Source organism: Paroedura picta, chromosome 8 (genome assembly GCF_049243985.1).
Source record: "Paroedura picta isolate Pp20150507F chromosome 8, Ppicta_v3.0, whole genome shotgun sequence".
Classification (NCBI taxonomy): Eukaryota; Metazoa; Chordata; class Lepidosauria; order Squamata; family Gekkonidae; genus Paroedura; species Paroedura picta.
In genome coordinates, this window is record NC_135376.1 from 29,855,440 (window position 1) to 29,999,618 (window position 144,179).

Genomic DNA, 144,179 nt, shown 5'->3' on the forward strand with positions numbered 1-144,179 from the left:
AATTAGCACACAAGTGCTATGACTAAGGAAGCCAGCAGGTCACCAGCCTGTTCCACAAGCAACAGGTAAAGAGATCCTGCAGGTCACACAGGTGTGTCTCTAACCATCCATGGAGTCTGCGGTGTGGCACCTGTCTTATACACATCCCCTTTCTGCCTCCACCCACTGAATCCCTCCCCTGATTTTTGGTCTTGGGGTTAGAGGACCCTCCGAAACAGCACAAGGGCAAAGTAGAAAGAAACAAATCACTGAAAATCACCATCCCTTCTTCATCAATTAGAAATGTCATTCCACCACAGGAAATGCATGGTTGGAAACATTTTCTCCCTCATCCAGCTGAGGGACTGGGGTTGCTTTGGTCACACTACCTCAGTTAGGCCAATTCTGTCTTCAGCCCCCCCCCCCCTTTCTGGAATTACAAGTAGAGGATATATGTCAGATCTAAACATTTAGACAGAATTGAAATGGGTTATTAGATTCTCACACACACCCCCTCCCCGGGACTTTTTAATGCCTGTGCCTGAATTTTTTAATGCCTGTGACGATTTTAATTTGTGTGGAAAGCTGTGAATATGAAAGCAACGGTAATTTCTCTACAGTATTAAAACTGTTAAAAAGGAATTGATGGACCTCTTCAGGGTGGCATCCAGACATTTCAAATTCACATTCTTCTGTGGGGCTGTATTTATGGTTTCCTAATTCAGAATTTGCTGGTTCTGGATGCAGTTAATTTATCAATTGACAAAGTTCAGTATTGCGGATTTTTGAACATGCAAATTTTGTTCACCAAATGTGTCATTGCAAAAGGAACTTAAGATTCATCGTAGCATTTACACTATGTCTTTTAGCTTGACCTCAAACGTTCTTGTATAAAGTAACTCACAGTGTGTACATCTTGTGCATTCATGCCTGTTTGTATGTCTGTTTATAACAAAGAGCCAGTGAGCATTCACTTTGCAGATGAAATCAGGGACAGGAACCTCGATAAAAGTGGGGATGATATCACACATTCAGCTATACAGGCATTGAATTTTACAGGAGAATTAACCAATATACATATATATTTTTAAAATCAAGCTTATACTATAAAGAGAGTATGCATGCATTCACTGTAACTTGTGAACAGGGCTTCTATTGTGTTTGCTTAGTGCAGGGGAAATATATACCTCCAACTTCAAACTGCAGGAAATGTAGAAAGTGCAATGGAGTCCAGCTGCAATCTACCAGGCATGGCAAAGCATGCCAGTGAGAGCTTCATGTGGAACGAGCCAACCGGAACACACCATCCTGATGTCAGATAGCTGCCACTCACACCCACACCATGGGGAGGGAACAACAACTTCTATGTAAGCCCATTGACACGTGCCTTTTTTGCCCTGTGTCTGGTGCTGTTGGAGAGCAGTTATTTTCCACACAGAATTGTTGATGCATTCATGGACTTCCTAGCATCTCGCAGCAAAGGTATGGGAAGAATCACAGTAAACTTGAATGGCAGTCATTTTCTTGTCTCTACAATAGCCACCCCCCCCACACACACACACCTCCCCCAGATGGCTTAAAAAAATTGACTATTATTATATCTATATGATGTTACAATGATCAATGTACCAGCATCTTTGGATTCCTTGGGTTTTTTTTAAGTCTGTAGCCTCCTATTGTTGTACAGCAATAAAGGGAAAGTCACATCTCTATTACAAAAGGAGCTAGATACTCAGTTGTTGTTTTAATGAAGCTGGTGATTCAGAGTACTTGATACAATGGTCCATATGGCAATTGCTAGGCAACCACAACAGACTTTCCAGACTTTAAGCCTTGGTTTCTATTAGTAAAATACAGTGGGGGAAGGAACTGCTCCTGTTCAACAGCAGCAATTTCCTGATAAGCAATAAAATATAGCAGTGGGTCAGCCTAGGACCCGGGATATCCGTGTTTACTTCATTACTCTGCCCTAGAAAATCACAGTGACTCTCAACCTAACTTACTGCACAATGTTGTTGTGAAGATAAAATGGAGGACAGGAGAAAGATGTAAGTTTCTATGGGTCCCCATTGGGAAAAAGGTGAGGATGCCATGGGGAGAAAGGGTAGGAAAACTGAAGACAGGGGGACAGAAAAAGGTAAGCTAATTGGTAGATGGGCAAGGACTGAAGGAAAAGGGGAAAGGCTAGGCACTTTGGTGGATGAAAGGAGGAAATATTGGGAGAGGTGAATGTGGTGCCCTCCACAAGTCATTGTGGGTCCCCTGAAAAAGCACCTCAGTAGTCTAGGTTAGGGGGAATAGCCATTGTCAGAGGACTGGAACAAGGAAACTGCAGGGGAACCTGTGTGGAAGCCCTGTTATTGTTGCACTGTATCAGCAGCCATAGAAACAGCAAGGGCAGCCACACACTTATCCCAACATAGACTGCGACCACTGGAAGTCTGGGCTAAAAAGCAACCCCCTGTTACATCCATGCTCCCTTTTGCCAAGGGGGCATGAAGAAGGAACCATGGTGATTCTGACCCACATCACTCAGATTTCTCTACAGTTGGCTTGACAGAGGCAGTCCTGATGAAATGACAGAGTTTTCTACACATAAGAACACACATGATTATACTGAATAAGACCCTTGGTCCATAAATGTCAGCATTATCTACTCAGACAGCAGAAGCTCTCCAGGGTCTCAGGCAGAGGTTGTTCACATTGCCTACTGCCTGGTCCTTTTTTAAAAAACTGTAGATGTTGAAAATTGAACCTAGAATCTTCTGCATGCCAAAGTTCAATCCCCAGCAACAGCCCTTCAGGTCTTGCAATTAGGGAGCGACTATGGAACACCAGCTTTTTGCAAGGGAAGAGATGCAGATACTAGGTCAAGAACAAGCCAATCCACAATTGTATGTTTACAGAAAGTATTTATCTTGGGTCCCCAAAATATCACTATCACTATAAACATTATAAAGGTGAAGTTGCATGCAAACAACTCACTCCCTACCTGATTGGCCCTCCCTGGGAGTGTGTTGCCAATAGAGAGAGCACTCTGCCAATGAGGACCAATCAGTTCAAATTGCACTCTGTTAATGAGGGCCAAACAGTTAAAATAGTAATCTGCTAATGAGGGCCAATCAGTTCAAATTGCAATCAGCCAACAAGGGCCAATCAGTTCAAATGGCATGCAGAAAACTCACTCCCTACCTGATTGGACCTCCCTGGGATGTGCCACCAATAGGGAGAGAGCACTGCCAATGAGGGCCAATCAGTTCAATTGCTCTGCCAAGGAAGATGAATTGGTTCTAATTGCATTAATTCAGCTCACTCCCTATCTGATTTAACCTCCCTGGGGGTGTTGCCAATAGAGAGAGTGAGGGCCAATCATGAGTCTTATCTGTCCTCTTTCTCCTCCTTGCCAGCAAGGCTTTTCCTCCAAGGAGTCCTCCCTAACAGGAGCTGGGCGCCCAACACCTCCCCATGGCCCTGAGGCTGGCCATCAGAGAGCTCTTTGCTCTCCCACATCCTCCCTCTCCTCAGAGGGACTGGGGGAATCCGGAAGCCTTCCCTATCCAGCCTGGCCCTTGGGAGATATGGGGGTGGGAAGGAGACAAGCCCCCCCCCCACAACCTTCCCTGCCTGGCCTTCAGTAGATATAGGGAGCAGGAAGGAGGTAGTGCACTCCACACAGCCTTCCCCAAGCAGCCTGGCCTTTGCAAGATATGGAGGTGAGTGGGAAAAAGGCAGCCCATACCCCATGGCCTTCCCCGCCCAGCTTGATATGTGGGAGAGGGGGTGGGAAGGAGGCAGCCCCCCTTGTAGACTTTCCTGCTTGGCCCAGCCTTTGGGAGATGTGTGGTAAATATGAAAGAGGCAGCCCCTCCCCAGCCTTCCCTGCCTGGCCTGCCCTTTGCTAACTAGGGGTGGGTGAGAAGGAGACAGGTTTCCAGGCCCCCACCTGGAAGTTGGCAGCCCAGCTGGCTGCATATGAAGGAGGAATCAGGAATCAAACCCAGCTCTTGAGATTAGAGTCTGCTTACTCTTTAACCACTTCACCACACTGGATCTCAAGCTTGAGTGGGGAGCAGGGGTGGGGGGCAGAACTCAGGAAGGTTACAGTGCAGGCGTATGTGCTAGTGCCCCTTGTATTCCTGGGTGTGATGGGCATTGTCTCTAGTCGTTTGGGAAGGGAGAATTTTTGGCATTATACCGTAATAAGTCCTTCCTCTCCCCAAACTGCACCCTTCTGAGGCTCCACCTCAAAACCTCCAGGAATTTCCCAACCTGGAGTTCAGTCCTAGTGCTGGCACGTTTTGAGTTATCCTGGCATATCTAGGCATTAATGTGGCTTAGAGTTTAGCCTCAAAGACAAGGTTTAGGATTGCTCTATGGGTTATTTAAAATGATTTGCACTTTATGTAGCTCCATGACATGGTATTTCTTGCAAGCAGCCTTCCTGTCCACTCAGGCGTCTAATTCACCATCTGTTCTGGATAGTCCAATACCTGATTAGCCTGTCACTTTGATACATTTTCACAGATGGTTGCATCCCATAAAAACATCCTTTAACCCAAGTACTGTGGTGGGAATCAAGTGACAAATGAGTCCTTCAATGGAGCATTATTTGGTGACACCTTAGGGCAGTCTACTCGTTTCTATGGAACCACCTGTCTCTTATGCATGCATTCTGAGCAAAGAGTACATGGGGCCGTAGCCAAACCTGACATTAGGAACTTTGCAATGTGCCATCAAATGCCATAGTGAGAACTAACTGAATAGTCTGGACCTCATTAACCTGTTCTAGGTTAGATATGCAGACTGTTAGATACTTGGTCACTGTTTTTACATTTATACAGTATTTACACTTAGGAATTAAGTCCTTGCCTGCTCCTTTCTGCTTGAAGCCAGAATGAACCTTTTCTGCCCTGACTATGCTACTTTCTTCATCTTGGCTCTGCTAATCTTTGGAATTTTGCCACACCATATGCCCAGTATGAGAGTTTGTGTTCCTCAGTTCCAAAAGTACACTTCCCCAGGAACATGGCACTTTGAGACAGAACAAACTGCTAATTATATTCTAACTTGGCCCAGGAATGCATACAAGGCTGCTGCAACTGAGGTGAGTGCTTGTGCAGTGAGAGTGCTGTATGGAAACAGAAATATCTACCATAGGTAATCATGGAGGTTAGCATGCTAACACCCAACTCCACCCATGTGTTTCAGTGTTACATAGCTTCTCTGGCTAGACTTGTTTCAAAAATGTGTCACGGGATAATGCAATAATTATAGCAAGCTAACTTGTGATCACAAGTGCTTCCTTTCAAGGCATATCACATGGCAGCAGGCCACCAGGAATTCTTCACAGTATGTTGGACACCTGGAAGAACAAGATCTAGTAGAACAAGATGGAAGTTGTTTTTCTCCAACCTGGCTTGGTTCACCCTGACAGGGTGAGTCAATGAAACCAGGACAAGATGTACCAATAAAAATGATGGGTACAGTCCAGCACATAAGTAGGAAGCTTGCACCATCCTTATATACCTGTGGATTCAGAACTAAGCCTCAGTGAAATCCAAGCACCCATCGCTTTCAGTGTTCTGAATTTTAGCAGATGGGATTGTAACTTTATCCACTCACAATAACACCACATTTTCAGCATTTTTACCACTAGCATTTATCAGGACAATAATAAAGAAAGATTTGTTATGTGGTTTCTTTTCTAGGGAACACTAAAATTCTGAATACTTGTAAATTACAAGATTAATATATTTAGTATATTTTAACCTGACTCTCTGCAGTAATGCATGCAAGGCAATTAATGTAATATGTTTTAATGTTTTAATTGCATCAAAATAAAACCATAAAAGCACAAGGTAAATTTCTTAGGGAAGAAAGTTCCATGGGTAAAGACCTTGTCTTATGTGGCTACTTGGTTTGCTTCTTTCAGCAAAGGCACGCAGAGCAGGATTCCAAGTGAACATCTAAAAATCACAGGTTTTGCATAGGTGGAGGAAGCTTTTCAGATATTATGGCCAACTATTTAGGGATTTTTTCAATTAGCACTTTGCATTGTGAATACAGACCAGTTGGAATGCACTGGAGATGGAACAACACTGGAGTTTTAAGTTCATAGTGATCGTTCCCTCAGGATTTTCATCAGTGTATTCTGTACCAATTGTAGTTTTGGGGATGCTTTTCAGAGGCCAGTCCAGGTACAGCGTATGAACAATGCCACCTTAAGAACACTTTGCTGAATCAAATGGAATAGACCCCAGGGTAATCCTGCTTAGGATGGCTCTCTAAGCTTCCTTTCCTTGATATCACTCTAGCTACAATAAACAATTTTCTGAGAGTAAGCCAGATCCCAAATATACCTGTTAAGCATTGCCCCCTAGGACATGTTTAATTGTGGCCATGTGCACCTCCCATAGGTAAGCTCAGCTTTCCTAGTAACAGAAACTCCTATGCTTTGGCCAACCTGAGCAACCCTAGGGTCAAGACCATCCTAACCTGCAAATCTGATTCCTTACAGGAAAAGTATTCTAATGCAAAATATGGTGTATACCTAAATCAGTATTATCTCTGGCCAACGGTGTTTCTGTCAAGACTGGATTAAGTTTCAACTAAATCCGACCCTTCACTGATTCCAGACGAGTCCATGGTTTGCACTCCTTCTTTGAAATCTGATGGTGAGGGGCTGGGGGGAATGACAGATACAGCTAAATATCATCAACTTAAGGATGAGAGCTTGTCTCAAAACTCTGAAATACTTTCCTTACTGGTTTGATGCAAATGTTAAATAGCATGGGGAAGAAAAGAGCCTTGTGGAACCACCATCACTGAGTAGCAGTTCCTCCACACCATCTTTTCATTCTTCGGAATGATCCCGGAATGGTCACAGCTATTGCAAAACAGTCTGCCCCAGTGGTCAAGGAATTCATTCCCCCCCCCGGCCCTTTACAACACACTTCGGGTGTCATTGTCTCCCATCACTCCCAGATGGGACTATCTCGTGGCAGAGAAACAAGCTCAGGGTTCCCATTGATTTGTCATTGTCATGAGTTAAAATTTCCATGAAAATAAAATGTTCCTTATGTTCATTGTTGTGGTGTGTCTGTATCTTATTTTGAAGGGATGTTTAAACATTACCATAGCGATCAGAGAGAGTTAGGGCAGTGGTTGAGAGTAGAGGAGTAAACTATCCCCCCCCCCCGGGCCTCAGTAAAAGGCGTTGAGTGGTCCCCGGTGATTAAAAGGTTGGGGATCACTGCCATAGACCATCTACTTTAAGGCAATCTATGCAATTTTTTTCAGCTTTTGGCTTTAAGCCTCTTGATGCGGGTGAAGGAGGAGAGTGCAAAAGTTGGCTTGAAACTCAACATCAAGAAAACGAAGGTCATGGCATCCGGCCCTCTCAATTCCTGACAAATAGATGGGGAAGAAATGGAGGTAGTGACAGATTTTATTTTCCTGGGCTCCAAGATCACTGCAGATGGGAACTACAGCAAAGAAATTAAAAGACGCTTGCTCCTGGGGAGGAAAGCTGTGGCAAATCTAGACAGCATCTTAAAAAGAAGAGACATCACCCTGCCAATGAAAGTGCGTCTAGTCAAGGCTATGGTCTTCCCAGTTGCAATGTATGGCTACGAAAGTTGGACCATAAGGAAGGCCAAGCGTCAAATAATTGAGGCTTTTGAACTCTGGTGCTGGAGAAGACTCTTGCGAGTCCCTTGGACTGCAAGGTGAACAAACCGGTCAGTCCTAGAGGAGGTCAGGCCTGACTGCTCCTTAGAAGGCCAGATCCTGAAGATGAAACTCAAATACTTCGGCCACCTCATGAGAAGGAAGGACGCCCTGGAGAAGAGCCTAATGCTGGGAGCGATTGAGGGCAAAAGAAGAAGGGGACGACAGAGAATGAGGTGGCTGGATGGAGTCACTGAAGCAGTCAGTGCAAACTTAAATGGACTTTGAAGAATGGTAGAGGAGCATTCTATAGGTGTTATAACTCAGGAAAGATGCAGGAAATAGAACTTTTTAAAAATAGAGGATGTTTATTATTTCTTTTTCTTTATTTCTTATTTTTTCTTCCCTCACTCTTGAACCACTAATTTCAAGAAAGCAGAGGGTTCCCTTCTATTCCCATTTTATCTTCATGAGTATGGCTGCCAAGAAGCTGCAGTGAAAATGTTCTGTTCTTTTAATGTGTAGAAAAGGGTAATTGAAGCTTTTCAGGGGATGGAAGTAAATAATGACAATTGACAAATAACATCCTATTAAGATTCCTTTAAGGCTGTTTGCCACCCCACCTGTGAGGCAGAATAAGCTGAAGAAAGGGACTGGCCCACGGTCTCTCTCAGGTGCCTTGGAATTTGTAGCTGCATCTATCCTATAACTAGCTTTGAATCACAGAATAAAAAGATCACAATAGGGCCAAACTACAGTCTGTTATCCATTCTCCCAATGCACAAAGTTGCTGTGGTGGGACCTCAGACATGGAACATGTGTTGGATAATAAAGGGGTTAATTGTTCCCCCTTTGCCAGTGTGAGTGCCAGCATGGTGTAGCGGTTAAGAATGGTGGCTTCTAATCCGGGAGCTGGGTTTGATTCCCCACTTCTTCACATGCAGCCAGCTAGTAAAATTCAGGACCCACAAGAGGCATCTCATTTTCCCTTCCCCCATGACTTCTATTTCCCTTTTCCCAGCAGCCTCACAGTCTCTTCCCTTGTCCTGCTTCCTTCTTTCCTTTCTACTCACAAGCCAATCTACCTTTACCTGCATCCCTTGTCTCCCTCTGGCAGCCTCTCCCCAGGAGAAGTATGACAGAGTTGCAAAAGTTGTACTATGGATGTCAAGTCTGGTAAGCCCACCTGCATCAAGGGACATAACAGGGGAGAAGGACAGGACTTTATCCAGGATAGTTTTGGCTACCCCTGTTGCCCCTCATAGCTTTGCTTTACAAAAACCAAGGCTTGGAAGGCTCTGTGATATTGATGAGTTGCCTAGCAACCCTCCACTGCGTGCTCAGTGTGCATTGCTTTCTTAAAGCTATAAATTCTATTTTTATTATTTTAGAGGGTTTTTTTAAGATTTCAAATTTTTCAGCAAACCTAAGATTTCGCTCAAGTGTGTATGCATGCAGAGAAATCCCATGGCTGTTCTTAGCTCCATTATTATTATTTAGTGATCATACAATCCATGGCCTACTAGAACTAGATATTGATCCTCGTGAGGACGCAAGGTGTTTTGAACTAAAGTGAATTTATATTGATCAGTATTGAAGGTCTCATCTATAATTGTGTAGAATATTTACAAGCCTGAATAATTTCTTATACAAATACATTACAAGCAGCAATATTTTTATGGTGGCAAACACGCTTAGTCCTCCAGCCCATCTACATGAATAAGCTCCAAATGCTGTGAATTGAGAGTGTACATGATAGATTCACCTCTTTTAGTCTCTGTATATATCAAATACCTCCATAACATCACTGAATAGGAAGTCAGAAGTAGGAAACTTGAAAACAAAACGTGTGGGGGAATTTTTGAACAGTTATTGAGCCATCAAAGAGTACCATCCTGAGGAGTTACACCCTTCTGAATTCACTGGAGTCAATGAGCTAAAGGGTGTAACTCTGCTTAGAATTGCAGCATTACACATTCAAAACTGTGTTTGTAGATGCAAGGGATGGAAACTTCTAAAAAAAATGTTGTTTTTTTTATTGGGAAAGTCTCTTTCCATCCCTTGGCTGTCTTTCCCATTGTCAAAATCAATACGGTAAACTGATGCAGGTTTTTCGTTTGATTTGCTTACAGATTTATTTATTTAGAAAATTTCTATGCCACCTCTCCAGATAATCTGTTTAGGATGGCTTACAATAACATAGAATGAAAGCATAAATCATCATAAATCATAAAAAATAAGTAACAGTTAAAAACGCAGTATTAGAAATCCAGCAGAACGTACAAAGTCTCATAAAACAGTGCTCAGGTTTCAAGCAGTCTGCAAAAACAATTTTAAAAGATCATCCCTTCATTAAATCCTGGATAAATAGAAGTGTTTTGGCTTGGACCTAAAAAAAGTGTAACATATGTGCCAGACAAGCCTCGAGGGCGAAAGAATTCCACAGATGAGGTCCCACCACTGAAAAAGCCCTGTCTCTGGGTGCCACCTCCTTCATCTCTCAAGGCAGGAGTTCTGAGAACAGAGCTTTCAAGGAAGATATTAGCTGGTACTCTAGACTAGGTGGTACTCTTTCAAGGGTCCCAGTCCCATTTAGGTTCATTGAATCATAGAATCATAGAGCTGGAAGGGACCTCATGGGTCATCTAGTCCAAAACCCTGCACTATGCAGGACACTCACATCCCTATCGCTCATCTACTGTAACCTGCCACCCCTTTCCCTTCACAGAATCAGCCTCTCTGTCAGATGGCTATCTAGCCTCTGTTTAAAAATATCCAAAGATGGGAGAACCCACCAAGTCCCGAGGAAGCCTGTTCCACCGAGTAACTGATCCAACTGTCAGGAACTTCTTCTGGATGTTTAGATGGAATTTCTGTTGAATTAATCTGTCCCTCTGGGGCAAGAGAAAACAAATCTGCTCCATCCTCCATATGACACCTTTTTAAATACTTGAAGATTGTTATCAGATCCCCTCTCAGTCGTCTCATCTCTAGGCTAAACAGACCAAGCTCCCCCAATCTTTCTTCATATGTCTTGGTCTCCAAACCCCTCACCATATTAGTTGCCCTCCTCTGGACACGTTCCAGTTTGTCAACATCCATCTTCAATAAGGGTGCCCAAACTGAACACAGTTCTCCAAGTGAGGCCGAACCAGAGCAGAGCAAAGCGGTACCATCACCTCCCGTCATCTGGACACGATACACCGTTTGATACCGCCCAAAATCCCATTTGCCTTTTTAGCCACTGAGTCACACTGCTGACTCATGTTCAATGTATGGTCTACTAAGACTCCTAGATCCTTTTTGCACATGCTGCTGCCAAGACAAGACCCCCCCCCCATCTTATATTGGTGTATTTGTTTTGTTCCTACCTAAATGCAGAACTTTACATTTGTCCCTATTGAACTTCATTTTATTCAGTTTAGCCCACTTCTCGAGCCTATCAAGATCATCCTGTATTTTGTTGCTGTCTTCAGTTGTGTTTGCAAGTTTAATAAGTATCCCCTCTAATCCCTCATCCAAATCATTTATAAATATGTTGAACAACACAGGCCCCAGGACAGATCTTTGGGGTACTCCGCTTGTCACTCTTTTCCAAGAAGATGCTGAACCATTAACAAGTACCCTCTGGGTTCTTCGATTCTGGCCCAAACCTGGTGAAATGAGCTCCCAGAAGAGCTGAGGGCCCTGATGAAGCTGTCTAAGTTCCATAAGGCCTGTAAGATGGAGCTCTTTGGTTGAGGCTGGGGTCTGGATAAACTTGGGCCCTACTCCACCTGCTGTTGTACCATCAGAAGAACTCCCACCTAGCCGTTATTGGTTGAAGATTGGGGAGGATTGGAGACTGCCGCTGTCTTGTTTAAGCTTTTAAGGTGTTGGTTAGTTTTATTGGGGGGTTTACTGCTTTATATGTAAACTGCCATGAGTCCCCAGAAAATGGCGGGATATAAATCCAATGAATGAATGAATGAATGAATGAATGAATGAATGAATGAATGAATGAATGAAATGGGTTGCACAAAAACACCAATCTTGTAAATCAGATCACAGTTACAAATTCTAAAGCATTTCTTCTAGAATAGCAATCCACATTTCCTCTTCTGAATATCCTAATACCCATTTGGGGTGCCCACTTTCAATTACAGAAACTGAGAAATTATAGCTCTGACCTGAACTGGAGCTGTTTGTGTGTAATTTTTATTTTCCAGATGACCAAAGATCTGTGATTTTTACTGTATCTGTTTTGACCTACAAAATCTCTACTCGGGACTGGATATTGTGGCTCTACACATTTACATTTTCAAAGAGCTGGATCTAGAGGGAATGGCTCTTTAAAACTGAAGAACCCAAATGGGTTCCAAATACCCCCATAGGTGGAGGAAGAGCTCCCCCCTCCTCCATTTCCTGTGTAGAAATGGCACAGGGGAGAATTATTTCCCTATTTTTCTTGTGCTCACATGCACAGAATACTGTATGTGGTGCAGCAAGGAGGTGACAATAACCCTCCACATCATTAAAGTGTGGGGAAATGTCTGGAGTGTGTGGCAGGAGCCCTTCCTCTACCTCTGATGGTGTCTTAACACCATTTGGGCTATCTGTAATTTTTAAAATTTATTCCCTGCATCTGCTGCATGGCTAAAAAACCTCTGCTCAGCTCTTTAAAAACCTAAACCATATTCTTGACGGAAATCCAGAACTTTTGGAAAACCAGGCTCTCCATCAGTTTCCAAATTCTATTTTTTACAAAGGGTTGTTCCTTATTAGTTTCACTCTCATTTGTGAGACTTGTATGTAGCCTCTTACAGCGAAGGGATTGCCTCAAACGCTGTCCTCATTTCTTAAGCATGCTTCAAGAGTAGCAGTTTGAAACAAGCTGAGAAATCTATCAATCCTTGCAATCTGATAATTTCAAAATGCACACCTTAAATTAGTACATGATTTATGGCGAAATCTTGAGGCTAGAGCAAGATGGATAGAAATCACAGAACCATAGAATAATAGAGTTGGAAGGGACCTCATGGGTCATCTAGTTCAACCCCCTGCACTATGTAGGACACTCACATCCCTATTGCTCATGTACTGTAACCTGCCACCGCTTTGCCTTCACAGAATCAGCCTCTCCGACAAATGGATATCCAGCCTCTGCTTAAAAATTTCCAAAGATGGAGAACTCACCACCTCCCGAGGAAGCCTGTTCTAACTGTCAGGAACTTCTTCCAGATATTTAGATGGAATTTCTTTTGAATTAATTTCATCCCATTGGTTCTGGTCCGTGCTTCTGAGGCAAGAGAAAACAACTCTGCTCCATCCTCTATGTGCCAGCCTTTTAAATATTTGAAGATGTCTATCAAATCCCCTCTCAGTCATCGCCTCTCCAAGCTAAACAAACCAAGTTCCCCCAACACTTGTCCCTATTGAACTTCATTTTATTCAGTTTAGCCCACTTCTCAAGCCTATCAAGACCATCCTATATTCTGATTCTGTCTTCAGTTGTGTTTGCTACCCTTCCCAGTTTAGTATTGTCTGCAAATGTAATAAGTATCCCCTCTAAACCCTCATCTAAATCATTTATAAATATGTTGAACATCACAAGCCCCAGGACAGATCCCTGGGGAACTCCACTTGTCACTCTTCTCCAAGAGGATGCTGAACCATTAAAAAGTACCCGTTGGGTACGATCTGTCAACCAGTTATCAATCCACCTGACAGAATTAGGATCCATACCGCATTTTACCAACTTGTCAACAAGAATATCATGTGGAACCTTATCAAAATCTTTACTGAAATCCAGATAAGCAATGTCCACAGCATTCCCCTGATCCAGCAAGTTAGTCACTTTCTCGAACAAAGAGATAAGGTTGGTCTGACATGATTTGTTCTTGCGAAACACATGCTGAATCTTAGAAATCACAGCTTTCAGTTCCAGCTGCTCAAGGACTGACTGTTGATTTGTTCTAAAATTTTGCCAGCTACAGATGTCAAGCTGACAGGTCGATAGTTACCTGGATCCTCTTTTCCCCTTCCTGAAGATGGGGACAACATTTGCCTACCTCCAATCATCTGGCACCTCACCTGTTCTCCAAGTGTCAAAAAGAATGAACAGAGGTGGATGCAATTCATCTGGCCCAGAAGATTTTGTTTCATTTAAAGAAACTAGGTGTTTGTAGACTGCCCCAACAGTGATCCTAGGCCACCATTCCCATCTCCCCTGTTGTGTTATGTTTTTTCCACATTGAGCACTATTTCCCTCACAAGAGAAGACTGAGGAGAAATAGGAGTTAAGCAGTTCAGCTCTCTCTTCATCATTTGTTATAACTTTCTTGTCCTCGCAGTGGTCCTACCATGTCCCTACTCTGTTTCTTACTTGAAATTTAACTAAAGAAGCCTTTTTTGCTATGTTTAGCACTTCTTGCTAGCCTCTCATAGACCGTTTATGCACTGGAGGTTTCATGCCAGGCTGCAGGCTGGAGTTTTAGTCCTGGCAGGTTGCTCCACTTCCTCCTGCACCCATATTGGGGGAGCATTTGGCCTGGTGTACCTCATCCACCCCTGATTTGTGCTCCTGCACGGGAGCTGGGGCAGAGAAGTTCCCAGTGCATAAACGGTCATATTGAGCTTTAGCTTTCCTAACGCTATCCCTACAATTATTGGTTATTTGTTTATACTCATCCTTGGTAATTAGGCTTTCCTTCTATCTCTTAAATGCCTCTTTTTTTATTCCTCAAATCATTTGACAGCTCTTTATGGAGCCACCTTGGCTTTCTTAGGCTCCTTCCATCTTCAGGGAATGGTTTGTGATTGAGCCTTCAGTATTTCATTTTTAAGAAGTTCCCAGCCCTCTTGGACTCCCATCTATCTTTCTGACCACGGGACTCTACCCAACATACCTTTAAGCCTATTAAAATTGGCTTTCCTGAAGTCCAGTCTATACGTATGTCTAGGTAAAGGTTTTCTCTTTCCCACAATTGAAAATTCCAAAAGCACATGGTCACTACTACCAAGTGTGCCCACTACTTCCACCTCATATACTAGTTCTTCCCTGTTGACGAGAATCAAGTCTAAAATAGCAGAGCCCCTGGTTCCCCTCTCTACTTTCTGGGAAATGAAGCTGTCGGAGTTTGTATTTTTAGTAGAGTTGGTCTTCCAACAGATATCTGGGTAATTGAAGTCACCCATGACCACTGTTTCCTCCTTTTTTGAAAATTGTGTAATTCGATCTAGTAGTATCTCATTCAAGTCCTCTGACTGGCTTGGTGATCTATAGCAGACCTCCACAATAATACCACTCTCGTTTCCTACTCCTTTTATATTTACCCAAATACACTCATCTGAACTTTCATGCTCATGTATCAGTATTTTTGTCTGTAGCAGTAGAAAATACTTAAAAGCTAAACAAATTTATGTCAGGACAGGAGCTTTCATGAGTCACTAGTTACTTCTTCAGATACAACTAGAATGGCCTTTCTCAACCTTTTTATTGTTGAGGCTTCAAGGCTTTATACCATTCAAGTAAAACATACCTTCCTGCTGGGCCCCCAGAAGTGCCATCACCCAAAGTACAGGAAGTAACAGCACAGCACAGAAATATTTTCAGATGAAATGTGATCTGATCCATAACTGCATTCTGGGCTGGTTACCAGTTTGCTCTACACCAAAGGAAGCCTGTAGAAACAGGGCAGGTCTATGCCATCTTGTCACCCCCATCCCATATGCCAGAAACCTAGCCAGAGAAGGCCTATGCTGCTCTGCCCCCCCCCAAGTTTAAACTAGAGCCTCGGCCCCCCCAAGGATTTGTATGGCTTCCCACTCCCTCCAGGCCCATCGTTGGTTATTCTGGGTTGTTGTGAAACTAGAATATGAATCCATCTGTCCTAACTATTGGAGAGGAGTGATTTCAGATAATAAGTGTCATTAGTGGGCAAATAACAATAGCAGGTGTGACTGGATTAGTTGTGATATGCACAGTAGTGGTGATGGAAAAATCTGCATTGGTAATGAGACAAGAAACCTAGGTCTTGATTATGTCCACGTGGATGCATCCTCTTGAGCTTCATTGGCACCTTTCAAAGATAACCTCAGATTGGAGGCAGATGTCAAGGTTGCCAGTTCCAGGTTGGGAACCTCTTGGAGATCTGGGAGTGGAGTCTGAGGGTGGCAGGGACCCCAGTGGGGTACAGTGCCACAGAACCCATCCTCCAAAGCATACTTTCCCTCCCCGCCAGGGGTGATAGTTTGGAGTCTGAAGATCAGCAGTAATGCCAGGGAATGCCAAGATCCCACCTGGAGATCTCCAACTCCAGATGTTAAATGTTCTCAGCTTCTATTTACAGCCAAAACACATTTTCAGTTCGGACAAAGTTTACCACGAGCAGAGAGGTACACATTATGTATTCCAAGTGCACACAACCAATGGGGACTCAAAGTACTTTCTTCCATGTGACCCTTAAGACCCTGTGACATAGGTGTGGCCGAGGGTCTCCAAATGGCTCACGGTCCCCATCCATCCGAGCCCCACACTGCCAAATCAACTCTTCTATGGGCTGATTCTCACAGGACGGGACACCGCGACTCTAAAAGCCGCCGCTTCACTAGCGCCTCTTCGGACGTCTAATGACCACCCTTGCCCTTTTCTAAACGTGTGTACATGCGAAAACGTGTTAGCCCAACGCGAGTTCAGTTTTTAAAAAGAACGACACGCGAAGAGAGCGCGAGGCCCCTCCTCCCGCGCGCACTCCTGTCACGTGCCCACGGAGCTCCCTCGCCGCCGCCCCTTTCCCCTTCGACGCCAACCTCCCCCAGGAGACGCAGCCGCAGAAGAGAAGAGAGAAGGAAAACAGCCCTTCCCCTCCTAGTCTCGCCGAAAGGCCACTGAGCTCTCGCGAGAACTCCCGAGGCGCCCCCGCCCGCGCTCCCCCCCCTCCCTGCCGGCCGCGCTCCTCCCTTTCCTCTTCCCTCCCCCTCTCTCCTCTCCTCTCGCCGCCGCCCCCGCCGGATCCGTCTGTGCCTCTGCGTGAGGGGAGGGGAGGGGGCCCTGCTCGGCCCTGCGCACTGAGCGATGTTTGGCCGCCATCGCGGCGGCGGCGGAGGAGGAGGAGGCGAAGGAGGCTGAGGGAGACGCCGCCGCCACTGCCGCCACTGCGAAGCGGGACTGCCGCCTCCTGACCTGGGCCCGCCTCGCCTGGCCTCTGCGCTCGCCGCCCGGAGGGAAGGTCGCCGCCGCCGCCACCGCCGCCGCCAAGAGGGGGCTTCTCCTCCCCCCTTCCCTCCCTCCCTCCTCCCGACCCCTTTCCCTCCCCCTCCCCGCCCCTCAGGAAGGGGGCGCCGCTCCCGCCGGGCCCGAAGATGTCGAACCTGAGCAAGGGGACGGGCAGCCGGAAGGACACCAAGATGCGGATCCGAGCCTTCCCGGTGAGTGAGGGAGGCAGACAGGGAGGAGAGGCGACGTCGCGGGGCCTGCCCGGCCCGGCCTAGACGACGAGGAGGAGGCGGCGGCGGCGGCAAGGGGAGCCGCCGGCCTCGGCCTGGCCGGGCAAACTGCTGCTCTCTCTCCCCCCACCTCCCCCCGCCTGTCAGTGGCTTCCTCGCACACCGACGTTTGGCCGCCATCGAGGGCGGGGAGCCGCTCGCCGCTGGCGAAGGGGGGGGGGGCTCAGGGGAGAGGGAGGAAGGAGGGCCCGCCAACCCCCTCCGCCCCCCCCGCCGCCAGTGGGGATCTGGGGAGAGCCAGGCTTCTCCCAGGCCCTTGACAATGGCCTGCCTGCTGCTGTTGCTGCTGCTGCTTCGGTGTTTGTTTTGCTGGTGCAAGGACTTCAGCCGCGTTTGAAAACCCTTTAAAATCAGGAAAGAGGGGGGGGGGGGGCGTCGGTGTTTCCAGGGCCGTGTTATATGTATGCTGTCTTTCGGCTAGCCGACTGAACAAGCTGGTTCACTTTTTCCAACTTGGTTTTGTTTTGGCTTCCCCAGTGTTAAAAAAAATAATGTGAATGTTGAACCCCTTGTAGCCACAGCCAATACTTCTCTTTTTTCTACTGTCAGCCCTTGGGTTTAATATTCACTCTGGGGTTAGTTGTCATTTGGGAGGAAGTTTTCTGATTGTTTTCAAAATTGTCTTGTATCTCTCCAGACTCTTGACAGTTGATTCAGATGGAGCAAATGAACATAAAGACAGCCCTCAGCTCTGTGACTTGTAATATGTAAAGTTTTTTTTTCCCCTAGGTATTTGAATCTGCCACTGATACCCAAAATACTGATTTAAATACATGTCTAAAAGGAGATGCTTAGTTGCGCTGTTAGGTTTTAGGCTTCAGCAGAAATGTTTTGTTATGTTTTGATTGAAAGAAACTAGTGGCAAGTAATTATTGCCTTCACAAAGAAACTCGCTGTACCTGTTTACATGAATGAACTATCACTGTCAGCATTTGATCAACCTACAGTTCCATCTTTAAAGGTTTTTTTTAAATTTTGAACTTGGATGATTCTTTTCACTCAGTCTTGTTTAACTAGAATCACCCCCATTAAAAGGTGTAATATTTATTTCTAAGTAAACATTGTTGAGATTCAGCAGATCAGCTGGAGGTTTTCCATAATGTCAATTCACAAAATTCAGATTCAAAAACAGTTGCACAGTAGCAGTTGTTTATAAACAAATGTTAGGAGTCATTGTAGATACTTATTATTTAAATATGCCAGTTTGGTTCATTTTGAAATGGCTAAAAGCAGCATTAGCTCCCTAAATAAAAACAAGAAACAGTGACAAAATTGCTTAACGCAGGGATAGTCAACCTGTGGTCCTCCAGATGTCCATGGACTACAATTCCCATGAGCCCCTGCCAGCAAACGCAAGTTGACTATCCCTGGCTTAACGTATCTAAATGATTTCACTGCAAGCAACAACTATCCTTAACGTTTTTAAAATTTTGGTTTAATAATTTCATTGCAAACAAAACTTCTGAAAGCTTATTTAATTAGATGCATACATCAGATTTCTTAGCGTACATGAGAATTACACTGTATGAGATAAATAAACTTGGTACTTGGGATAAACATTTTTCATTCTGCAGTTTTTCTTGCACTTGGGCATGTAAAATGTTAGTGGGTGAAGAATGTTCATGCAGCCTTCACAGAACAGAGCGTTATTGTTTTTCCCCTGTGAGATTGGTTCTTGTTAGCAGTTGTCATATATTGTTTAAGAAAATAGTTGATAGAATTTTTCAGATATACTTCCGTAGAGGTGGAATTTATATAGAGTTCAAGATGAGGTTCACCAAAATAGCCTTTGTAAGCTGTGGATTGACTTCTGTGTAAAATTGTCACTCCCTACCCTGCTGATGAATTGAGGCTACAGTTTTACACATAGTTATACATGTTACTGCCAATGATTTCACCATCTATCAAGGTTGGTTACTGCCAGGCCGTATCTGATCATAGTACAATTCACTCCACCAGTTCCAAAGAAGCAGTATTTGGAAACAAGACTTCCCAGGCCAAAAGCTGTACGTAGATATGACCTGGCAAGGGACATTCTTCAGAAAGACCTTTTTTGTCCTGTTTGAAGTGCCTGACATACCTTCATCTTGGGGTTTGACCCAGCTTCTGAGAGAATATCAGGGTAGTGCACATTAGCTCCCAAACAGTTTAGTTGCAGAAGGTCCATACCTTGGGTTCCATATTAAATTAGTGTTCAGTATACATGTGTTCGTTTGATTTGTAAAAATGTTTAGTTCAAATGTTGTAGTGACATACCGATGCAGTACATACTCACAGTTCAGAGGTGATCCACAGGTATAATTTAGTGATTTACACGTGCTGCACTACTAAGTTATATATGCTGTGTAGTGGACTATAAACTGGTTGATGCTGAAGTTTGGCTTTTTAAAACTTACTGACTTCTCAAGTACTTTCTTACTGGCTTCATCATCACTGGTTGGAACTTCATTTTTTTATATGAGGCCCCTAGATTAATCCTCTGCATCCTCAACTAGTTTAATAGGATGATACTGGGTAGAGAAAATTTGAAAACAGTTTTTCACATTAAACAAGGTGGCTGTCCTTGTAGAACTTTAAAAATTTTAAATTGCATAATTTGAGTACACAGTTAGTACACTAAATGTAAATATCTGGAAAACAAATAGCCAAAAACTTTGCTGAGTTACGTGAGCATAATTCTGAATAGGGTTAATCTATAAGACATTGTATTGAGAGAGATGTTTAGATAGAAATAAACTAAAATCTGCTTATAAATAAGATCTTAATCTCTGTCATAGGAAGAAATCATTGACATGATTTGCATACTGTGGTATTCTGTAATTTTGACAAGAGTTAGGCAGCAACCATCGCTTTTGCCTGCTTCCAGTCTATTAAATTACAGTTGTACTTTCTCTTATGACTAATGTTTTACAGTTTCAGAAATGTTAACAATAATTAGGAAGGTCTTCAAAAATATAGTTTTGCTTCTGTGAAGATGAATGTTGTACCTCCATAACGGCTTCCACCAGCAATGATTTCTAGCTATGCTGGGATAGGGAAGGCCCTATTTTGTGGTAGTTCTGGTCCTACTGGGAAGGTAGGTTTCAGGTGGTGGTGCTGGGGACAGTGTGGCTTTTCAAGCTTTTGGCCTGTGGGGTCCTGCAAGATTCTATTGTTTTCCCTGTGCTCATTAACATCAGCATGAAGCTGCTGGGTGAGGTCATCAAGAGATTTAGGCTAGGTTTTTGCTAATACACAGGTAACTCTCAGCTATATCTCACACTTCCAGCTGATTCCAGAGAGGCCATAGAAACCTTGAACCATTGTTTTGAGGCAATTCTGGAGTGGATGCAGGTTTACAAACTGAAACGTAATCCCGGCAAGATGGAGGTACTACTGGTGGGCAGAAGGGTAATCCTGTATTTAAAGTGTTACCCCTTCTGGATGTTGTTGCACTCCTCTTGAAGAAGCAGGTCTTGGACCCAGGCCTAATGATGGATAACCAGGTAGACATACTGGAGCATATCCAGAGGAGGGCAACAAAAATCGTGAGCGAGGGGTTTGAAGACCAAGATTTATGAAGAAAGGTAGAGGGAGCCATCTTCAAGTACATGAAGGGCTGTCACAGAGAGGATGGAGCAGAGTTGTTTTCTGTTGCCCCAGAGGGTTGGACCAGAGCCAATGGGATGAAATTAATTCAAAAGAATTTTTGGCTAAACATCGGTTCCTGGAACAGTTTTCCTCGGGAGATGGTAAGTTCTTCTTTGGAAGTTTAAAGTAGAGGCTAGGTAGTTATCTGACAGAAATGCTATTTCTGTGAATTTAGGCTGATTATAAGTGGGTAGACAGAAGGGATTGTGTAGGTACTTGGTGTTTGTGGCCATTTCCTGCATTCTGCAGGGGGTCGATGACCCTGGAGATATCTTCCGACTATAATTCTATGGTACCTGTAGCTATTGGTGTCTTTTAGCAGCTTACTGAGCAAAAAAGGGCTGGTCACTATGATGCATTACATCTAGATTAGTTGATTGTAGTGCAGTCTACATGGGGCTGTTCTTGAGAGGTTTTCAGAAACTTCTTGTTACAGAATGCTGCAGCCAGTATACTGACTAAAGTGGGTCTTAAGGGCCCATATCATTCCAATCTTGACCTATCTACACTGGCTTCCAGTTTGTTTCTGGGCACAATTCAAGGTACTGGTGCTGACCCCAAAACCATAAATGGCTTGGGACCAGCATGCCTGCTACTCTGTTATGTATCCACCTGACTACTATGGTCATCTTTGAAAACCCAGTTTTGGGCATCCCCACTTTCTGAATTAGGCACCAAAACCTTGAAGTTTACTCCCCTGGGAGGTTGATCTGTCCCCTTTTGTTGCTATTTTCTACCAATAGGTAAAGCACTTTTTTTGTTGTTCCTTCAGTGATCCCTCCTTCCCAATTAATGTTTTAAGTGTTGGGAAGGGGGGTTGGTTTGGGGGTTTTTTTGTATTTGTTTTAACACTGAGAGGTGGGATATAAGTCATGTAAATATATATACAATGTCCGTGTCCATCCCTTAGAACTGTAGTCAGATTTTATATGTTGGAGTTTGGAATCTAATTAAAGATTTTTGTGGAGCCCCTGTAAGTCAAAAGGTGAAATATTTAGGATGACATACATTTGAATAGGGTTTTTTCCCTAAAATACTTGGAAACCTCACCAAGTATGGGGGGGGGGTGTAGGTAGAAAATCCCTTTTCTAATTATTATACAAGAAGACAAGATGTTCCCAGTGGTCTGCAGGCTAAATGATAACTGCATAACACAAAATATTAGACTGTATTAAAGCATCTGGTTTCACCAGCTAGGTTTTCCTTTGTACCTGGACATAGATATTTTAAAACATACTTTAAATGATATTTGTAAATAAGTATGCTGCATGTTATATTTGTGACCACAGATCAACCAGTAAAGCATTACATCACTTTTTGAGATGGATATTTGTCTTAAGGAACTTAAAGGGAGACTTCAGAAGTAAAATATGATTGGCTTTATAATAGTCTGGAAATATTTTATGCAAGAGGCCTACTCAGGTGACATTTCTTATCTTTGTGAACATCCATGTAGTACCACATTCGGAATACCCTCTAGCTTCTTATTTTGATTGGTTGTCAATTTCCCACTACAAAAGTTCTGAGGTATGTTTAACAGTTTGTTTTTAGCATTTTCAGTTTCAATAATTCTATACTTCCTCATTTGAAGGGTGCAGAAGTGCTTCATCTGGCTAATACTTGAATAAAATTCCATTGCATGCTTGTAGAAGTTCAGAATGGGCCCATCTGATAAATCGTGCAGAGAAAGCCTGTGTGTTTTTACTTAGAAAATGCCCAGCAAAGTATAGTTTGCACAGGACTGCACTCAAACAAATCCAAAGATATATTTGTCAGTTTTCTGTAGTGAGTAAAGCAGAATCTCAGTGTGTAGGAAAGGGTAACATGTATTCTGGAGTATTTTGTGGCTATAGTGCACAAGCAGCAAGTAAGTTTTTTTGGGAGCATGACCTACCTAATCCTCTTACTAAAACATAATAGTTTTGGGGTAAGTTAGCATCTTAATTTTTAACAGCCTGATAATTTGTCTTCAAGTCTGTACTTGTCTCAGTTGATCATCTGGATATTTCTGGAGTAAAACAGCCTTGTTTTACCAAGATTCAACTTGATGTAGTAGTTAATAGCAGCAGCTTCTGATCTGGAGAGCTGGGTTTGATTGTCCACTTCTCCACATGCAGCTAGCTGGGTGACCTGGGACTAGTCGCAGTCCTAGAGCTGTTCTTATGGAGTAATTTCTTTCAGTGCTCTCTCAACCTCACCTCACAGGATGTCTGTTGTGGGGAGAGGGTAAGTGATTGTAAGCTGCTTTGAGACTCTTTCGGGTAGAGAAAAACGGCATATAAGAACCAACTCTTACCATGTCAAAATATAGTTTCTAAGGACCAAACTGCATATTAAATTTTAACAGATGATTGTCATGGACACTTGTGTAGTAATAAAACAGCTGCAAGTTCCCTGTGGAAATGCATTTCTAAAGTTTACAAGGTTCTAATTCAGATTAGGGTCACAATTTGGAGGGTGGGGGTAATTCAGCCTCCCCTCTACAGTGTTTTCCTGACCCAAAACAGCCCAATTGTGTACTGAACATTTGCATTCAAACATTCACCAAGGGGAAAATAATACTATCAGGACCATTTTGGGTTCAAGAAGATGATACAAGGCTAAAGGCTGGAGCCTGTTCTCCTCCGCCCCAAATCAAATGAGGGCCATATGATGCTATAGAATTGAGTTCTCAGAGGGAACTTGCAGTTTGCACCATGCTGCCAGCTCCTCTGATGGGATCATGTATTAGATACAAAGTGTAATTACAGCAGCCTTTTTCAACCTTCTGACCGTTTAGTAACCCCTGTAAAATTCTTCAGGCATTGAGTAGCCCTGGAAGTAATGCCAGCTGACCACAGCTCTGTGCCCCACCTTTGGAAGTCACATGTTTACAGTCTGCATGGCATCACTCATAAAATGCTTGTTAAATAAGAAAGTTTCATTTTTGTGTATAGCAAACCTTGCCTCAACAGGACAAAGAAGCGTTCATCTCAGCTATTATAAAGCCCCCCCCCCCCCCCGTGCAAAGCTGAGGAGAATTGATCTGTGTGATTTGGAGATCACCTGTAACTTTGGGAGATCTCGGGACCACATGGAGGTTGGCAATCTTAGCAAGACCAGAGAATATATTTTCCTTGGGTTGGAAATGCCTGCCAGGGTAAGGGGAAACCTGGGAAGAAAGGAATCCTTGTGCAGGCTGTGCTTCTCACTTTGGGAAGGGGAGATCTGCCCAAATAAGGAGAAAAACGCCCTGCTAAATTTTTTATAAAATTAAAAATATATTTTAAAACAATTAAATCTTTGGGAGTAATCCTGTCGCTACTAGTAACCCTAGTTGGGAATGGTTGAATTAGGGCCTGAGAAACTATATAGTTTGTGTGTGTTCTTAGATGTATAAATTATGATTTAGCCCTTGCTGAAGTGAAGTCTCTATATCTGCATTGTTTGCATTCATCCTTCGTTTGTTCTTTTGTCTTTCCTTCTGTTCACTTCCCCCCTTCATCTAATTTCATATTATGAGCTGTTGGAACATGGGCCTATCTTTTGTGTATGATCTTCACAAAAATGCCAGGTTTATTTATTTGCTTCATTTATACCCTGCCCTTTTGGAATATGATTAGACAGGGCTTGCTGGATCCTGTTTTTATACCACAGGGAATGAGGACAGTATTTGCTTAACTCAAATCAGCCCCAGTTGCTAGACCACTAACAAGGTTCCTCTTCCTCCACTGGAATATGTTCATTGATGACACGAATTATAATAATACATCCTTAACAAGGTTCGATAAGCAACTTTACAAAACAAAAACTGAAAAAAGCACAGGCAAGATTCCTCCCTTATTATGTTGGTCAGATGTAAGAAACCGTCAGTTTAAAAAAATTCACTGAATTGTTTAACTTGTGTTTCTTACCATCTTCACTGCCTTCTATTTGTTAACATTATGTGTACAATAAAATTGTTCAAGAGATCAAGATGCTTTGATATGGGACCAAACTAGATATGATGAGAGCAGCCTGTTTGTGGTGTATGAATAATTCACATGTGAAATAGAGCAGGGGTAGTCAATCTGTGGTCCTCCAGATGTTCATGGACTACAATTCCCATGAGTTCCTGCCAACAAACGCTGGCAGGGGCTCATGGGAATTGTAGTCCATGAACATCTGGAGGACCACAGGTTGACTACCCCAGGAGTAGAAAATAAGTGTAGTACTTTTTGAGCCAAAGGGAACAAATAGGTGAAAGCAGCTAGACCCATCCTGTGCATTACTTCTTTTATGCTCTCTGGGCTCCAGCAGCCCAGCTCATTTCTGGTGATATAGTCAGGTTTGGAGGGAAAATCCTGCAAGGTGAGGCGCAAGTCTTTCTGTCACCTATATGCAGCTCTTAGTGTAAAAAGTATTATTACTGGTTACATGGGGGGAAGGGTACATTTTAGCTGGGGATAGTAAAAGAGCTTGCTTTTAGTGTTGCTTCTCTTTATTTTTCCCCATTATCAGGATTATAGAAAAGGCCTGAATAACTTCTCAACATTGTTATAAAATCTTTTGTGTGCATGTACGCTTCTTCAGCTATCTGAAGAAATGTGCACATGAAAGTTTAGGATAACTTTGTTGGTGAAGGGAAAAGCTGATCAAAGATGACTGATAAAATGTATTTTCCATCAGTTTGTAAGAGTTGGAAAGATACCGTGTCCATGTCATGTTTAATTTTTTAAAATCAATTCTGACTTGGAAGGCAAGCGTATATCTTAAAATATTGTAGAAGTGGATTAAATACGCATTTTCTTTCCAGAAAACAACTATGTTTTGACTGTAGTGAAAATGTTCTCAGATAATTCCAGTCATGCTTATGAAGCAATCATATGCAGTTATGCTAAACCCATTGGAACTGCAACATTAACATGTTATGCTGATTAGCATCCCGAAATTCTTTTTATAAAATATATATTCAGGGTCTTTTTAAGCACGGGAATACAGTGGGTTGAATTTAAAGCCAGCCTTGCACAAGTGGGAGGCACTTTCATTCATAAAAGTAGAAAGGTCTGATTTCCAGGGTTTTTCACTTTAGCTGTTACTCTCTTCAGCTGCACCTCGTGCTATTTGCAAAAATTCTTTAACCTTCAGAGACAGCTTTTGGATTGTGAAGAAGAGTGCAGAAAACAGGCATGAAACATCAGTTCCTTGAAAATATTAGTATTTCTTCTTCCAGATAGAAAGCCCTCATGGTTTTTTAAACAAGCTGGCAACTAAAAGTAATAATTGTATAGTAGGGGGTCCAATAACTAAATGAGCAACAATTGGAAAGAAAAATCAGCACAATAACAGCAACTGGATAAAAAAAAAGCATCAGGCATCTTTAAAAGAGTCCAGCTGTTCCTTTGGAGGACTGTTTTGGCCTAATACCAGCATATCATCTGGGAAAGCAAAATATGAGTTCCACTGTGGACGGAGTTCTACACATGTTCAAAAAGTCCCTATCTGGCCACCCAACAGACTTCCACTGGGCGTGATAGAAAACCCTTCTCCATTACAAACTGCATCCATGTAAGAAGGATGGTAAATGACACAGAGAAGCAAAGTAGCTCTTTCATTTTGTTTTTCTCATTTATTATTGTAAAAAAAATTTCAAGCAGGACTCTAAAGAGGCAGCATAGAAATCTCTTAAATATAAATACTTAATAAAATAAAATGGCTGAAAAAGAAGTGAAAGGTTGATTGATAGGTTTGAGTTTTGATTTAGCATATGTTGAGATATAAACAGAAAAACAAATGTACAAGACTACAATATATATATTACATGGTTTATTTCCTCCCTCCCCCAGTATTTAGTAGTGGGTCTCATACAATTCTTTCACATTTGATGAAGAATTGTCATGCTGGCTCCTGTTTTTCCTTATTATGGTAACTGCTACTTTTGTGTAGCCACTTTTTACCGGGTGGAAAAGCTGTTTGTAAATCATACTGCATGTTGCAGTAGTAGCATAGGAAAGCTGTCATATAAAGGCTATTTCCAATTTCCTTTTTGTAAAAGAGATAAAGCCTAGACCACCTCCAGGAAGTTACTTATGAGTAATAAGCTTGAATTAGATTTTAAACTTAAGTTAAAAGTGTTGGCAGAGTTTAAATATACAAAGGAGCAGAGCACTGACTGCTTAAAGAATAGTTTTATTGAGAATTTGTAAAGAGGAAGGAAAGATATACCTAATAGTCTGACTGTGTTCTTCATCTGAAGGCAAAAGTAGAGGAAGTGTGTTCAAAGGAACAGTAAGTCTCCCGTCGAGCCAATGACTTGACTGGAGCTTCTTCTTGAAGTCTAAAGTATGCAGTTTCTGTCAACTTGCCAAGTCTGTTTCTAGTAATTGCCAGTTGTATTATGACCCCACCTGACTCTCTTGTCACAGCTCATACATCTTACATTCTTCTGATAGGACTGTGCTACATCGGGAAACTTTCCTACCTGTTTTGCTGAAAGTTCACATAACTGGGTAGGTTATTTAATTTTTAAAATGGGATGCATAGAACTTTCATGAGTTTAAAATCCAGTTAATAATGGTTCTGAACAGATTAATGTAGGACAGGAGAAGCTCATGAGAGCCAATGTGGTGTGATAATTAAGACTACAGGAACTGTGTAGTTGGGCAGCTTGGGCATTCCCTAGCTCCTTGGAGTAAGGTAGGATAAAGCCTTCCAAGCTCCCTCTTGTAAGGCAGGGTAAAAATGGGATGCCAAATAACTAAATATTCCATAAATTATTAAAAATCCATAAATTTTGAAAGTTGTAATAACAAAGATGGTAAGTTTGTGCACATAATTATCTTCCAGAGTATATGTGTGGATTATTAAATGGATCCTGGAGGTCTGCGCCTGGATCTTCGCGGTAGTGTACACTACAGAAATAGCGCTTGCTACGTGTGTATGTATTTTTGATAAAGAGAGAGGCTGACTGATTGGCTGCAGTTTTGTGGTTTTAATCTAACAAGAGCAAGTTCTGTGTTAGATACCCAGTAGATTTTGGACAGGGTGGTGGGAATGCTCGGAAAATTCCTTCTCTTGTTCCATTGTTAGATTCACTGTTTCTTATAGTATCAGGTTATTTAAGTACAGCTGCTTTAGTCTTTTGGAAATATACCCTTAAAAATTTCACTCATTCCAAATGAATAAAAACCGTAAAGTTTTTTTCAGTGCTTCTCAAGCATTCTAATTTTTCGAGTGCCACATGTTGCCCAACAATCTCTCAGATCTCAGTAGTGCTTTTTCAGGGTGTATAGGAAATGATAATATAGGGAAGACCTTTTCATAGAACTTCTTATGTTTATGTAACTTAAGAGCCAACCCAAATTCTGTAAGATATGTAAAGATAATAATAATTTTATTCTTATAATCTACTCTTCCCTGGACGGTTCAGGTGGATAACAACAGACTTTAAAAACAATCAGTACAAATTTATATTAAAATAATTGTTGCTAATTGAATGCATAAACCACCCTCCTAGAACAGCTCAGGGCATTCATATACCACATCCACTGAATGTCACAGAAACTTAAGAAAAATATTTTTAAAGCAGCTTACCTTTCAGTTTAATCAGTGCCTTGAAAATACAAGAATGTCAAATGTTTTTTCTTTTGGGGGGTGGGTTTCAAGGTACAGTTTTCAGATAGGGAGGCCAACATCTATTTGATCTTATTTCCTGGCCTCAGCTATGTGCCTGGATGAACAGCTCTGTCTCATAGGCCCTCCAGAACTGTTTAAAGTCTTGGAGGGGGCCTGATCTCATCTGCTGGGGCCAGGGCCAAAAAAAAAAAAAACAGCCCCTAGTCAAGGCCAATTTTTCTTCTTTGGGGCTAGGGATCCTGAGTAGGTTTTGATAACTTAATCTTAAAGCTTTTTGTGGGATATATGGGAATAAAAGGTCATGTAGATATAAGGGTCCTAGACCATATAGAGCTTTGAAAGTAAGAATCAAACTCTTGAACCTGATTTGGACTCCAGTCTGGAGCCAGTGCACTTTTTAGGTAACTACTTTGACCCTCATATAGACAATTCCTTATAGAAGGTTTTCTGTATTAATTTTTGGTTATGCAGTATGTAAAAGTGGAAAAAGACACATCCTAGTCGCATGGCAGGTTACACTGCTTTGTTTTGTAATTTACCTTAAATGACTAAAGATGACATTAAGAACATCACTCAGATGTCACAGTGAAGGGCGGTATATAAATTGAATGAATAAAGAAAATAAATAAATAAAACTTTGAGTATGATCATTTTTGAGTATTTTAAGAGTTTTTTATAAAGTCTTAATTCACTAAAGTTTTTAGCCAGTCTAAATTTAAATCATTTTTATTTACCCGAAGAAGTCATGGCTTACAATTTTTATTTACCTTGTCATGGGCTTTTTAACCTTAGTTGCTGCTCTTAACATAAATGTGATGTCTATAATCTTAAATATGCATAATTAGAAATCTCAAGTTCTGATTGTAGCATCCAGACATAAGAGATTGCAATGTCTGTCTAAGGAGTGATTATGTACTTGTATCATTTTTCATTTCAAAATTTGGTGGTACAGTTTATAATGGGAAATAAACTACTTGGCGATGGATATATCTTTTGAAATTTAAGGGACAGCCTTTGACATAACAGCTTGCAGTAATTTGAATGAAAATAAATCCAGTTCATATTCATGGAAGCAGATTTTGAAATAGGCAGTTGATTGGAATCAAACTAAATTGGCTGTTTCCACCAATTCCCCCTTTCCCCTGAAGACCCATTTCGTGTGTCTCTTCTCCCAAGGAGCAGCATTTCATGCAGACCAGCAACTTGTGGGAGGGTTAGGAAGGAGAGTTCCATTCAGCCATTGGAAAATTTAGTTTAGATCTACATCATAGACTCCTTGAAAAATTAATTGCACATTCCATATTAACGTCCAAAACTATCATTGCTATCTTGGCCTGTTGCAAACAGTTGTACCTTGTGTTGATCAGTCTTTGGAGTCCTTAATAATTCTTGTTTCTGCTTTATGGGATTATGTGATGCATAATGACAGGAGTGGGGTAATGGGTTAGAAGGATAGGACACTGAACTGTCAGTAATAGGACTGCTGGTACGGTCTATACCAGGGGTAGTCAAACTGTGGCCCTCCAGATGTCCATGGATTACAATTCCCATGAGCTCATGGGAATTGTAGTCCATGGACATCTGGAGGGCCACAGTTTGACTACCCCTGGTCTATACATTGACAGCTGACAGCCTGATGGTGTGTCATTGTCATTAAGAAGGGGCAGTTTGAAAGGAGGAGTAGCTCTTTAAGTTGAAATAGACAAAATACTTCAGTTCTTTCACGGATGCACAAAGCAATTTACAAATTTTTAAGATTATCTTTTTTCTTTTTAATACAATCATGCTTGTTTCTCTGCCTGTTTTGTATTCATGTTGTAAAAATTATGTATGGATTTTGACTGATTTGTTAGCAAAGAATGCTAAAATAGAAGTAAATACAGATTTGCTAAGTAAAATGTCCAGTATCATAGTCAAACTGGGGGGGGGGGGGGGTGGAGTCTCAAAGATTATCAAATTAGTGCCTTAAGAAACAATATTATAAGAGAGAGTTAGTCTTTCTTAAACTGGAAATGTCAGGAATTGAACTAGAATTCTCTTATATGAAAAGTAAATATTCTACCAGTAAACTGTGGTACAACAGAGTGGTGGGAAATAGCAATATTTCGTTATTACATTTTTAATAATTTGCTTCCATTAACTTGATACTCCTCATTGAGTCAATAATTTTATTTATTTATTTGTGTATAACATATATATAGTCCTGTGAACTTGCTCAGGGGAGCTGACAAAACACCACATGCCATTACAGTAGGAAAACACATTAAAACCCATACAGAGCATAAACCTTTGAGCTGCTTATTATGAGTCTTACAACAATTGAGGCTAGAAGGAGAGTATAAAACTGTGGTAAAAGATCAATCCATTAATCAAAAGACTGGGTTCAAGGAAAACTTACACCAGAAGCATTTTGTTTTCTTCCAGTATTACATGCTAACTGATAACTTTCCCATGGGTATTAAAGATTAGGATTTTGTTAAGTCACAGGAGTCACATACAGGTTTTTGCAGGAAAGTTTTCCTTTCTTAGACTCCCCTACGGTCCTGTGACGTAGCCTGGACTAAGGTGCTGCAGCTTCTCCATGGGCCAGGCTGTTTGATGACCTTCATGGCTGCATAGTCACAGTAAGCTGGAACTTCTACATTCTAAAACCGAAAATGGTACCCACTGCAATACACTGAAACATTGGAAATTAGACAAAGCCTTGTGACGGAAGTTGGTTACACAGGCAGCCATATGTCAGCTTTGAGTGGGAGAGATGTGTCAACATTCTAATGACATCACAGACTATTATTGGAGCCCCTTGGTTACCATATTAGAACCTGGAGCTTGTAGATGAGTGGTGAATACATATTTAATGAAGCAGTTTTCGTAAAACGATCCAAAGTACTTGAAATAGTTCCTCTCAAAGAATTTAAAGAAAATCATTGTAAAGAAAACAATTAGAGGTAATAGTTTTTTGCACATCTTTGACTTTAAAGAATGTGTTGCCTACAAAGCTAAATAAACTTAACCCAAGTCACCAGTGAAATTAACTGGTATGATGCATTATATACAGCCTGAGCATTCTACTGCTCATAGCACTTACACTTGCTAAATTGTGCAGTGCCAACTTAATTTGAAGGCCCCTTCCTAAGCTTAATGGCTGTGGTGATATTTTTTTGCCAAATGTCTTGTATCTCTGTAAATGGCAGTGGTATTAGAATGCTCTTCTGTCGGAGGGCGGAGTCCCAGCTCATTGATGCAGCACATGCTTTGCATGCGATCCCTGGTGTGTCTAGCTAAAGGGACTTCAGAAGCAAGTAGTGGGAAAAACAGTTTTGCTGTCTGTGACACCGGTAAGTTCTTGCCAGTCAGAACAGACAGTACTGAACAAGGTGAACAAATAATCTTGATTTAAGACCACTTCATATGCTCTTTGTATAGTGTCAACTGGAGTATTTCATGCCAAACCAATTAACATTGCTTTGCAGTCCTGCTTTTTTGTTGAAGCTTTCCAGAGATGTTCTACATTGTATCACTGGGGGGCAAGGTCATATCCCTCTGAAAGCTTGTTTCAAGCTGCATATCCCATAAACATGTACTTATTTTTGTTGCTATGTAGTGTGGTTATCAGTTATTAAAATTTGTTTTGAAGCTCAAAATCTCTATCAGAAATGTGATATGGTGTTTCAGAATTTTCATATAATTGATGGTCAAAAAGTTATAGAAAGTTCCCCAGTTTCTAGGAAATGTCATTCCATTTATCACCTGTGTGAAAGTAGATCTGTCATGAGTTTTCTTGCTCATCCAAAATAATCTTGCTAGTTTCCAATTTTTCTTCTGTACTTTCCTTACATACTTCATCCTTATAAATTCCTTAGAACTTTTTGGTACATAGTTTCAGTTGCTAGCTAGCTGATCTAATGCAGCATAAATGGAGAACTTTTTTTCCTGAAACTTTTCATTATGTTCCTGGACTTGTAAAGATGTTTGAAAAGTTTTCTACATACTGAGGTAACTTTCCGTATTTTACATTTTTGCATTGTTACAATTACAAGATAGGCTGTGCATGACTCCCAGAATAGTGTGCAAACAACATTAAAACTTTCATATTGTCTCTGAATTCTGCTGGGATTGTAATAACATCCATACAAATTTTAAGCAATTTGCTCTTTACACTTCTTCTAGCTTTGAAGAATCTTGTCTAAGAATGACAGAAGTGAAACACTAGGCACCAAATTCAATCTATATTAATCCCAAATCCACTCTATTGTATGTGTTTGATAAGCTTTCCTGACCCATGGCGGGCAAGTACCATCATGTGTAAACCACTGTAATAATATGACACTTCAGAAAACAGTGCTTGAAATTTGATCCTTTCTTTGGTGTATGATTTCAGCATGTATGTATTTATAATTCATATAAATTCATGTATCTAATTGTGTTCAGTGCAACAAAACCAGGTGGATTCATGAAAAATTGTTTAGGGGAAAGATTTTGGAGAGGATCTTAATTTTTATCATGGCCATTCTTTCTAGCCCCAAGTTTTAATGTTTTCCAAAGTGTCAAAATTGTATTATTTATTTCCTTTATTGATGCTGGTACCATCACTCGTATGTCTAAAGTTTTGAAACACAACTCCCAAATAACTTGCTCACTTGGAACTTAGTCATGTTACTGATTAATAATTTTGGGTACACCACCAAACCAAATTGGACTGTGCAGATATTTACCTAACTTTATGAACTGATTTAGTGCTAACTGCCATAAATAGACTTATCATTGGCACGAATCAATGACATAAAGAAAATATTTGTTAATATTAAATAGCATTTTGCCTGTTGAGAAACTATATATTAAATTGATTAATGTTATCACAGAAACTAAATGGTTGCAATTTTTCTTTTAAAAATTCATTAAGTCCTGTCAAGACAGATTCAGCATAGAAGCTGCTAGAAGTTTGGGTTAATTAATCAAGTAATACATACTATTTTTCTGATGTTTCCTAAAAGCTACCTTACTCTACAAACTTCATCCTTCCAATATATACTTTCATCATTCTTCTGTCTCAAATCCTAAAAACAGTATTTAATAAAGGTATAGGTAATCTGATGCTGATTTTTCCATACTTCCTTAGAGATTAGTATGTCCAGTCACGATGCCAAAATCTTCTCTGATTATTATGTGTCCTCTTGCTAGCCAGCAGCCAGACCAGGGGTTTCAGAGGCTTTCCCCCCATATTCATGAAATAGGCTTTGTCTAGCATAAAGATCTAGTAACTGGTGCACACTTATTATCTAGTAACTGGTGCACACTTATTAACTATAAATGTTTCCTTTATATTGTTTCTTCTGTCTACTGAAGGCTTTCTCAATAGGGTTTTCATGAAACCCTGGGGTTTTGCGATGGCCCCAGAAGTGTTTTGCCAATTGGGGAGTTAATTTTGAAAGAAAATTTATTGAATGATATAACGATATATGGTTATGTTGACCCTCCCCCTCCCAATGGCTAGTGATGAGTCTGGAGGGAATAGAAAGGGGAAGGGCCCTCGTCATTAAAATCCTTGTTGGCCAAGGCTCATTGCATGTGGTAGCAACTGTAGGCCAAAGTGTATGGGAGTACTGTCATTTTAACTGAACTGCATTTGGGGGGTGGGAGTGGCAGGGGACAACACAGAAGTGGATGCCTGCCCCAGCCTTGTTCCCAACGCAGTGGAGTAGGCTGCTCGACTGTTTCTGGCATTGGGGGGGTGAAGGGTTATGGAGTGTGATGTCACATCCGATGGGAGTGTCTAGGTGGCTAACATCTTGCACATAGGCCATAGTTCTCCCATGTAAAGACTGGTGGTAGGAAGGAGGGAAGTGAAGCTGACAATGGGGGGAATAAGGCTAGTTTTACTCATGGGTAGGAAGGAGAGAAGGCATAGGGGCTTTCAAGGAAGGGAAAGAGGAAATAATGTGGGGAGGATGAGATGCCCTCACAAGTCCTTGCAAGTCCCCAATTTATTCCCATAAACACACCAATAAACTAAGAAAAGAAAAGAAAGAAAAATACAGCAATAATGTTAGGTAGAAACCCCCCCCCCCCCAAATAGATATGAGGTCTTGAGCCAGGAAACAGAGTATAATTAATTAGTAGAATCAGTGGTAAATATAAGCATCAACAGCAAGATAAAGCTAATAATACAGATTCAAACATCAAGAGAAGCAACAACAGCCTTCTAGAATAAATTCTTAATCCAGTGTTCAGAAAATCAGGATTGAAGAGGCCTTTCACGGCAGAAAATTCTGTAGTCTGAGGTCCACATCAGGGAATGTTGAATAATTATATACTTACATCAGAAGCCGATATAAAACATCAACAGGCTTATATGAGGAGAAGGGGCCCTTCAAGTATTCTGACCCTAAACTTTTCTGGTCTTTGAGACTCAGTACTAGATCTTTGAATTGAGCCGTGAATCTTATTTGCAAACAGTCATATTGTGACACATAACAAGAAACAGAAACTGAACTTTGAAACTTATGACTGGAACAAATATTACCGAAAGAGAATGATGGGCCTATTAACTGGCTAGTTGAAGATTGCCAGTATGGGACTCGACTTGAAAGTCGGGCATATGTGTATGAGGTAGCAAGATTAAAAAATCCTACTTTATTTTTTTCTCATCTCTTGCATCTGTATGTTAAGTATTAACTGACTTGTGTATAATAAACAAATACCTTTTTAAAAATATTTTTACTTTGCATATCTCAGATTTTTTTCCAGTATCCAAATGTGGTTGCATTTAAATATTTTTATTGATAGCAGTTAAATTTGTAAAACATTTTTCTAATGGAAGACTTGCTATTAATGCAAAATTCTTCTACTTAGTTGTATTCAACATTTTTTTAAATAGAGGCTTCCTCCTTTGGCAGTATCCTATATACTTGCATATAAGGCTAGTTTTTCAGCACCTTTTTTCACACTGAAAAAGCCCACCTCAGCTTATACACGGGTATATACGGTAATTGAAATAAAAGCCTGCTCCAGCCAGCCAATTGTTGCATTGCCTTTTGCAAATGCGTACTACAAGATGAGCTTGCTCTGGCAGCTTGTAGGACATCAACGATTTGATTGAGGGACTCTGATCTTTTTTCCCTTTTCCCTTTAGTTCTTCCTCTTCTTAATGACTTCTTCCGAACTATTCTTTTGGTTTCTGTGGGGTTGATTTTTACAGTTCTTTCAGTTCTTTTTTTACAGTTTTTTATTCAGTGTTTTGTTCTGGGGGGCACTGGAGTTGGAGTTGTCCATTCTCCCAGTTTGGTAGCTGTTGTCCTTGTTGTAATAGGTTGCCAACTTCAGATACTGTTGTTCTACTCCGGTTTGCTGGCCTGGGGGGGGGGGGCACTGTTTGGTTCTCCCGCCAGAGCTGTTCTCACAGAGCAGTTCTGTCAGAGCTCTCTCAGGGTGTCTGGCATCAAAAGAGGAAGGCAAGGCAATTATAAGCCACTTTGAGACTCCTTTGGTTAGTGAAAAGTGGGGTACAAAAATCAGCAGCCATTCATCCTCTTTTCTGTATTTATGGGGGGGGGGAGGCTGGATAAGAGAGCCTGTGATGATGGAGCATTTCCCACCCTTGGCTTATATGTGAGCAAATAAATTTGCCCAGATTTTGTGGTAAAATTAGGTGCCTCGGATTATATGTGGGTTGGCTTATATGCGAATATATATGGTATATGAAATTGCTAGTACTTTTATTCTTTTAAGTATATTTGAGGCATTACTGTGGTTATATGCATATTTCAGAAAGCTGAATACAAATTATTTACTCATGTTTCAGTTTCTTACCTTTTATTATCCAGTTATAATAATAATTAATATATGTCTGTATAGTGAACACCTATAGTGAGCTATATCATTGCTGCATGTAGTACATTGCTGTTGCTTATGTAGTAGTACATAACATTTCAGAGAATAGGTCAAGATCTAAATACTTTATCAAGTAAAACTGAGATGGTTTGTGCATATTTATTACTTGCTTTTTGTTTCACAGTTAGAACCAAATGAAACAAGTTGACAGGATGGCCATGATTGGATCCCCTGCTATCTCAGCTTATTTAGCCTTTCTTCAATGCTTGGTTATTTAGAGCTCAATATATGAAGTGACTTGGAAAGTGATGCTCTAGAACTAGCATAAAACTCTTACCAGTGACAGGCCTCAATCACATATGCAAGTTGCAATCACCACATGATCCACGTAGTGTTACATATCAATGTACCATTGTGCGGAAAATAGGGCCTAACATTTTCCAGCAGAGTGGTTTTTGTTTTTGCTTTGCAATATGAGGGCAATTTAGTGCATACTGCTTGAAAATTACAGTGCAATCCTCAAAGTACTTTCTTGGGAGTAGGACCATTTAATTAAATTGAGTTTACAGCTGAGAGAACCTGCTTAGGATTTGCTCCCTTAGTAACATATTAGGCCAATTTAACCTGTCAGGAACAACTGCTGATAATTTGGCAAATTGTAGATGTTGAAACAGAAGGATAGTAATTTAGAAAATTGCAATAACATCAATAATTCCTGAATTAGAGTTTTGTAATTTTTTATTTACCTAATTATTTATATATTTGCCTCTACAGATGACCATGGATGAAAAATATGTAAACAGCATTTGGGATCTCCTGAAAAATGCTATCCAAGAGATTCAGCGTAAGAACAACAGTGGTCTCAGTTTTGAGGAACTGTATAGGAATGCATATACCATGGTATTACACAAACATGGAGAGAAACTCTACACTGGACTTCGAGAAGTGGTTACTGAGCATCTCATAAACAAGGTATTTGAAGAAAAAGACATCACTCAGGCGTATAATTGTAGTCCATGGACATATGGAGAGCCACAGGTTGCTGAATATCTTCTCTCAGATGCTCATATTTTAAGACAGCCTTTTTTTTTTAACCATGGAGTAACCCCTGAAAAATTTTGCAGGCTTTGAGGTAGACCAGAAGTTAGTCAGCTGGCCATGCCTTCCAGCTACGCTCCCAGAGGTGACGTGTCACCAGAAGTAACATGTCACCAGAAGTAACATCACCCAGTCTTATTTATAGTGAAGAGCTAGCTTGGGGGACTGATATGTTAAGAATTGTGTTAAGAATTTAAAAAAAAACATCTATCTTTTTTATATACTTTGCTATACAATATCGAGTGCATACTGCTAAGCTGTTTGTGTTGTGTGAATTGTCCTTGTCATGGAAAGAGTAAGTGGAGTTGAGCCTTGTATAAAATGCCGTGTTGCAAACATTCTACCTATTCTTCCTTGCAAAGAACAAGTAACACCATCTATCTGTGGCAAGGGGCTGGCATGCAAGATCAAATTCATTCGGCAGTAGCTACATCAGTCGCTTTACAGAAGTGAATAGTCACTACGTATAGCAAAGTAAAGAAACAGATGCTTTACATTATGAATACTTGCCTGACTTCCTGGATTAACTTTTTGTAAAAGTGCTCTTGATATGAAGCTCTGTGCATCAGTAGCAAACAGCAAGCACCCTCTCGACTGACCTTTCTGAGCAGCTCATTCACTCAAGAGTTTAAATAGCTGTAATATCCTGAATTGTTGGTTCATGTGAGAATCGCTAGAGAGACTCCTGCTGTTCTCCTTCCCAAGGTCCCTGTGTTTACCGCAGTGGCTATGGCTACCTGCACTGTAGAAAATAGAAGTACTGTGGGATATCATCATTTGATGCTTACTGGAAATAGCACAGAAGTGTTCCATTTGAATAAGCACAAATTCAAAGCAGTGACACTTTTGGATTTTGATGTTGACAGTGCTCCTTTTAAAAAATGTTTATCTTCCCCCAAGCTTTGCTTTAAATATTGCATAAATGAGCCTGAAGCCTAGTTGGAGTGACTGTGACCATTTATGCACTGGAGGTTTCATGCCAGGCTGCAGGCTGGAGTTTTAGTCGTGCCAGGTTGCCCCACCTCTTCCTGCACCCATACGGGGGAGCATTTGGCCTGGTGCACCTCATCCGCCCCCCGATTTGTGCTTCTGCACGGTGAAGTTCCCAGTGCATAAATGGTCTGTGTGAGTAGTGGGTTGGCCCATGATCTTTGTATTTTGGTGATCTGGGTATAGAGATTAGACATGGGAGAGGGAATGAATGACACTTCCTGTCTGCAAAATCAAACAAAACAGCAGTCCATTTAAACAACAGTATTATTCTCTACTTTACAGTTCCATTTTGCAAATCTAATACATAGTTCCCAGTGGGCACAGTATGTTCCCAGTGCAAATGCAAACAAGTTCAGTTGAACACAGGAGAGAAGGCAATGTCCTGATTGGGAGCAGAAAATGATATCCAAAAAACGGGTTGTTTTTGTTTTTTAAGGACTAGATAGGCATAAAAATGAGGGAAAGGTAGATTTTCGAGAAACCATTTTACATATACACTGTTATTAGTCTACTTCTCTGCATGAAGGCAGTGCACATTACACTCAAACATTTTTGAGTTCTTTGAAATATAATGCACAAACATTGAGGGAGACCAATCCTTGGGATTTCTTGTTTCACCATTGGGAGCATATATGTACAAGACACCGCCTGGTAGAGTGTGGTGAGAGTGACATGTAAGAGAAGTACTTGCCCATTCTTTTGTTAAGCATCTCTATACTAGAGTTGATCCAAAACTAGATACTGCTAGTGAAAACTTCCCCATGCTCCAGAAATCACATCCATTGCCAATGCTGGCAATGCATTTATTTTATTTATATCTTTTATGTTCCACTTTTCTCCCCAGTGCGGACACCCCAAATGGCTTAGAACAGTGGTCCCCAACCTTTTTTAGGCTGTGGACTGGCAGGGCAACTGCCTGCGCATCGTGCATGCGCGGCCGAAATCGTGCATGCATGGCACTTTCGCGATTTCGGCTGTGCATGCGTGATGCGCGGGCGCGGCCCTGATTCCATCCCCCCCCCCCGCAGTAAGAAGCTTCCCGGGCTGCAAGCTTGCGGCCTGGGAAGTTTTTTACTGCGGGGGGGGGACGGGGAGAGGGAACCGCGGCCCGGCCTGCAGGTTAGGGACCACTGGCTTGGAACATTCTTGCCACCTCCATTTTATTCTCAGAACAACTCTGTTAGGTACATTAAGCTGAGTGTGCTTGACTGGCTCAAATTGATGTGGCAACTTGAGGGGGATTTAAACCTGAAGCTCCCATATCCTGGACGGACATTAACCGCTGCAACACTCTGGCAAGCACTTTGCTCCCCCCCCCCTTCCCAGAGCACTACTTCCTCAAGAAAAAAAATATTGAGAAAATCAGCATACCTCACATTTGCTGTAGGATATAAGATGCAGGGAATGCTTCCTGACACCTCATTTATGGAGCTTTGTTTGTGAAATTATCGAGAACTCTGCAAAACAGTCTCTTTAACTATATTTGAAACTATAGCAATATGCATGAAGTAGAAACTTTAAAGTACACTGACTTTTTAATAATCTGTATTGAGAAAGTTAACTTGAACCATTCCTGTTCTGTTGCAGGTGCGAGAAGATGTGTTAAACTCATTAAATAACAATTTCCTCCAAACATTAAACCAAGCATGGAATGATCATCAGACAGCTATGGTGATGATTAGAGACATTCTGATGTATATGGTAGGTAGAATCTGGTGTTGTAAATTATTCTAAAGATATAATTAGCCCATCTCAACAGAAAGCTTGGACTCCTTCATGTGGTTGGAATACTAAATGTTAGATGTTCACATTTTTGAAATGTATACATGTTGCTCCATATCTGTATCTCTGTCAGCATCTGCCTTTTCCCATTCCACTGGTACAGGTGAAAGAAGGGCCATTGGAAAGGAAAGGTGGGAGGGAAATGGAAATAGCTTCTTTCCTTCTTAGGAGTGGGAAACAAATGTACATATCAACCACTTTGTGGCACCCCTGCATAATCTATTCCTTTAGGCATGTACTGAAGGTCAGGGCTACCAAGGATTAATATACTGAAGAAGCTTCTTTTGATGCAGTGGTGGTAGGCAGTTTTTGGTTCTTTTCCTACTGTAATATGCTGTTTCATATTTCTTTTTGAGAGCTCCTGATGTTACCCTGACTTACTGGCGCCTTCTACTATTTTGCTTTTCCAGATCACTTCGTGGTCGATTAGCTTGTGGCCGATTAGCTTGTGGCCTGGCAAGTTTCTTTTTGTGGGGGGGGGGAGAGGGAAGCACCAGCGCAAATGCGCATGTGCTGCAGCCCCGCGCATGCGTGTTTGCGTCCGGGCATGTCGCAAACGTATATGCACGGACCTGCCGTGCATGTGTGAAATTGCCGTGCATGTGCGAAATTGCCGCGCATGTGCAACGGCTGGATTGCCCCCCCCCCCAAAAAAAAGCAAAGCAAAGTTCAAGCTGAGGGGAGGGATAAATTGGTCTGCCTCCCTCCAGTTGTTACATGAGTGTTGGAAACAGTGCACTAATTGAGGCATATATTTATTTATTTAATTATTTATTGGATTTATCCACCACCACTCCTGAAGCCAATCTAGCTCGTGGTGCTTTACAATAAAACAATAAAACCCCGTAAAACAGAAACAACAAAAGTACTTGATGGTGGGTAAAATAATCTGCAACTCTCCCCCTACCCCAACTGCAGTCTGTAACTACAGTGTTATTAGATCTGATGATGATCTCATTTAGTTTCTCATGGCTGATAGAGCTCCTGCATTTGATTGGTGGGGTCATCTGACCTCCCACTCAAAGTTCTTAGGGTTGTAATATTGCCTCCTGTTCCTTGTTATCCATTATATCTTTATCTCACCCTTCTGCCAAAGAGCCTCATGATTATCCTTTCTCTGTATAATCCTCACAACACCATTCTAGGTTGTGTGACTAGATCACAGTCACCCAGTAGCATTCATTGAAGAGTGGGGGGTATATCCACAGACTCTGCTATCCATAAATTTAAGCGGGTATGTGTGTGTAAGGAAGTAAGTTAAGGAACATTATAAATAAGATCCCAGCTGTGTTGCTGAATCATTCAGTTCTTAAGGGCACTCAGCACTGTGTTTCTGTTCTTCTGAATAAAGAGCACACATATTCCACCCAGATGAATTATTCAGTTCTTTTGAAGCTATACTAGGTAATGCAAAGTATTTTGATTCATCATCCAATAAAATGGATTATTAAAGATAGGAAAACAAATTTGACAGTCTAGCATTACTTTGTGAAGGTTTGTTTTGTTTTTTACGAAGTTCCTTTCTGCTCATTAGAGGTGGTATCTAATATTTATTTTGTATTTTTCCTTTTATTTCTTTCTACCAAAGAATCCAGGGCAGCATGATTCTTAATTTTTCCTTCACGGTAGCCCTGTGAGATTGAGAAAACTAAGAGATAACTGGATAAGATACTGGGAGCTCTAGGTCTGAGTTTCCAATTGTGTATTTTGCCTTCATAAATAATAGTGCTTGGAACTCCAGTTCAAACTGGGACTGTGAAAGGAAAGGGGTATTTAAGCCTTTACCTCACATGCCATTTTTCCAAGCTGAAATGGCCCTTTCGATCTGCCTGCTGTCAGATCATGTATGTTTACCTAATCTGAGCAATTGACAGTTCCACATGATCATTTCAGGTCAGGAAAGCAGCGTGGAGGGAAAGAAACCTCCTTCCTCTGTGTTACTATCCCAGTCCAGAGTCCTCAGTGTCTGCTTTTTAAAGGGAAAAATACTTGGGATGTCATCTGCTTTGGTGTTAAATCACATTGTCTAGGACTACCCTATGTGAGATAATTCATAAACCCAGCTCTGCCCAGTCAAAGTACATGACACTAGTTCATAATTTAGGGAACAGAATTACATGTTAAGAACATCCAAGTCCTGTTGCTTCACTATATGAATGCTGTGAACAGATGTGGTAGCAGACATGATTTTTTTCACCTAGGAAGTTTGGAATGTTTTTGACCAGTATTTCTGACTATCATATTCTGGTTCACATTGGCATTTCCTCTGCCATTGCCATCTGAATGTTACAGGACATGTCAAAAATGTTATGCACAAGTGTGGTGACCTGGTGGACTCCATGAGACCTTCCCTAGAAACAACTGGCCTATTTGCAGCATAGTAACACACTGAAAGTTTTGATTGAGGAATACATGTACAGTGTTGATCATATTTCTGTTGCCTGGCTCATTTAACTCAGAAGTATGCAGAATTACATTTAAGGTTATTGCATGAATCCCCCTCCCCCCTCCTATACTGTACAGATTGTTATAGGTAAGCAACAAAACTGAGAAGACAATTAGTTGCCTGTCCATGGCTGAGCCTTTCAGCTTTACTCTTAATTCCTCTCAGCATTCCATAATTAAGGATGTCTGTCTATCAGTCTCCAGGTTTTATATATTTATTTCTCTCCCTGAAATTAAACCCAAACAAATGGTTTCTGTGGCTGCCTGTAATTATTTGTGCATACTAGTTTACTGCACACCCTTGACCTACGGACTGGTCACTTCCATTTTGGTGATCTGAAGAAATGCCAACTTTGTCTTCTGGTTCAAATCAACATGGCTACCCACCTGAATGTGTTGTTCAAATTATATGGTTGTGGTTGTCTAGATTTCAAAGCTTGAGCATGTTTCTCTTACACGTAACAATCAAGGCAAAAAATCTGAAATTCAGAGTAATCTTCAGTAATCATAATGCATAAACACAAAATAATGATCATTAATACAATCATCAAGTTTCAGCTTTAGGAAAACTACACAAAATTAAATTTACCCCCCAAATCCTCCCTTCTATACTTGATGGATTACTGTGATTCCTGCTATGTTTTATTTATCTTAACCAAGTGTCTTAAATGTATAGCATAGTCCAGTTTTGTTGGGGAGGCGAATGAGGATGCCCCCCCCTGCAATATATCTGAAAACACCAAGTATGTTTAGGCAGTTTGAAGCATCAGTTCCCTTAGATCAGGGGTCCTCTCCCTGACTTGTGGAGAGCCAAATTTGCAACCACCATTATGAGCCATTCTCCCTTGCATTCTTTTTGTCCAATAGTACTCAAGAGACAGTGGAGTATTTGCATGTAAATGAGAGAGAGCTTGGATTTCGTCCTTGCCCTCCTTTCTGTTCTTATTCAGCCCTCAAACTCAACAACTCCACAACCTGAGATATAGATAGAGAGTGTATCTTTGTATGTGAGCTGTTACACACACTCTTTCCCTGCCAATTAATTAAACTTAACCAGTCAGGAGTTTGGGGACAAGGCTCCTGGGGGATGACAAGCTGACATGGATAAATGTGACTGGAATCATTGCCACTTTCCTGTAGGCAGCATGCTTTTATCCTAGGTGGCTGTCATTGGGTTATATGTTCAGAGTTTGCAGAGAAGAATGAGGGGACCCCTTTACATCCATCGTTATGTGTGGCATAGATCACCTCTCCTCAAATCATCATAGCAGCAGCTATTGGAAGGCAGGAAGTACCTTTCAAGCAGAAATCTAGGCCATAGGCTTGCTGATTGTCTGAGAACATAGAGTGTGCGCCACAATGGGAGACCAGTGCTCAGAGCAGACACAGATCGCATACCAAAGGGCCATGGTCTGAGCCACTATCACGGTTTCAGGGTATCCTTAAAACTTTGCAGTTGTGTGAAATATAAATTTGTTTATATTTTCTCTTTAATGTTAGGACCGTGTATATGTACAACAGAATAATGTGGAGAACGTCTACAATCTGGGCTTAATAATCTTTCGAGATCAAGTTGTACGTTATGGATGTATTAGAGATCATCTACGGCAGACATTACTGGATATGATTGCAAGGGAGCGGAAAGGAGAAGTTGTAGACAGGTAAGACGTTGCTATATAATTAATTTTAAAATGTACATTTTCTATGTCATAAATTAGCAAAACACAATACAACATAGTAATACATAATACAAACCAGTGGTAGGCTAGATATTTCAAGTCTATATGTGGATTGGGCTCTATATATCAGAGGGACCATTTATCTGAATGCCTGGCCTCGATCAGGGCCTTTTGGATCCTGGCCCCGACCTGGTGGAATGAGCTCCTGGGTGAGCTGCGGGCCCTATGGGAGCTTTCTGCATTCTGCAGGCCCTGCAAAACGGAGCTCTTCTGCCAGGTCTTTGGTTGAGGCCAGGGCAGTGAGGGCTGGTGTTAGCACCTGGGTTGTTGCCAGCTAGGTTCCTTCTTCCTCCCTGATAGTGGGTATATCAGTTTTTTGGGTGCGGGGATAGAGTTACTTATTGCCTTGTTTGCTGTTTTTCCTGTATTGTATTGGTATGTCCTTTTAATGGGGGTTTTAATGAGTTTTTTAATGATGACTTTGTGACCCACCACGAGCGATTGTATGGGAGTAGTGGGATATAAATAACAAATAAATAATCATAAGGGAGTGGTATAAAAACCCCAATATATATGTTTGTTTGCTTATTATATACCCTATATACCGCACCTCTCATTAGAACAGTCTTGGGGCAGTTTACACATATAAATTCAATAGACTAAACATAAATAGATTCAGTAGACTAAATAAATATATATAAATACATACATACATAAATCCTACAGTAACAATTACATAGGATGGTCTCATAGCTTGGGGGAAGGGGAAGGATTCCAAAAGTCATGGGGAGGCGTCACCATGGTATTCCTAATGGGGTTGGATTGGTCACTGCACAACAGGACAGAGCAATAAGCCTGTGTATCTAGCATATTGAAAGAACTAGCCACCCACATTTCCCATGAGTGCCAGGAGTTTTGTTGTATCTATTTGATATTGATTAAGCATTCTGGTTTATAACTAGACAGTTGTTGTATTTTTCATTGTCTGGTTAGATACAGAGGGAATAATTGTAGCAAATACTACATTTCTGTTTGTGTGTGCCTCTATATATCTGTACTGAGGACATTGATCAAAACCATTTATATGTGGATTAAATGCCCCCAAACTTTCCAGAAGTGTAGTCTAGTTGTCGTTGGGCAAATTGTTGCTTTCCATGTATTAGACAGTAAATGTGCATGTTGCCTACTTGGTATCTTATCACATGTTATCCTGTTCTTCCTCCCATGTTCTCAGTGGTGTATATGGTTCTCTCTCCTTATTAATGATTACTAATTTATTTGATTCTCTAAACCAGTGGTCCCCAACCTTTTTACCACCAGGGACCGGTTAATGCTTGACAATTTTACTGAGGCCCGGGCGGGGGGTGGTGGTATTCTTTTGCCAAGGGACATCGTCGCTGCCTGAGCCCCTGTTCCACTTGCTTTCCCGCGCCCCTGACTTTCCACTGCCCACTGAGGGGGGCGCTGCCAGCAGCAGCTGCGCAGTGCCATGCCAAGGGGGAGCCCCAACCATGCTGGCAGAGTAGCAGGGCAGCCTCCGAGGCAACAGCTGGGGAGGATGAGCTGCGGCCCAGTACCGAATGATCCACGGACCGGGACTGGTTCCCGGACCGGGGGTTGGGGACCACTGCTCTGAACAACTCTGTGATGCTGGGTGATAAATATATGTATAATGAAATCGACTATTGCAAAGCTTAAATTGGTGAAGAATGTACAGTATCACTCAGACAGGATAAGTCTTGTAGCTAGAACAGGATCCCAGACAGATTATTCTCTGTGCCAGGATCCCTGGGTTTTTTTTTTCCACCCATCAATACTTTTCCTTTATATGGTAAAGCAGTCTTCAGCTTATTGAGCATAACCCATCAGTACATGCAAATGCTAGCAGTCCTGAATAGAGATGTACCATTCTGTCTACCCTAAGACATCCTCTTCAACTTATTTGTTGGGGCCCAGGGGGACACTGTAATGTGGCTGTATGGATACATCTAGCTGCAGATTTGAATCCCTATTGTTTGCATGCATATAAAGCTGCTGTTGCACCTCAGCCATCATATCAGCGCTTTCTAGGTGTTCCAGGTGTCATAAGGTCTCTCAGTGATTGATCTAAACTTTGTAAAGTCAGTCATGTTGGAGAGTGAAACTCTCATTCAGTGAAACTGAATGAGAATAGCTTGCCAATAACTATCTAGAGCGATCATTGTAGATGAGAGACTTGAACCAGGCTAATGGCTCCCATAGCTCCTGTATTACATTGGCTCTTTTAATTGCCACAGTTGAAGATCACAACAGTTGTCAAATTCAGATTGGCAGACAGCATTCTGTCAGTATACAGGGACTACTCTACAAGTGCCCTGCTAAAAGCCTGCCTCTTGAAAACTAGTGGTGCAAGCTACCAAACTTAAATCTAATCAAAGCTCTATGTACCTTTCCAAAAGGCTATGTAGAAAAAAATCTTCTCAGTGGATCTAGACCTAAGAAGTTGGTATGGCGCATAGTTCTGGAAGCTTGTGTGTGAAAAAAAAGTTTCTGATTGCTTATTTCATGTTCTTCAGAGCATATATGCTATCTTTTTGCAAACTGAAGATTTAGTACTGATTGCTCATCTCAGCATTAGTGTTCTGCTTCTTAGGATTCTTAAGAAATTGCTTTCCTTTTATCAGAACTGGTTGGTGCTTGCTGAATAAACTTCTCAAGGATGCTAACCATGCATTAGAACAACAGAAATTAAAAATCCTTCCTTGATGTTCTTGTTGCAAAAAGTCATAAGCAAATTTAGTGAGCTGTTACTGCTTCAGGTGAACATGCTAACTAATGAATCAACGCCTATAAAAATACAAACATTTTACATCCCATGCATGATTTACATTGAATTCAATGACAGAAGTATGTTCTTCAGTCCTCGGAAAATGGTAGAGCATGTTGCGTTCTCAGTCTTAATTCTACTCTTTTTTTATGCTTGTCATTAATGAGGGCCACTCTTATTTTCATCTAGATTTAAGAAAAATTGGGAGAAACTTGTCAAAGCACTTGACAATTCTAGCTAACCAGTAGTTGTCCAAAACCCCTCCAACAACCCTTTGAAGTAGGTCTTAGATATCAGCGTGTTCATTAAGAGCAACAGTGGAAAACTCTTTTTGGTCCAAGTGAGCCCATGTACAAAAGAGTATCATAGAATTGTAGAGTTGGAAGGGATCTCCAGAGTCATCCAGTCCAGCCCACTGCAAAATGCAGAAAATTATTCTGAAGAATCTAAATTATATTTTGGAAACTCTTTCTGCTAAGAGAACTTTAATCTTTAAATTTGTTTTAATATTTTGACAGAGGAGCAATAAGAAATGCTTGCCAGATGTTAATGATTTTAGGTCTTGAAGGAAGATCAGTCTATGAAGAAGATTTTGAAGCTCCTTTCTTAGAGATGTCAGCAGAATTTTTTCAGGTACATTATAGCTTGCAAATATAACTATATGTTTCAAACATCTTTGCATCTGTTAATTGTTTTGCCAGGATAATTTACTTAAATTTATTTATTGTAAATAATGACTTCCTACCCCAGTAAGGACTAAACAAAATTGTACTGGTGCATCCAGAGATTGAATATTTTGTTAAGTTTCACAATCATCAGTCCAGGATTTGTAAAAGGAGCTATATCATCTAAAATATAACTACATGAATCCTACGAACAGGTATATACGTATAAAATATATGTGTATATATTTTATTACAGATGGAAAGCCAGAAATTTTTAGCTGAAAATAGTGCTTCAGTTTATATAAAGAAAGTAGAAGCTAGAATTAATGAAGAAATAGAACGTGTGATGCACTGCCTTGATAAATCCACTGAAGAGCCAATTGTAAAAGTTGTTGAGAGGGAGCTTATTTCCAAGCACATGAAAACAATAGTGGAAATGGAGAACTCTGGGTTGGTCCATATGCTGAAAAACGGGAAAACTGAAGGTAAGTTTGGATGATGCCTCTGTAACGTCAGTAATGCATCACTGAGCAGCTTGGTTCTGAAGGATGGGCAGAGGTAGAAAGCATATGGCACTTGGCATTTCCTCTCCCCTCAGCATCTACGTACTGTCCAAAGCTGTCAGGAGAATCTAATTCCTGGTGACTCATTGGGCTTCACATATCCCTTGCCAGTTCATTGCATAGCAAGAAGTGCCAGTTGGCTTAACAAAAATATGCATTTTTGTAGAGTTTTTCATCAATTCGTATAGATTAGCAAAAGTTCAGTATTATGAGGCGTCATGCTGTATGTTTCTTGCATATTTCATACAAGGCATGTTCTTCAGAACAATTTTGTGAGTAATTTGGCTTTGTGGAATCTGACTTGATTCATATATCCTGTAAATGCTGTACTGCACAAGAAAACTGCATCCCAACTTTAAGGCTGTTAGAAAAATTCTTAAAACGGTGTGTGTCTTTGAGCATTGAAATACTAGTTGGTAGTGGTTTTAAAGAGTTAATCTGCCTTATAGTTCAGTTGAATGAAAAGCTCAGTTTCATCTTGTTCCATCTATTTCATTCAAAAAAAGTTGTGCATCTTCCAAACCTATACAATAAAATGTTTGCTTGAACTCAAGCTAACAATTTCCATTGATGGAAGGGCTTTTTATGAATAGCATGAATAGAGGTGTGTTTAAAAAAAATATGGGTATATTGAACCCCCAAATATCAGTATCTTCCAATATTCCTGAATCTCAATGCTGGTATGGCATTTTGGTCCCCCAAAGTATATGGCCCCATCCTCCATTGTTTCCAGTGGTGGGAGGAGGCATTTAAACTTTAAAGGGAATGCAATCCCTTTGAAATGTAAATACCATTGCAAGCTGTGGTGCAAGTGAACTCCAAAAGCATTTAAGGGACTGAGAACACTTCAAATGTAGTTTACATGCAGGTATTCTGAGGTCCTGAAAAATCCTGATTTTTTATTTTACTTTTTTTTTTAGGATTTTTGTCTTCATGAATTTCAGATTGCCAAAATTCAGCCCAATCTATATCTGGATGAAATAATACATTTTCCTGCTCCAATTAGCGTGAAATACTTGTTTCTGTCCTCCTGTTGCAGCCCCCACCAATGCCCCCTGGAATGTTGCTTCTGGGAAACAGTGGGCCTCCAGGAAAAGCTAGGGGAATGGTCAGAGGTCTGCTGGGAGGGATAGAATGGACAAAAATTGCCTCACCTTCATTTTGTGGAAATTTTAGCCAGGGGCCAGTTTACTCACAGCCAGATTTTAGCTGAAGATTCAAACTGTACCAATCTTGATTTTTAAGGCACTTAGACACTTGAGACAGGGCGGGATAGAAATTTAATTAATAAATCAGTCACCTAGCATTAGGTGATCTTGGAGTTATACTCCATTTAGCTCTTATCATGAATTTATGGTATTTGATCTACACTGAAACAATTTAACATATACTCTAGTCTTTTCTCAATATAAGCCACAGAGTTGTATATATTGAGAGAACTCTATTATATATATGCATAATATAAATTTGTTTTAAAAAGTCAAGGAAAATGTATAGAACTGTATGTTCAAAAGTTGAAGGATGTAGATTCTCATGCTGTGCTTCACATTGTGGTGGGAATAAGGAGTTTGACAAATCTGGTATTCTGTTCATATGCAAAGCATTATACTAGCACATGTTAGTAGAAGATTTCTTTCTCTGTTACAGATCTTGCTTGTATGTACAAGTTGTTCAGCCGAGTGCCGAACGGTTTAAAAACGATGTGCGAGTGTATGAGCTCCTACCTTAGGGAACAAGGTAAAGCGCTTGTATCTGAAGAGGGTGAAGGAAAGAACCCAGTTGACTATATTCAGGTAAGTAAATGTTTCTTATGTTTCCCCCTCCCCCCCCAAAAAAAAGTATTCAGAAAACAATTAAGACAACTTTCAGTGCTGTTCTGATAGCTTTTCACATCAGAGACGAACAAGGAGAATATTTTGGGTAACATGTTCCTGCAGTGTTTAAAAATGATCAAGTTTTCAGACAGTTTAATCACTCATTTACCAGTGTGGCATTTTACTGGATATAGTTAAAACAAACTTGAATTTTCTGTACAATATTTATTCATTCCATGTTATTAGTAGAAGCTGACTAGTTCCAAGATTGTAACCCAACAGTTTTTTGATTCTGCATCACATAGCAAAAATCAGTTGCTGTTATAAACTTTAAAAAAATGTTTGTTTGTTTTGCTCAAGGGTTTACTGGATTTAAAGAGTCGATTTGACCGTTTCCTCCAAGAATCTTTCAACAATGATAGGCTTTTCAAACAAACTATCGCAGGAGACTTTGAGTACTTCCTCAACCTTAACTCTAGATCTCCAGAATATCTCTCATTATTTATAGATGACAAGTTAAAAAAAGGTGTCAAGGGCGTAAGTATAATTTCAATTTAAACTATATTAATCTTTGGGGGGTGTACAAAATTGCAGGATTTTTTTGATTTGAATATATTGTACCCCAAAATATTTGTGATTCTCCCAAAACCACAAATTCCAATACTGGTTTGTTATTAATAGTCTGGATGTTTTTTGAGAAAGAAATACCAAAAAGCCAGTGTAGCTTCTGTTGCCACTCCTCAAAAGATTCCCCACAACTTTGAAAAACATTGGACCAGGGGGTCTGATTCTATGAGCTCCCCTGAAAGATGCACCCACCTTCTATTGTTTCCAGTGGTTGCAGAAAAACAGCAAGAAAACCTAGAACTGATGGCAAACCAGGGAGTATCTTTAGTAGAAATTGAAAGGGGGGGGGGGGTGTTTCCAAGCCCAGTAGAACCAGTGCATGTAAAGAGTGCCCAGTATAACCAATGCCACGGTGGCAATGTCAGCTCAGCAAATCCAAGCAAAGGGGTGGGATTAAAAGATTGACACAGCCAGCATATATACAGAGTGCTCAGAAAAGGTGTCCCCCCAATCCATTGTTTTCAAAGAAGGGAAGAAAAGAAAAGCATGTTAAAAAAAGGCATGTAAGGGAAGGCATAGGGTATTGTTGGCCACTAGTATATTGTACTGGTAGTACTCAGCACTCTGTACATGCTCTGGGTATGCTGGGCTTGGAAAAACGCCCCCCCCCCCTTCATGGATTTGTTGAACTGACATTGCCACAGCACCACTGGCTTTACCCGGACCACTGTTTAAAGTGGGAGCACTCCATTTCAATGTTGTTTAACTGCAGCTATCCCATTTTCCTGAATAATCCTGAATTTCTTCAGAATTATCCAGGATCAACTATGCTGCTCTATGAAAGTACTTGCTGGGCATCCCTGTCACACAAAGCTAAACTCAAATTGAGGAACCAGGGTGAATGGATGCAGAGTAAGATTGCTGCAGGGAAATAGCAAGGCTCTTATGGAACCATAAAGAATAACAGATATTTATTTTAAGTTAAACTTAAAATGTAATTAAGTTAAACTTAAAATGTAATTAGATACATGTAGTGGATCCTCACTAGGCTTCTGTGTGTGTGCACGAGTACGTGCTAGAATAAAAAAATTCAGTGTGTCACAAGATTCTATATGACAATTGGCACTTTGCAAGAAAGATCTAGTCTGCTGTTCTAATCTGTACCGGGCTTAATTAATTGGCTATTATATAACACAGGACTCTTAGAAAGGCTTTCATGTAGAGCACTAGTAGATGACTGCTTAAGAAGATCCAAAAGATGAGACCTAGGGAGCTGCAATTGGCTGCAGATCCCTGACAGAGGTCCACTTCATGTTTGAGGATGTATTTTTCTCTCCTACACTTCATCATATATTTAAGAACATAGGAAGAGCTCTGGTAGATTAAACCAATGGTCTGTGTTTCACCCCCACCCCCAGACTGGCTGACAAAAATGCTGGATGACCTGTAAGCAGGCCTGGAGGTGAAAACCTCTCCCCTGTTGCCTTCAGGAAACTGGTTATTAAGAAGTATGCTACTTTTGAAGATGAAGTTTCATTTAGCTATACATCTGTCCACATGAATTTGTCTGATTTCCTTTTTAAAGCCATCCATGGCAGTAAATTCCAGAGGTTCATTTTGGGTGTGCACAAGTGCTTTCTCTTGTCCGTCCTGAATCTTCTGCCCAACAACTTTAGTGGGAGAAAAAGTTTTCTGTCTTGAATTTCTGTACATCTTAAACAGTTTTCAGTTTGGAAAATAATAGAACAACGTTTACTCCTACACAAGTACTAGAATTTGGGAACCTCCAATAAAATCGATGGGTAGTTGATTTATCAGAGCATTGGTATAATCCAGGGGTAGTCTAACTGCGGCCCTCCAGATGTTCATGGACTACAATTCCCATGAGTCCCTGCCAGCTTATGGAAATTGTAGTCCATGGACATCTGGAGGGCCACAGTTTGACAACCCATGGTGTAATCACTATAAATGTGGATGTCACAAAGTAGGTTGGTTCTTGGGCATCAGCGTTGGTTCTTGGGCATGGCTTGTCATCCCTGGTTTGAAATACAGTTGCTTCCTTTGTTTTTGTTGACAGTTAACAGAACAAGAAGTAGAGACTATATTGGATAAAGCAATGGTTCTGTTTCGGTTCATGCAAGAAAAAGATGTCTTTGAACGATACTACAAGCAGCACTTGGCAAGGAGGCTTCTGACGAACAAAAGTGTTTCCGATGATTCTGAGAAAAATATGATATCCAAGTTGAAGGTAAAGCCTGGTGCTCATTCTTGTCTGTCTGATAGTTCTTGGAGTTGGTTTGTTTTGTTTTCAAACCAACAGCCAGCTAGTGCAGTTATGGCTGCAATATGATACAGTAGTTTAATTTGTTATCAGTGAACATTCATTCTTCTTACATTCTGAAAATTACTAGCCAGTTTTCTAAAGTCTAACATCTCGAGAACAAAATATTTGTTCACTGCAACTGAGAATAATTTTGTGATCATCTTCCTATACCATTTTGAAAACCTTTAATACTGTAGTGCTCCGGAGTATCAGTTTGCTTTCCCACCAATCTTGTGAGCCAGTCAAGGAAAAATGGGGAAAGGGTAGACAGTAGTGAGGCAGTGTTATACTTCAATATTCACAGGACTCCTGGGGAATCTCTTCTACTGGCAGAGGTGGGAAAAATTTTCTGTGGCCTGTCTTCAGGCTGCAGTTCATCCCTTCCCTTATTATCAAAGTGAGTGAAATCTCTAAACACTGTAATAGAGATTTCCTCTTTGCCCAACTTCATAGATACGGTTGTTTAGATCAGTGGTTCTCAGCCGCTCTGACACCGCAACCCCAACAGTGGCAGTGTGCGCGAGGGCGTTTTTGCAGGCACGCAACAGTTGGGGTAGTGTGGAGGCGGCCCTAATAACATCCCGGGGGCTTATCAATGACAGACCAACTCATTACAACAGTCTTCAAAGACCCACCAGCACTCAGGCGCATGTGACCAAAGAAAATAGACGATGGCGGGCGGGCTGGGAAAAAAAACAACCCATACTAGTGGTGCACAGTAGTGTCACAGGAGGAAGTTTGAGTTCCTGGGCAGAGAGCAAACCGAACGTTGGAAGTCCACACGCCAGTATGTCAGAATGAGGACTGGTCCATTAGAGGAAAAGAAAGGGGAGGACTATATGGCAGTAGAGCTGCTGAGTGGGCATCTATGAAGTCCAAAATAATGTTGTGAAGAAGTAGGGCAGGCGCAAGACAGCCCCCGTCTCTTCCACACACACAAACACACACACACACACGCTATGGCAGGCAATTGCTGCCTGCCTCTGTCCGCTGCTGCTGCTGGTTGCTGCCCCCAGCCACTGCCACTGCAGCAGCCAACCCAAATGGGGTTGCGACCCCTAGGTTGAGAACCACTGGATTAGATAGTATAACTAGATATGAAATGGAATTTCAAGGTTGCTAAATACATGCTCTAAAACTTATGTAACAGTGTGCACGTGCATGGGATAAAGTTTCAGGGATAAAGTTTCCAATATTGCTCTTTTACAGAGCCAGTGTGGTATACAAGGTAGAATAATGGACTGGGCCTGATTGAGGTTCATGAAGCTCATGGGTTGATATGGGGCTAGTCACACACAGCCCTGCCTGTTTCTTAGATGGCTTCGGGGACAAAACAGTGGGGAGGGCCTTGTGTACTCTTTTCCTCAATGGAGGAAGGTCAGTGTACAAAAGTATTCGTTTCTCTGCTTCTGTGTGGCATGAGAATTAATATGACTAAGAAGCATGTGCTACTCCAAGTTTAGTAGGTGATGTGATTAATTGTTATGTAAAAATATGGTGTATCTTTGCATTATGAATTGGATATTTTGAGATACCTACTGATCTCTAAAACTTAAGAATTCTTTTATTATTGTCTGTGATTACTTTTTTACCTGGATCACCTGAAGGAAATTTTTTAAAGTCCTCTGCACTTCACAATGCTTTGAATTTTAGATGCTTGTCTAGGATAATTTGCATATAATTATGAATTCATAATTATAAATATCTTTTTTACAGACTGAATGTGGATGTCAATTTACATCTAAACTGGAAGGAATGTTCAGAGATATGAGCATCTCAAACACAACAATGGATGAATTTAGGCAACATCTACAGGCTACAGGGGTAAGAAATGAATAGATGGATTTCTTCTGATTTCAACTGTACAAGACAGAATCTTATGACACTTTTGTTTTACTCATTCTAATGTTTATTCCAAATACTCTAAATAGCACTATTTCAAGTAATGACCTTACACAAAGCAATTGCACTATCATATAGAAAAAGTGTGTAACACTCAGGGCTATAATCAGTACTAAACTGAGCAATAGACCATTTCTCACCTGTCTAAGGGTGAATTATCATTTGTTACTGTGGGAAACAGTAGTATGGCAAATGCAAGTTATACATGTAGCTGTAAAAATTGCTGCCTCAATCAATATATGTAGTTAAAGCATAAGATGAGTCTTGCTGGATCAAGCAAAAGGTCCCTTGAGCCCAGTATCTTGCTTCACACTTTGGTCAGTCAATTGTCCATGGGAAAGCCACAAAAAGATGACAGCCTTCCGTAGCTCCATGCAGTTGTTATTAATGGCATGCTGTCTGAGTATAGTTTCCTTTAACCATTATTGTTGTCATTGATGGACCTGTCTCTCCTTGAATGTATCTAGTCCCCAAAGTAAGGGGGAGGATGGAAAAAAGGATAACCAGAAAACCGTGAATATCTAGGTTTAGTTTATGTAGGGGGATGGGGTCTGAGTCTAGAATCTAAATGGGGAATAGTGTGTTTTCTGGGAGTAAAAGCAGCATCAACACATATTTGGATAAGGAGTTTTAGGAAGGAGGAAGAAAATGCAGACTTCGTTCAGTATACCTTTGGATAGCTTTGATGGGGAACAATAGTCATTAATACAGATACATTTGGCTACAGTGGCAAAGCAGTAAAGGGTTGGGTGAGTAATGTTGGACTTTAATTATAAGAACAAGACATACATGAAACCACCTTGGGAGTTATGAAAAGGTTTTGCAAAAGGTGTATGTGGTGTGATGGCTACAGTGTTAGACTAAGATCCGAGATATATCTGTTTTAATCAAAACTGCTGTGGAAGCTTGCTAGGTATCCTTGTCATATTCAACCTAACCTGCCTCACAGAATTGTTATAAGGGAAAAAAAGAGGAGGAAAAATGTAAATCACTGGCTCCCTGTTGAGAATTAAGTCAGGGTGTAAACAAGGGAAGTAAATAAATGAATAGGTCCTTGGAAGGAGTAAAAGACAACATGGGAAAGCACAGTGTTGAAGGAGATGTGGTCACACAGGAAAGAAAAAGAATGGAGACGAGATTCCAAGTGAATAGCTGAGTCTGTTAGTAGGGGAGTCCAGAACGGAAGTCAACAAAGTGATTAGGGAGTTGAGGCGGCTGCCTGGGTCAGGAAAATAGATCAACATGGGTGTTGCAATCCCCATGTGGAGATGTTGTCAGAGAAGAAGAAAGCACGGTAGGTGTGGCTTCCATGATGGAGCAGCCACCAGAAGACTGAGGATAATGCAGGGGAGAATAGATTGCAAGGCTTAGGGAGAAAAGTGGGGGGGGGGGTGACCTTGATCACTGCTACTTTCCTTTTGCCTTGTAGAGCTAATAGGTCTCAATTGAAGAACCATACAGAAGGCTTTCTCATTCTTGCAAGCCTAGAATTTAACGGCTGCATCTCTGAAAGGGAAAGTGAGTCAAACATACTATGTAGTGCTAATACCAGCTGTCACTTTCAAAGCTCACTAGTTTCTTTCTGGGCTCCTTTCTGGGCGGGGGTTTGTGTGTGTGTTGAATGCTACAATAGGAATGAGTGGGAGGGGAGACCTCTACAAGTACAGCAATGGATGGATAAGTGGACCAGATGCATTACATGCAAGTCTATTTCAGTAGTTTATGGGGGAAGTCATTTAAAATTGCATTATTTAGCATTTAAAATGAGGTAGTTTGTTGGCCATTGGTCCCAGTTCTACAATTTGTAGTATTACTGATCTGGAATGTTTCTAAATGGAATGTATTAGCTGAATTGTTTCACCACCAGGTGGCACACACCTGCCTTTTGTGAGGCAGTCTAAATAAATTATTACGTGTTCAGCAGCATCCTAGATGATCTGGTGTTCCAAAGAGCTCCTTCTGTTTTAGAGTTTATAAGTTAGTAGCTTGTATATTTAAAAAAAAATCCAAGTCTCTTGTTCATCAGGTTTCCATATGTATCTTGTTTACATATTTATTGTGTGGCATGTGTGTAATGTGTAATATAGCCAGGTGATCCTAAGACTGCCTAGCTCCAGGCAAGAGGTATTCAGAGGTAGTTTGCCATAGCCTGCCCCTTGGGTTGGGTCATATCCATCTATTTAATAGACTTATGTTAAGGCTTATAGGTTGAGTTAATGAGTTAATGAACTGCAAGCAAAATGAAGCTTGTGGATTGAGACTTTCCTGATGCATCCTGCTGATCCAGGGTATATTAGGGGCCTGTAAGAATAGAAGACAGAGGCTGGGCACAACACTATGATGTTGTATGATTGAATCCATGTTCTGTTTATCTCTGATAATGGATTCTCTTATTTATTTATTAGATTTATATACTGCCCTCCCAAATTTGACTCAGGGCAACTGTAAGCCGCTTTGAGACTCCTTCAGGTAGAGAAAAGCAGCATATAAGAACCAACTCTTCTTCTTCTCTTCTAAAAGTACAAAAGTTCTCATACTTCAATTGTTAAAAGTATCTCAAGATGTAGGTTTTCAATCAGTCAAAAAGGTTTCCAAGGTTCCATGCGGGGCCATAATAAATCATATTACGTAAAGAAGATTCTCTGGTCTAAACATAATGCATGCCTATTGCATATCCGCAAGACTTATGGTAACAAACAAATTATGGCGGGGGATCTATGTGCATAAGCCTACCCGAGTAATGATCACAAATGACTACCCACATGTGTATCCTTTACAAAATGCAGACACTACCTCTTAACAGAGTTTAAAGGAACCATTACAAAGCAGTGGCATTGGACCAGTCACACTCAGCCTAACATACCTTACAAAATGGAGGAGGGGAGAATGAATGTGGGACAAAAGCATGGTATAAATAAAAAATATTTTAAAATATTTTTTCAAAAATTAGTACCCTTTAGTGTTGCTATTTTTAGATTTTATTTAGGTTGATAAAATGTATAATTCAAAGAATGATGTTATTTTAGTGTCCATCTCTAGACTGTGCAGGACCCCCTAGAGCCCAGAGTTGCCTGAGCTCATGAGAACAACTCCGCATGGGAATGGAATGGCAAAACTACCTCCACTTGTCTCTTGCCTTGAAAACTCTATTAGATGGAACTTTGGTTGCAGCTTGACAGCAGGCTTTACCTTTTTATTCTGAACTTTATGTATTGTCCAAGAATTATCCACTTTATATCAATAATAAAATGTAGTTTAAAATACTTCTTGAAACTCTTCATCTGGAAATATAACCATTGGTCTCAGTTGCTGTAGGTATAAATAGAATTATTAAAGCTTACATATTAAATTTTCTTTCCCACTGTTGGTGGATTCATGTGATCTGATGGAACTTCCAGCTCCCCATCCCCTCTTGAAGATGTTGTTTTCTCCCAGGGCTGCTTCATATGCTGAAATTTTGTTCTTTTCAGTGGAAATAGGCCTCCATGTCTATTCTGTATGTTAAAAACAGTCAATTCCAAGAGATTACAATGCCTTTTTCCTTTGTTCTGTAGGTCTCATTAGGTGGTGTTGATCTGACAGTGCGGGTTCTAACAACAGGCTACTGGCCTACTCAGTCGGCCACACCAAAGTGCAACATCCCCCCAGCTCCCAGACATGCTTTTGAAATATTTAGGAGGTAAGGAGTTATAAAGATGTTTCTGTGATTTGTTGGTGGGATGTTTTCAAACAAACAACGTATGTCCACAGCCCAAAGAATCCCACCTATCTCTAGTTACACGGACCAGGACTTTGTCAGTTTTCCCTGAGAAGAGCGGTTGTCTTTCCATAGGGATGCCCCAGGAGGACTTCCAATGTTCTGGTGCAGAAACTCCTCCCATTGCGTGTTCATGTATTCTGTACTTAGCAATGTCTTTAAAATTCAGTACTACAACACTGATAGGAAAATGGACACCAGAATTGTCCTTGAGCTTTACACTACCCCAGACTTCGTTGCCTAGAATAACAATTCTGCACATGAAAGCTTATACCCAGAGTAAAACTTTGCTGATCTTAAAGTTGTTGCTGGACTCAGTCATGGCTACCCACCTGAATCTGTTCTGCTTGTTTATAATGTAAATTTTATCACAAACTGATTAAATTTTTGTATCAATACTAGCAGAGAAGCCTGCTTTAAAAGTGGACAGGTCCCCCCCCCCAGCAGTTCTGGCAAGAGGCGGCCAAGAGTGGCAGGGCCTTGCCAGAAGATGCGGTTGCTCTCCTGCCACTGCTGGTGTCGGGGGGCCGGCCAGAAAGGCAGGCCCCTGCAGTAGAAGTGCCGACACTCCTCACCCGTGGGGAGGTGGGAAAACCAGCAAGAATGACAGGCTCCCACAGTGGTGACTGTCAGTGTTTACTGCCCGTAGGGATGGGGAAAAGATCCTCTGATTGTCTCTCAGTGGGAGAGGGCCCTCCCAATGAGGGCCAATTAGAGGCGCCCTGGTGCTTCCTAACCATGTGCTAGGTCCTCTGAGCAGCCCTCAGGTGGGGCCCTTCCCCGAGGGCCAGCATGTCATCGGAAGCAGTCATAATTTTATTTGTCATTGTGGTGGTGGTGATGGTGTAAACTGTTATATCCGTATTTTAAAATACAAATGATCTAATGGCCTTTCTGTGTCTTGGATTCTTTACAGATTTTATTTAGCCAAACACAGCGGACGACAGCTGACACTCCAGCATCATATGGGATCAGCAGACCTCAATGCCACCTTCTACGGTCCTGTTAAAAAGGTAAGTAGCGTGTCCACACATAAATTTTAGTCCTTGACTTGTTTGAATGCAAACAGTTTGAATGCCAAAAATTTCAGTTTTTGTATACTGAAATTGATTGATTTGATGAAGCCTTATTCAAAATTCTAAATTCTTGTTTTGATAGGTGCAATAACTTTTCATACAGGTCATTAAAAACAAGTAGGGACATGTTTGTTTTTAATGGTAAAAATAGGGAGAAGAAAATGCAGATTAATAATTTAAAATGAAAATAACTGTACAGAGACTCACTACAGTAGATTAGTCAGGCAACAATTTATAGTTCATAATAGAGTACATAGGCAAGCTTAATCAGAGAGCAAAACATAATGTTCCTTGAATGGTATTTGACTTTTTAAAACAGGAAGATGGCTCAGAAGTTGGTGTAGGAGGTGCCCAAGTAACCGGCTCCAACACACGGAAGCACATATTGCAAGTCTCCACTTTCCAGATGACAATACTAATGCTCTTTAACAACAGAGAAAAATATACTTTCGAGGTATGAGTTGTGGCTTCCTATAGTAAAATTGCATCTTATCGCTTGAATATGCGCTCATTTCTTCCTCCATCTAATGGAATAGGAAATTATTTGTTCATTTGAACAATTGACAAGAATATTTCTGACCTTGACTGTTAATGCCTTGAACTTTCATTAACCTCATGGCTCCTCATTCAGGACCATCAGTGCTTGCTAACACAAGTCTTGAATGTCTAGAATTTACTGAATACTTACACATATCTTGGATTTTTCGCCAGGAGTATTTTGTGTATTGGGGTTCCTATCTCCTTTCTCCACCCCTACTTTTATCAACTGCTATCATGTACCCTCCCCCCAGTTATCCTAGACTCTTCCACCTTTCTTCATAGAAAAGGTGCTACAACTGCTTAATCACCTTGATTGCCGTCTTCTGTATTTCTTCTAGCTCTGCAGTATCCTTCTTGAGATGCAGTGACCAGAGAAGAGACTGCATCATAGCTCTATACAAGGGCATTGCAATATTGATTGTTTTATTTTCAGTCCATTAAATGTTGAAACATGCCATTGCCAATGTCTGCAGTCGAGCATCTTTGCTTTTAGTCTAATAATATAGTGCATTTCACAATCCTTTCAGGGTTTTCTTTATGAGTGAGATTATTTATATTTTCAGACTTGTATGAAATGTAGTGTTCTGAAATATCAAGCATAAGCTGATTGTTTTCCAACTAATTTCTCCCATTTAAGCAAAATAAATAATCTCTGCGTTTGAGAAGAAATGACTTTCACTGCCTCTCTTAATGTGAGAAATGTTTTCAAAATATGCTTGGGAAATCCCGATCATAGGAGCATTAGAATGGCATAATTTTCTTAATTTTCTGCCAACATCTAATGCTAACATTTAAACAAATGTGTCCATTCATAAATTGTAGAATTATACACTGACATTCAAGATGTTGTGGCATTTTTGTACATTTGTATGTCTGCTCCTGATTTGTTTCTGACTAATAATGGAACCAAAGGTGGTAGTTCCTTTGGTGGTTATATAATAAGTATGTAATATGAGTATGGCAGGAATGGGTTAACTCAGCCTTTCTCAACTTTTATACCGTTGAGAAACCCCTGAAACATTCTTCAGGTTTTGAGAAACCCCAGAAGTGGCACGATCAAGCAGAATGTGGTTGGGAAACAGAGCTGTGCACATAGCTCCCCTTTCCACCTCTTCCAGGCTCATTGTTGGCCATATATGGTCATATAATCCAATAAAAGTTTAACAGTTTTTTAAAAAATAAATAACTCCTACCCAGTCGGGTGAATGAAACCTCAGGGTTTCATGAAGCCCTGGTTGAAAAAGTCTGGGTTAACTGGGTTGAGTTCCCATTGAGCTGGAATTTAATAGATATATGATTGGATTTCTCTAAAAGAATGTTCTGTTTCATGGGTTGTATACTCCTTAAGAATCACCTGCTTTCTGATGTCAATATATCGATAAAGCTTCCTTTTAATCTCCCTTGGGTGTTTGGTCACCGTTTAGCATTTGAAGTAAAAGTAATTCTGTTTTCAAAACTCAAGAAATGTTTCATGTTTACTTACTTTTTTTAATCTAACCTGGCAACCTTGTTGATTTGAAATAAAACACAGCATGCATCATAAGTTTACATAATCCTTCAAATGTTTCCTGAATATCTCAAATATCAAAGAATACACTGATTTGAGTCATAGAATCATAGAGTTGGAAGGGACCTCATGGGTCTTCTAGTCCAACCCCCTGCACTTTGCAGGACATTCACATCCCAGTCAAGTGGAAAGAAATTGTTAAAGGTGTTCAGATTGTTTTTGAAACTTCTTTCTATGCCACATAAACAAGTGTCTTATCTCTAATGTAGGAAATACAACAGGAAACAGATATCCCTGAAAGAGAGCTTGTACGAGCGTTACAGTCCCTTGCATGTGGAAAACCAACACAGCGGGTTCTCACAAAAGAACCCAAATCAAAAGAAATAGAAAATGGACATATATTTACAGTGAATGACCAGTTCACATCCAAACTGCACAGAGTCAAGATTCAAACAGGTATGTTTTCATCTGTCGCTATTGTGGCTAGGTTAGGTATTTTGCCTTCTAAATTGCTGTGGTTGGTGTTTTATCTGGTTGACCACCCATTCTTAGGATTGTCTGCATGGAACAATGTTGCCTGATGATTCTGCCTGGCCATCCTGAGGTTTCATTCCTTCAGTAACCATAGGATGGGTTCTGTGAATAGGCTCCTACAGGAATATGTTATATCCAGTCATGCTCTCTCTCCCATGCAAGGGTTTTTATTTTAATCCCTACAAAAAGCCATTTTAACTACATTGATTATCAACAGTATGCAAGATTTTTTTAGAAAGTAGAAGGAGTTATAACAGATTAGAGTTAAAAAGGCTGAGCTGAGTAGGTAGATGGAAATTAAGCAAAAGGGGCATTTATAGAACAGATACGTGTAATTACAGGAAACGGTTAATGACCAAGACATTCTACGATTTTAGATTTCCCTGGGGATGGTTTTTGTGAGTTGACTATAAACTGTATGTAACCATTGAGTTAATTTGTCCCTTTACTTTATCATACCATAATAATTGAGTGAATATAAACTGTTCTTTATGAAACAGAGTTGTGGTTTAATTTTAAAAAATAGCCTCTAAATCTGCTTCACTGTATTCCCAAGCAACAAGCCCTACAGCAGTGGTCCCCAACCTTTATTAGGCTGGGGACCGGCAGGGCATCGGGCCGCGGCCGCAGGGACCGCGCGGGCCGCGCCCGCGAGCCGCACCCGTGGATCGGGCCGTGCCCGCGGGCCGCACCCTCTCCCCGCCCTCCCCGCAGTAAGAAGCTTCCCGGGCCGCAAGCTTGCGGCCTGCGAAGTTTTTTACTGCGGGGGGGGGGCGGGGAGAGGGAGCCGCGGCCCGGCGCCATGGCCTTTGCGGCCCGGCGCCGGGCCGCGGCCCGCAGGTTGGGGACCACTGCCCTACAGGAAGCGTCAGCCTCCTTTAAAATCCACAATTAAGATACTATATTAATAAATATTCCAGATTAATTTACTTGGTCTGCACTTTTTGCCACAGTCCTTTCTAAATGTCTCTTTGATTATTTAATTTTTCTAAAAAAGGGTTCTAAAATTTTTATAAAAAGATGTTCTTCAAATGACAAAAAGATAATTCCAAAGATATTTGTAACTTTGGAGATCTTTCTCTTGTTTTTTCAGTTGCTGCCAAACAAGGAGAATCAGACCCAGAAAGAAAAGAAACAAGACAGAAAGTAGATGACGACAGAAAACATGAGATAGAGGCTGCTATAGTGCGGATAATGAAATCTAGGAAGAAGATGCAGCACAATGTGCTAGTAGCAGAGGTAAGCTCACTCTCTGGGTAAAAAGTTTGCTTCCCAAGAACAGTTCCCTCCCTGCCTCCAGAAACCACTTTATATACACTGAGAGAAATTTGATAAAGCCACTGTATTTCCTAATTTATGTAATTCTTTGGTAGAATAGCACTAAAGTTTCTTGTCATTTGAATTTGTGACCCATAAAGGTAAAGGTATCCCCTGTGCAAGCACCGGGTCATGTCTGACCCTTGGGGTGATGCCCTCTAGTGTTTTCATGGCAGACTCAATACGGGGTGGTTTGCCAGTGCCTTCCCCAGTCATTACCGTTTACCCCCCAGCAAGCTGGGTACTCATTTTACCGACCTCGGAAGGATGGAAGGCTGAGTCAACCTTGAGCGGGCTGCTGGGATCGAACTCCCAGCCTCATGGGCAGAGCTTTCAGACTGCATGTCTGCTGCCTTGCCACTCTGCGCCACAAAAGGCTCTCATTGTGACCCATACTAAATATAAATTGCTGTTCTGTGTGAAACTTTCAAAACTCGGTGGCAACCACCTGTCTCATTCAGTTCCCAGGAGTGGTAACTTTTGGGTCTTTGGCTCTTACTGCTTGTGGAATTTGACGGATTTGTCAGTTCTTTAGCACCTACTGAAGTGTTAATTCACTAGGCAGCCGTCTTTGCAGGACATAGATGATGACCCCTTAAATCCATCCTATTACACTCACAGCTGAGCATTTTTTTAAAAAGCTGTGTCTTCCTTATATGAACTTGAGAATAGAACACATCTTGTCAGAACATGAAAACCCTAGTTCTTATATTAATAAAAATTTGTCACTGTTGGGCGCTCTAAGAGAAGAGTGGTGAAGGGAAGGCATTTTTGAGTCATGAGGAAATATTTGGTCCATGAAAATATTTGGTCCATGGTCATGTCAGTTGGTTATCTCCTGAATCCTCTCAAAAAAAATTAATCTGAATGTTTTTAAAGCTGTTTTAGATGTGTCATGGAAGTAAATTGACTTGCTAATTTGGAGGGTCATTTGTACCGTAACTTGTACATTACTGTTTGGTTACTTTTTCTGGATTTTAATGCATCTTTGGCTTTTGTTAAAAAAAAAAATAGGGAATTATACTGTATTCCCCTTCATTTGGCTTGAGTAGAAAAGCCTCAGTATTTAAGTCAGCCGGGTATTTTTGCAGCACTAGTAACTTCTGACACTTTTACAATTTTTCTTGTGTTCTAGGTAACTCAGCAACTGAAGGCACGATTCCTACCAAGTCCAGTTGTTATTAAAAAGCGTATTGAAGGACTTATTGAGCGAGAATATTTGGCACGAACACCTGAGGACCGCAAAGTATACACTTACGTAGCATAAAATGTGTTCCACAAATATGATTTATTCTTGGACTATACTCTTCGCATGAACTGGGAAGTTCTTTTAAATCATTAAATATTAAGACGACCATCTCTTCTATTAAATTACAATACATGTTCTAGACCATTCAGATCAAGCCTTTGCTCCTTCGGAGAGTTTTCAACATCAGATTGATTGAGCTTCAAGCTTCTCAGCGTTTATTCCTGTAGAGATCATCCTTACAGTTCCTCGGGAAATGTGAATGTGCCGCGTTTTTGTTTTCAATACTGTATGAAAACAGGAAAAAAAATAAAAACAAATTTAGAAAATACAGCTCATTAAAAATAAAATTGTTGGAATTTCATTTCCCCAGATCTTCAATGTTGATGTAAATGTGTTTTCTGTAGTGTTGCTTAGCACTTTGCGCATTGTATACGTTGGGTTACAAAAAAAAATCTGCAGCTGGTAAGACCGAATTCCCAGTACTACTGCTCTGGTTTGGACTTTTTGTTAGAGACATATTTAATTTAAATATTTGGCAAATTTAAAGACCTGAGAACATGATTTTAGCATGCTTCTTCACCTGCACTCTCACCCCATTTTTCAACAATTAATACAATCAGGAATAATTTTGGGGCACAATTATGGGCTGTAACATTTGGCCTTCCCTCGTGTAACTTTGAGTTGTCCAAATTAAGTTATCTACAGATTAGGTTTACTACTCTGGTTCCTGCATACGAGAAATGGAATAGAAATCAGTTGTGTATAAACTGTATGATACCTTTTTGCTGTTGTACTCACTGCTCATAGTGGATTGTACAGAGCGACATTTTTCACTCAATGTAGACAACAAATTTAAAATAAATGGATTTAGTGTACACAAAGCATTAATTCAAATGTATCAGAGCGCAGGGATGGCAGTTCACTAAAACAGATACCGTCCCTTGGAGAAGTGGATCAGCCTATGCTCTATTCCTGAGGGCAAAGGGGTTTGTGGCTTTTTTGATTCCCACTTTTGAGAAGGTTCAAGTGAAGCCATTGTGCACTATTAATTTACTGTTTTAAAATGCAATCCTAAAAATGCAATAAATATTGTTACTTTGATTTTAATGACATCTCCAGTTCTTACAGCAAATGTGTTTTTCCCTCTCAGGGTGGTTCATCAGGAAGCTGCAAAATCTGATTGCTCCAGTGCTTGCGAGACTAGAATGACTCCCTTGAGGGGCTATGCACTGCACTAGGCTTATTATACTGTATATGCTAGAATATAATGGTATTTGTGTACTCTGTGTGCTACAAAACTGATTACTTTTTTACAACCAAGAGATTCAGGTTAGATTTTGTTTTTCATCCAATTCATACAGTGGTAGTTGTGATTTGACTATGGATATCTTTAAACAGCCCGTGGCGCCACGGGCGCCACGGACTAAATAATTCGTTAAGCCCCCTAGAGGTGGGCTTTGTCCGTGATGAGGAAGGGTCTGGGTTGGACCCTTCCTCACGACAGACAATCGGAGGGACCAATCGGCAGGCGCAAAGCGCCTGCCGATTGGTCCCTCCGATTCCCAGTCTGAGCAACTGCGAGCCGCGCGCAGCGCAGCTCGCAGTTGCTCCCAGACTGACGCGGCGAGAGGCGCGAAGCGCCTCTCGCCGCGTCAGACCGCCGCCCGAGGGAACCCCCAGCAGTCGCGCGAAGCGCGGCTGCTGGGGGTTCCCTCCCTGCCGGACTCACGCGCCTTTCAAAACCCCTTTTTATAAAGGGGCTTTGAAACAAGTTATAAATAAATGCAGTAGAAGTCTTAGTAGAATAGCTTCAATGTGATTCGGTAAAGGATCACCTTAGATTTTCCTTATTTGACAGGGTGTATCTTATTGTTTCTTTTGTGGCATATAGCTTAAAAAAAACCTTCGCTTTAAATTTGTCATTTCCAATTGGTTTGAAGCTTAAAGAATTTCTGTTTTTTGTAGAGAATGGGGATGTAAATCCTCCTGTGCTTTAATACTTGTTGGTCCACTGTAAAAACTTGCAACTTTGAAACACTTGGAGTACGTAGCAACCTACATTGCTTTTTGATTATTATATTCAGTTCTGGTATGGGTAAAATAAGATAACATGCCCATTCATGAACCTGTCAGAGGCAGCTGCTGCAATATATTTGTATGCATGAATATGTAAAAATGTCTGTTTAATGCAGTAATATTAACATGGGGGGACTGTCCTGCGGCAACTACAATAAGATTCTTGTGATATCTTAAAGATTTATTGTAGCTTAAGTTTTCATGAGACATTGTAGCCCACATTCAAGCGAACATTGCAATGATCATAAAACAATATGCATTCTAAACCTTAATACTCAGCAGTACAAAAAGTAGTAACTAAAATCTAAGCACAAATATTATAAAGCAGCATCTTTTTTGAAAAGCTTACAGTATAAAACCTAAAACAGATGACAGGAAAAGGCCTTTATAAAAAAGCAGTGGTTCTTTATAAAAGAAGCAGATATTGTCCACTATGTGTGCCCAGTAGCCCTCATCCTACCCAATGCCCCACCCACAACATCCAAGTTGCCACCAGTGTATAGTCAGCAACAGGTACAAGTGATGTGCCTGAGGCAACTCTCTAGACATTGGAATTGATGTATACAGTTCTTCCATAAGCACAGACCATGTGCCCTCAAATGGTCCCTGGCAGCCTTACGCAACAAGGGCAACATGCCTCTGTTCAGCATGGTGCAAGCAGGAGGTGTTTACCAGCGATAGGCATTCTGGAGTACCCTGTGGAGGCTGATGCCTTTGACCATGGAGAAGGGATGGCTGTCTAGAGCGATCATCTTGCCAGTGAGGCATCTTTTCTGCCTGCTGTCCCCCCTTCCTGTGCCAACCTCACCAAACATCTCTGTTAGAGCCGCCTGGTGTCCTTTGCTACCAGCGGAGACCATCAAGGGGCAGCACTTACAGAGGCTGTAGAATATCTCACCTCCTGGCAGCTGCCTCTCTCCCCATGAAGAAGCACTGCCCGGTGGTGCTTCTTCAGACGGTTCTGCAGTCTGGTAGTCCAGAAATTATTGACATCTCTCCCTTGACAGTTCCCCAGGTTCCAACTCTTTCTAACTGGTAGTTGAAGGAAGTTGGGTACTTAGCTGCCTGCAGTACAACCTAACAGACTCTGTCTGAAACCTTTTTATCAAGCCCCTCATCGAAAAAGTTTTGGAGGTTTTTTAAAATGTACCTAGCCTAACTTTGCTTCAGTGGGTTTTTTTGGGGGGGGAGGGCAGGGGGGGTTCCGTTTTTTTTTTAGACCTAATGATTTCCTATAATGAAAGTGGGCTATGGTTAAACTATTCTTAAGTTGGAATTTCAAAACAGATTGAACTTCTGTAACTTGCTCTACGCTGGCCTACCCTTGTCTTTCACCCCGAAACTCCAGCTGTTGCAGAATGCAGCTGCTAGGGTCCTCACTGGTTCATCTTGAAGGATCCATATCCAGCCTGTGCTGAGGCAGCTGCATTGGTTACCAGTTATGGCCCAGATCAAGTTCAAGGTCTTGGTTTTGACCTTTAAGACCATCTGTGGCTGGGACCCTGCCTATCTGAGGGACTGCTTGTCTGCCTATGCCCCCCCCCCTCAGGGCTCTTCACTCTGTGGCACTAATCTGCTGGTGGTCTCTGGCCCCAGGAAGATTCTCCTGGCCTTAACCCGGGTCAGGACCATTCCAGGACCTGGAATGAGCTCACAGGAGAGCTGAGGGCCCTGACGGAGCTATCAGAGTTCCACAGGGCCTGTAAAACGCACCTCTTCTGCCAGGTTTTCGGTTGAGGCCTGGTTTCTTAAGATCAATGGACCCCCCTCAGACTATGCGGTACTATCGGGTGACCCCTTTGCTTGATGACTGTGGGGAGGTAGGAGGGGCTTTTTAGCCATCTTGAGCTTTTGGGGGGTTTAATGGGACTGGGGTTTTTATGGGGTATTATCATATAATCCGCCTTGAGTTCCAGGAGGAAGGCGGACTATAAATTTAATCATAATCATAATGTAAGACCTACAAGAAGGTGGAATTGTTTTAGAGTAGGCGTCACATTATTAATGCCTCTTCTGCTTCTCTATGTATATTTAACTATCAGCATATTTTATTGGTTTTACAAGCCGCTCACAAGTCTACACAATTTTGCATTTGACTTGCTGAGCATTTTCCACTTGGTGGCATAGATGTGCAGCAGCAACTATGAGACAGTGATTGACATGTTCTTTTTGAAACAGAAATGTTTTAGCTAAAAGTAGTATTGTATCTTCCCACAGAATACACTTTCCTCTAAAGTAACCTAGGGTGACACTTGAGGCAGTGTAAATGACAGAACAGCTCTTTCCCGTCATAATATTATGACAGAAACGGACAAACTGATTTATTGGAGAAGTTATCTATTGAGATGAGACACCTAAAATTACCCTGCAGAACTATCAGCCAAGGCAGCTATACAATTATGTAGCAAAATCTCTGATATGAGATGGTACTGAGGAGGAAATAAAGTGTTGCTTTAAATGTATATTAAACCCTATTTTTTTTTGTTGAGCTAACTTTAGATTCCTCTGTCGGGAGGATACCTTCTCTGTGTTAAGAGTTATTAGTCAGGGATTACAGATGAGTTGAAAAGACCTGGTGAGTGGGGAAGGCAGTGAAGGGAATTGTGCTCTCCATGAGAACAGATCCTAAGCATGTTTACTCTGACGTTGGAGGCATTGCCCAATTAAAAAAAAATTAGTCAATTGAGATTTGAGCAAATTTGATTTAAAAACAGATACTGATTTAAAAACAGAACCAGCATCCCCCAAAGAGGTGATTCCCCCCTCCCCCCGTAATGGCACCTGCCACCCACAATTAGAAATATTTGTTAAAAATATTTAATCGGTTCCTAATAATTGGATAGATTCTAGTGGGTAGCCATGTTGGTCTGAAGAAGCACAACAAAAATGGAGTCCAGTAGCACCTTTGTTGCTTTCTTTGTTGCAATATTTTGGACTCTATTTTTGTTCTAAAAACTGGAAGCACTTTTAAAAAAACAAATGAACCGCAAACTAAAAGTGGTTGTTACTAAGCACAACAAAAACAACTCCCGACTAAACATGTATTTGACTCAGGCAAGAGCAAGCATCTCTATCTGGGTCCTTGTTTTTATGTTTTACGAACTTGAATAGTAAAACAGAAGATGGGGGGAGGGGGGGGTCTGTGTAGTGCTCAAGAGGTATGTTCATGATGGAAGTTATATATATCTATCATACCCCAAAGGCATTCATCTCAGTCATTACAACAGATCAATAAGCCATTCAGTAATGTGCAGCTGCAAACTGAACTATACACAGCTCGATATCAAGCAGTCGGAACACCAGGGCACAACAATTTGTCACGCGTAGTGTAGTCTTCACAGCATGTACTTAGCACAGGTCCATTAATGACTTCTCAACTGTTGTTCAATGTGACCATGATTTACGGCAGCGATGCTGGCTCCCAAGTAAACCGAAACAGCCACTTTCAGCAGGGACTCCTTTAGATATTTTTGCGAAACTCCCTTCTTCCCACCAGGGCAGACGAGGTGCCCAGAGCTAAAGGTAAAGGTATCCCCTGTGCAAGCACCGAGTCATGTCTGACCCTTGGGGTGACGCCCGCTAGCGTTTTCATGGCAGACTCAATACGGGGTGGTTTGCCAGTGCCTTCCCCAGTCATGACCGTTTACCCCCCAGCAAGCTGGGTACTCATTTTACCGACCTCGGAAGGATGGAAGGCTGAGTCAACCTTGAGCCGGCTGCTGGGATTGAACTCCCAGCCTTATGGGCAAAGCTTTCAGACGGCTGCCTTACCACTCTGCGCCACAAGAGGCTCTACTCCCCCCCCCAAAAAAAAATCTTTCCACGGGTCCTCCACAGTGCAAATCTCTGCAGACCGAGCGGCACCTGCAGCCATCAAAGGGTTCGGGGCGGGGGCGGGGAGCGCGTGCTGCCTCTGAGACGGCGGCTGCAGCGGCGCTTCGCCGGTTTGCTCGGAGGCCCCTCCGGGAGTTCGCAGCCGGCCATCCCGCTCAGCCGCGCGCCGCAAGGTCCCCGGGAGGGGGCTCGGCGGGTGGCGTCACCGAGGGGGCGGGGCCTGCGACGGGGGGCGGGGCAAAGGGTTGGCCCGGAGGAGCCACTTGTTGCCCGCGAGCGGGCGGCAGCGGCTGCAGGCGGAGGATGGTGGGGCGCTCCCTCCGGCCGCCGGCATCATGAAGGCAGGGACCGGGTAGGCGAGGGGCTCCGGGCCGGGGGAGAGGGAGAGCCGGGCGCGGAGGGGGTCGCGGGCGGCTTTCCGGGCGGCAGCGCTCAGCCGGGGCGCCGGCTGGAGGGAGCTCTGCCTTGCATTTCCCGTCCCAGCTGAGCTGCTGCCCCGTCTGGAAGCCGGGCTCGTGTGTTTGCGGGCGGGCCGGCATCGCTTGCAAAGGGGCTTGGGGGTTGCGGGTCAAATGCTGCCAGCAGCCTAGAGAAAAGGAATGCGGTGCGCCTCTGTCGTGGAGACGGCTTTATTAGGGGATGCCGTTTAACTTCCGCGCCCCGAAAACCTCCAAGTGCCTCCTTCCCTTCATTCAGCCTCCGATCGAGGGTAGGGGAATACTTTCTCCTCTGGGTTTTGGCAACTCCAAGCTGGGGAGCTCGAAGCTGTGGGACATTTGCCACTTTAAGGGGGCTTCAGCCGGCAACTTGGCATATTCTGGACTCTGTTCCCACACAATTGTTTTTGGTAAGGCTGCCAGATTTGCGCCTATTTTGAGAGCCCTCATGGCACATACGAAGGGCAAGAAAACAGGTCTGTGCCCTGAGGAGTTCACAGGCGAACATTTGCTGTCGGGTTTATGTCCTGCACCTACCCTCACTTAGCAAACCATTCCCCCCACCCCGAATAAAACCCCAGGGAATAGTTTATACGTGCGCTTCTTTCTCAGCGGGGAATGCCTAGATTTGACATGCACTCCTTGCAAAAGAGAGCCAGTGTTTCATAGCTGGATTTCGTGCGTATTTCGCCCTTCCCATTCAATTCCAGCGTAGAATCAGAGTCACGTGACGGGCCCTTTAGAATATCGGACCTATCCGGCGCCAAGACGGAGAGCAAGGTTGCTATGGCAGCTGGTATGGATACAGGAGCTTCTCCCCAGGGGGTTGAGCAACGTCACCTTTTGACTTAAGTTTAACTTGGTCTAATGCTTCCTTGTCCACGGCTCACCCAGAGCAGCCATGTGAACGGCTTTCAGGAGCATGGGGCGTGGGGGAGGGGAGATGAGGGAGTTCACAAGGAACTTAATACATTACTGTGGCTTTGTGCTGGTTCAGGAATCAAAGGATGGTTTGTGGAAGGCTGAAGGGGCAAGTGGTCGCCTTCGGGGCAAAACAAAACTATTCTGTAGCTCTCTGGTTATGAACGGTACTTTAGGGCAGCCCTTCTCAACCAGGGGTTCATGAAACCCTGGGGTTTCTTGACGAGTGAACTAATTTTTAAAAATCTTTTTTAAAACTCATAAAGAGCAGGATGAAATGGGAGAGTAGCTAGAATAGGATGTTTCGGGGACATAGCTGAAGTACCTGTAAGAAGATGGGGTTTGTGAGATTCCAAGACATATAGTGGGCAAATAATCACAGGTCCCTAATTAAGCCTTGGGGGATTTTTGAAGGCTTGGGATATCTAGATTTTTTAAACTGAATTCCCGTTCAGTAATTTCACATTAGATTTTCCTTTTGAAGTTCCTTTGCAAGAGAACTGCAATTTTTAGATAATTAAAAATGCTCTGAAAGATTAAAATGTTCCTTCTCTGGCTTTTGAATATTCAGAGTTTTGATGTCAATTTACTCTTTTGCACAGAGACTGACTTGCATGTCCAACATAGAGAGCAGAAGGGAATTTATTTACTTACCTAGATTTATAGACCACCCTCCCTTGCAGCTCAGGGCAGTTTACAGAGAAATGTTGACACATTGGGGTACATATTACTTTGGAAGATGAGAATGAGGCGAAGATGGTACTGTTGATGGCATATCCCATGACTGAGTTCCTTTGGGAGCCAGGTCGGCATCTGGGTTTGTTGCAGTGGAGACACAACACTGTAGTGCTTTCCGCCTTGATTTGGACCATTGTAATATCAGTTTGCAACTATGCTGGAGATCCTTTGGAAACAGGGTCCTTAAATGGCTTGGCCAAAATAGGTCCTTCAACAAACAAATTCCCCACCCCCACCCCCCTGATTGCATTGTGTTGGGCTGACAGTACATGCCACAAGTAAGTAATTTTTTTCCTTATACTGTATGTGCTTTAAAAAATACTAATGGCTTGAAGGCCAGAGTCTTCATGAAACAGTTTTGAAAAACTTTCAGTTAGTGGTGGTTTTTCCATTCTTCCAGTGGACTGAAAAGTATAAATGTCTTGTCTTGAGACCACCGTCATGCAACCAGCTGCCTAAATGCCAGATGGATTTTCTTTCCTAGTGGAATTGGTATTTCACTTTCCTGCAAGTGAATTTTTCTATAGAATGTGCAGGGAGACTTCATGGATTCAGGAACACATATTAATAATTGTGTGGCTGGGACTCTTTGCCTTTTCACAGTAACTAAGGGAATTCCTAAGAGTCTGGCTGGATGTAGGCAAAACTGAAATAGATGCCAATAGTTGTAATAAATATTTTGGGAAACCTTGGTGTCTTCTTCATGACTCCAGTACTGTATACTACTTGATGACAAAAGCAAGAACAAAAGCCATGCAATATTTTTTGTTAGGGCTAACGGGAATGATGCAAGCAAAACAGTGTGACAGTTCTGAGTTCTCCAGGACTGTTCATCAAGTGAAATGTCATAAAAAGAAGGGAAAAAGGGGGACAGAAAAACAAGAAGTCCTTGGACTTTGCATTTTACTGACAAATCTTACATTCAGGACCTGAGACCTCCCTCCCTCCCCCAATTTATATGCCTCTACCCTGGCGAAGGGTTTTGAAGAATTTGAACGGTTGATCCTCATGAAAAGTAAATTATGGTTTGTGTTCTTAGTTCAGTACAGCAAAATAAAAACTTGCACTTATTAATATTCTGTGCAGAAAAAAATAGCTTCTTGGCTTCTCGACAATAATAGGTGCTCAAGGTCGTTCAACTATTATGTCATATTATGGCTATTGGAAACTGAATAACTTGTTGGCATTTTCCCATAGCAGCATTTTTATCAACTAAAAATCAGGGACATATCAGCTAGAAATGGGTCATCCGATACCTTCTGATGGTTACTCATGTTTAAAAACGTGTCTATATTTTTATTTATTTTGGGATTTCTATACCACTCCTCCCAACAGGCCGGTTCAGGGCAGTTTCCAACATTTAAAAACCAATACATAGTAATAAATACAGTTTATCATTAAAACATTCTATTAAACTATAAAATCAGTCAAACCAGTTGATCAGCCAGATAGCTTATGCCAGTATATTTGGACTGGGGGAGGGGGGTGTTAGAGGGAGCCCAGTTGATGTTTTCACCCAGTATCGTCATGGTGTTCATTGGCCCCAACAAAATGCCTGGCGGAAGAGCTCCATCTTGCAGGCCCTGCAGAACTGGCTAAGTTCCATCAGGGCCCTCATCTTTTCCAGGAACTCATTCCACCAGGTGGGGGCCAGGACCCAAAAGCTTGATTGAAGCCAGATTTACTGTTTGTGGGCCAGGGGTCACAAGTTTATTAGAATTAGATGATCACAGTGGCCTTTGGGAGGGGGGGCATAGTCAGTCAAGTGGTCCTTCAGATATATTGGGCCTTAAAGGTTAACACCAGCACCTTGAAGCATATCCAGAATTCAACTGGGAGCCAGTGCAGTTGCCTCACGGCAGGCCGGATGTGGACCCTCCATGATATCCATGCGAGGATTCATGCCGCTGTGTTCTGGACCAGATGCAATTTCTGGATCAGCATCAAGGGGAGGCCTGTGTAGAGTGCATTACATAAGTCTGACCTGGAGGTGCCTGCCACATGAGAGAAAATAGCAGTGCCTTGTTTTGGCTACTTTTTCACAAGGTGGTGATGCCTTTCTCCATTTGACTCTAGAAATATGCTCCAGATGTTCCATTGGACCATGGGATTATATTATGCTTAATACTGTAGATACCAATGTTGCTGTGCTTCATTCCTTGGGGACCCTGCTCCCAGCCATTATGCTGCCTGTTCCATGGGAATTTAGCTGCTGTTGCTAGAATCAGAAACCGGGCCAACTGTTTAAGGCTCCAGTGAATCACTAAAGCAGAGTGTGGAGAAACAGACGGAATCACACAATGCCAGCTGCCCTATAAATTACCAGTTGGAAAAGCTGACAAGGCATGGGGTGAAACTGGGGGCTGAAGTAGAAGCAAAGGAATGTCCTGCAGCTGGGGGGGGGGGGGCGGGCTCCCTGTTCACATAAGGCAAGCTGGAACTTCCTGTTCTAAAGTGGGAAATAATTTCAGACTTTTAAGTTGTTGTTCTTGAACCCAGCGCAATCAAGTGAGGCAAACACAGAAAAATATTACCTGACCAAAGAAAACACTGAGGAATAGGCAGTTGCGACAATGAAATGAAAATACAAACATTGCTTGGGAAATAAATACCAAAGCAGCACATTCGAAAGCAAATGGCATTGCTCAGAGGAACCTTTTTATTAGTTTAATGTCATGTTGACTTAGTTATTTGCTTTCCATCCTTTGCACATCCTAGAAAGTATTGACTATTTTATGTTAAATTTTGTATTGGCAGTGTGGTGGCACACCCAACGTTTTTAAGCAAGTAGTTGGGAAATTAGATAGAGAAAAGACCAACGTGTGGATATTAACGCATGTACTAAAGCACGTCTCCCTTCTTGGGCTATGCTGCCCAGTGCTTGTTCAATGCTGAGAAAACTCACTTTGGACCCGGGATGCGTTATAACGGCAAGATAAATGTGAGAGTTGAAAATATATAACAAGTAGTCTAGGTAGGGTACATGATGAATGATGGCCCACAACACAGCTAGCCTAATATTTTTAACTTGTCAAGTATTTCCCAGCCTTGCAGCCTTCAGTTTTCCAACCGGAGATGTCTGAAATTGAATTTGAGCCGTAGTGCTGTCGAAGCCACGCATGTTAATAATGGTGCTCTAATCCCTCTTTAAGGGATGAGGGAATTCAAGAGAGAACAAATAGTATTAGGAATATATATGCAAGAGAAAACAAAACTTTGTGTGGAGAGTATAAAGCCAGAAGAAGGAAGCTGCATGTACAAATGACATTGTTGCTGAAGCCCATTGTTGCCGAGTAATAGCTGGGGGAAAAGGGCAAACTGCTCTACTAGGTTCACACTTAGGAAAATTAGAGTTTTCAATAAGAGAGGCTGTTAGCATCCTCCCACATGAGAAGTTTGTGCTGGCGAACAGGAAGCAGGTGGCAATTACTGATAATAGGATAATTGCTGTATTGTGTGATCCCCCCCCTTTCCCCCTCTTTTTTGCTTTGGGAGTTCCTCCCTAGAGAGTTGATTTTCAGCACATGCTATCCAAGCAAAACAGGAAGTGGAATGATCTTTTGTTTCTTTTCTTTTTCTTTTTTTTCTTTTGCACAAAACTTGGGAAAGGTATTTAATGGAGTCTGGAGCCAGTTTTACATGCATCTATGAAATTCGGTGTTTTTCCAAGTAATGCTTACCTCTTGTTTATTTGGAAGATGCTGGCAGAGCTCCTTAGTGGAGATAAAATATTGCTTATAGTATAGCTCTCATGACTGGTAAAGAAAGGAGTTTTGCAACACCATTTATCTCTGTCCTGGCAATAAACGTGTCAAATTATACCCATTCCAAAGACAAAGAGTAGCAATAATGAGGCCACAACAGTAACAGCATTTAATCTGGTTTTCCCCAAGTGAAGTGCAATTTGCACATAGAGCCAGAGTGATTCTGGTTTGTTGAAGCATCCCTTGGTACAGGAGAATAGGGTTGGTTGGCACAGGAGAGCAGGGCTTCTAAAGCTTTGCAGTGAATTGGAGAAAAGTCTTTTGCCTGGTTTAATCTGCTTTGTCGCCTGCCACGAATCATTTGCATGTGTTAATTAGTTCAAATACGTTCTAGTTTAAAGTAGCTCCAACGCTGATACTGATTTTTCTCTTACTCGCTTAAGGCAAGGGCCAGCAACATTTTATAACTAAAGAGCCAAAGTCGGTAAAAATTCAGAGTGAGAGATCAACTAAAAGCCAGTGTGAGCACTCATTCACAAAACAAAACATTTACTGTGCTGATTATTGTCATATTGATTGACAATCCATAACATTTTCTTCAGCATAAAGAACTGGTGGTTGCCAGTCACATGTGAGATTAATGGGCAAGAACGGGATAGACAGACCGGATAGAGTGAGCAGGCCCTCAGAGGTATGACTCACACACAGCACCTTTAGGAAACCATCTGATGCTATTCACATATGTTTGGAACAACCCTCAGATGGACTCTTGGGCAACAGCAATTGTATCTCAAAGATACAAAATAGAATTCTGCAACTTCCCACTGGATTGCTTCATAGCCTTACCCACCTCTCAAAACAACTCAAAAGTGTCAAAGAACCCTGAAAGTCATAGGACATCTAAGACATATACATTCAGTACAAAACTGAACAGGAAAAAAATCAAGAGTTTCACACCATTTTTTTTTCTTCACAGTTACCAAGAAAAATGGGGACTGGTAGGCAATTCTAGACTGACTCCATCCTGGCTTTTAGACATCAGTCTACCACCAGGATCTTTAACTCGATTTGTAAGATGGCATTACCATAAGAAAGTGGATTATGTGCTCCCCAAAGTTGAAGATATCCTGGAATTTCTACAGAAGAGGGTAACCAGAGGATTATGGGCAACTACACTCAGCAGGCAAGTTGTAGCACTAGCTACCATCATCCTGGCTAACAAGGGAGTAAGTATCTCTAGGCAACTGTCCATTATTAGAGTCCTAAAAAGAGCTGCATCACGGGACCTTCCTCATCCCACAGTTTACCCACCTGGAGGCTGCACACAGTATTATTGGCCTTGGCAAACTTCCCTTTGAGGCAACACTGAAATGCTTCAACCAGCTGGGTATGAGCTGTCTATGGCCATTTACGCACTGGAGGTCTCATGCCAGGCTGCAGGCTGGTTTTAGTAATGGCAGGTTGCCCCACCTTTTCCTGCACCCACATGGGGAAGCCTCAATTACCTGGTTGGTGTTTGTATGATTGGACCATTCCATGTGGTTTGGTCATTTCTGTATTCTTTGGTAGGTAAGTGAGTCCTACAGGAATATGAGTCCTCTAAATAGTAGACTTAGGCATGGAAGCTTTTCATTCTTTCATTTTTGTTATTCCAAAGGGGGCTGTTTTGTTATTGAATTGTTTCATAGTTACGTTTCATTGTTGTTTCCTTTGTTATTGGTTTTTTTTCATAATTCTGTTTTGTTACTTTCCATTGGTTTCATTGGAAGACCCACTCCCCCTAATTTGTGCCTTTATGGTTTTCTATCCCAATCAAACCTTATGGTTATTGCAGCTCTCCCATCAGGCACACACCTCCAAATATCAAACTGTTTGCAGTAAAATGGGGGAGCCTTTTTTCTATGAACATCTGGGGCGGAATTCATAGAACTCTGAACGCACAATAACACAGACAGCAGCAATTTTATCTTGAAAGACTAGCATGAGGAAGAGGTAGACTAACAAGACAAGGGCATTGGTGGCCATTGTAGAGCAAGACATCTGGGCAGGCAGGGAGCTAGAAGAGGACCTTGAGTTAGACATTCTTAGATGAGGAAGAAGATTTGGACAGGAGCATGCAAGTAGGGGAATGCAGACTTTGAGGGGAAATTTAGCACAGACAGAAGGTAAAATCCTCTCTCGTATCAGCACTGGGATACCTACCCATGTATGTAATCCTAGTGGCTTCAGGTTGCAGCCATCATGAAAGCCCAGCATGTCTCTCAGGCTGTGCCCTCTTTAGGAAAACACTATCTCGTAGAGGTGAAACCAGTAGATTAGGATAGGCAAGTGCAAGAATGAAAGAAAGAACTGATAGAAAAATAACAAAAGAAATGAAAATCCTGGTGTGTTTTTTAAAGCATAGGCTGTTTAGAGAGGGAATTAGTTTCATTTTCATACTAATTACCATAATTACTAAACAACCATTTTCGTAATCATAGTAATTAATCACTAAAGAAATGCACGGGCCTATTAAATAGTGCGCTTCAGTGCTTTTCAGGATGGAACCAAACTGTTTTCCACTGCCAGGATGGATCCCAAATGTATAAAAGAGGTAGCTAGATGCCAGCCAGCAAGCATTTCGAGCAGACGAGCCTGCACATACACAAATATTGCCTTGTGATTGCAGTGCGGAAATGAAGCCTCTGGTGGAACTGGCACAGAACCAGACGTGGGACTCTTCCCTCCACACTAAAATGGAGTAGCAATGCATAAGCCTGGCATTCCAAAAACCATTTCCCCTAAAGTCATGGCTTTCCCGAGATTACTTCTCAAAGATAGATATCTGCTATCTGCAGTGCTCACGTTGGCTCCTTTTCAATTGTCCCATTTCCTTTCTTTAAAAGAATGGTTTATCTGCACAGCCCAGAAGGGTGTAGTCTCAAAAAAAAAAAAAAGCTTTGTCAAACTGAAGCAGTTGGTGTGCAGGCTGAAAGAACAAAACAATGCTGAGCCTTTCAATAAAACACAAGCATCACAATGCGTTTTTCACCGAAATGGCTTTGGTGTCTAGCAAGTTGTGCTGTTACCCAGGAGCTGCTAGCTTTCAGCCGGTAATTTTCTACCCTGTTTGAAGGTATAGATGCTTATAAAATCAAATCTTTTGGTAATCATTGTTTTTCCCTCTCATCTCTGATTTTGTAATATTTTACTTGGGAAGAAACTTTACAGGGAGTTTTGGGGATTTGGAAATGTGAGTTGCTGTTGAGTGTAACTGAAGGTCAGCCTGGGGAACCAGGAGATAGGAAAGCCCCCCTCCCCCCCCCCCCCCGGCCTTACCCCTGCATTTCATGTGCAACGGTAAACTCATTTGCAGGTAATAAAAAGAAGATTAATCTTTGTGTTAGTGTTGCAGTGAGGTTTGTAGAGTTCGCAGAAGTGCTTAAATGGGGTTTGGCTGGGAATTGCAAGTTCTAATTTCTGTCTTTATGGCTCCGTGCATGTGATTGCCCTTTCTACGATACGAGCACTGAAGCAACAATGTCGTCATTACTTTTGTATTTTGAAGGTCATTACACGATGGATGGAAGAGCAGACTCCTTGGTGATGACTGTGCACCTGCTTGCCAAACCTGGATATGCATTAGTCTTGCAGCAAACCCTCCGTCAGCTTCAGGAGTGGGTCTGCCTCGATGTGCGCCTTTTCCTCGTCTCAGAAGTCACTTCACCGGTTAAGTATTATGAGACGTACCGCCAGAAGAGCTCCAGGTTCCCCGGAACGTCTGTTCTGCTTTTCTTGCATGAAGACGCAGGCGAGGAACGGGTTTTCCAGTTCCATGACTTTTTCCAGCACCCGCCATGGCACCGTGTCCACTTGGAAAGTGCTAACGGGAAGCTGTCCTGGCAGGCCCTTGGTAACCAGGAGTTCTACGGGCTGGATGAGCACATGCCGGTATGGGGAGTGCGACAGGTTCACTATGGCACTGAAATCCTGCGCATCACGCTGTACTGTAGCTTTGACAACTATGACGACGCAGTGAGGCTTTATGAGATGATCCTGCAGAAAGAAGCGACCATGCAGAAAAGCAGTTTCTGTGCCTTTGTCCTGTACGCCACAAAGAACATCGCAGTCCAGCTTTGCCTGAAGCAGCTGCCTCTTGGGCTGTCGGTCGACTTGAAGGAGTCCTCAGTGTTGCAGTTCAGGGTGCATGAAATCGGGCAGCTGGTTCCACTCCTGCCTAATCCCTGCGTTCCTATCAGCAGCACTCGATGGCAAACGGAAGACTACGAAGGAAACAAGATCCTGCTTCAGGTATCGTTCTGTGTCTACGTAGGAACCAAAATCAGTGGCAGGCTCCATTCATTAAAATGGAAGTCGAATGGTAGAATTAGAGTGGGTACACGGAATCTTTGCTACAAAAATGTTACATAGAGTGGGGCTAATTGCTGCTACATAGAGTGGGGCTAATTGCTGCTAATCCATATTTAGGATATTGTAAGTATATGTTGTCTTTTATTCAAATATTTCTTTTACAACTATTTAAAAGAATAGTTTGGAATATCTGACATTCACGTTCTTTTATCTAATGAGAGGAAGGGATCAATAACAAGGAGTAATGGAAAGGAAGGCAATTTGAGCCAAGTGCCCTCAAATGACCGTCAGTTTGATGGAGACATGTTATTGACCGTTTAAGGATTGTCTGTTCAGAAAGAAGAGGCTTCCAGGAAACACTTCCACAACCACCATTATTATATAAACTAGAAAGGACTGTCTGAGAATGTCAAATATAAAGGGAATGCTATATTCATGAACAGGTTTTTATGACAGGAGCAAAGATGCAAAATGGAGGTGGATCATTTTAACAAGTTTTAAGATGATATTCAGTAAAGGCTGAGATTCTTTCTGCTTCAAGCATTCTGTTTTCCATAATGACCAACCAGTTGCCTTCAAAAACAGCATGTAGCCATTAGTTTCTCATGGAGCTATCTCCTCTCCTTTCCTAACCGACACTTTGAGATACTTCATTCATCATAGAATCACAGAATCAGAGCTGGAAGGGGCCATACAGGCCATCTAGTCCAACCCCCTGCTCAACGCAGGATCAGCCCAAAGCATCCTAATCTGTTGTGCTCTCTGAACATGGGCATTTTATTTACATGTCATGTAATAACCACTGATGAATAGCTCTAGATCAGCCTTTCTCAACTTTTCTCACCATTGAGAACCCCCCCTGAAACATTCTTCAGACTTAAAAAAACTCCAGAAGTGGTACATCATGCAAAATATGGTTGGGAAGCATAGCTGTGTATGTGCCCAACCAAGGCCCCTCCCCTTCCCACCTCCTCCAGGACCACCATTGGCCATTTTGGGAGGGGAGGGTGGATTGACATGACTATATATGGTCATATTATCTGAGAAATGTGTAACAATTTTTAAAAATATATCAAAAATTAACTCCCTCCCATTCAGGAAACCCTTCCAGAGCTGTCAAGAAATCCCAGGGTTTCATGAAACTGTGGTTGAAAAAGCCTGCTTTAGATCAACTTTGGTTCTTTCTGTCTTCCAAATATTCAGTTATTGAAGTATAACTACTAAAATGCATTTTTGCTTCCTCGTGGTACTTAGTCCCAACTATTAGAAACCGAACAGACTCTTTAACATGTTCTAGAAAGAGCTGTGCATCTACCAGTGGCGAGCAGTTTCCAAGAGGATTCTGATTTGATGTAGCATGTATGTACCATGAGGCTAGACGGAGCTCTTCTGCCGGGTTTATGGTCGAGGCCAGCGCACCAGAAAGATCTGGACTCCCCCCGAATCATTCTACTGGCAGCTGATGTCCACCCCCAGGGTTGTAGTTGGTATTCAGGTTTTTTGGTTTTTTGTTTTTAGTTGTTCTTATGTTGTCACATATGTCTTGGATATTGGACTGGATATTGTTGATTATGTATTTTGGGGGGTATTTTAATGGGGAATTTTTATCTGATGTAATCCACCTGAGCCTTCTTAGGAGTGGCAGGCTAAAAATCAAATAAATAATAATTAAATAAATAGTTACCATTATGGCCTCACGGAACTACTGAATGTCCAGAAGCAAGAGATGTCCAGGGTAGTGAGAAAGAATAATCATTCTTGCTTGTTCAGTCTTGGTCATTCTGCAGGAGGTTGGACTAGATGATCCTGGAGGCCTTTTCCAACTCTGTGAGTCTATGATTCTATGATATAATTGCAATTATTATTTTTGTGCTTCCAAATACAAGTAATAAATGACCACTTAATGCTTTTATACATAAAGCAGCCTGGTTTACAGCCATAGCTGGTGCTGACAGAAAAAAAATGTTGGTTGTTGCTTGTCACGTCCTGTTATGTAGTTCAACCGAATCATGGTTGAGAAAGTATGAATGACCTCAAGATTCATTAAGCCCTTTGACTGTGGCCAAAGTTTGTCTGTCAGAGGGATGCATGAACAGCATACCTGTAAACTGAATCCCAAATATATTTAAATAGCAGATGAACAAAATGAAAGGCCCAGGGGGTTTTATGTATTTCCAGTTAGTGTTATCATGCTAAATCCATAGACCATCATGTATTAAATCTGGACTTCATAGTTCAGTTTGGCCATGCGTAAACACATGGTTGGATTACTCCAGAGCAGATCAATATGCCATTCCCCTTTCTTTCCATTCATATGATGATTATTCCTTGAGGTGGGGGAAGTCAGTACATCATAATTCATTATTGATTAACACTAATAAGCAGGAAACTCTTCTATGAAATGTTGCAAGATACTGAAGAGAAATAGCTTAGTGTCCCCTGAATGCTAGCTGTGAATGCTGAGGCCAGGTTTTATAGTAATGTCTTAATGAATTGCTAGAGGACAGGAAGGCCAGGAGGATCATTGTCCATGGGGTCGCCATGGGTCGGACATGACTTCGCACCTAACAACAACAACAACAAAAACAAATTAACGAATGTTCCTCATTATCTTTTGCTTTTTCTTAATCCATACAATTGAGTTGCAGAATTCAAATGAGGCATGAGCTTTTGCAGCTTGAATGCCCTCTTGTGAAGGATATCAATTAAAAATCCTCAGTACAGCAGTACATTATTCATTTGCAGTTGATGGGCTTACAGGATCAGGTGGAGATGTGATCATGTTACTGACGTCCAGGGCACTGTTAACTTCCTTGCTCTTTTCTTTCTTAGGTTCAAAGCAGCTCAAAGCACAGTGGAAAGCAAGATTCACTTTCCAGCTGGCGTAGTAATGCAAGTGAGGAGGGGCTCCCCCACTACTCCAGCCCCTCCCCATTAGCTGTGAGAAGAATAGCTGTGCAGCAAAAAACCCGAACCCTTCGAGCTGTGAAGAACAAAAACAAATCTACACGGAGTGGGGGGTGTGTGCCAGGAACTCTTTGCAGCCCCTCACAAAGCTCTTCCTCCCCATTATGTAGTCCCACAGATTCCTCTCTGCAGGGCCTAAGGCCTTCTTATGTGAACCTCAACACTCAGTTAAATCTTCCCAGCTATGAATTCCAGCATTGCAGGGAGGAAGATGAGACTAATGTTGACACAGGCTACAGAGTGGAACCTTCTGAATGGGATGGTTCTCCACTAAGCAGATTCTCAAGGGACTTGCGAGATGGTCTTTCACCATCCACAGAGTTATGTTGTCCATCCCCTTGTGCTGGCTCCACAACCAGCCTGCTCTCTGCAGACAGAAACCACCCATCATTGCATATTACCAAACTAAAGAATAAAGGGTCGGCAGAGATGCAGTCAGGGTCTCATCTAAGGCTACCAGAAGCAAGTCATGGGAATGAAAAGGAAGAGGATGAAGAATTTTTTATATGACTTCAAGTACAAACTGATTTCTTAGTGCCTTATTTTTGATATAATGAAGAGAGCAATCTGTATCCTGCACAAAGACCTTGTCCTTGTGTAGATACCCCAGCTGCCTATGCTACCTGGTTCTATTAGTGTGAAAAGAAAGCTTAAGAGTAGTTTGAATAAGATGGCACTTTTAGTTTGTTTACTATTAGTTAAGTCTCCATGAACATTATTCTCTCAGGCAATCCACTCTAAGCTCCTTGAAATCCAAGGGAGATACTTTGCACAGGATTGCACTGTGAGAAAGATTCTCTTTCTTTCTTTCTTTCTTTCTTTCTTTCTTTCTTTCTTTCTTTCTTTCTTTCTTTCTTTCTTTCCTTCCTTCCTTCCTTCCTTCCTTCCTTCCTTCCTTCCTTCCTTCCTTCCTTCCTTCTTTCCTTCTTTCTCTCTTTCTCTTTCTCTCTCTCTCTCTCTCATATGTGCCTGAAGGCATATTGTGAAATATTGGACTATTATTGTACAATGAGCTGCTTACTTAACACTCCCTCATCCCAAGTTTACTGAAGTTCATCAGAAGTTTAGAAACTGCAAGCCTGCTAGCCCCTGTGTGTTGCCACTGAGTGGTGGCCCAAGAACCAGAGGCCCTTTCCTGTGCAGTAGAGCCACACAGCAAGGTGACCAGAACTCTGAAATTCACCAAACTGTTGGGGAAATGTTTCATTGCATTTCAATGCATTACATCCTCTGCCACTCGGGAAGTTGGTGCCAGTGTGTCAGATGGGTAGGAATTGGGAGCCTCCCCATCCAGGAGTACTGCAAGGGAAATTTTGATATCTGGCAGGATGAAAAGGATATGCCTTTTTATGTAATTGCACCTTTTGGTGTTTTTAAATCATTGGGCAGACTAAGTAGGATGGCTGAGTGGTGTGACCTAAGTTGCATAAATGTGGAGAATCTTTCTAAAGGTTTTCTTCATATTAAAATTTGGAAAATATGAGGTGTCTACTTAGGGCCCTTTTATCCACAAAATGTTTTTTGTGCCAGCTTGGTGTAGTGGTTAGGAGCACAGACTTCTAGTCTGGCGAGCCAGGTTTCATTCTCTGCTCCTCCTCCACACGCAGCCAGCTGGGTGACCTTGGGCTCGCCACGGGTGCTGATAAAGCTGTTCTGACTGAGCAGTAATATCAGGGCTCTCTCAGCCTCACCCACCCCACAGGGTGTCTGTTGTGGGGAGAGGAAAGGGAAGGCGCCTGAAAGCCGTTTCAAGCCTCCTTCGGGAAGAGAAAAAAGCGGCATATAAGAACCAACTCTTCTTCTCCTATTGGCAATCTAGGGCATGAAGTGCATCACAGGGGCCTAGTTATAGAACAGAATAGGATATTCCTGGTCATCAAATATTGTCCTCATAGAGTTTGTAGGCTGCCCCTGTAGGCACAGCTACCTTCCTTCCGCCTCCTTCTACCTGCTTCCATAACTTGTGCTCAACTGTGACAGTGACTAGTTGGTGTTACGTGTCTCCAGGAAAATAAGCCTCCACACATGCATGTTAAAAGCATAATGCTGTACGCAAAGCAGCTCTATTTCTTTGACTTTCTACTCTGGCTACTGAATTCCTGCTGGCTGAGCCACTGAGTTATTTCGAACTAAGTTCTGACTTAGCGGATGACACTGGATACCCAGAGCTCTGAGTTGTACACCTGAGCTCTTGCCACTGGCAGGCTTCTGTCACTTCCCCAGCATAGGCAGGTCAAGTTCTGGAAAGGCTGAGAATATCAAGCCCAGCAGTTCTCTGGAGATGTGGTGAATGGCTGCATGTGTGGGAATGGAAGAACCCCATTAATTTGAATGGAAATGAGGCTGAGGTTTGGATTTGCACAGACTGTAGGTATAAGTGTTGATTTTATAACTGGAAATATTCTCTGTTTGGCTTTATAGAATTTCTGGTCGCAGGACTAAGGAAGACTTCTGCAAGAGTCCCCAGTGTAGTTCCTGAGGGCCAACCCTTTTCCTGGTGCCTATCAAGTGTTTTCAGAAAGTGGGCAGGGCTGGGCTGGGATTTTTGAGTTTCTGACCCTTCTGGTGTAATGCTCACAGTGACTTTACCCAAAGTACCTGTGCAGATAACAGTGCGATTATAAAATTGCAATCAGGCTTGCTTCTAACTCAATGCAATCAGGCCGCACAGCTAAAATGCTTAATGGACCTAATTAGGACTTCTACTGAAGTCATGAAATCTGTGTGAGGAGCACGCACTGGCTCTTCAGCACCAACTGTCATTGTTACAAGTCATAGGATGCTTTGGGCTGATCCTGCGTTGAGCAGGGGGTTGGACTAGATGGCCTGTATGGCCCCTTCCAACTCTATGATTCTGTAATTGTGTGTGTGTGAGAAATGGCAGGGCTCCTGAGAGAGAGGCTTGTGTGAAGGTAATAGCCCGGAGCAGAAGCATCCCCCCCCCCCTTTCTGCCTTTGCCAACAAAATGAAGCCAGGTGTTGTCGAATGAGGATTTCATAGCTAGCTCAACAAGCATACGTACTTGGTGTGTATGCAGGAAATTGTTTTTAAACAGTATTTCAAAATTAAAAGGCATCCTGTCTGAACTGTTCTGTCTGAACTGTTGAAGAGCTGCCGTAAAGAGTTATGCGTAACTCAGCTGCCTGGCGTTTTGGGGTTGGCTCCGATTTCTTTGGCAGATACCTTCTGGTTGTACCTCTCATCTCCAGTCAGAATCCCAAAGGTGCTTAAGAGGCTCAGAAAGGAAGCCTGCCTTTGAGAGTTGCTGTTGGTTGGGAAAGCCCGTCCTGAACCCGATGGGGAAAGTGTCCTTCTGTACAAGGCAATTGACTTATAGTGGAGATCTGAGCACCAGGGGAATGAGATCATCTCTTCAGTTTCTCTGGCTGTGCCCTTCAAATGCCATGTCTCCTTGTGCACACAGTATCCTTACAGCCTGACAAAAGAAGGCTCATTCCAGAAACACCATCCTTTATATTTTCAAACCAAGACGTAATTTTAACATGTTTATCTTCAATGGAATCTTTTCCCTTTCCAGTAGAACACGAATTCAGAACAGAATTCTACAGAAGTCTCTGTGTTGTGGAGGTTAAATCAACTCTACAGACCCAGCTTTGAAACTTGGTTTTGTGTGTTCCACAACCCTACCCTGGGTGGAGAATTGTTAAGGTTGGAGAGGAAAACGTAAGAAGTCCACAGAGGAGAAAGAGAGTTGGGTGGGAGTAGAATGCCCATTTCAGCCCTATGCTTGGGGTGGGGGGAGTTGTGAGAATACTTTGGAGAAACCTGTGATTTGTGGCCTGGGGTCACAGTGACCTTGCTTTCATAGATGCCAGGAGACATGGGTGTTACTTCTGTATAGTTTTAGATTAAACATGACAATTCCTCAGGAGCTTTTAGATATGTATAGCACCTGCTCTTTTTTCAATGTGATGCATCCAACCAGATTGTTTAACTCTCAGTGTGAATGCGACCCTTGCCTTCTGCCAGGATCTGAAGTGGCCCCATCCCTTGTCAGTCAATTTGAAGAAGGGCCTGGTCAGTATGAGAAAGGCTGCTCAAGGAACTTTCTCCAGTCATCAAACCGGGACTACCTTCTTTTGAGTTTTTTCCTGGCCATCTCATACTCTGCCCCATGAGCTCCTAATTCATTTTGCATGCAATGAAGCATCATTGCTGGCAGCCAGTGAATGCAAAGGTTATTCCTAATGAGCCTCCAAGAGAATCTTCCATTGAATGTGGTGTGCCTCTCTAGATGGAACAGGTAAATAGCTAAACTTACTAAGCACGGGGTAGTTTGCTAAGCTGTATGACCCTGAATGGGATGTAAAAATGGTGGTTCCCTCTTTCTGGACCTCCTCTTAGAGTTGCTCTGCAACTGGTAAGCAGGTAGTTGAAGACCAGGTGTTTGTTTCCCTGCCTGCCTCAAGTATTAACTAGCCTAGGTGTGGCCAGGGGGGTGAGCCATAGGAGGTCCATGCCTTGAGTGTGCTTGCCTGGTAGATTCTGGACAAGCCCTGGAATGAACTGAATTCTGGTTGTTCGTTTACTTGTATTTTTATGTAAGATGTTTCAGGTCCCCTGTCAGAGGAAAGCAGCATATACAAATATTTAAAGAAACCCCAAAATATTATGAGTTCAAAATATGCTCATCTTAGGCCTTGCCTCTCAGTGAGGGGACAAACTTGTCTCTAGGCTGTACATTTCGAACTCTGGTAGGGCTCCCATGACAGAAGAGTCCTCCAGGTGGAGGGGTAGTACCCTAGCTGCCTTCCTGGCACCTAGCTTCTGATGCTTTTGGAAATCTTTGCTCAGTTATATGCTCTGGAGTCCTCACCTGCAGTAGAAAGTGGTATAACCTGGACTGTTTTATTACCTCAGTGAGGACGGAACTACTTCTTTTGAGCCCGTGTGATGTAGTGGTTACAGTAGAATATGTGGGTTGATATGGAGTGAGTCATACAATCTCAGCCTACCCTACCTCACAGGGTTGTTTTGAGGATCAAAAAGAAGAATGTTGTTAGCCAGGTTGGGTCCCGGCTGGGGAGAAAAATAAGGTCATTTGTAAGGAAATAAAAGTGATTTGTCTGAACCCAGTATGCAGTTGTATGGGTGAGAGTTAAAGGAGGAAACCAGCACTGAAATAAAAGCACCTTGGGAAGGGTGATTTTTCAGAAGGCAAATGGCCTCCCTCAACTCAATGGACCCTCACTTAATGTTTTCCCCTGCAGTTGTATTCTGTCTGGGGGAAAAATAATTATGGCACTAGGTGAAATATGTGCTATTCTGCCCCCCAACCTGGTTTCAACGCACACCTGACAAATTGAAACAGACCCACTGAGCTTTGCCAGTAGCTTTACTGCTGCTACAGCGGCTGGCAGGTGGTCCTTAGTGGAGCTGATTGCTTGCTCTTATACTGAGATGATCAGCTGAAATTCTTACAGTGAAACTGTGCTCTAAATGAGCAATTAACCTGCAGACATGAGGTGCAAGGCAAAGGCAGAGTACAAGTAGAGTTGTCTGTTGCCAGGAGAGGAAATACTGCTGGCTGCTGTTTATCTCCATGTCATGAGATGCAGGGTGTGTTTTTTGTTTGTTTATTTTTGATTTGTCATCATGTTATAGCTTACGGTAACCCTGTAGGGCTGAGCTTGCCAATCAGGGCTCTGTGATAGCTTCCCAGGGGCTCCCTGGCCTTTCACCTGTGTCCTGCCTTAAGTCACTTGGCCACACTTCCAGCCCATATTGGGGGCTCCTCAAAACCTGAAAAACATTTCAGGGGCTCCTCCACAATCAAAAGGCTGAAAAAGGCTTTCAAGGCTGTTGTCTGACTCTGCAGGGGGACCAAGAATTCCTTGGAGGTCTCCTACCCAAATACTAACCAGAGCTGAGCCTGTTTATCTTCCAAGATCTGACAAGGTTGTGCTTGCCTGAGCTACCCAGGTCAGGGCACAAAATGATTTAGCTGCCGATGGCCATGAAGTCTCTATGAAAGGGACCAGGCTTCCTTTCCTCCACACTGGTTGGCCATCCTATCTCGATTTGAAGTATCTTGCTGCTTGTGCTCCTGGTTGCTCACCCTTTGTGAGACTGAGGCTCCTGGTTTTCAAAGAATCATAGAACCATAGAGTGGGAAGGTGCCATAGAGACCATCTAGCCCAACCCCCTGCTCAATGCAGGATCAGCCTAAAGTATCCATGATAAGTATCTGTCCAGCTACTGCTTGAAGGCCACCAGTGAGGGGGAGCTTACCACCTCCTTAAGCAGTCAATTCCACTGCTAAATTACTCTGACTGTGAAAGTTATTCATTTATTTGATTTATATACCACCTTGATATCTGGCCAGTGCTATTCTACATATGGTTTAAAGCCATTACTGTGGGTCCTTATCCTCTGTTGCCAATAGGAACCACACCCTGCCTTCCTTTCAGATACTTAAAGACAGCCATCATGGCCCATCCCAACTTCCTCTTCTCCAGGCTGAACATTCTCAAGTCCCTCAGCCTTTCCTGATAGGGTTTGGCCCCCCATTGTCCTCATTGCTCTCCTTTGCATCCCTAGATGTGTCCATATTCTTCTGGGAAAATACACAAGCAAAGTAGGTACTGAACTTTTTTGCTTTCTCTCTGTCAGAGTCTCTCCATCTTCATCCAGTAGTGGGCCTATTGCCTCATTTACTTTACATTTGCTCCTCATATATCCGAAGTAGTTTTTGTGGTGGGATTCCCTGGCCAGGCTCAGGTCACTCCTAGGTTTGACCTCTCTGATGAGTGACTTTCAGTGCCTGGCAACCTGCAGATTTATTTCATCCCTGAATGCATGACTTGGTCCACAGTCAACCTCCATGCTCAGCAACAATGTGTCTCAGGGAAATAATAAATCCCTAGTGTTCCTAGAGCGATCTTGTACCTGGTGAGCACCAGATTTATATTTATGGCCTCACTTCATTCCCTGAAAGTCAGTTGCTCAAATGACTTTGGGAAAGCTTGTATTCTAATATGCAAATGCCCGTCAGTATTTTATGTGAGATTGCTGAACAAGATCCTCCAAAATTCAGGGTTAGCATGCAGCTGATGGCCAGCTCTGCACTTCCTGGTTGAAGCCTCCCTGACCCCCCACCCTCCAATTTCTTTTCTTTTTTTACATTGCAGTGAAGTGGCCGAGGCAGAACAAGCTGAAACTGAACCCAGGCATGTCTGAGATGATGCTGGTTGCTTTAAAGGGCTCGTGTTTACTTGTAGTGAGTGGAGTTGGCCTCTGCAAAACAGGTTAACAGCTTGGGGATTTTGTGGATCCAGCCTTAATTGAAAAGCAGGTTGGTGTGTTGGCCAGTATGGCCACCTTCTAGCTGTATCTGGCTCCCTGGGGCTATCCTTTCCTAGACTTGGTTGCAGTTGGAGTACTGTAATACCTTCATTAGGGATGCACCTGCAAGATCGGCTCTCTTCTCATCCACCAGTGGCACCTTTAATGATTGGTGGGGTGTTTGCAACCTGTTTGTATTCACAGAAAGAAGATGTATTTGCCATCACAAGCAGCCTTCCAGCAGTCTTTTGATCTCCAGCTGGGGAAGTTCTGCTCTGTACCCAGCAAAGTGTTTGTGTGTGCTTGTGTGTGTGTGTGTGTGTGGGGGGGGGGATTAGGAGCCAAATCCCAGTTGATCACCTAGAAGTCAGGTTCTCCCAGTCTCACATCCTGGAAATTCTGCTGCAGCCAATTAAAAAGTAGGGGGTTCTAAGAAGCCCAGCTGATTTCTTTTCCCCTTCCCAAGCTATCGTCTTAGACTGTACAAAAAAGGAAGGTACCAAGCCATTCTCCTCTGTCCTTTGCAATGCAGAGATTAAACAACAACAACAATTAAAACCCAGCCAGCAGCCTTCATTTGCCCCTTCACAGCTTTAGTGATGAGGGAGAAGAGAAATGAGCACTTTCTATTCTCACTTTTGCAATGCCACAATTTGCTTCTGTCCTTACCAGCTTAGAAGGAAAACGTGTGAGCTTTTTGCAATGTAGAAATGAAAGCCATTGATTTGTCCCCCATTCAGCCTGGGTGGAAGGGACTGACTGTTTTAGAAACACCAGTGTGGTGTCTTGGTTAAGAGCAATGGCCTCTTATCCGGAGAACCAAGTTTGATTCCCCACTCATTCATGTGCAGCCAGCTGGGTGGTCTCAGGCTAGTCTTGGAGCTGTTTTCAGAACAGTTCTCCTAGAGCTCCCTCAGCCCCATCTACCTCAGAGGGTGTCTGTTGTGGGGAGAGGAAGGGAAAAGTGATTGTAAGCTGCTTTGAGACTCCTTCAGGCAGTGAAAAGTAGGAAAAGCCCAGAATTCCAACCCAATGGGAGAAAGGGTTTCTTCCCCCCCCCCCCCAGCAAGCTTCCCATGCTGAAACAGTGTTGGGAGGGAGAGTTGTTTTTCCATTAGCAAAACCATAGAAATAACTCCCTTCCCTATTGCCATCTTGGCCGGGGAAAGCATCTGGAGGGAAGGCAGCAGCCCTCCCCCCTCCTGCATCGGCCTTCCAAGTCCAAACGGGCTTCCCTTTATTTTGAAACAGCCGTGCCCTGAAAGTGTTTGAGAACCAGCATGCCTCTCTTGGCCCTGAACCCACCTGCCCCAACAGCAGCGTCCATCTCCAAGCAACAGGGATGCTCTTGCAGGCAGAGTTGGCCTGTGGCGGATTTTAATACTTGCAGAGAAAATAGCAGGATAGAAGGGATCGTTTCAGAAATGAGCCTGTACTTTTGTTTCTACCCAGCCAGTTTGTATTCAGAGCGTTCCTCACATCTCTGCTGCCTATTGAGAAAAATAATCCATGGGACTTCCTTAAAGCACCGTTCACATTTTTGTCTCTTTTTGTGAGTCCCGGAATGGAGGTTTTCTTTATTTCCTGGGTCTGGTTAGAAAGAGTGCTGCAAACACGTAACGAGCTGAGCTGTAGGAACCACCAAGAATGCAAAAGGACTGCTGTGATGGTCAGCAGAAGGCTGCCCCGCCAGCCAAGCAAGGAACTTGCCATGTGGTAGGCCTAGGCGGGCAGAGTAGGCAGAAGGGGAGAAGAAGTCCTGCAGTTGCCAGCACTGCTGTGTGCTTCAAATGAGGTTCCAGGATACAATAACATCTTTTGTCTAGCGTGAAAGTAGCAACGCAGCATTCAAAAAGGGGAGGGAGGCCTTGGGCAACTCGTTGTCAAGGAGCAAGAGCAGAATTCAACAGCATCCAGGAGATAAAGCCGAAAAGAGCTCCGAGATCTCTGCCTGGTGTGCCTTGGCTGCTGGTCGAAGAATAAGACTGTGGTCTGAGTCAGTCCCTGTGGAGCTCTATTAAAAAGAGGAGAGGTTTAAGCTTTTGCATTCAAGAAACGTTGGCATAGAGCCTTAACACAAGTATTGGAGACGTACAGGATACAATTCCCTACCCTCCTTTGTGATGTTTTAGGCATTCTAACAATGTTCAGTAGTTCTCACCGAGCTTGGTGGTTTTGCAGGAATGCAAGGAATTCCAAATCGTTTGCGAAAATTTATTTAGATCTACACAGGTTGGTCTTCAACCTTCCCAGACCTTTAAGTCCAAGCAGCAGTATGGGCTTAAATCACATGACAGGAACTTAAATCACATGACAGGAAGTCACAGTCCTGGAACACAGGGGTAGTCAACCTGTGATCCTCCAGATGTCCATGGATTACAATTCCCATGAGCCCCTGCCAGCATTTGCTGGCAGAGGCTCATGGGAATTGTAGTTCATGAACATCTGGAGGACCACAGGTTGACTACCCCTGCTGTAACAGGAAGAGGAAGAACCAGAATGCCTCTGCTAAGAAACAGGCCTTTCTCCACTGCAAAGTGATTATCCCTTGCTATCCTGCTGGTTGGGAGGGAAGGCAGCATGGCATAGTCGGATCTCATCAGATCTCAGAAGCTAAGCAGGGTTAATACTGGGAAGGGAGACCAAGAAGGAAGACTCTGCAGAGGAAGGCAATGGCAAACCATCACTGCTTCCCAAATACCTTGAAAGCCCTCTGTTGGGTTCACCATAAGTTGGCTGCAACTTGATGGCACTTTATAGAAACACACATTTTACAGCTCTATTTGGCATGCATGTAACGAGAGTGAGGTGGTATGATGCTTTTCCTCTCTATGCATGTGCATGAGCAACAAGCCCTTAAGAAACAACATAATAATGCTAGCTTGAAGGGGGGTCATGACCTACCAGAGAGTTTTCGTCCCATAGGTAAGGATCATTGCATCAAAGGCAAAGATCTCTGAACTGAACTGATGCTAATGGAGCATTCCAACTGGATAGTATTTCCATTAACCAAAAAGGACATGCACTGTGCCAGGAGAAGGATGGATAGTACCAATCCAACTTTGAAGAAGATGTACTGTTGTTAGATACTTTGAGTCCCCACTGGGGAAATGCAATGTGGGTCATGCTTATTCAAGCTCACCCATGTTCATCCAGTTGGTTTCTTTGCTGTCTTTTCCAAGGAGGATCACTGGGTCAGAAATTTCTGTTGCACAAAGTCTGTGAGTTATGGGAAAATCAAGGTAAGCAGACCGAATCCTGTCTATTTGATAGAATCCCCAATTGTCCTGGCTTTGCAGTTTAATGGCTGTTTCCATCATGATTGCTTTTGATTCAGTGGACATTTGCTACAAGCTATGTAAAAAGGAAATGGCTGTATGTAATTAAATTATAACAGTATCACACTGATCATACTGTATGATTGTAGAGTATATTGTTAATGTATTAATATAATCACCTTGTATCGATTCCCATCAATAAACAATATAATTGAATCATATAACAGTACATTGTAAAGTCTTCTCAAGAGCTCTGAATTGTTTATGAAAATACAAGGCACAATACATATACCTGGGGATGTTATCTAAAGCAGGAGGAAACAATAAGCTACAGAAATTTCAATTTCATAAGAAGAATCCTGGTGCATCTAATGCAGCACCTAGTTCAGCATCCTGGTTCACACAGTGGCCACCCCCAGTTACTCTGGACAGCCAACAACAGGGCATACAAGCTGAGACCTTTTGATGTTGCCTCCTGCCTGTGGGATTCAGAGGATTAGTGCTTCTGAATGTGGAGGTTCCTCTCAGTCACCATGGCTAGTAGCCACAGACGTATATCCTCCATAAATCTATTTAATCTTCTTTTGAAGCTGTTTCTCTGGCTATCTCTCCTTCCTCTGGCTGCATATTCCAGATTTGCTGTGTAAAGCAGTATTTCCTTTTGTCCACCCAGTGCTGTGCATTCTTACCTGGGAGTAAAGCCAATACTGAGCACGGTGTGACTGACTTCAGACCAAACTTGCATAAGATTACCCTTTCTCTCAGAATCTGTCTTCAGCTAAACATTTTTCCCCACAATATGTTTTTGCAGAACATGCACAAGTATAAGTGGCATCTCCTGATGGCTCAAGGCCTTTACTGGCCATGATGCTCAGAGCTCATGAGCACATTTTAAAAATTAGACATGTGAATGGCATCTCCGTGAAGAAGCATTACAGGGCTGTTGCCAAATCCATGAAGAGTTCCTACCACTATCTCTAGACACGCCCTGATGGAAAGTGAAGATCCTATATTCGGCTATCCCTGTCACGTGCAGGTAGTCCTGCAACTGGCATTTTGGAGGTATCACTGAGTTCTGTTAAATCAGAAGAGGTCCTTCAGATGTACGGGAACCTTGGATATCCAGGTCTTCTGCTAGCAGATATTCTTTCCTTGCGTTGGTTCTCTCCAGCACCAGCAGGGCTTGTTTCCCTTCCCTGACCTGCCACCATAGTAGAAAGCCTCTGAATCTTGGAAAAATCCTAAATATTGCAATGCAAGGTGGCACTCTCAGCTTTTGATGGGAACTTTAAGTGGGATGAATGTGCATACTTTGGGCAAACCATCCCAAGCAGAGTTGTCAACTTCCAGGGGTTTGAATATCTCCCAGAATTACCACTGGTTGCAAAACCACAGAGAAAATGGCAGCTTCAGAGGTGGAGAAATTCTATAGTATTATGTCCTGCTGAAGTATAATGGAGGGGGGAAAGGCCCTGTCCCTATTTAGATGTGCATAATAACAAAAAAAAGTGTCATTAAGTTGCAACCCCTCTTTGGGGTCATTCCAAAGTGGTTTGCGTTGCCTGCCTGGATTTTCTTGGTGGTCTTCCTTCCCTTTACTAACCAGGCCAAACCCTGCTGCACTACCAAGATTGGACTAGATCAGGTTGTTTTTCTGCCTGAAATGCTTGCCTTTTAAGCAAAGTGATTTACCTGTATACAGTTAGCATTGTAAGTATCTCCACCTTGTGGTCAGAAGTGGCAATTTTCCCTGAGTGGGGTAGTCAACCTGTGGTCCTCCAGATGTCTGTGGACTACAATTCCCATGAGCCCCTGCCAGCAAATGCTGGCAGGGGCTCATGGGAATTGTAGTCCACAGACATCTGGAGGACCACAGGTTGACTACCCTTTAGACTTTAAGGCAGGAGGCAGGGGAGCCCGGCCATCCCCAGAAAAGACCTTAAGTAGTTTGCCTTTTAAGACAGCCTAGCTGTTTATTCTTTTATACTGAGTGCATGTTTCCTCTAGCTAGTTAGCCCCGAAGCCACGCCATTGAAATGGAACAGGTTGTTGCCCTGAACAAGAAGGTTGTGCTAAATCAAAGTAAAACAGTTCTTGTTTTATTTGCTTGGACTCTTCACATCTTCTTTTTAGATGCCCAGTTTCTTTTTTCCCCTCCCTTCTTCATTTTTATGCTAAATTATACACGATACTATACCTAGTTCCTCCAACCTGCAGCCAAACTGCAAAAAGACACTGCTGGGGAAAGCAGGGATCGACTTCCCTGATCAGAAAATGAACTCTGGGAGAGAAAAATACAGGCCAAAGGCAGGCATGGGAGGCAATGTGGTGCAGTGATTAGTGTTGGACTAACTTTGCCATGAAGCATCCTGTATGACCTTAGACCAATCACTGTGTTCCACTCTAGCCTCCCTTACAGGGTTATTGTGAAGATCAGAAGGACAGGAGCATAAATATTGGTTCAAGCTCCTTCATGGAAAGAGCCCAAGCCCATTCCAGGGCTGTTTTGGTCATTGAGGAAGGACTCATTAGGACTGTGGTTCTCAACCTTCCTAATGCCATGACCCTTTAATGCAGTTTCTCATGTTGTGGTGACGCCCAACCATAAAATTACGCAAGCGTTCTTTCACAAAAATTAAACTGAAACTGGCCAATGGCATAAAGATCCATTGTTCATGATTGTATATATATATTTTTTTCTGGGTCTTCTCAGTTCAGTTCTGCCTCTTGTCCCACCATGCTGATCTTGCTGTGTTCCGCTGCTCCAAACGGATGAACACTCTATCTCAATCTAGCCCGCACGGCTGTTGTGTAGATGGTGCCCCCCGGCCAAGTGGCTTGCCCTGCCATGACCCCTGTGAAAGGGTCGCCTCCAAAGGGGTTGAGAACCACTGTATTTGGACCAGGACCAGCAACAACCACTGGAAGGCTCAGTTGCTTGCTACTATTCAACAGCAGCCACCACACAAAAACATAATGATATGTAGTGGTTACAGTTCTAGATTATGATATGGGAGACCCAGGTCCAAATAGCCACTCTGCATGGAAATTTGTTGGACTATCAGTGTTTCTAGTCTTCAGTGTGGCCCCATCTGTGGATTCCACGGAGGGTTTGATGTAACCTGCTCTTTCTTTCTTTCTTTCTTTCTTTCTTTCTTTCTTTCTTTCTTTCTTTCTTTCTTTCTTTCTTTCTTTCTTTCTTTCTTTCTTTCTTTCTTTCTTTCTTTCTTCTCTCTCTTCTCTCTTTCTCTCTTTCTCTCTTTCTCTCTCTCTCTCTTTCTCTCTCTCTCTCTCTCTCTCTCTCTCTCTCTCACACACACACACACACACACACACACACACACACACACAAACACAGAGTGCTTGCAGACAAGCAGGCTGGAAAAGAGCAAGCAGGGCTTGTGGGGAGCGGTTGCAGCAGTAGACCCTGTAGAAGCCCTGGGCCCCAGCAACTGACCTGGCTCAGATAATCTGATGCCAGTCCTGATAAAGAAGCAACTGACTTGTATAATTTTTTAAAGCTATTTAAAATGCTATTTTAGATTTATATGGTCAGAGACTGCTGTGAATTTTTATCTATTGTAAATTGTCTGGCATACATTGGGCATTCTCAAGCTAAGAGATGACAGTGGGTGTAACGTGGCTCCGACAAATGTTTTGCTTAAACGCTTGTGAGGCTGCCCCTCCCCCTTATCTAGAAGGTAAATTGAACATTATTGCAGCTAAGCACACCCAGGCATCAGGGGGGAAAGGGGTTTCACACAAATGAAGAAAGGTCTCCTGTAAATCTGTCAAGTGTGTCTCATGCAGACAGTGGCACGAAAGATCCAAAACAGCTTTGTGAGCTGCCTGTATTTATTTATTCTGCAGCTGCCTTAATTGTCATCCTGGGGGTATGGATCTGACCAGCAGAGAGTGCTGTGCCCTAAACTTCCGCTTCACAGTAGACAAAGCAGCCGAGCACACCAGCCAGACAGAAGCTTCACATTGTTCCCCATGTATAGATTCAAATGAGTAGCCCTGTTGGTCTGAAGGAGCACAATAAAATCAGAGTCCAGTAGCACCTTTAAGACCAACAAAGATTTATTCAAAGTGTGAGATTTCAAGTGCAAGCACTCTTCCTCAGACTGACAAAGAGTGCTTGCACTTGAAAGCTCACACCTTGAATAAATCTTTGTTGGTCTTAAAGCTGCTACTGGACTCTGATTTTATTGTTCCCCGTGTGAGCCCTCCGCATGGTGTAGGACAGTCCTGGCGATCCTCCAACCACTCTGTATCGAGTCCTGCTGACGTTCAGGCACATTACTTTCCATGGAAAAAGGAGTAGCCCAAGGCAAAGTTTAGTGGAAACCAACTCACAACACCCAGGCACCACAACCTCTTCTGTGTAGGCAAATACTTAGTCACGTAGCACAGAACGACTTGTATGACTACACATATGTCTCTGTGGAAAAAAATCACATTTTCCCCCTCATATATGCCAGCGTTCCAGAAGAGTAACTCAGAATGAAAGGGATTTCATCCTGTGACACGCTGAATCATGGAAACAAAGAGAAAAAGTTTTACCTTTCTAAGGCATCGTGCAGAATTCAGTAGCAAAGTGAGTAGTGATAAACTTACTGCTCACACAGCTCACACAGTGTGCGGACAAGGGGCAGGGACATCGGTAGGGCTTGTGGTCGGAGAACATGCCAAATGGATCTGAATAGGCCCAAAGTACTCCAAACGCATTAACCTTTTATTTATTTGTTCTTTGAATCTGACCCTGCCATCCCCCTCAAGGGCTCATTTAATGATCTACTATTCCTATCCCACTCTCTCCGGGAAATGTAAAAAGTATGACACAACAGCAGTCCAGTCTGACATGCTCTGTTCATGTTCTCCTTTCCCTTGAGAAACCCACAAGGGCTTGGCTGCCCTTCCTTTTGGCCGCTGCCTACTCTGGGGCTGCCTGCAGCTTCTGCCTCCCTCCGCCTGAGGTCTCTTTCCGGCACCGTCTCTCAGCTTTCATCCTGTGGGGCCAGCCCAGGCAGCAAAGGGCAAAGTGTGCTGGCTGTGGTTACACGCAGCTCTGAATCAGCGTCTTGCATCATGGAATTTCATAATGTGAAACTTGTCTTGCCAAAGCGACGGACCAATCCCCTGCAGTCCGCTGGCACCGTTGGCCACCGAAGTGCATAACACGGGGCCAGGCGGAGAATGGCTCTCGGCCTAATAGGAGAACTGGGAACATTTTATCTTCTTTACAACGTGTCAAAGAAATTAAAACAACTTGTTTCCTGTGCTAGCATTCATTCCCTCCTCTCCCACTTTTCATCTCCTTGGCACTCGCTCTCCTTCCTCCCCATTTCCAGGAACGGTGCGCTTTCAGTTTTTTTCTTTTATTGTGGGATTTTGTTTTCCATCCAGCTACATGGAAGAAAGACCAAAATGTTTAACTTAGAAAAAAAATTAAGGTAATGGCCTACCTTTTGGCCAAAATTCCTTTTCCCTGAAAACTCCACCGTCACGTAAATGTAAAATGTCAGTCTTGGCTTTTATTTCCAGAGAGTGTTTTACAAACACGTCACCCAAATCGGAGAAGCTGCAAATGCCAAATATGGGTAGATTTGTGAAAATGATATTTAGCAAGAACTCAAAGCTTGTCATTGAGGCAAAGATTTGGTTGCAGGTTGTTTTGTCTTGGAGCAAACCGCAGAAATGACTCTGCTGTTTAATAGGAGTGAGAGATACTTATTCATTTATATCCCGTAGTTCTCCCAGTGCCTGTCTATTTGGTGTCTATTTGGTGTCCAAGGCAGCTCATTTTTAACACCCCCACCTCTGTCAAAAAGCATCGCTACAAAATCATAGCAATTACACAATTGCTTTATTACACAAAAATGTCAAAATATGATGCTGTTGTTCCTTGACATATCTTCCATCTAGTTCAATGCACTTCTGAGGGTGGTGTTTCCATCTCTTTAACCCTTCCCCAAAGAATTCTGCACCCTTCCATTTACACCACATCAAAATGGCAGCTTTGGCATCCTTGAGGACTCAAACTGTGTTCCTCGTGGACACTCTTTGAGTTATGAGAACAGACTTCTGAAGGAGCAAGATCAGGGCTATAGGGGGAATGGGGCAATGACATTCTGGTAGTACTGCCCTTGCTACCCTTGAAGAACAAGCAGGTGCAACTTTCCTGGCCTTTTTCTCAACAATGCTGTTTTCAATGATTTTTTTTAAGGCATCCTATTGAGATTAAGAGTATTGCTGAGAGAACTTGTCCACAGCCATCCATGGATTGCAGGAACATGTTTAAACATATTTTGTTTGGAATAAACCCATGAACTGGAACCCGGGTAGCAATACTTGTTGACTTCCCCATATATTATTTTTTAAATTTATTTACTGTCAAGTCACAGCTGACTCAAAAAATTCAAATTCCAACATGCTTTTCCAGCACAAGAGCCAGCCTAGTGTAGTGGTTACTGTCAGACAAGGATCTGGAAGAACCAGGTTCAAATCCTTGTTCATACCATGGAAGCTTGCTGGCTGATCTTGGGCCAGTCACATGACTCTCGGCCAAGCCCTGACCTGGATAACTCAAAATAGTCTAATCCTTTCAGAAGCTAAGCAAGGCAAACACAGTGGCAGGCAAAAATCAGCTTTGACTTGATGGCAAAACACACACAAAAAACCCATCTGACCATCCCAAATATCTACAAGGCAATGCCAGCTCAACATGGCTGATATCAAGCACAGCATCACAGTCCAAGAGAGAAAGGTTTGGAAACCCAGCAGAACCAGTGCAATTTACAGTGCCCAGAAAAACCCAGTTCCCCCTGTTATAGTATTAACAAAGGTTTAATACTCTTAAATACATTCTATCATCAAGCAGGATAGGGATGAGAAGGTCTTGAGACCAAGAAATGAAAATAGAGGGTGATGTGAAAAAATCAGGTGAAGGGAGACAGAAATGAATGAGAAAAGAATTTGAAAGAGGGATTGAAAGTGAGAGAGGGGAAAAGTTGCTTTGTCTTGTTGCCATGCCCTAACTCTGAGACTCTCCATGCTGTCAGCCAGAGGTCTTTCATGTCACCTCCTAACTGATCCTTTTATGTGGTGGTGCCAAAGGTTGAACCTTGGATCGTCTGAGTGTGGGTCAGAGGCTTTACCACTGAGTCAGTGCCCGGCTCCAATGATAGAGCTGGATGGGTCTGGCCAATTTCTCAAACATAGTTTCAGGAGGTTAGCCATACTGGTCTGCAGGAGAAGATCTGGGCTTCAGTCCAGAACACCATAGCGACTGACTGTTTGATGTATGAGCCTTTGAGAATCAAGACTGAGACTAGTACAAGCCTCTTTGCCCTGTGGCAGCTAAAGCAGCTTTGCAAGCCCTGGCAATGCATCCATCGCCACCAGCAAGCAGTACTTGGGAATTGTGGTCTACAAGGACATTACTGCTTCAGGAGGATGGGTCGCTTCCAGTTTCAGAGACAGGCCAAGCACACTTATCGGGCTTCCCTGACCTGGCTTGCTCTCAATAGTGTACGGCCAGGCCTTGGCAACAGCTCGCTTGGCTTTTTCGGGCTGCTTCTTTAAACGGTCTGTCTTCATCTGCCTTCATTCCTCCAGCTTCCATGCATCCTTGGATGAATTCCTTTGCTTTGGCAGCTGGAGTCCTGTTTTGTGGCATCCAATACTATGTGACTGTACATCTTGTTGGCAGGCTGCTCCCGGAGCTCACAACCCCCCCCCCCCCAATGTTTATAGAGCATTTGCTTCGACTCTGCCCAACTGTACTTGGCTGCCTATGGCCCGGTGCTGAAAGCAGGATTGCATGAGAGGAGGCACCTTTAGTCTGGGGATGAATACTTTCAGAAATGCAACAACATCTCAATTTTTTAAAGTCCTGATCAGGTGCCAGTCTGCTCCCAGACCCGTGAGTTACCAGCGTATGACACTTTCCCCTTCTCCCCGTCAGTAGTGGACCGAGAACAGCTTGCCAGAATCAATTCCGGATGTGGAAATTAAATATAAACCAAGTAAGTCAAAGTGAACTTTCATACCGAGAGGCAACATACGGTAGCTGTGGCCAATTAACAACCCTGTGAGCTCATATTTCAGGGTGGGAACACTTCAGTTCTCCTCCAGGACTTGACTGACTCAGATAAGCAAAAGAGAAATCCAAGTGGAATAGTATCACTACAAAACCCACAGCTTTTGAAGGGCTGTCTAGACTAGACTAATTCTGGGCTAGCACAATCTATCTCTCTGTTTTTCTCTTTCAGGTTGAGTCGAGGCTCTCACACACACACATGAATAGTGGTGCATCCTTCGACTGCTGTAAACAGCAAGCGTCTTGTGATTATAGAGCATTATAAACCATGACGGCTTTCTGCTGCTATAGTAACCAGTCCCTTCCATTCTTCCTCTCCCAGACATATTCTTTTCAGGACTTTCAAGAGCAGCAACAAGTTTTAGGTCTCAGCTTGAAGCTGCCTATTCTTTTAAGTCACATTTTCCCTGTCAGATCTTCTGCAATCTGGTGCTCCTTCGCTGTGGCAGGGAAAGGAGGCACCAAAGATCAAAGGGTGCAGATCCCCAATATGTGTACCCCTCCCCCCATTTTTTCCAACAGAAAGGGTAGAAATGGTGAGGAGTACTGACAAAAAAAAAACCTCCTACAAAATGTTTTCTCTTTGGCAATGAAGGAATTTTGTTTAAGACAAGGCTTTACTTGCTCAGAGGGCTAGATCCTGCAGAGTGCTTCTGTAGGCATGAGGATTTGCATGCACGGAGAGCAACTTTCTCATCGGCCTGGCACTGCGCAGCTGCTGCTGGCAGCACCCCACAGTGGGCAGTGGGAGGTCAGGGGCGCCGGCGGGAAAGCAAGGAGAGCAGAGGTTCAGGCGGCAGCGGCAACGTCCCTCAGCAAAAGACTACCCCCCCCCCCAGCCTCTGTAAAATTGTCAAGTGTTGAACGGTCCCCGGTGATAAAAAGGTTGGGGACCACTGCTGTAAAACAAGGACAGTTGAGAGTATATCAGCCTGAAAACTGGAATGAAGATCAGTGTATAGTAATTAAAGTAAGAGATGACTCCAGAAGAAGCAAATGTGCATGTTTTGGTAACATGCAGACAAAATGTCAAAGCTTGGCAGCAACTGAGCTGAATTTCAGAGAAGGAACGAGTCAGAGATAAAATTAAGAGATGAATGTCTGTATGCATGATGGCGATGTCTAGAAATGATGGAGAAATCGAGGAGGAGGGAATCATATTGGATGTAAGGCAGATATCTCAGCGTTTCATACAGACAAAAGTACAGTACTTGTTGGCCTCAATTAAAAAAAAATTAAGAGACCCTGTGGAAAAACCATTTAACATTATCATTACAGCCCATAATTTATGCAATCTGTGGTTAACTGCTAATGGGCAAACTTTTGATTACAGGGGTTAATAATAACTAAAGCTTTTAAATTATCTGAAGTGAGCCTGAAACTCTGTACTTGACCCATCCTGCTATGCCTTGGCAAAAGAGAATGCCCACAAGAGCCCCGCTGTTCCCAGGCATAATGGCCCTTTTTTGCAGTCTCTTTTTGCCAGAGCCTAGAAGTTTGCAACAACCAAACGGTAAACATACATTTGCACAAGCCCTGCCTATCACGCTTGGCCCTTAGTTGACACCCTGCTTTGGCTCACGATGGAGGAATTAATCATCAAGCATACAGTCAACTGTTCATTCCAGAGACAAATCTATTCACAAAGAAAACTGGCTAAATGTTAATTTACTCTTTACTTTTTTTAACTCAGGCATAGCTGCATTTAAGTGGGAAACAGGGAAACAGCTCCAACAGTGGTAAATGTGCAAGTATTTGAATGGACCATTTGAAATTCCATTTGCCATTTATAACTGATGTTCTTATTTATTATTTTTAGCCTGCCTAAATTGGGAAGCAGATCCCATTTCCCCCTCTCCTTATTTATCTTCACAACAATCCTCTGAGTAGGGCTGCCAACTCCAGGTATAAGGCCATACCAAGAGCCTCTTGTGGAACAGAGTGGTAAGACAGCAGACATGCAGTCTGAAAGCTCTAGGAGTTCGATCCCAGCAGCCGGCTCAAGGTTGACTTAGCCTTCCATCCTTCAGAGGTCGGTAAAATGAGGACCCAGCTTGCTGGGGGGTAAAACGGTAATGACTGGGGAAGGCACTGGCAAACCACCCCGTATTGAGTCTGCCATGAAAACACTAGAGGGCATCACCCCAAGGGTCAGGCATGACCCAGTGCTTGCACAGGGGATACCTTTACCTTTATGGCCATACCACCCACTTTCCAATGCAGTCATTTTCTCCAGGGGAAGTGATCTCTGTCATCCGGAGATAGGTATAATTCTGTAAGATCTCCAGGACCTCCTTGAAGGCTGGGAACCTATATCTTATGGAGGGGGAGCTGAAAGATAGGGACTAGTCCTGGTGACTTTTGGGGCTGTGCAAGGGTCTGAGCTCAGGGTTTCCCAGGCCTAGGGCAACTAGCAGTGGGGGGACCAATATAATTGATCTTATAGGCAGGATTTCGAAGAGGCAGAGGAACTAGAGATCAAATTGCCAACATACGCTGGATCATGGAGAAAGCTAGGGAGTTCCAGAAGAACATCTACTTTTGCTTCATTGACTATGCTAAAGCCTTTGATTGTGTGGAGCACAACAAATTGTGGCAAGTTCTTAAAAAGATTGGAATATCAGAGCATCTTATTTGTCTCTTGAGAAATTTATATGCAGGTCAAGAAGCAACAGTGAGAACTGAACATGGAATCACTGATTGGTTCAAAATTGAGAAAGGAGTTCGGCAAGGCTGTATACTGTCGCCTTGCCTTTTTAACTTGTATGCAGAGCACATCATGAGAAATGCGGGATTAGAGGAGTCACAAATTGGGATCAAGATTGCAGGGAGAAATATCAACAACCTCAGATATGCAGATGATACCACTCTAATGGCAGAAAGTGAAGAGGAACTAAAGAGCCTGTTGATGCGGGTGAAGGAGGAGAGTGCAAAAGTTGGCTTGAAACTCAACATCAAGAAAACAAAGATCATGGCATCCGGCCCTCTCAATTCCTGGAAAATAGATGGGGAAGAAATGGAGATAGTGACAGATTTTATTTTCCTGGGCTCCAATATCACTGCAGATGGGGACTGCAGCAAAGAAATTAAAAACACGCTTACTCCTGGGGAGGAAAGCTATGGCAAATCTAGACAGCATCCTAAAAAGCAGAGACATCACCCTGCCAACAAAAGTGCATTTAGTCAAGGCTATGGTCTTCCCAGTTGCAATGTATGGCTGCAAAAGTTGGACCATAAGGAAGGCCGAGCGTCAAAGAATTGAGGCTTTTGAACTCTGGTGCTGGAGAAGACTCTTGCGAGTCCCTTGGACTGCAAGGCGAACAAACCGGTCAGTCCTAGAGGAGATCAGCCCTGACTGCTCCTTAGAAGGCCAGATCCTGAAGATGAAACTCAAATACTTTGGCCCCCTCATGAGAAGGACGGACTCCCTTGAGAAGAGCCTAATGCTGGGAGCGATTGAGGGCAAGAGAAGAAGGGGACGACAGAGAATGAGGTGGCTGGATGGGGTCACTGAAGCAGTAGGTGCAAACTTAAATGGACTCCGGGGAATGGTAGAGGACAGGAAGGCCTGGAGGATCATTGTCCATGGGGTCGCGATAGGTCGGACACGACTTTGCACCTAACAACAACAACAAATAGGCATTTGGAATTTACAAAATAGGTGCCCTGAGTATAGGGCCAATTATAAGGTGGCTATTCATAGGTGCAGGACTGGCTCCTGAGTTTGAGGAGGCGGGGCTACCTGATTTTGGTTTCCCAACTACAGGGGAAGACTTCCAAGCCCAAGCAAGGACTTCCAAGCAGATGATCTCAATATTTGTCCATAACACGGCATCTGAAGAAGTGTGCAGCATACACGGAAACTCACACTTTGAATAAAACTTCGTTGTTCTTAAAGGTGCCACGGGACTCTAAATTTGTTCTGCTACTTCAGACCAACATGGCTACCCGCTTGAATCAGGGCCTTTTCGCACAGGGATCTTTGTTGCAAATTGTTTGCGGAATGAAAAATCGCCATTTAAAATAGTGGAATTCGTCGTTATGCATACCTGCCTTTGTAGTGGAATCAGTTGCGTTTTTTAGCGTTTCCCACAGGCTTCCGGTCTCGGCAGAAATCGCTAGAAAGGAAGCGCTATTGCCAAGCTCGTCCCGCCCCTGGCCGTCAAGCAGCCAATGGGCAGCCGTTAGCATGCTCCCAAACAGCCCCTTTCCCTTTAAGAAAGGTTTTTTTTAAAAAAAAAAACAACCCATAGCAACGAATCTAAGTAGATTCGTTGCTACGGAGAGACCCATCCAGCTGCCTAATGTGAGCTGTCGTTTGATTGTATGATCGTTTGCACGCTGCCTCGAGTGATAAAAAAAAAATCCCCCCCCCCTCTCACGGGCCCGATTTTCGGCTGAATTTATTTGTAAAAAATAAAGGGACTTTATTTCAGCAAACGGGCTTTTCAGTGGTTTGTGCTTAGTGACTAAAGGTGAAGGACTGAAGCCAGGGAAGCCTCTAAACAGAAAGAGGCTCGCTGGTGCGTTTATCCCTGCTCGCTCGGAGAAAAAAAAATGGCGATCGCTTTGCCGGAAGTTTGGAGGAGAGAGCCAGGGGGAGGGACTTTGAAGAACCAGCAACAATGGTAACGCACAGGTCTTTAGCGCTACTGTTGCAGATTGGTTGCAGGAGTGTATCGCTATCCGGAGGGTGAATCCACTTTTCTGGATTCCCCTGAAAGCGCCACAACGAAGCGCTTTTTGCTGATTGGTTTCAGGATTGTTGCAGATTGTCTACGACGTCGTGGGTTATGGCAAATTAGTAGCGTTTCCAAATAGCAACCATTATGCTACTTTGAAGCCGTGCGAAATGGCCCTCAGTATTTGTCAGTCAATCATCCAGTAAAATGGTCTGGGGGTTTCATCAGTTCCATTCCAGGCTCATTGGCCTCTCCCCTTCCCCTCACAAGGCTCAAGAAGCCAGTGGCCACCAGGAAACCTATTGTCAGCTAGCATGATGCCAGCCAGAATGGGTATGTGACATCATGTTGCCTCTTTTGCTGCTAGAGGAGGCATTTCTGCCACATTTCAGAGATTCTGAGGTAAACTTTTTCTACCCTTTGGAACTAAGCCAGGTTAGCTTCTTAGTACTTCAGTACAGCTTTGTAATTCAGCTAGCAGGATGCTGTTGTTCTGTGAGGTAACAATGGTAGAGACTTGCAGGGGAAAAGCAAACACTATTTCCAGACAACATTCTATTGAAAGACAGTGATTTTATCGGGTAAAATTCACATTGCTTACGTATTATGCATTGGATCGTAATGATAGGTAGGAAAGGAGCTCTTACGAGCCCCAGAAAGCTGGCTTGTGTTCAGTCCTGATAAGACAGCAGAGAAATGAAAACGCTGCAAGTACCCAGCAGTGGCTTTTCCAGAACAGCTGCCCTCCTCCTAGATATTTATTCTATAACTAACAAAACTGGAGACAGCTTTCAGTTGACAGTAGACAGCCTCACTGTACATCAGAGTGCCTATCGGTCCTGCACTGTTTTCAATTAAATATGCACTGTTGGAAGTACAAAGGAGTTCAGACAGGCGGTTTATGGCAAAATGCCACGTCCAGTCAGCTTTCCAGCTATTACCTGTGCACCCCTCTGATTTTTACCTGCTAGGCTTCAGATTGAAAGGATCCTGGTTCCTTGACAAGGCCATGTCTACAGGTTGTTTGGTGGACTGCACTGTCTTGTTGATGTGCCTCACTTTTCCAGAATAGGCCACAGGGAGACTTCATGTCCCTCATTACTTGAATGATTTCTTGCACTGCCTTTTAGAGATGCCGGCCTCTTCGTGGGTCCTGGGTTGCCCCTGGAATTGCAGCTCATCCGCAGACTACAGAGATCAGTTTGTTTTGGAAGGTGGACATGCAGCACAGTGTATTGCATTGTAAGTTTGAAACCCAGGGGGGGGGGGGGCACTTGAGTGAGGGCTTTCAAACCCTGTTAGGGTTGCCAATCTCCTGGTGGGGCCTAGTGAGCTCCCAGAATTACAGCTGATCTCCAGACAAAACAGATCAGCTTCCCTGAAGAAAATGGCTGTTCTGGAGGGTGGACTCCTAGCATTATTCCCTGATGACGTCTGCTACCTCTCTCCAGACCTTGTCCTCCCCTGGCCCCTCCACACTCAGATCTCCAGGAATATCCAAGATCAAAACTAGCAACCCTAAACGCTGGGCTTTACTAATGACGTGTGCTTGAAAAAACAAAACCCAGACTGCTTTACATGAAAGAACAACAGGGCCCCAATTGGAAGCTCTGTTTGTTTTCCCTCAGAGGTATCTATAGTTCTAGTTACTGGGAGACATCAACAGTAAATACAAGAAATGCTCTGCTTTTCTGCAATTTAATCCTGAATATATGCACGAGTAGGTCTTTGAACCTTGCTCTTCTCCCCACACACTGAAATCTCATGGCCATTTCCTCTGATACAATGGCAATCTTGGAAGTGAAGTAGTCAGGATAGAAAAGAAACGGGTGCTGTTGCTGGTCAGGAAAAGCATCCAGGGCAGGCTTTGAGCACCTGGCTAGCTGATATTTTATGAAATGGCTCTTATAGCTAAGGACGCTGGCTGGGTCTTCTTCCCAGATGCAAGGTTACATCATGTTTGTGCCCGGAAGATTCAGCTGGCCTTGAAGTACTGGCAAAACATAGTCCACTTAGAGTTCTGCACTAACTGTAGTCTCCCAACATAACTCTGAAATTCCAGCAGGAATTGCCACGTTCCAGTCCATGGCACTTTATAACCCTCTCAGCAGACAATCACGCCCAGAACCCCTCGGTTCTGTCCATGAGGAATGCTTGCATTTGCAAATGTTTGCAAATGGATACATGAAACCAGGAACTGGTCTTTCTGCTATTGCCTCCTATTCTCATGGCTCTGCCAGCTTGGTGTAGTAGTTAGGAGTGCTGACTTCTAACCTGGCGAGCTGGGTTTGATTCCCTGCTCTCCCACATGTAGCCATCTGGGTGACCTTGGGCTCATCACAGCACTGATAAAACTGAGCAATAATTGCAGGTCTCTCTCAGCCTCAACCACCTCACAGGGTGTCTGTTGTGGGGAGAGGAAAGGGAAAGCCACTTTGAGACTCCTTCAGGTAGAGAAAAGCAGCATATAAGAACCAACTCTTCTTCTACTACTCACTCCTGAAGCCCTAAGTCTCATTAAACGCATAAAAACACATTTTAAAAAATTAGCTCGCATCGCGGTCCCTTTAAAAGAGGGAGAAAGGTGATTGGTCGCCTGTCTTGATTGACAGGCAGGAAGAGAGAAGTGTGTATAGCGCATTCCCCTCTTCCACCATTTCAAGCAGGCATGCAAAATGGCAGGAAGCGCAAGACGGCAGCAGAGGAGCCAGCAGCTGAGGAATTCCCGGAGGCTTTTTTTTTTTTTTTTAGTGTTACACCATTATGTTGGTGTAATGCTAGTTTTGTTTTTTGTTTTTTTTTAATTTGCAGAATTTCCCCCTGAATAGCCAGACTGAGAGGCAGCTGCAGGGGAGGCCTTAGTCTTTACACCCGGTGACAGACTGAGTAGCCGCTGTGTGAAACAGGATGCTGGACTAGATGGATCATTGGTCTGCTTTTATTCTTCAGGGTCTAAGGGAGGAGGTCAGAAAGCCCCCCTCCCCCACTATCCTCTCACAGAACATGCAAAACAGAAATGACCAGGAAGGCATTTTTATGAAGGGATAAGAACTGTAATATAATGGAACAGCTTGGTGTGTTGGGGTCACTTTTATAAGGTCACAGGCTTGTTGTCTATTGCAGTGGTAATTGCATGTATCACAATAGACTTTTTTCATTGTTGGTTTTGTTGTTGTTTATTCACATTGTTTTTCCATGGTCCTGTCCTGTTGCAGTGTTTGTTGTTGGTCCGTGCCGAATGATTGAACTACCTTTTGAATTTTGTAATCTGCCTTGAGCCCTTGGGAGGAAGGGGAGCTATAAATGAAGTAACTAGCTAACTCAATAAATAAATAACGAAGCAGTATAAATTGTACCCCATTTTTAACCCAGTGTTTGCACTGGTCATTGTTTGTCAATAAGGAGGAGGGAACCAAACAATAAATAAGGGGACAAGGAGTGTGTGTGTGTGTGAGGGGGCTGGGGCTGGCGATGTCTATGGGACAGAATGGGTAAAAATATTTTGGTCAGTTAAGGGTTAACTAGCTAACTACCAGCCATCTTCTCCTGCCTATTCCCTCGCAGGCAATGATGACAAAAGGAGGTGGCAGGTCCTCTTTCCTTGCTATTTTCACAATAGCAAGGGGGGGGGAGACTTCTAAAAGATAAAAGTCAGGAATTCAGAGGGGCCACAGTATATTTCTAAGAGGGCATTGCCCCCATGTGTCCCCTGTAGTAACACACCTGAGTAGGTGTAGGCACTGAAAGCTCTGCTCCTGGTCCCATTGCCCTTACCTGACAGACAGACAGAACTGTCAGCACTTGTTGGCTTGATTCTCTTGAGCACGGGGAATCACAGAGATAGACGGCCCTTCAGAGGGGTAGGTCCCAAGGCCACGAGGCTTTTTAAAGGCTACTCCTGCCACTTTGAATTTAATTTGGAGGAAAGTTGGCAGACAGAGCTGCTGTTGTATGACCAGTAAGTCTGCAGGTCAACTTATGCGTAGATCAGCATGGCAAGGTCACACCTGTCTGGGAAAAATTAGAGATGTTGCTTTTTTTAAAAGGCCATTCTTAGACACTGCAACAATCTGGCTTTTTTTTTTTTTAAATCAGGCTTTGGTCCAAAGGTTTGGCAAGACCCTTGTTCTGATGGAGACACCACCAATTATCATAAAAGCATGTGTTCCCCCTCAACACACTTGAAGTTTCTCCCAGCACCACTTGCCTTGTCTGAATTCATTTTCAGTTTGCTCAACCTCATTGCCTTGCCTGCAGCTTGTAGCCAGTTGTACAAGACAGGAACAGCAGCTTCTGGCTGCTTTGTCCAAAAAATATTCTACTCAGTTTAGCCACGCCTCTGCCCCACAGATGTATGAAATTGGAGGTTGGGGGGGGGGGAGGCAGTGGATCGGATCTAAGTTTTTCAATTCAAAATGAGAGCATATGAGGGAAGCTGAGTCTCCCCCCCCCCCAAGTGAGCTGAGAGACAACTGTGCGCAGCAACAGAGTGCGATAGAGGAAAACAATTTGCCCATTGAGCAAAGGCATCATGGGATGCTGAAGGAATGTGGAATGATATGGTATATCCTGATTTCACCAGCAAAGCCGTGGTGGTACGTAAATGGGAGACCTGCAAGGAAGCCTCTGCAGAGTAAGGCAAAAGCAAATCATCTCTGTTTCTCACTTGTTGGTTGCAACCTGACATACATAACCTCTGTGCCCCGAAAAGCTTCTATGGCTCATTTCTGCAAAGTAGGCCTCTGTTAACGGGACAGGGCATTTTAATCCAGGCAAGCTGGCAAGCCTCAACTGGATGGCGAGGAGACCTTAGCACTTAACTTTTGGCTGTAAAAATTAGATCCAGCTCCCATAAAGAGAGCAGGCACATGGATAAGCATGGCCATCCCCACCATGTCTACGGTGGCCCTTGTTCTCTGAGACAAAGAACCTTTACAATATACATGTTCTCTATCTTGCCTATAAAGAGATAGCTGCACAAGAACTCTCCTTCCTTGCCAAAAGCCTTGCCAGAGAATCAAACTCATTCATTCTTTTGCTTTTGATGTCAAACTCTTTCCTGAGAACTCTACAATCTTAGCTCAAAGCAGCAATACGTTCAGCCTTGATTACCTATGTGGGAAAGGAGATTATGTATGGGAAGAAATTCAGTACCCACAAGCCTCTAGAGCAGCCTTTCTCAACTTTTTTAACATTGAGAAACCCTGAAAGTGGTGCAATCATGCAGAATATGGGTGGGAAGCAGAGCTGTGGACACGTCCACCTGGGGCCCCTCCCCTGCCCCTCCCCTCCAGCCCCATCATTGGCCATTTTGAGAGTGAGGGTCAGATTGACATGACCAATAAAGGTTATATACATTATATAGATATAATTAAGCCAGCTTGGTATAGTGGTTAGGAGTGCGGACTTCTAATCTGGCGAGCCGGGTTCGATTTTGCACTCCCGCACATGAAGCCTGCTGTGGGTGACCTTGGGCTCACCACGACACTGATAAAACTGTTCTGACCGAGCAGTGATATCAGTGCTCTCTCAGCCTCACCCACCCCACAGGGTGTCTGTTGTGGGGAGAGGAATGGGAAGGCAACTGTAAGCCGCTTTGAGCTTCCTTCGGGTAGAGAAAAGAGGCATATAAGAATCAACTCTCCTTCTCCTTCTCCTACATATTGGAGAAACCCCAGGGTTTCACAAAACCCTGGTTGAGAAAGCCTGCTCTAGACTGTATAGAGGCTGGTAGCTCAAAGCAAAACTATCTGTTCTTGGGGTGTTACACAGCAATATGCTGATGATGTTGTCATCTATTCAGTCGTGTCCAACCCTCGGTGATTCTATAGGAAAGTTTCCACCATGCATCTCTGTCAATGACCGCTTCTTTTAGTTGGTTCATGGTCATCCCTGTGTCGGCTTTGATTGTGTCGAGCAAGTGCAGAAGCTACTGACACACACCAGACCTTTTTAGCAGCTTTGAAGGAGACTTACAATTGATAAATGAACCTCTCCTATCAATTCCATTTGAATTCATCTTGCTATTCATAGAAAATAAATTGTATTTTTAAAAAATCTCACTGGCTGCTGGCTGCATTCTCTACTGCATTACATGACTCTGAAGAAGAGTCATTTTTGGAGTCGAAACACATTAGGTCTAGCGTTGTTATTTCAGTGTTTTGCATATGGGCTTTGTCTATGTTTTAAACTTTTTAACTTTATAAGCTGTGTATAATAAATGCTTATATGATTTAATTGTTTATATTTTGTGGACACCTAACCTTTTGGGTCCTAGACAATTTACACAGACCTATTTACTCACCCACAAATCACTGTACAGCCCTTAACCTACCCATAGGAAAGTTGTATCTTTTTCTCTGCTAGGAGAGAACCAGCTTGGAAAAAATTTTCAGTAGGAAAACTGAGTGAGAAAAAGGTTAAGATGCACCCATACTCATCTACCAGTTTCCTCCTTCACTTTGCTGATTCTATGCCTCCATTTTATTTGTTTTAAATAAAGAGGCTGAGGATGAATTGTGTGTAACTGGATGTCCTGTGTAGCTGGCCCCTAACTGGAGCATAAACAGGAGGTATCTTTCTGCACGTACAAGTGGGATGCAAATGTTATTTTTGGATAAGGATTGCTATTATTCCAGTGCATCACTGCAAAGGATATCTTGAAGATACTATTGCATTTCCCAACATCATCAGAAGTTGCCAGTGATGTGTAGGGAGAAGAGGGGAAATGCACAACGTGATGATGTAACAGCAAAGAGTAAGTAATACCATACTTACACTAAAGGAGATACTTGATTCAAGGATAGAATCATAGAATCATAGAGTTGGAAGAGGCCGCACAGGCCATCTAGTCCAATCCCCTGCTCAATGTAGGATCAGCCTAAAGCATCCAGGATAAGTATCTTCCAGCAGCTGTTTGAAGACTGCAATTGAGAGGGAGTTCCCTAGCTCCTTAGACAGTCGATTTCACTGCTGAACTAACTGTGAATTTTTTCCCCCTGATATCTAGCTGATATCATTCTCCACATAGTTTAAACCCATCATTGTGGGTCGTATCCTCTGCTGCCAACAGGAACCTTTGCTAAAGAGAATTTGATTTGGGGATGCTGTAACATGCAGTTCTGCCATTGTTGTTGTTGTTAGGTGTGAAGTCGTGTCCAACCCATCGCAACCCCATGGACAATGATCCTCCAGGCCTTCCTGTTCTCCACCATTCCCCAGAGTCCATTTAAGCTCGCACTGACTGCTTCAGTGACTCCATCCAGCCACCTCATTCTCTGTCGTCCCCTTCTTTTTTTGCCCTCAATTGCTCCCAGCATTAGGCTCTTCTCCAAGGAGTCCTTCCTTCTCATGAGGTGGCCAAAGTATTTGAGTTTCATCTTCAGGATCTGGCCTTCTAAGGAGCAGTCTGGGCTGATCTCCTCTAGGACTGACCAGTTTGTTCTCCTTGCAGTCCAAGGGACACACCATATATCTGGGCATCTTTTTGATGTTTGGTAAATTCCCACAATCTTTGACTTTTATCTTTTTCCCACAAGACTGGAGGATCATACAGCACTAACATGAACATACAAACCAAAGCAAAGACAGTCTGATACCGTCCTTGGGGCCCTTCATTTGGTTCTTGAACAACTTAGCTTTAGGTAGCCAGTAGTTAGTCAGGTTTTTGGTTGGGTTGATTTCTTTGGGTTCTAGAATGAATCTCATCACATCTCAGGAGCTAAACAGGGTTGGTACTTGGCAGTGGAAGGCAATGGCAAAAACCATCTCTGCTTCTCACTTGTCTGGAAAACTTCTTACTTGGATGCCATAAATCAGTTGCAACTCGATGACACTTACATGCATACATGCATCTTGGAGATGTGCTTTCCTGCTTTGTTGCTTCTGGTTTTGCTCACTCTCTGATTTTGCATATTATTCCCACTGGTTTTATGGCTGTATTATCTTATCTTTCTCATCTTCTTTTTCTACTTTATATTCCATGATGATGCCTCACTGGAAGACACCTTGGGAATCTTTTTAGGTGAGAGCAGAAGGATACCAATTGTTTAAATAAGTTTAGAAAAATAAATGTCTTGATCTGCAGACCAAACTCCTGGACCAAATATTTATGATTGGATTGCCAAGTGGACAATTCCTGACTGTATAATTGCTTCCATAAGAAACTTTACTGAAAGGTTCTGTTGCATGTTACTTGTAATATTTCTGGGGATATATAAACAGATAAACCGATGGAAGCAATAAATAACATCTATAAAGAGATTTGTGTACAGTGGACTGTAAGTCTCACTGTTTCACAAGAAACAACAATCGCTATAGATTACTATCATAAAATCTCATCAGAGCAGACTGCCATGGACAGTGACAATGGCCAGATGTTTCATTTTAAAAAGTTCATTTCCCCCTAAAATTAACCTTTGCTCTACAGCTCAGCTGCTTCCTGTTTCACATCTATGCCCAAAGCACGCTCTTATTTTCTTGGCAACATAATTAGACTTTAGATAGATTTAAAAGCGTTAATGTTCCCACTGAATGGAAAAAAGATGTCTCCATGCTGTGATGGCTGTACATAAGAGAGGTTTGTTTCATGCACTAACAAACATAACTGCATCCTTGAACCCATACACAGATGTGGTCAGTTTAGGGGATCTTGGCTAGCTCAATGAGATGAGCACTAAGACAAGTCTAAACTTAATTATCTTCTCATCCTTTTGAGCAACAACTTAATATGCAGTGCAGCCAAGAACTGACGAGTTAATGGAGGCCATTCTGTATTATTTTTCACTCAATCATGTGACTCAGCTAACGCTCATTACTTGAAGATGACTGGCTCCAGGATGTAATGATGCCGTTAAATGTTTGCTTAACTACTGTCTAGTGAAAGGGCAGTAAGCATTAGATGGCCTCAGCATGAATACAAAGTGGCTGGAGACAGACATAACAAAGGAAAGTGGTTTAGAGAGTCATTGCTTGGGCCCAACATGCACGCATTTCCTTCATCCCACTGTTGTCCCTAGGTTAACAGGTTTCACAACCCCAAGAAAACTGTTCACCAGACACAGGGACATAGATGTATACATATTGTAGGAAGGGCTTCCTCATCCAAACTTCATTCAGACCACTTCCGTGCAGAGAGGCGGATAAACTGTGCCGCCCCCTGCTTGCAAACGTGTGGTTGGAAGTTACACATTTGCAAGCTTCCTGATGGGAGCCCTCTCTCAAGTTTTCTCAATGCCTTGTTGCAGCTTTTTGCCTCCCAACAAGGCACCAGGGTAAAATAAAGTGAACATCTCTTCTCACACCTTAGCTTGTCAATCACCTCCAGCCACCAATCCCAGCACAGTGGTTGTTTCGGGGACACAAACTTCCTTGGAGGAATGGAGCTCTGCAGTCCCACAGCAATGTGGACCATGCCATTTTTTTTAAATCTCATGAGCAGGAAATAGAGAGGGGAGGATGGGTGCAAGAGAGAGACAATGCTAATGAGACTGTTGCATGTTTCTCCCTCCACACGGGCTTGCCCCTGGTTAGTCCCTGATGTGAAGGTGTTGCAAATCCAGTTTTGGTGATTTCCCTCATCATGAGGCAAATCTAGCCAAAACTCACGCCAGCCCCTGGACAGCCTCAGGTTGCTGACAATGTCATGTGGAAGCAGCACTAAAACCCTCCAGCAACTAGAGGCTGTCCAGGGGCAAATTCCTCATGCAGAAATGGTCTCAGTTCTCTAAAGAAACTACCAACTGTCTCCAATCAGTACAAAATCCTGGTTACATAGATTTTGTTCCCTCTTTTGTTTGTTAAGAAAATGTACAGTCTAATATATATTAGACTGGACAATAATGTTCACAATGGTTTTTGTTTTGAGAAAAGAAAGGAGTTTTCTCCTGGTGAACTCTGACAAGCTTCAAGCAGCTTCAGTTTTTCCTCAGGCTGCAATTGATCAGCAGATGGCTCACCAGGGCTCCCCAGACCTTGGCAACCTCCGTTCAGCAGCAGTAGTGACCGTCTGTACATATTTGGTTCTGCTGTATTTCTGGACCCTCTCCAAGATTTTTTAAAGACATTGTTGATTTGCCTGAGGTAAAATGGATTTTACTATGGCACAAGCTGCTTTCTTTTTTGGATGAATATTTTTTATTTTAAAAAGGAAGAGAAATATAAAAGGAAAACAAAAGAGAAAAGGAGTTATATATAGCAAACTGTATTATTCAAAAATTACTATACTTTTCAGATTATATAAAACAGATAAGCAAAAAAATTTTCTGCAGCATCCTCCTCATCATAATCTTTACAATAATCCTCACTTCAGATATTCCAACTTCCAAACATTATAACTAGTCTCTTTAACCACTATATTATGAATTTTCATTGCTGCTACATACTACACACCCCATCACCTCTACATCAGCTATAACATATTAAATATGACCATTAATAAATAAAAATAATAAAAAAGGAACGACTATATATCTCACAATCAAAAAGAAAATCAGAAAAAAGATTAATTTGTCAGGCAATATGCCTAAAACATATTCTTGGCTTTCATAGGAAATTTGAATTGTAATACATTTTGCATTTTCCTATGTATTTCCTTCCAGTATCTTTTTTTGCTTTTGTATTGCTTAGTAACATAATTTTATGCTTGGAACTGCTAATCCTCCTCATTTTCTCATCTTGGAGTACTGTAAAACTTATTCTTGTTTTTTTGCGATTCCAAATAAATTTATCTCCCTTTGCCACTCAGTCAAAAATGCACAAAATGCTTTCTTGAAGGGAACTTCACATTTTAGCCTTCAATCTTTGAGAAATATATTTTTAAATAAAATAAAATAAAAGACGGACATTACCTTGAATGGCCGTGGTTCTATACAATACAGTTAGCAAGGGCTGTGGGGGGGAAACCAGTAAAAGACTCAGTGGGTAAATGAATAACTGTCAATCTGAAAAAAGTGAGATGAAATGAATCATGATGTGCTATAAGAAAATAAGCACTGAAGTTGCATGTCTGTCTGACTCTTCTCCTTGCTTTGAATGGATTTGCTCCAAACCCATGATGAGAGCATGTCTAGTACCAAATATTTGTTTATAGGATTTCCACATTCAAGTGCTTCCTTTCTTCTACCTTTTCCTAATCATAACTCTTAAAAAATATTTACCAGACTTTTGGGGAAAAGTTTGCTGAGGTAAAGTTATGTTACACTTTAATGTGTGTTAAAATCAGGCACAACAGGGTAACACAGCTATATTCCTTATCTGTACAGAGCTTTAAAGTTCTATCTTTAGTTAGGAACCAGCTTATGCTTGTGAAATAGAGAGAACTCAGAAAGAATTCAAATTGGCATATAAGAAATACCTGCTGTAGAACAGGAACTAGTATACAACCACCTTTGCAACAGAAGCCTGCTTGGGGCTTCCTCATCTAGCACAACCTTTAGAGGCTTCAAACACTTCTCTGCTTTGTGATCTCACTAGAAGAGATAACCCGGAAACCAGTCCTGGAATTTGCTACCCAAAGACTGTTTACGCACTGGGAACTTCAGTGCCCCAGCTCCCCATGTGCAGGAGCACAAGTGCAGGAGCACAAATCGGGGGTGAATGAGGTGCCCCGGGCCAAATGCTCCCCCATGTGGGTGCAGGAAGAGGTGGGGCAACCTGCCACAACTAAAAGTCCAGCTTGCAGCCCGGCATGAAACCTCTAGTGTGTAAACGGTCAAAGGAGCATCTAAAGATAACTTAGAAGAGGTGAGGTGCCATAGTTGCTATCCATTTCCACCTCAGGCCTAGTAGGGGAAAGGCCATGCTCCAGTCAAGTGAGCACCCCCCTCTATACAAGTTGAGGTACAGAATGGAGCTCAGCATCATGTGATGGTGAAAGGCTGTCTTCTGCCAGCCAGCACAGTAACCTATTGCCTGCCTTCTCTCTGTCCACCAAAATGGAGTCAGACAATACCACTTCAATACCATGAAATGGAAGGGGGGGGGGGATACTCATTTTTGATAGATCTTACTACTGTTTGTTTTGGCCATCATTACTGCCTAAGGTCTACTAGACAGAGCTTTGGGATAGTTTACTTCTTTTGACAAATGGTTTGTGTAAATGGATAGTCTCGGGATAGTGAGAACTTTGTACTCATTCTAGTGCAAAGACTCGTATTCCTGTATCAGTCTTCCTGTAATATTCTGTCAAAACTGTACATTCTTCCTGCCCTTGATAGGTCACTGGTCAATGTTGTGGGTATTTTTAATTCTGATAACTTACACTCTTAGTAAATGAATATGAACATTCCTTTTCGTAAAAATGAAGAAATGCAGTTTCTAAATGTCATGGATAATGGAGGGAGTCATGTGGAATTGTGAGATGGTTGCAACAGATGGGATTAAAAAGCCAGCCAACAAAAGGAAAAGTTGAATGATGTTTACTGATGCTGTCATGATTTGTAGGCGTTTTCAAAAACTGCTGCCTGAGGAAGCCACCCATTTGTGCAAAAACCAGTTTCAAACCGTGTCTAATATTCTTCCAACATTTTAACATGCTCTGGTGTGACCAAGAAACAACTCAGAATACGAATTTGATTTCCAGGTGCTGGAACTCTCTATATGTGTTTTCCACATGAAGTTATCTTAAGCTGAATCAGATGAAGTCCATCTGCTCAGACTGGCAGCAGTACTCAAAAAGAAGAAAAGCTTGTGGTGTATACCTATAGGAAAATGGTGGTGGAAAGCACTGACTCATAGTTGACTCATAGTAAGGTCGTAGGGGTTTCATGGCTAGCGATAAGCAGAGGTAGTTTGCTGTTGCCTGCCTCTGCATGGCAACCCTGGACTTCTTGGTGGACTCTCATCCAAGTACTAACCAGACCTAGCCTTGCTTCAAGATCTGATGAGATCAGGCTAGCTTGGGCCATCCATGTCAGGGCAAGGCAGAATAGACTTACCATATTTATGAACCTCTTTTGCATAGGGATGCTATACCCTTGCATAGGGATTCTGTACATATATGGCATCCAAAGGTGTCCAAGTTCCCCTTATCAAAAAAGACAGCTGCCATCATTTCATCCAACTTCTGAAGCATTCAGTCACGCATGCAGGTGATCAACAAAGAGAAAGTCAAGTTGAATTATGCCCTATAGGAACTGTCTTGAATCATAACAACTGGGCTCATGGGAGGTCAGGGGCAGTTTAACTCCTACCCGGGGGCATACCTTGTACTTCATCCCTCTCCTTTCTCCCCTCCCAGTGAATGGCTGCCATTTATTCCCACAGAGAGAAGTAGAGCACTAATCATCAGTACACAGTTGTGGTGGGGACAAAACTCACTCCAACTTTAGATGACTCCTCCCCAAAGACAGAGATTTTGCAGGAGTGTGCCATCTGCCTGAATATGCAGAGGACACAGATGAGCCAAAGAGTAATGTAGTCCAGAAGCTCCCTTTTTACACCGCCCATCATTATGACTCCCATTTTTGCTGGTGCTTGAGTTGAAGCTTCAGAAGTGAGGAAAACTGAGCAAGGCCTGTGTTGCTTTTCGTTTCATTGTGGATGCCCATGTAGGCGTTTGCTAGCTTTCTGTGCTTTTTCAGAGTGATGGGAGGTGTCAGTTCATGCCAGTTGGCATCTTTGTCTCTTTACAAAAGTCAGTGCTCTGTCACTATTTCACAAAATACAGTCACCATCTGTCAAAATATCATCTCTGCTCTACTCTGAACTGACTCCCTGACTTCTGCAATCAGTTAAGAGCAGGAACAGGTTGAAAATGTTGCTTATTTTGACAGCATTCACAATCCCCCCCACGGGCAAAGATGCCTGTTATTGTTATTATCTCACATAACTGCAACAGACATGCAGATACACACCCTGGAGTGATCTGGATTTGAACCCTGAAGATTTTCTTAAAAGATGGGTGTCAGCTGTTCAGAAGCCTTTAACTGCGGCTGAAAGGGCTCACAGCACCATTTCCCCAGAAATGCTTCATTTTAGAACCATCATAGTTCAAGGGAGTCTGATTTGATGGCAGTGATTTGTTCGGCTGATGGCCTCAATGAGACGGAGATCTGTGTCAAACCTGAGAATGAAAGAATCCCAGAAAACTATTATTTATTTATTTTTGTATGCATATGCCACCCTTCCCTGTAGTAATTGACCCTACAGGTATTTAATCTACAGGTATTTAATCGGGCAGGACTTATCCATGCATGAAATCTAACAGAAGGTAGTCAGTTTCCACCCACTAGAGCAGGGGTAGTCAAACTGCGGCCCTCCAGATGTCCATGGACTACAATTCCCAAGAGACCCCTGCCAGCATTCGCTGGCAGGGGGCTCTTGGGAATTGTAGTCCATGGACATCTGGAGGGCCGCAGTTTGACTACCCCTGCACTAGAGTTTGCGAATTTCAGTGGGCCAGATCTGGCATGATATCACCCAATTCCGGTCTTTTTAATTTTCCAGGATTTGCACAAAAGCTCACTCAGCTAGGCAGGCATTTACCGAGTAAGCAGACTATGGGTCGCTTTGTGCGGGCCCTTTGCCCAACATATCGGAAACGACTCTGCTTTCATTATCGTGGAGCTCCAGCCTTTCAGCGATGTGTTTGGATGGCAGTTGCCTAAGCCAGACATGGCAGCTGTTGTTATGTGCAATGTTCATTTCTTGTGACTCAGGGAAGAAGCAGCGTGCATGACTGCAACAGAGAGGACTGGGGGGGACGAGGGAAACCTGGACACCCCCAGGAACTGCTCATGAATCGAATAAGTGCAGATGGATGAGACCCTGCCTCTAAACAGCAGCGAGGAGATGAGGCCCTTGTCTCCTGCAAGCGAAGAAACACACACAACACCCAGCAGAAAAGAGGAGCTTGGCCTGAAGCACAGAGAATCGTCACTCTAGAGAATCCCTGACAGATGCAGAGCGACAATCCTGACCTTTTCCTTCCCAGCCCTTTAGCCACAAGGCTGTTTGTCTTCCCGCCATGTCCGTCTGAATGGAGAGTCCAGTTGCACGATTGCTTTCCTCCTGCCTTTCCCCCTCACCCGCACCCCTGCTTATTTATTCTCCCTGCTTTCCTGGGATTATACCACGAGTGGTGTCCCGTCCGTCCGTCCCCCCTCCCCCGGAACTACCGTGTGAAAATTCTCAACAAGGGGCTTAACTCAAGCTGAGAAGGCTCCTTGTCTTATCATTTGGGCAGAAAAGGAAGACTGACAACAGCTTTGCACAACTAAATGTCAAGAGTGATGAGAAAGCACGTAGACCGGAAATGGAGACAAAACTCCCTTGCTTTGATATGAAGAGTTAAACTCATTGCAGAGAGTTAAACCAACTGCAAACTTGTCTATGCTCCCCAAAATATATGCACACTTGGGAATTGTAAGTTAAAGCTTCAGGCGGGATAAGCAGCAAAGCCGTTCAGTCCCTTGCACTGTTCGATCGTAATCATTCGTACTAAGAATTTAGCAGCTCCTCTGATCACGGAAGGCGCAAAACTGGGTCACTCACAGATACCAGAGAGGTACCTCAGGAGATTCCCCAGGTTTGCATGCAAATACAACTGCAAATGAACCATGGGGATGGAATTTGATGTGTGGAAACATGGAATGCTGAGAGCAGAGAGAATCACTTAAAGGTTAAAGGAGACAGGAAATCAACCAGCTCATGGCCCAGCAGCTGTGGAGAATCCTGGTGAATGGGATTTGGGTGGGCAGAATGAGATTTCCAAAATACCTCTCCATTTCTGCTTTTCAATAGTTCAGCAACAGTCCAACAGCACATCCTTCGGGTATCCAGCCCAGGGTCTGAAAATCTTTGCAAAAATTAAAAGTTGCTAGTGCTTCAGCTGTGAACTAGAAAACTGGAGGACATCTTGGAGGTAGCTTTTGCCCCATTAAGTAGAGCTGTGAAGAGGCTGGGAGGAAAATGTCCTGTCGCTTTAACAGAGGCTGTGTCTGTGGCTGTCAGCAGCTGGAGCTTTTTATGACAGGGAGGCAAACAGCGTCACCTGCTAAATAACATCCTTTAAAGCCTCTATTAAAAGGGCAGGGTATTTTTTTTTAATTCAGGTGCTTGGCAACCCTACTGTTGTTAAGAGGCTGCCAAAGATGCCTGTTCTGTACTTTTATTGTAGAAGAGTTTTAGAAAACACTCAATATTTTGAAACATTTTGAAACTGCCCAGTGCCAGATCTGTCTCCAAGCGAGGTCCAAAGCTAGTCCCCTTTCCTTTATCATGACGCTCATGTGGCCAATGGTCTTCTTGAGCATAAAACCAATATATCGATGTAACAAAACATGCCAAAACAGACAAGAGGAAAATACAGAACAAGAAAAGTACATACATCTCTTAGAAGTCTAAAAAGACATTGGATAAAAAACACATGAGTGGACATATACAGTTCTCCTGTGGCTACTTAGATGGAACTCAGGGTAGCAGCTATGATCAGGTATTTTGCAGCAGGTTGAGTTATTTCTGGATCAAAATCTGCTAACAATAAAGATACCATCCAGGGCTAAGCAGGAAGCTGATCTCTGGACAGAACAGGGGTAATCCAAAAAGCCCTGGGGACAGTCCATTAATCACAGGCTAACAGAAGGTGGCCTACAGTCTCTACTGCACACAGCTGCAGAAGTGGTCTGAAGATGGGATTTCAGCGAATTGTCCACTCAGTTCTGCTGTTGGCAGGACATTCTGTCTGGCAAGCATACAAGCACACCTGTGGCTAGGACTGTGAGGAGTTTCAAATATGAGGGAAGAGTCAGAGGGAGGGCTACTTACAAGTAATTCTTTATTATGATTTTCTTCAAGTTGGAGACATAGTAGGGGTTCTGCCATGATGGTGGCCCCCATAGACAACATGCCCATAGAGAGCATGCCCACTGCAACAAGTAGCCCCTGTGATCCCAAGCAACTTAGTTATCACTCACAAGAGAAAATGCATGTGTTCCAAGTGGACTGAAACCCTACATTTTGGTTGGGCATTAGGTTGGGCCAACAAGAGAAGAAGAGGCAAACAGCCAATCACATGAAATACATACCATACGGTGACTCCAACCAAGCTCCTATAAATGAGAAATGCTGAGCACTTTGTCAAGATGATGCATCTCAACAATGAGCAAAGTTCATAACTAGGAAAGTCCTTTAAGTCTGCAACCAAAGAAAACACCATGAACAGCTTTTTGAGAAATGAGAGAGAGGTTTCTAGGGCTTAGATCCATAATGATGTTTTGCAATGTAAAATAAAACATAATGTACTATTGCTTAAATACACTGTTGAGTGACTCCCTTTTGTTTCCTCACAGGTCCACTGCCTTCTCTCTCTGTTGAATAATGCAGGAGCTGGAACATGGCACAACAAATGAAATGAAACAGCAGCATACTCTTAAACAGCCATACTCTAAAACAGCCATGCAGATGTTTCCCCATTCAACTACAACTGCTACCACAACAGAATAAAAACTCCATGAAACCCCTCCTGCCCTCACTTTTTAATCTGCTATAATTCAGGCATTTTAATCCAATTTCTCGGAAACTAGGACAGCTTGTATCCCCTCACTGTCATACCAGTAGGGCAAATCATACAGAGCAGAAATTTCTAGGTTTCAACCAGGAATGTGTCATGCCCTCAATCACAATCCTGTGCTAGCTTCTCTATAATGAGGGGCTTTCTGGAGTGTTCTGAAAGGGTCATTCTATGAGGGCTGATGTGGCCTGAGAGACAAGCGATTCACTCATGCTACACTGGCTGCTTTCACAATTCTCCAATCTAGTCGTCGAGTTTCCTTTAACGAGAGCCAAGGCTAACTGTAGTCTCAATATATTTCTAAAACACAAACATGTGCTGCTCCCTTCAGCAGGGACTTGGAGCGAAGAGGGGTGAGTTCTAGATGCTGAACTGAGTTTAGTTAAGCAGATGACCTGTGCTTGGTTCTGCAGAATGTTAAAGGTTGTCAGAGGCTGGAAAGTTTGCCAAACCTGTTGGACATAGTGATTTACTACTGAGCTGCATGGATAGCCTGTAATTAGAACCGCATGGCTTCTGCCTTCACAATAAAATACCAAAGGAGGGGGGGGGGGATCCACAACAGAATACACAGAGTATACATGATGCTAATTGTTAAGATATCTGGGACAGTCATGAATGGTCCATCATCTTGACATATCAAAGTGCTCGGCACTTTTCATTCACAGGACTTTGGTTGGCATCATCTTCTGGTATATATTTCATTGTTCTTCTATAACTAACATAACTTGGAATAGATTTGTATTCAGTAAAATAATATTCTTCTAAAAAATCTCCTCTTCAAACATTATTGTGGATTTGATACAGTTGTCCCACAATAGTCATTCCAGTAATAATCTCCAAGCCACCCGACCTCACAGGATTATTAACAGGATGTAATGGGGACTGACAACAGCTTTGCACATGAAATGCTGCTCTTAGAAGGAGCTTGTGCAAACTCACACTTTACCCTGGGTTATCAAAATCACATCATGGTATGGTCCAGTGGCTCAGACTAGGAATTGGGATGTAAGAATCCCACCCTGTTCAAATGTTAATTGTAGAAATGCATGGATTAGTGATATTGTAAGGTAGAACAAAAACTCCTTCCAAAGGCCTTAGCAAAAGGCTCGTCTGGATAAGACCACCTGGCAAACCCTTTAGAAGACAGGCGAGAATGAAATATTCATCACTGTCCCTTGTAGATCAGTACTGAGCATCAGAGGAAAAACTCTAAAATGGGCTACAATTGTCCAAACCCAAAGAGCTTGATTAATGGAGCTAGCACATGCTGAGTCAAGGACAGTAGAGTCAGTTCATACTGAGTCAGATGATTGGTTCATCTGGTCCAGTGCCATCTGCTCTGAGCGGTGATCACAGTCCTGAATTCCCAAGAAAAGACCTGTCCTTTCAACATCTGCTGCCCCCATTAACTGGAGAGTTCAGGGACTGAACCTTCATGCAAAGCATCCACTCAGCCATTTAGTGGCAAAGGAAGATCTCCAATGGTATTTTTTCCCTTTCTGAACTGGTTGTGGATATTTTTGCAGAAGAACAAATTCAAGTTACCACTGGCATTGATTCCAGCAGATCTCCTTGTGATGGTGACATTGTTCGATTTGTCTTTTCTGATAGCATTTTATTTTTCTTGAAGTCATTGGGATGGACCTCTTCTCTGATCTTGCTTTTCAGGGAACTAGGGCTTTTGTGTGTAGTGGTGGGGACATTTTGAAAAGGGTTCTGTAAAGTCAAGCCTGCTAAGAAATAGGTCAGCTTAGCTGGATAGTTACTGGGTCACCAGTAGCTGCAACCGTATCTAAATATTATCAACTGCATGCAGGGGTCTTTCCTGAAATTCTGAGCCATGTCCAAGAGGATGAAATATGCCCATGCAGACCTGACAGGTGATGGACTGAAACAGAGTGGACTAAGTTTTGCATAACTCTAGCACTAGGTGAAGAATGCATGATATAGCCCCACTTTACCAGATATGACACATCCAAGGTTGAATTAGAGAATGAACAGCATGCTCCTGTGTTCCAAATAAACTTCCTCACACCAGCATTTCATAATGAGATTTACTGGCATGGAAAAAGACGACTTGCTTTTGAGGGACAATAAATGGCAACCATCCTGCAACCCCCCGCCCCCCCCCCCCCATCTTCAGCTTAAGGTAATATGGCCTTTTTAACAAGTCACCACCATGGTCTCAAAATCCAAATCCTCTAAACTCCTGACAATTTGATCATTAAGTCAAATACATGTAAGTGTTCTTAGCCTCCCCCCCCCTCCAGTGTCCGTACATAGTTGGCATAGGAGAATTGCCAGGAGGAAAAGTTAACAGCAATTTGAAAATATAGAAAGTTGTTGACAGTGCCAGTTGAAATTACTTTATATAGCCTGTTTCAAACATCCAGAACACTTTACTTGTATTATCTTTGTGACAAATCAGTCTTGCTATTGCCAATGGTAACTGGGGCAAGGAGATAAGTGACTTGCCTTGCTGTAGCCACCTGGTGAGCTTATGGCTACAGTAAATTGAACTCAATAATATCTGGTTTATGACTCTTTCAACAACGTAGGCCTAGGTTTGCCATTTCTGGAATAAAGATTCCAAAACATCTGGAATATACAAAGATGGAGGTTGCTATTTGTGAATGCCCCATCTTAATTAGAATATTCTATAGATTCAGAAACACTAAAAGATTGGTTCAAGCTCAATAAGAATATCAGGGCTTAATGCCCAGAATGCTGTATTATAGGGGGAATCAAGAAGGTGTCTGCAGAGCAGTGTAGTGTAGCCAAGATATCCTAGGATTGTCTGGCAGCCAGGCAAGAAATGTTTGGAGGTGGTTTGCTATTGTCTGCCTCCATGTCATGACCCCCTAGTGCTCCTTGGAGGTCTCCCATTCTATTATGAACTAGGGTTGACCCTGCTTAGCTTCTGACATCTGACAAGATCCAGATTACCTGGGCTATCCAGATCAGGGCTACAGAGTAGAGAACTAGAGTTGGCCCAAGCACATGAGCTATGTTGCATGCAAGCGGGGAAGATAAATGCCTCACATTCATGCCACAATTGCCAGCCACAGATGATGATTAGCCAGACTTTGATGGGAAACTCAACCACTTAGTATTACTATGGGAAATGTTTCTGGGCGTGACTGCCCAAACTCATCATACTCTCTTCTGTGGTTTCTGAATGCAGTGATAGGAATGAAGCACACCACAAACTAATCTGGATGCCCTGGTTCTTTTTTAATACATTCAGAAGATGCTTTTGATTTCCTGCCTATGAACATTCATGCCATGATAAATGTGGTAGATGTCACAAGACCCTCTATTGTTTGAGCTGATTTTCTCTCAGTTTAGGAAAGATTATATTGCAGAAATCCCTTTGATAGTGAGCAGCTGTACTGAATAATTCTGAAAGGGATGCACAGCCTAATGTCCTTCATCATCAACACAATCCCATCAATGTATTTGGTGCTTTATGGAGAAGCTTCATCACACAACATATAATTTGTGGAGTTCACTGCACTGAAGAGGCTGCTAGCTTCAAGGGCTTCAAAAGGGGATGAGACAAATCTATGGATGATTGCTCCAACAATCGCATATTAGCCGTAATGCTAAATGGAACTTCTATAGAATCATAGAGTTGGAAGGGGCCATACAGGCTATCTAGTCCAACCCCCTCCTCAATGCAGGATCAACCTAAAACATCTAGGAAAAGTATCTGTCCAGCCACTGCTTGAAGACTACCATTGAGGAAGAGCTCACCACCTCTTTAGGCAGTTGATTCCACTGCTGAACTACTCTGACTGTGAAATGTTTTTGCTGATAGCTAGATGATATCGTTCTCCATATAGTTTAAACACTTACTACAGGTCCTATGCTGCCAACAGGAAACTTTCCCTGCCCTCCTCTAAATGACAACCTTTCAAATACTTAAAGACAGCCATCATGTCCTCTCTCAGCCTCCTCTTCTCCAGGCTGAATATTCCCAAGTCCTTTCCTCCTAGGGCTTGGTCCCTAGGCCCTGGATCATTTTCGTTGCTCTCCTCTGAACCCTCTCAACTTTGTCCATGTCCTGAAGTTCAAAAGCAAATTCTTTCATTGCTGTTCTCATAGAGCAGACTGTTAGAGCTCTCTCAGCCTCATCTTCCTCACAGGGCGTCTGTTGTGTGGGAGAGGAAAAGAAGGTGATTGTAAGCCGCTTTGGGTAGTGAAAAGCAGGGTATGAAACCCAATGCTTCTACTACTACTTCCTATGGATGTATAGTATAGCCAGAAGATCCAAGGATTATCTGGCAGCCATGTAAGGGATGTTCAGAGGCGGTCTGCCATTTCCTGCTGTTCCTTGGAGGAACTACCATCCAAATCCTTGGAGGTCTCCCATCCAAATACTGACCAGAGTCAGCCATGCTTAGTTTCCAAGATCTGACAGGATCAGGCTTGCTCAGGCTATCAAGGTCAGGATGGGTGCTTGTGTGCTATTATGAGAAACAGGATGTTGGACTAGAAGGGCCCTTAGTAGGATTCAGCTGGACTCTTTCCCTACACAGTTAATGTAAGCAAAAGCACTTTGGACTCTGCTAAAAGGGGCCGGCAAGTGACCTCATCTAAACTCAGCAGTGAGGAATACAACAAAAGGATGCAAAAGAAAGGCTGACACAAATGTCAATACCAAATGAAGTGAGCAAATGTAACAGCCATGTGAACGTCAGCTAATTTCCCATGTTGTGGGTATTTGCGGTGATGCTAGGTGAGCTAGAGATAATGCAGCCTGCTGTACTTTCAGCAGGCCTTGCTTTCAAAATGCAGTCTGAACAAATTGGATTTGGAAGTTACTGAGAGACACTCACGAAACTTCATGCTGCCACTTCAAATCTCTTTTCAGGACACGAACACCCTTCAGAACTTTCGGCAAGATTTTTCATTTGTCTGATTAGATTTCATCCTCTCGTCCCCACTGTTTCCTTGCCTTGTTGCTTCTTGTAGCTGAGCCTTGGTGAATGTCTCTCCTTTCTCTAACTGCATAAACCCTTAATCAAAAGCTGTCTGCATAATTCCATGTCTCAGTTCCTCTCTCCTTAAAAAGTCAACTTGTGATGCGTTGGGGGAAATGTGCTTAGTTCAAAGAGGAGAAAAATATAGGGGAGCTTCCAAAAGCAACCATCTCGGGTGGCAAGCACAAAATTACTTCCCTGCAATTGGAAGACTGCGAATTGCATGGCTCCTGGCCTTCTTGGCATCACAGGAACCGCAGATATGCTTAAATTTAGTAAGTCCTGGGACTGGTGTCCCATCACTTGACAGGTCATAGATTTATGAGATTTATGAGACTGCATATCCTTGGCAGTATAGGACTGAAGACACTTTTCTTTCTAATCCGAACACAGATCTAGCAATGGGAATCCAATAATTAATGAACATGGCAGTCATTTCTGAGCCTCGGACTACAACTAATTATATCAAGATCTGTCTTGCATAATCAGATGGCAGCCAGGCATTAAGGTCTGGGGCTGTCAAACCACAATAACTAATGCGGAATTCTTGATGGAATGCTTTGAATATGCTTTGGTCCCTTTCTGGTAATAATGACATTTGGGAAAGATGTACAGACATAAATCAGCTTCGGCTGACACTCAACCTTGGACCATTATTCTGAGTTTTCTCCCCTTTGTGTCACAGCTCACCTCAGGGCACAAATGCTGTATTTTAAGAGCAGTTATGGGATTTCAGATGCCATAACAAACCTGTGTGCTCACCTCCGGTCTCTTGTGCAAACAAAGCATGACTGAAAACTTCCTTTGGGCTTTGAAAAGCTGTTTATTAAACTTCAATTTCCCACAATGCCAAATGCAGGAGACTCGACAAACCCAAATTTTACCAATAAATGAAGCCTTTTATCCATTATTTAATCCAAGTTTATAAGCCTAGTTTGTGGAGAGTGAACAAATTCCAGATATGTTCAGGAATCAATTACAACTGGACAGGAATCAAGGCTCCCCAAATGGGGGAAGTTTTCAATAACATTCCATATCTGAGGGATCATGTGACCACAGGAAAAAAAACCATATTTATATGATCTGTCATGAACAAATGGTCTCATGAATATGCCTTTTACTGAATCAGATTATTGGTCCCCTGAGGTCAGTATTGTCTACTCAGATTGGCAGCATCTCTTCTCCAGCAGAGGTCTTTCATATCACCTATTACCTGATCCCGTTTTAATGGGAGATGGCAGGGATTGAACCTGGTACCTTTTGCTTGCCAAGCAGGTCTTCTTCCACTGATGGAAATGGAAATACATTGTGATGCCTGAATGCAATCTTGGCTGCAAAAACATGGTCCTTTCTGGGTGAAATCCTTCATTTTTAAAGAAATGGGTGGAAGAGATATTCAACCTGATATTAAAGAAAATAGCAGAGAACAGGCAAGAGATAGGAATGAAATCTGCTCTGTATTTTGATTATATTATGACTGGTTGATTTATTTTATATTCTATCATCTGCCTTGAGTTGAAGCAAGAAAGATGAGGTGTAAATGTGATATATAAATATAATAAATTAAATTAAATTAAAAAGTCAAATAAATTTCAAACATTTAAAAAAAACATATTCTGCATTAGCACCTGCAGTCGTGGCCATATTTCAGCTCAATTCAGTTTCCTCAGCCATTGATAATTCAAATACTGCCAGGTTATCTTGTCAAAAATGAGTGAAATGGCTCTAAAGGAGCTGGGCCTATCAACTCTGAGCAAAGGGGAATCCTAGAAGCAGATTGCCAGTACTTTGATGACCCAGAGATTCTATGAAAATTATTCTATTTACTTATTTTGAAATGTATTTGCTATTTCTCCACAGACAGCTCAAAGTCACTCACAAACAATGCACTGAAAACCACAAAAACAATAACATAAGCATTATCAGCAATAGGAGATCCCATTAAAAGTCAGGGGCATAAAGCATAGATAATGCAACCATCAGGAGCCTAAACCTGGTCCTCTCAAATCCATCTCTAGAAGGCCATTGAAGATGGTTTTAATTAGGACTCCATTTGGTCAAGTTTACTAGTAGCCCTGAGTTGTGATTTTTAAAAAAATGGTTCTGTGTTTTTCATGTATTTTTCCTATGTGTTTATCTATGTTCATAAACTGTCTGGAGCTCCTTGAGGAAGGAATGTGGCTAACAATTTTTTGAAAAAGATAAATAAGCTAACATACATCAAACAATGCTCATAAGCAGGCCTCAAAACATCTAAAACAGTCAGAACACCCTCAGTTAAAAGCTGAGGTAAACATAGTGTTTGGCATAGCACCTGGAGAGCAGTAAGGCAAGTGGGATAAAAATGTCATAAATAAATCTGGAGACAGCAAAAAGAAGGGGCTGGGTCTCTCCTGGATGACTGAGTGACAAAATCCTAACTAAGTGACAACAGCAGAAAGTTTATAAAAGTTCATACATCAGGACAAAGGAAAATGCTGAGTCGGGGTGAGCAGTAATGAAATGACCTCTTACATTTTGTTTGTGTTAATGAAAACACATGGGCACAAATTATCTCCCTGGAAAACACATGGGCACAAATTATCTCCCTGGAAAACTGACTCGGTGAAACTGAGTGAAGACCAGGAAAAACAGAAATGAAACCACATCTGAGATGAAACCTATGCTCAAGGAGAAAAGCGTAAAAGAGTCAGAGTAGGATGTAATCTTCCACAATGAGACCTATTACACTCATACCACTAATACCATTGTGAGAAAGATCTTTCCACCCTCTTTCTGTGCAGACTGTCTTCTCTTTCTCTTACTTTTTGTGACAGATTCCTCATGGAGGCTTTAAATGTGTCCCGCTTACCATTTGCAAACACCCAATTGTAAACCGCACATTTGCAGGCTTCCTGACAGGAGACTCCTCCCGTGTTATCCTGCCATCTCATTATGGCTTTTCCCTTCCCGACAAGGCGGCAGAGAAGCCAGAAGAGAGGACAATGTGAACTTTATTCCCCACTCCTTGGGTTGTCAATCAATGAAAGCAACCAGTCGAGCCCAGAATGGCTGTGGCCAAGGGCCTGCATCTGCCTGGCCACAACCTTGAACGCCTGATTCCATGGTAATAGGTAGATATCTCCCACATAAAATGTCCCCCCCCTTCCCCATTCTTCACTTCCCAACAGAAGACAAAAAACATGAAGATGTTTTGGATGGAGATATGAATGTGTCTTAGATGGGGGTGGCTGGCCACTCCCCAAAATATAAATGTGCACTTTGAGGACAACCTAATTGTAGATTTGTGTATGTGTGACTATGCGTACCATGCCATTTTTTTAAAAAAAAATGCTGATCCAGAAATGGGGAGAGGAAGGCAAGTGTGAGGGCAGGCTCAATGCTACCTAGACTGTCTCGTGTTTCTCCCTTCAGATGGGCTTGCCTCTGGTTGCTCCCTGATGTGGTGTGACAAGAGCCGCAAGGGAGTGGCAGGATATAAATCTAATAATAATAATAATAATAATAATAAAAAGAAGTGGCATGTCATGTGGAAGCAGCACTAAAACCCAAGACCCATGGAAGACTGTCCCAGGGGCAAACACCCTGTGTGGAATCAGCCTGTCTTTTCTTTTGCTGTACTGATTTATTTTACTTCTTTTTACCTTCTCCTTTTTTCTCTTTCCAGTTTGTCCACCTGCCAGATAAAGGGGGCAGTATAGGATGGCAAGAATGAGGGAATGGAGGCAGTAATTTTGGATGTATAGATTTATGGAGATCAAGGGGAGTGTGGAGGGGCATGGGAAGGTTCTACAAAGGTTCCAACAAAACAATACAGTTGCTCTTCTAATCCATCTGGGGCCTCGGCTGCTCCATGTAGGCACACAGTTGGATCAGGGCCTAGTCGTGTATTTCAGTCCATATTAGAGAGGAGAGGGGGAAATCCTGTTTAGAGAATTAAAGCCAACAAATTCCATAAAAAGAAAAACAATGTTTGTGCCAAGTAATACAATGAAGCATTCCCTGTTTGGACACGTGTAGATGCTCTGGGCATCTCCACGGGTTTCCCATGAAAAGTGACCTAGTGTGGTGGTGTTCCCAGTGGGTATCATCCTTTGACACTGCATCCAACTTTGAGAATGAACAAGTAACATAATCTCCTAAACAAAACTCTGCTAAGTGTTCTCACTGTGGACAAATGTTTTGCTAACAAGGAGTGCTACAGAAACAGGCCCTTTGTACAGACACATCCAAAGGGTGAGACCAGAAAAAAACTGTCCTGTGTTTGTTTTTTTTCCAGGATTACTTCACTGATTTTTTTTAAAGAATTTATTTTCAGCTAAGAGTTTCCTTGTATGCTTAATGTGGCACAGCTTTCTGCCCACTGCCCAATTTAGAAGTGGAGTCACTGGGCCAATGTGCTACATCATGCCCATTAGGTTACTGAAAATGAGCAAGTTCCCAGCTTTTTGTCTGACTCCCCCCAGGTTGAAAAGCAGATCTGTCTCTCTGACTCACACTGTTTCCCTCACATTGTGGGTAGCATTCCAAAGCCTGGACTGAGACTTCCTGCCACTGAAGATCATTATGTTTCCTTTTTTGCCTATCACTAGATGGAAGGTTCTGCATTCAGATCCATCTTAGTCAATTATTTGTGTTGCTTATAAAGTTACCAGCTCTGGGAAGGGAAATATCTGGAGATTTTGGAGGGTGGATTCTGAGGAGGTTGGGGAAGGGGGGACCTCAGCAAGATCAAATGCCGTAGAATCTGTCCTCCAAAGCAGTCATTTTCTCCAGGGAACATGAACATGAATATGTTTTTTTTATAGAACCTGAGCTCCTGCTTTCTGAATTTATGCTGTTCTTTTTAATGGTTTTATATGGTTCGTAGCTGTTCAAAATGGTTTCTTATGACCCCATGTGCCCCTTGGTACCTGTGGGGAAGTCTTTGATATGTATATATTTAAATAATGTAAATGACCGAAGAAACAAGAGAGAAACAATGCATTATGCATCATTCCCCTCTTTTCCTAGTCAAATGATGCTATTAACAGAAGTACTAAGGTGGAGGGAAGGGTAGGGATTAATAGAGAAAGGGGGGATTCTACTGAATTTTATGACCTGTTTAACAGCTTTTTGGATAAGAGAGTAGGCAAATGAATGAATGACACCATTGTGAAGCATTCCTGGACAAGGGAACGTCTTCCAAATGCCTGTGGAGTAATACAAATGGAGCCCAGATTCACGCTGAGGAAACATGGCCAATGACAGCTCCATTTGCATTGGCTGTGGCTTTTTCTTTCTTTATAAAACTGAACCAGTCAAATTATGATCTTATAGCTCTGCTGGGAACACTCGGCTGCAGGCTCACTAGAACATGAGCGAGACAGCATTCAGTCTTTGCGGGCAATCCTTGCTTCCTCCTAATTTACCCATATCCACTGCTGGGTAAACACCATTATTTGTCAAACTTTATTGCACCATAAACTCAATGGACAGGAAATAATATGGCAATGATTAAAGAGCTGAGGACGTGTGCTTATATGCAAAACAATTTGCCCACAGTAAATGCTCTGACATGTAAAATGCACATTTATAATCACATAAACAAAGACTTATGACTAGGGACCCTGCAGTAATGATTTCCCGGGTTGAATGCTGTGACCATTTAGAGGCACACAAAGGATTTAGTTCTGCTGTAGAGCATTTGGAGCAGTCACTCTCAAGTAGGTTACTAGTGACCCCAGGGTTACTCCAGAATCCCAGAGCAGTTACTCTGGGGGAGGGGGGAGAGATTTAATTTTTTTAAATATATATAACCTGAGGAGGAGTCAGGAAGACAGAATGGCTTTCTGCTCATCTATCTGGTCTGGAATGGCCTTGTTTTTATCTTCCCCACATCCCCCTCCATTATTCGTTCTGAGTGGTAGCAAAGCCACCCGCTTCTCGGAGAGGCTTCCCCACTTTATCTACATACTAGAGGGATGAAGAGCCTCTTGTAGCGCAGAGTGGTAAGGCAGCAGACATGCAGTCTGAAGCTCTGCCCATGAGGCAGGCAGTTCAATCCCAGCAGCCGGCTCAAGGTTGACTCAGTCTTCCATCCTTCCGAGGTCGGTAAAATGAGTACTCAGCTTGCTCGGAGGTAAACGGTAATGACTGGGGAAGGCACTGGCAAACCACCCCGTATTGAGTCTGCCATGAAAACGCTAGAGGGCGTCACCCCAAGGATCAGACATGACCTGGTGCTTGCACAGGGGATACCTTTACCTTTAGAGGGGTGAATGAACTATAAAAGAAGTTCCTAAAATTAGATTGGGGGGAGACTACGCCCCCTGTTTATTTTCTGAAGATCGCCGGTTTGATAACTGTAATATTGCAAGAATCCCCTGAGATAACTGTATTACACCTGACAACTTTCTACTGTGGCGTCATCTACCCACAACATTGTGCTGTGCCGATGGGAGGCCCTCTCTCTGTTGTCTACAATTTGGCTTTGTCCAAGCCTGGATTATAAATTACTTCAATTGCACATCTGGCCAGGGCCAGGATTACAAATGTGTTTCCTTCTTTTTCTTCTTTTTCTTCTGTTTTATGAACAAACCCAAAGAAGACTCTGTCAAGCTTAAAGGCACAAGGACTGGCAAGCAGATCTTTGATTTGGGCTTCTCTGACTTTGAGTATTTAAAATGTTAGTGTATCAAACTGTTTTATAGTAGTTGTGCCACTTGATTTCTTGCCTTCTTTCTGTCTTGCCTGCTATGTTCTAATTTCGTCTTGGTTTTCATTGAATTGGGATTGGGCTTGATATTAAGTGATTCTTGAATCCAGTAGTACCTTTAATACTAAACAGTTGTTTCATGTGTTTTAGAGTTTAAAAAGACATTTTGTTTGTGTTCTTAACGTAAAAAATTGATGTCAGTATTTCATGAAATCCCCCCAAAAGTATTTCTTCTCAGCCCCCCCTGGCAGACAATGGCTGGAAGAAGGATGTTGCAGGCAAACAGATTCAGATAGTCAAGCAATAGAGGAATGTGTCTAATGCCACAGAGCAGCCATTTTCTCCAGGGAAACTGATCTCTGTAGTCTGGAGATACAACATAATTCTAGGGAGTCCCCAGGTCCCACCTGGAGGCTGGCAGCCTAGCCGAGAGCTACTATTCCTGGATCCAGTGCAAAGACTGTACACAACCTGCACAAGGATTACTTTCCCTTGACCTGGCAACCATTTCTGACCCTCAGAAAATATATGCCCAGGTTCTGCTAGGACTGCCAACCTCCCAAAATTACAGGTGATCTCCAAATCACACAGATTATTTTCTCTGAGAAGAACTGCTGCTTTGCATAGTGGGCTTTATGACAGCTGAGATGAATGCTTCCTTGTTTTGTCAAGGCAAGGTTTCCTATTTAGCACACTGCATAAACAAAAATGAAATTAACTTCTTATTTAACAAGCATTTTATTTTATTAGTGAAGTGATGCCATGCACACTGTAACCAGTTGACTTCCAGCGGACATGGCAGGGAGTCATGGCCAGCTGGCATCACTTCTAAGGTTACTCAAAGTCTGAACATTAATATCAGGGGTTACTCCATGATCAAAAGTTTGAAAAAGGCTAATTTAGAGGTTTGTTGTAGTGATGGCACAGGCCTTACCTTACCCCTTTGTCCTATTTGGGGGGGGGGGTCCCAGTTTGTAGCCATCGACACCTAGGATCCATGGATAATATGAGGGGGAAAGAAAGGACAGAACCTGCTCAGTGCTTTCTGGTCCAGGCATGGCTATGTAGGTAATTCAAAGGATATCCTGACTCACATCCTCCTCATGATTTGGATTGTGGTAAGTCACAACATGAGCAGCTTAAATCAAGTTCCATGTGCCATGTGCCAAAACTAAAGCAAATGTCTCCATTAAGGATATGTGTGTGTGTGTGTGTGGTGGTGGTGGTGGGGAGATTTTTGAGAGAGATTGGCAAACCTGAAGAGGTCATTCTTTAGCACATAATATTGAACTAGAGAAATGGAATTTAAGCAATCTACACTGCAATCCTAAACACCATTGTATTCCCCAGTCCATTGAAATTAATGGGCTCAGAAAGGTGTAATTTTGCTTAAGACTGAACTGTTATTGCAACTTCTTTTCTGAATCCCTTAAATTGTAGTGGTATTACCAACACAGGTTTAAAAACCAAAGGTTTTGTACTTTTGGCATGCTACAGCAACACTTTACTTCACTCCGTGAGTTGCCTAGACCAGTAAGTTTTCAGGCAATGTAGATGCTCCAGAATACGGATTTAAACAGAGGCAGGAAAATCAGTGGCCTTCCCTATATAGTAGTCATGTGTGAAAGTAATCAAAGTGCCTACATTGCTCTCCAGCCTGACAAGAGGGCACATTGCAACATGACTGGAAAGACTCAGGAAATGCAGGTCCAAGAATAAGAGCTTTGGATACTGGCTTGCCAACTCCAGATTGGGAAATTCCTGGAAATTTGGGGGCAGTGCTTGGGGATGGTAGGGTTTTGAGAAGTCCCCAGCAGGGACTTGTTGCCCTAGGCCCACGCTCTTATTTCCTCCAGGGGAGCTTGCCCTTGTTCTTAGAGGACACTTATAATTCCTTGATTACTCCAGGCCCCACCTGGAGGTTGTCAACCATACTAGACAGTAACTCTGCTTTCCAATCTCCCCACAGTAATGTTAAATATTGTAACACATAAAAGTGTTATAATTGCTGATGTTTTTCATTAAGTGCAAGCTAATTGTAATTAGAACCGCATGTCTAAAGTGTTAATAAAAGACCTCAGCAAAAATGGCTCTGATTCCACTGATTTATATCATTTCTTAAAAACTGGCTTTGAAATCTAACCATATTTTTCTGCTCTGCTCAAATGATCTGAACTTTTTGTGCCTTCTGTCTGCCTCTGTGTGAACTATAACTGATGACTTTCTTCTGTGAATTGTTCCCTAAAACATTCTGGAATGTGCAATTCTGGAAGGGAACTAGCAATGAGTAAGCCTCATAAAACTTTTATTTCCCCTTCATAATTGTATGCATGTATTTTTTGTTCAACTAAACATATTGCCATTTCTGAAAAGTTGCAGTGCTTCTTTGGGAGATGACTTTACTCTCATTGTCCCAACTGTGAATTTGTCAAGTTGGTGCCTGTGTGTATTCTTTTCTGTACAAAATATTTTTCCTCAGTAAATGGTGATTTAAACAAAAATGCCTCTGCTCACTACCCAAATCCTTCCTACTGAAATAAGTAAAATGTATTCACTGAAAAATTAGCATCTGGATACACAACAAAGCAATAAGAGATCACACTATTATTCTGTCCATAAATATGGTCTGGATACAGAAAAATAGCCCACATCTAACCTTACTCCTCATTCTTAATTCCCTCCCCAACTACTACCTTTTAAGTCAGTCATGATTAAGGGAAAGCAAACCTAGGGAGCAATGCAGTGTCCCATCTACTTAAGGATGATGGTGTTCCTGATCACTCTGAGATTAGCATTACTTCAAAAGCAAAAAGACAGCCATTTTGTGCCTGAATAAAAGTATCTTAGAGAAAGTCTGGAATCTGGGTCAGAGGCTTACTTCTCTGAAGGGATCTCATTAGACATAAATCATGATGTGCTCGTCAGTACATTTACAGCCCTCGTGCTGCAGTCATTGAGACTGATATGAGAATATGGCAAGTATTTACAAAACCAAAGAACTGCTAACTGCATGTATGAAGCCACCCTTTAAGCTTCTCTTCCCTATAACACGTAAGGGGGGGGTGGCATTGGTCAATGACACAGGATTTTCCCAACTCTATTGTCTAAAGCTCATTCTTATGGAATCAATACAAATAATCACTCAGATTTTATTTAGCATTCACTAAGCAAGAAGTAATTGAGAGAATATTTCTGAAGATTTTTTCATTTAGATATTTATGTGTACCCCAATGGGGACTCAAATCGACTTACAACTTTGTTCTCCCCTCCGCCATAATAAGGATGAGATACAAATGTAACATTGAGTACACTGGAATATAGCAATGTCTCAAGTGGAAAATGAAGAGGAAAGAGGCAGGAAGCTTTAATTCAGGCTTTCACAACCAGGGTTTTGTGACAGCCTGGGAAGGGATTTGCTGATTGGATGGGACTTCATTTTTTATTTAAAAAAAATAAATTGTGTGACAACCATATATGGTGCTGTTGACCTGCTCCCCCCTCCCAAAATGGCCAATGATGGGTCTGGAGGGGATGGGAAGGGGAGAGGCCCCAGCCACACACATCCTTGCTGGATGAGGCTCACTATAGATGGTAGTGACTGGAGTCCCTCCCAAAATGGCCAACTGCAGGGGAGGGGATTATGGAGTGGCATAGACCTGCCCTGACCCTGCTTATGGAGGCTCCCACTTCAGGCTCCCTTTGGTGAAGAAGAGCAAACTGGTATCCATCCCAGAGTGCAGGCATGGTTCTGTTTACAAGTCATCTGAAACTATTTCTGTGCTGTCACTTCCTGGGTTGTGAGAGTGGACTGGTGATGTCACATCTGGGATTGTCTAGGTCAGTCTTTCTCATCCAGGGTTTCCTGAATGGCTAGGAGTTAATTTTTTTATATAATCTTTCAATTTGTTGAACATTTAGCAGGTGACATGACCATACATGGTCATGTTGACCCCACCCCCCCACCCCAAATGGCCAATGGTGGGTCTGGAGGGGGTGGCAAGGGGAGGATGGTTTCCTAGCCAAATGCTGCACAATCACACCACTACAATCACCCCCAAAGGGGGTGATTTTGCCTTCCAGCTCTTGCTTCTCACTGTATGATTATACAAAAGCTTCAGTCCTGTACATAGTTATTTGATAGAAACTCCACTGAACTCAATGGGACTTGTGTTAAAAAAAAAACCCTACATCAGCTTGTTTGGTTCTTTTATGTCTCGTGCAATTGGCAATCTCTCTCTCTCTCTCTCTCTCTCTCTCTCTCTCTCTCTCTCTCTCTCTCTCTGTTCTTATCCACTCTGGAACAGAAGCCTAGAGAATCATCATTCTCCTCCTTACAGCTTAAGGGGCCAGGGAGCTCCATTAACTCAGTAGCCCTGCTCCCAGGGTCAGGTAACAGCTTTTGTGAAAGTCCTCTGCAGCCAGTCAAAAAAGTCAGTGCTGACCCTGATAGCCCAGAGAGGCATATAAGGCAATGTTTGTCCAACAGGTTTACAAGCGTCTGTGGTTCTCACAGGTTTCCTAGATCAGGTGCTTGTCATGTCAACAGCCCATGACAAAGAAATTGAATAAATTATCGTGACAGAATGATACTTAAACCACTTGAATAGTACAGTCCTCTGGAGCAGTGGTCCCCAACCTTTTTATCACCAGGGACCACTCAACGCTGGGGACCACTCACCGGGGACCACTCAACGCCTTTTACTGAGGCCCGGTGGGGGGGGGGTAGTTTACTCCTCTACTCTCAACCACTGCCCTAGCGCTCTCTGATCGCTATAGTAATGTTTAAACATCCCTTCAAAATAAGATACAGACATGCCACAACAATGAAGTGTGTTGTAAAGGGCCGGGGGGGATGAAGTAAAGGGCCAGTGGGGGGGGGAGGCGTCTTTCGGGGCCCACCTCCAATTAGTCAAAGGACCATATATGGTCCGTAGCCCACAGGTTGGGGATCGCTACTCTGGAGAACTGCTCCCATCCAAGCCCATCGAAATCACTGGAGAGCATTGTCTTTTTTCCCCTTCTAAATAGCTTTATAAGCATTTTAATCCTCATACATGACATGATACACATTTGTTTTTCCACTTCTGTTCAGCATTATTATCAATATTGATTCTCGAGTGAGTGTTTTCTCAAGAGACACAGCTGAAGCTGTTTTTCATTTCAAAAGTGAACCTTGCTAGAACATGAGCACCCACATAGCAAACAAGTGTCCATCTGCTCATTTGATAATTAGTTCAATGTGTATAGTACATCATGCACATTGGGATGAATAACTTTCCTGGATCTGGGATGAGCAAAACCAGTCTTGCCAAATATTTAATTATATGTGACTCGAAACCCCTGTGATGGGTACCTTTACTGATGTGGTTCATGCTGCCTCTGCAGGTGCTCCTGAGCTGATTCGGGTTACTCATGCTGTGTGAAGACCTCTGAAGGATGGTTGGGTTTCCTGGCATGTTTAGGGACCATTCAGCTAATGCAGAATGAGGGCTTAAGAGGGCTTTAGCTTGCTTTGAGAGGGCTCCAGGGCTTCAGGGAGCTTAGCTTGCTTTGTTCATAAATGTTGGCAATCACAAAGAATCCTGAAGGGGGGCTGAATAAAATACAATAAATGTAAATAGTAAACCAATGAAAACAGGTGATTCGTTGTCTATTTTTTCTGTTTTCTAAATCATTTGTAGTCACCAATTACATTAGAAAACAGAAAAGCAGACAAGAATCATCTTTTTCACTGGTTGACTATATTTATTGTATTTTATTCAGTTCCTATTCAGTATTTCAGTGTTTATACTGAACAAGCTGCTTGATGTTTGTTCATCAACATGGCAGAGATCTGAATCAGGTGGATGGAAGACTGCCAAGACCAGCATGACAGTAACCACAGTGGCAGCAGTAGCCATGCCATGAAAGATAAAGGACAAGGGATATAAATGACTTTGTGGTCATGTTGTCATAAGCAGCGTGACTTGTGCAATAAATTAAGTAAGGGTCACATCAGAGATAGGGGTGGGATTTTTTTAATGATTAATGTTTAATTAAATAAACCCTGAATATTCATTGTTTCATGCATTGAATAACAATGTATAGATGCCTTTGTCAACACAACACCAGGTAAGCATTACAAAGTCTAAGATACAATTAGTGTTTACCAGGTAATTATGCCTAGGAATTGTGTGAATATACGTATGTTTTATTAATTTCTAGACTGGAGGAGGGAATTCATCTGGTTGGCCATGCAAGTCCAATCAAACTAATACTAAAATTTCTCATGCAGTAGAAGGGATATGGTAATCACTTGCCTCATGTAGAACTGCTCAGAGGGGAGAAGACAGGGTGCTGGATATGGGTTAAGTAGGTGGTTAAGGAGGGAGGTCAATAGAATTTCAGCTGTTAATTTTCAGTGCCTCAACCATAGGCCTGGCTGAACAGCTGTTTTACAAGCCCCGTGGAACTGTCCATGGTCCTGCAGAGCTCTGATGTTACCAGAAAGAACATTCCGCCGGACTGGGGCCAGGGCAAAAAAGGCCCTGGCCAAGGCCAATTTAATTTCTTTAGGATCAGGGATCCTCAGAAGATTCTGGTCACTAGATTTCAGTGTCCTTTGTGGGACATAGTGAGATAACCTCTATATCTATGTTTGAATTTCTGCTTTCTGTGAAAAAACTCATCAGGTGACCTGAAACCAACCATTTTATTTCAGTTTGACTTACCTCACTGGGGTGTTGTTAGGATATAGTGGAAGCTGAAGGTATGCTGCTCTGAGCTCCTTGGAATAAGACCAGACATGGATAGCCCAGGCACATCCAATCCCATCAGATCTCAGAAGCTAAGCAGGGCCGACCCTGGCTAGTATTTGAATGGGATTTAAATGGCGTTCCTCCAAGGAACACTAGAGATTGTGACATGGAGGCAGGCAATGGCAAACCACCTCCAAACATCCCTTGCCTGGCTACCAGACAATCCTCAGACCTCCTGACTGCACTACACACATTATATGATAAATAATAATAATAATAGGATAAAATATTACAGCTATGCATGTTCACTCACAAGTAGGCCTCACAACATTCTATAGCAGGGGTAGTCAACCTGTGGGCCTCCAGATGTCCATGACTACAATTCCCATGAGCTCCTGCCAGCACTGAGCACTGGTAGTCCATGAACATCTGGAGGACCACAGGTTGACTATCCCTGTTCTATAGGGTATGCTCCAAATAGGGCTGCAGCCTTTGCTCTCATCTTTCAGAACTGGATAATAAGGTCCATCCTGTCTTGTATATCCATGTTTTACACTGTGGAGTAAGTATTTTTAAAGACATTTATTTAAAAGTGCATAAATACAACAATAAGAAGGAGTTGCCAAATGATCTGCATAAGGGAACCATTATAACTGGCCATAATCTAGTTGCTTCAAATAAAGAACCATGTGGGTGTGTATTAACTTGCCTACAGGGATCAAACTGCAGTACTTGACTATGAGAAGAACTTGTTAAAATGTTCTGACTCGGACTGGGGTGGGAGAAGGACAGAAATACCAAAGTTACAGCAGTTCAGTTGATACAGTCAATGCTAGCATATGTATCTGGTAATGTACAAATACATTATGTCTGAATAACCCTCAACATGCTCTTTTGGACAACGTGTATTTTGAAAGGAGAAGCCAAATGAACACAGATAGGTGAACAACCAAAACACATGTTAAAAATATACTTTCACTTTTAGAACCCCAAATTAAATATATCTATCTATAGGCTGCTTTTGCACAGTGGCAAACGTCCCTGGGAG

At 42.6% G+C, this 144,179-nt stretch overlaps 2 protein-coding genes across 9 annotated transcripts; both read left to right on the top strand.

Moving 5' to 3' along the window:
- The first annotated feature begins 16,550 nt into the window (after nucleotides 1–16,550).
- Nucleotides 16,551–65,910, top strand: CUL3 (cullin 3). Of its 2 annotated transcripts, none has more exons than XM_077348883.1 (16): nucleotides 16,551–17,055; nucleotides 36,961–37,158; nucleotides 39,865–39,978; nucleotides 44,005–44,165; nucleotides 47,508–47,622; nucleotides 47,911–48,139; nucleotides 49,865–50,010; nucleotides 50,392–50,568; nucleotides 52,676–52,846; nucleotides 54,638–54,745; nucleotides 58,378–58,502; nucleotides 59,497–59,593; nucleotides 59,976–60,110; nucleotides 61,973–62,159; nucleotides 63,331–63,476; nucleotides 64,690–65,910. In XM_077348883.1, the coding sequence occupies exons 1-16, from the start codon at nucleotides 16,990–16,992 to the stop codon at nucleotides 64,819–64,821; spliced, it is 2,307 nt and encodes a 768-aa protein (XP_077204998.1). In that variant the 5' UTR covers nucleotides 16,551–16,989; the 3' UTR covers nucleotides 64,822–65,910. The 2 variants fall into 2 exon arrangements, with proteins under 2 accessions (XP_077204998.1, XP_077204999.1); XM_077348884.1 differs by lacking the exon at nucleotides 16,551–17,055 and adding an exon at nucleotides 31,283–31,304.
- A 5,052-nt stretch (nucleotides 65,911–70,962) lies between these two features.
- On the top strand, nucleotides 70,963–94,638 carry FAM124B (family with sequence similarity 124 member B). 7 transcript variants are annotated; one of them, XR_013233486.1, is made up of 5 exons: nucleotides 70,963–71,065; nucleotides 77,490–77,739; nucleotides 80,061–80,803; nucleotides 83,696–93,503; nucleotides 93,554–94,638. XR_013233486.1 is itself a non-coding variant. In XM_077348885.1 (4 exons), exons 3-4 carry the CDS (start codon nucleotides 80,072–80,074, stop codon nucleotides 84,338–84,340), a joined length of 1,377 nt encoding a protein of 458 aa, XP_077205000.1. In that variant the 5' UTR covers nucleotides 70,963–71,065; nucleotides 77,490–77,739; nucleotides 80,061–80,071; the 3' UTR covers nucleotides 84,341–94,638. The 7 variants fall into 7 exon arrangements, 6 of the variants coding, with proteins under 6 accessions (XP_077205000.1, XP_077205003.1, XP_077205005.1 ...); XM_077348885.1 differs by having other exon boundaries at nucleotides 83,696–94,638; XM_077348888.1 differs by having other exon boundaries at nucleotides 77,490–77,696; nucleotides 83,696–94,638.
- The last annotated feature ends 49,541 nt before the right edge of the window (nucleotides 94,639–144,179 follow it).

Coding starts and splice junctions, on each gene's coding strand:
- CUL3 (XM_077348883.1), top strand. CDS start 16,990: ATGTCGAACCTGAGCAAGGGGACGGGCAGCCGGAAGGACACCAAGATG. Junction 37,159..39,864: donor CTGAGCATCTCATAAACAAG/GTATTTGAAGAA, acceptor GTTCTGTTGCAG/GTGCGAGAAGATGTGTTAAA. Junction 44,166..47,507: donor AAAGGAGAAGTTGTAGACAG/GTAAGACGTTGC, acceptor ATATTTTGACAG/AGGAGCAATAAGAAATGCTT.
- FAM124B (XM_077348885.1), top strand. CDS start 80,072: ATGGATGGAAGAGCAGACTCCTTGGTGATGACTGTGCACCTGCTTGCC. Junction 80,804..83,695: donor GAAACAAGATCCTGCTTCAG/GTATCGTTCTGT, acceptor TTTCTTTCTTAG/GTTCAAAGCAGCTCAAAGCA.